This window comes from Cyrtonyx montezumae, unplaced genomic scaffold, assembly GCF_038088225.1.
Source record: "Cyrtonyx montezumae isolate F1298 unplaced genomic scaffold, pur_monq_1.0 scaffold_3, whole genome shotgun sequence".
NCBI classification, from domain to species: Eukaryota; Metazoa; Chordata; class Aves; order Galliformes; family Odontophoridae; genus Cyrtonyx; species Cyrtonyx montezumae.
Genome location: NW_027072034.1, coordinates 51,583,799 through 51,727,977, shown reverse-complemented (window position 1 = coordinate 51,727,977; position 144,179 = coordinate 51,583,799). Strand labels below are relative to the sequence as shown.

At 38.2% G+C, this 144,179-nt stretch overlaps 1 protein-coding gene across 1 annotated transcript; it reads left to right on the top strand.

Annotated features, from left to right (window-relative positions):
- Positions 1 to 97,251: 97,251 nt before the first annotated feature.
- TMEM47 (transmembrane protein 47) lies at positions 97,252 to 120,493 on the top strand. Its single transcript, XM_065741554.1, has 3 exons — positions 97,252 to 97,482; positions 111,272 to 111,412; positions 119,143 to 120,493. The coding sequence occupies exons 1-3, from the start codon at positions 97,257 to 97,259 to the stop codon at positions 119,319 to 119,321; spliced, it is 546 nt and encodes a 181-aa protein (XP_065597626.1). The 5' UTR covers positions 97,252 to 97,256; the 3' UTR covers positions 119,322 to 120,493.
- The last annotated feature ends 23,686 nt before the right edge of the window (positions 120,494 to 144,179 follow it).

The window sequence follows — 144,179 nt, the reverse complement described above, 5'->3', positions numbered from 1 at the left end:
TAGAACAAGTGAAGCAGACCACCCACTAGTTAGAAATATTTGTATCCCCAAAGGGAGCATAAGAATACTAACTGAAACAGAAATGGTGACACTGAGGAGAGCACCACCCTCTTGTCAGAATTTAGTTTTACAAGATCTGTTTCATTTCTCAAAGTTGATTTCACTGAGTATATTAACATGGAAAATTCTTCTTAGCTTTTCTGTGTGAGTACCAACCAGGGCCGAGCAGTCCATGCTAACCACAGAATCATAGTCTCAAGGAATGGATGTAGACAAGCATTTTCATGAGAAGCCACAAGGGAATAGAGGACTCAAGCATTGCAATGGTCACTGACTTCTTGGCTTCTCCATTAGACTGCAAGGAAAAGTGCTTATTGCTGTAAACCATACTGTTAACATGGGAAATGCCGCTAATTCTTTTCTGTCTTGACTGGCAAATTTACATCAGGGCACAAGTATTTCAGGGACTTCTGAGTCCCTTGCCTCATTTGGACTTTTTCTATGTGAAAGAAAAATCTAACTATTAGTCCTCTGAGAGGCTTATTTGTAAGGAGGTATTTAAAATCACAGTGGGAATAAAAATCTCTGTTGTGATTTGTGTGGCACTGCTGTGGGATAATGAGCTGTGTTACATTGCTTGACAGGGCTTCAAGCATATCCATATTTAGACGGATAGACTATGATACTTGCTGTAGTCCTATGGATAGACAGGGAAATATGTTTATAAAAAATACTAGTTTTATGGAGTAGCTAGCAAGAACTCACTGTTGCAGGGTAACAAAACTTCAGAGGATATCTTGCGCTGTGTACAAAGCAACCTTAATCCTGAGTTCCCAGATTTGGGTAGGAGAAAGAAAGGAGAAAGGAGAAAGTCTGCCTGAAAACTATGTCATACAGAGTACAAAGACTGTTAGGATTATCAAAGTAAAGAAAATGCTTTCCTGCACAAATCCCTTCCAGTTTACAAAGCTCCTAGAATTCCTCCTCTCCAAGATTTGTATAGTTGCCAACTGTGAGAGAAGGCTGGAACAAAACTGATTCTTTTCCTGCTCGTTTCTCAAGTTGCCTGTTTATTTTGTAGTAGATATCATAGTCTGGAGAAGTCTTCATAGGTACAAATAATTCTAATTTCTTCTCCAGATTTCTAAAAATACCAAAAAGAGAAGGTATTTTTGAGGTGGAGGAGTAAGGAAGAGAAGGAGAGAAAGAGCATAAAGCAAAGAAGACAAATTGTCAACAGATACAATGTTTAAAATGCTGTATATCCATAATGATGTTTTTATTATGCGGTTTCTTTGCCGTTGCCTATCTTGGCACAACTGTTAGAACTAGTCTGTAAATTTTTGTGTACTTAACCTATGACCCTTTGATTATTGTTTGGTTTCTATTTTTCCCAAACACTGATTTAAGCTAAAAATATATTCCAGTGCCTTCTTCCCTTTCTTTCTCTTTTGCTTTTTCTTAGCTCACTGGGATTATTTATGGCTCACTGGATAATTTCAGAGACTGTTTGGGATTTTACAGCTGCTTCCTAGACTCAATTACCTCAGTCTTACCATGCAGAGCTTTTGATATTAAATAGGATTGACTTCAGATATATTGAGTTTCCATCACTTGCAGAGACATCCAGCAAATAAATTCCAGCATTTCTGAGAATTGAAGAGAAGCCGTTCTTGGTCCCCTGCTAAGCTCTCTAGTTCAGAAAATAGATTTTTTTAAAATGTTTGGCAACCGAACATATCTTCTGTGAGGCAAAGTTGATAACATACATCCACATATAAATTACGGTGATCAAAGAACACTAAAAAATATTCATTCATAAGTGGGGCTAAAACCTGCTGTACTCTGATTACATTCTCTAAACATAGATACAAGCCGCATTCAGTCACTCTCTTCAGCAATAGCATACCCAGACTTCTGCTTGCCTGTTCTTATATTAATTCCTTTATAAACTAGGTTTGTCAGGTTTCCTACTCATTACTCTCATTCCTTTCAGTACGTAAATAGTAAAAACTCAGCTGATGAAAAATTAAACTACTGCTAGTTTGACATAGTACTTTTCACTTAGCTTCCATCTCTACCTAGTCCTAAATCCTTGTTGACTCTGTACATTTTTCTCAACATGTAGTCTGTATTTGGTTTATGACAAGCGATACTACATGGCAGTTTTATATGAATCTTGTCGTGTGTGAAGTCTAGATGTTGTAGATGATAGTGAAATTTCAAATATCTTGCAAGGAAAAATGGAAAAATCCTCCTAGCCATTTTTTTCCCCCTCAAATGGATATAGTATTTAAAAATACATTGGGCTGATAGTAGAAGGGAATTTAGTTTATTTGTGCCAGATCTGCCTAGAACTAGCAATGGTAGCAGCTTCTTCCTTTTTTCTGTGCTGATTCACTTGACTTTTTAGGTGAAGTACCCATACCTAATGAAGCATTTCTTTAGTCACTCCAGGCATGGGTTGTCTAATTGCCAGAAAAGGTACTGATATCTTTCTATCGTGGATGCTTGACCATGGTGAAAGTTACATAGATCAAAAACATATCTTCCAAAGTTAATGAAAAAACCACAGAGTTGTGTTAAGTTGCATTACCATTAGTGATTTACGGAAAGAAAATTTTGCATACCCACAAGCATTGATCTATCAAGCAAATGAGCTTTCTCTAGACCTAGGCCTAAAATTATCGGTGAAGTAGGGTAGCAAATAAATATACATTGTACAACAGCAGTTGAAAACTCTCAGTCTGCCTAGAACAATACAAATAACATCAGCTCCCATATTCAGTCTGAACTTCAAGAAAAGATTACAATATATAAAGGTATAAACTTGACTTCTCTGTTCACTGAAGCACTTGCAATTTCCTTAATTTCCGTTGCAATCAGTTGGAATATTCACATACTTATGTACAAGCTGTAGCATTTATGGGTCTTAGAGTGTCTTAGTGAGCTGTGGCCTCTGTGAGGAACACATCTCATGCAGCAATTTGATTTTGCAACAGTCTAGACTGTGCACTTTAAACTTTACACCTGAAAGAGAGGAGCAAACTGTAGTTTGTTTTGTGAATTTGCTTAACACCTTGAAGGTCACATCTCAGAAAATAGGAGCCAATGCCCATTCAGTTGTCTGAATGATTTGACTTCAAATTATTTTTTTATTATTGGTGAGGCATTGGAGTGTTAAATGAAAAACCCACAGCTTGGGGCAAGAGGGAGAACCTCTTGGCTGAGGGAGAGAGGCAAACTCTTCTATTATACTAGAAATGGCTCCCAAGGAAAAACTGGCCAGTTATTCTGTGCAGTACAGCAAACTTCTTTAACAAGGTTACAACTCAGAAAATGACTCCTCTTAATCATCACCATGAGTATTGATCACTTATGAAGTCTGGAGACCCTGTGGACATTTGTAATAGGACAGTTTGAGGTCATTGTTTTCCAATCCTCTTTCTACCCATATGTAAAACTTTATAAACACTGTATTAGTCTTCATAGAAAATCATACGAGCCAAATCTGAAATGTCTCTATGGTGTTCTGCAGCTGTTTTTATCTTTTCACATGAATCTGTACAACTGCACTTCATCTCTGGCTTCATAGTCTCATATTTCTAAAATCAGTAGGTTCATAGGTTCATAAGTTTGGAAAGGACCTCCAAGATCATCTAGTCCAACCATCCTCCTATCACCATCCATACCCACTGAACTACTAAATCAAATCCCTTAGCACCTCATCTAAACGCTTCTTGAACAGCGCTAGGGATGGTGCCTCAACCACCTCCCTAGGCAGGCCATTCCAGTGCCTTACCACTCTTTCAGAGAAAAAATGTTTCCTCAGGTCTAATCTAAATCTTCCCCGGCGCAACTTGTGGCCATTCCTTCTCGTCCTGTCATTATTTATCAGGGAGAAGAGGCCCACCCCCTCCTCACCACAACCCCCCTTCAGGAAGTGGTAGAGTGCTATAAGGTCTCCTCTGAGCCTCCTCTTCTCCAGACTAAACAATCCCAGCTCCCTCAGCCGCTCCTCATAAGACTTGTGCTCCAGACCCCTCACCATAGAGGTGAGTCTCTCACGGTAGAGATTTATATGTGTGAGTGCATATATGTATATGTGTATATGTATGTAAGCATATATGTATGTGTGTATTTATGTTTGGCCTTTTTTATTTTGCCACGTTTAATGTGATAAAAGACTCCAAGTATAAACACTGTCTGATTGTATTTTATTGGATACTTGTAATGATTTAATTATGAAGAACTGTTTCCAGAATTTGGGATATGATTTCCACATGTTCAAGTAACAGAAGGATTACAGTCTTATATGTAAAAGGGTTTTGAACAATTAGAATAAGATCCACAAAGGTAATTTTGTATCCAACTCCCTTTCATGATAAGAAAATGACTGACACAGGGAAGCTCCTCTTGTTAAGCACTGCATCAACAGTCTGTTGCACCTGTGTGCATTACTGTATTCTTTGCAGAGAAATTTCACAACTGCAATGATAAATAAACAGGGAAGAATAATTTGCTGGATAACACATATGAGAATTTTGGGAGGTGGAACTAGCATGTGCCAACCAAAACTTTATTCTTCTTGGCATCATGACTTCTGGGTCACAACTTCCTTTCAATGACTCAAATTCAGAAATATCTTCTCTGTGGCCTAAGAACCAGAAATGGCACTCCTCCCTTGGAATGGAATCAATAAAATGAGTTATACCCTAGTATGTCGTGTAGGTTTTTTTATTAGTTATTTTTTATTTCTTTAATATGGGTTAAATTCAGGTAGTTCTCAGTATCGTGGAATATTAATTGAACTGGGTTGAAATTTACTTCTGCAATTGCAGTAGATAGTTCATACAAATCTGTTGAATGATTACTCTGTTAAATCAGTGCTCTTTTGCTTGCCTTTGTAGTCTTCGTGCTTATGGTTCACAGCTGAGTAATATTTTATCCTTTAGTTTGTCATGAACAGTTACGACAGTTGGATTATTCTCATTGTAGCTCACTGTGCAATGTCTGTGTTGACATTATAAATGGACAAGCTGTTTTTCCAAAGCATTTGTTACATCAAGTAATATGAGTCACTTTGCTTAAAACAGAAGTTCTGCCTTCTGAAGACATTCTTTTCTATGAGAATTTGTCAGAATATATCTATGAAAACTGATGCTAAAGTGTATTTCAGATGCAGTAATGTTTTTCACCCAAAATGACAACATTTCATGGCAAACTTTTTTTCTCTTTAGTTTTCAGCCAGAATGCTTTCGCTTCTAAAATTATTTGTGACAAACAGTAACAGGCTGAGCGATATGTTCTCAGTGACATACTATGTTCCTTCAATAAATCTACTCAGACAGAAGCCTTCTGCAGGAGGAAATGGGCCTGTGTGGGGGGAGGTGGCTCTGGGTCTATGGTGGACTGAAAGAAACTTGGAGGCAGTACTCTAAGCAACTCGGAAATTCAGTCAAGCAAGCAGACAGGTCTCTGATGTGATGGAGAGAGAAATTTTTAAAGATTAAGAGGGGAGAATGTAGAGTTTGACGCAACTCAGAAAGCCACTCATTTAGTTGAAAGCAAGTCTGAAAGCAAAGACCTACTCTACAGGGACAAAGCTAGCAAGGCAGAAAGCTGTTTATAAGTCTTTTTGTAGTTGGATTGTCTCTAGACAGTTCCATCTGAATGTTCTGGATGGCAGGAGGTCCCATTACACAGGGTTTGATTGGTTTAATCTAAATCTTTTTAGAAGCCTACTGTGAATGAGAAAGTGCTTTGCATCAGATACTGGTTATAATAGTTCTAACGACTTCTGCTTGTTTAACAAAACCCTTTTGTTCTTCTTCATTTGCGGGCAATATGTGTCCCTGTAGTTAACAGCTACTGTGTAGTACACAGAGGTAAACTGCACCAGTGCAATCACCACTGAGTAGTACACATACATTACTCAACCTCACCGTCAGTGTGGATAGTCCAGTCTGAAAATCTGAACTGGAAATAGTTGTTGTTCTGTTGTTCTACAGATACTGTGAACAGTCCCTTCTAATCAATGAAAGCATGATTGCGTAGTTTCTTTTTTTCTTTATGAAGAAAAAGCTCATTTTCTATCACTCCATAATTCATTTTGTTACTAGACATAAAACAGATTTGGTTTCTATAATCTCTGAGCAGGCAGTGAATATGCAGTTCAGAAGTACAGAGTGAGTTTAGACATAGTTCAGACGTTCAAGATGTTACTTAGTCTCTTTTAGACTGCCTGGCACCAAATTCAAGTGTAAAACAAGGCAGAAATGCCATCATTGTTAGGAAGCAGGATTTTTGTCTACTCTTTCCTTCATAAATTGCAAGGGTGCTTCTTGTTTGACAATCCTAAAGCTCTCTTGCTTTTAAGGTCTCTTGTTTATTTGTTTAGTTTTCATACCACATAGTAGAAAGATGAGTTTAAGTAAGAAATAGAAAGCTTAAACCTTCTGGCTACCTGGATGGCTAGTGATGATGGTGTCCCATGCTTCTGCAAAGATTAATGTTCTATACATCCACACATTATGAACTTCTGCTACCTGGAGTTATTTTCCTCACATGGTTATTTTGTAAGCGACAGGATAGTAGAGGGTGTATATTTATAATGTAAATTACTGTTCTTGGCTTAACTGTGGTTCACTGCTCCATGTTCCAGAGGAGAAATTGGACAGTGGTCACGTGCTGTTTGTTACATGTTGGCTGAAATTAGTAATACTTTTTCTGGGTTGTGCATAGTGATTTTTTTTACTCTCTGTATTGTGGCTGTGTGAAATACAGGTTGTTTGTGAGGACTGTTGCTGTTAATGTGAGTGAACAAACACAACATTTTAATTCACTAGTACAGCTGTGACACTTCAAATTGGGCCTATAGGTGGAAGATATATTGGACCTTGTGCATCATATTGCTTGTTAGTTGCAGGATAAGTTTTATGTTGTCTTAGGCAAACTTCTTGGTGTTCTTCCATACCAGTACCTAAAATATCACCAGTTCCCCTTCACCTGATGGGTTGTCTGTGGACCTGGGAGATTATATCAAGAAAGCCCCAAACACACTTCCCCAGCCTGCAAAAGAAAAGATGACTCAAAATTACCACTTTAATAGCACTGGAGAAGAGAAGTCAGTATTCTCTTCACAGTCAGATCTCCTTCCTTCTTCCTGAATGTGAAAAAGGACTCTTCACATCATCATATTTCCTCTAGAGATTATTAACAGGCTTAATAAAGTGCTTCGATTCCCAGAAAGAACACAGAATCTTTTATATTCTACTTCCCTTCTCCCCTCTCCCAAGATTTGCCTTGATAGCAGGAGGCTGACCTTTCCCTGTGCTATGAGGCTCCTGGTGTCCCAATGAAGAAGTAAGCACTCTTCACTGAGACCAACTGTTCCCAAGATTGTCTTTTTATTTCTCCACACTGGCCCTCAGGACACAATTCCAGTAAAACAGATTATGCTGGTATATGAATATGACAGTCATTATTTCATGTTTGCATCACTCCTTTTCTTAATAGTTCGGTAGAATGATGAAATTGACTCTGCCCTGTAGATGCTCTGCATCTGATCACAACAGAGATGCAGACACATGCACACAACAATACCATTCATATGTTATCACATTAAAACTGCCACACTGCTGTGTTGCTTGCTTTTTAGAGTCAGAAGATTTAAATGTTTACTTCACTACAGTGGCAGCATCATAACTTCAAATTTTAGCAATGACTTCAGCAAATTTCTTAACATCAGTGAATAAGTTGGATAAATGAATTTCTACTGAGATGGACAAGGGCACTTTGGTGCCTTCGTTGTTGGCATGCAGGTTTGTGGCAGCCTGAATTCCCTTTTCACTTAATCCTCCTCTTACATGGACAGTGGAGGTTCAAGAGGGGATGGAGGTTCTTTTATTGCAAAGCAGTTGCTCTTAAGGCCTTTGGTTTTAAACAGAGTTAAGATTCCTGACAGCCTGCTAGTGCATTTATCCTGCTGAACAGTGGATGAAGGTCTCATCTGTACTGTTTTCCTTAGGGCCTAAATTCTACCTGACCAGTAAAGCTAGAACATATTTTTGAGCATAAACTGCAAGATTTAGAATTTAAATCCATTCACTTTGTAGGCATATAAGTTCCATAGTAACATTCTTTTCCTGTGGGGAATGTACTCCTTGTTATTCATGTACATGGCTAAGGGACAGACATATGCTGGTTACTTCTTCCTCTTTATACTTTGGAAGTTGTCAGATGGTTTGTTCTCATTTCCTGTGTGTTTTCATGTTTGGATATCACCCCCTGGTATGTAAAGGGTAAGAAAAAAGGAGTACCTGTCTCTCCTGTGAGTACTGTTTGTGCAAGAGGGTACAGAACTAAGATGCTGCTTACAGCTAGATCCAAAATGATTTATTTATTTTTTCCCCAAGAGTACCTACAGAACCAGAATGCAGATTAAATCATGGTTTCTGCCTCACTGGATAGCACAGCAGCATTTACTCCTGTCGGTAGCTGTTGTGCTGCAGTATGACAAATATTGCAGAGTTCCCTCCAGCAGCTCCCACATCCATGGAGTCCCTCACAGCCAAAGCTGTCACAACAAACACTTGAGTCTTGCTTTCAATGCATTTCCACATTTACAGCTCTTCTCCTTTGCCTACCTTTCCTTGGAGTACCTTCCTTGCAGAAATGCCTCATGATAACTTATATACTTTTTATTTATAATACACATATGTGTAAATCTGTGAGACTGGACAGTGAGGGAAAAATTGTATCTGGAGAGTAGAAGGGACTACATTTTTTGTATACTCAGTGTCTTCTTCCTTCCTACCCACAAGACACGACTTCCTGCAGGTTTCTGCAAAAAATTGAGCTGCAGGGCGCTGGCATCATGGAGGGAAAGGCTGATTGGAATAGAGCTTCTACAAGCATTATGACCATATTGGCAGCTACATACAGTGCGAGTAATGTTAAAGGCATCTAGGGCTAATTCCTTGCTCTACTTCATGCATGTGCTTCCAGTCTACTTTTGTGTGAATAACTCATTTGTGAACTGAGCTTCTTTACCCCATGGTTTATGCTAACAGCTGTGCTAATTGCACCTTATTCATGCTAGCTACTACTGGAAACACTAATGTGATGATAGGTCAGATCTTCAACCAAATTAAACATTCTCTGGTCATAAGGCAAATGCAGGCAAATAAGTTGTTATTATCTTTATTATTCTTGTTCTTTGTGAAAAACTTTTGCTTTTCTTGGTTAGCTCTTCACCTACGATTATATATTTGTGAAAATAGATGGCTGCAAATATGCCAAATGTGTCTACTGTGGACACTTGTTTAGACAATCTTACTGTGAATTTACTCTCACAGTTAATGTGCAGTAAAGTGATTGGAGTGGTGGTGATCATTGTATGTAGTAAATGTCTAGACTTTCAAGCCGTACAAAAACAATTTATTTTTAGCAATAGTGATGCAAAGAGATTCCTCATAAATTCACGTGAACGTAATAGTGTTATCTGTGAGGATACTTGTTTCTTTAATTGAGTATATAAGTGTTTCATAGCATTATCAATTTTCTCACCCTCTTCTCTATCATGAAATTTAATCAGCTTCCCCTCTTTACTGCTTATGCTTTTTTTCCTATAAATGGAAAGTCCTCATTAATGAGAACCCATTTTGTCCTTCTGAGTTATGAAACCACATGACAGATGACTCTTAATTTAAAGTGTTTATTGCAAGGTTTGCACAGGGATCTTGTTGATAATAAGGTTAAATCACAGCTTATCTAAAGCATTAGCAGAAAAACAATGGATCCTGTTGACCTAAGGCAGAATATATGGACAGAAGTTCTTTAAGGATGTTTCAGAAGTGTAGTCATCTGTCCTTATTAGCATGATAGAATCAACCAATATTGGAAGATTCTTTATCTAAGCAGACATGTAGGTTTGCTACCTTCACTCACAAGCTTCCCTGAACCTGAATGCTCAGTCTGTTCATTACCTCATATCATGGCTGCAGCAGAATCTCTGTGATTGTAATTCCCTTGTCAGTGCCTGGCTCTCTTAGAGGCTTTGTGCCTCTGCCAAGGCTGTGCACAAACTGCTGTTTAATGGCAGCGCTTCTGGTCAGAATGACTGTGCTGATGATTGTAGTGTGTTATTGGTCTGGAGCAAGGGAGCAGAGGTTAAGCACCATGTACATCTCTGGACGTCTGTAAGAAGTGGTTTATGGTGATGGCAAGATAGAAAGTGACCAGAAAATAACTTCTCTCCATTTAGCTTGAGTGTGGATTTTATTTGTTTTCTTAATCTGTATTAAAAATTATTTTGGGGTCAAGAAGAGGATAACAGTAAATATGTCTCAGCAAGAATCTTAATGAGACCTTGTTGCAAATTATTTCATTACACATGATCACTTGATTAAAATGATAAATATCAGATGTGGCCTTAGATTATAGAAGTTAGTCTGAGCATATATGCAGGCCTGAAGAGTTGAGTTCATTATCTTCTCAAGTGTTTATGTGAGTTGTAGAAATAGCACAATGACTTCTCCGAACACATCTTGAGTTACTGTGCTGTTTTATATTTTATTTTTGTAATTACAACATAATGACTTCTTTTACATGTATGAGTATGGCTGTCTGAGGACTAAAATCACCATTTTAAAGCTACAAAAAATGGACTTCACTGGGGAGAAATATTAATTTTTTTTCTCTTCCATAAGGCTAGGAGTTAGATTTGCTAACAAGGTACCATCCCCGGTAATAGAACTGCCAATCCAACTTATTTGACTGTCGTGCAAAATGTTTTTTTATATTTATATTGGAGAAATGTTAACTCTTCTGAGAGCTTTTTTTGTAACATATTTTTTTTTTGTTATAATAGAATTTTGTTAAAATTGAATTCTTGTCACCGATCATTTATCTGGATGATATTCATATGACAACAAAAAATTAAATTTGCATGTGTGTGTCTTAATGCAGAATAAAATAAATACATAAATGTGAACATTTGAATTTCTGGCAATCAGCAGTTTCTAAAATTAAATTATGTCCAACCATCTGCAGTTACACTTATCAAGTAAGGTATGTTAATGCAGTAAGGATTAATCGGTAAATATGCCCCTCCACTCCTTTTTTTTTTTTTTTTTTTAATTCTTATGTCCACACAGGTGGTCAGAACAGTTACTACAAAGAACTAAAAAAAAACAACCCTCTTCTCTCCTCCTATTCTTTTATTTTGCAGCTTCAACAATAGCAGTCTCTGTTCAGTCTTTCCTTTTTCCTTTCCATACCTTTTCAAAGTCTTTGTCCTTCAATTCCATTACAATTTGTTGTCTCATCTCATATTCAGCTCTCCCAGTTCAGTTAGTTGTCCCTCATCCCTTTATGTTTCATTTTTTTTTGACCTGTCCTGCTGTTTTCCTCTTTTATGATGTCTAATGTAACTTATGGCAGAACATCTTTTGTCAGGTCTTTTATTTGATTCTTGTCTAATCATGGATATTATTTTCAATTTTTTCATAGAAACACGTTTGGCTAGTTATATTTTATGAACTGGAAGAAAAGAAATGCACTTTGCAGCATGCTGTGTGAGCAGAACAAAGAAACGGCTGCAAAGATAAATGTACCAAAGGCTCTTCATAAGCTCCATCCTAAAAGTCGGTTTCTCAGACAGCCCAACAGGATGTTCAAACTCAATCAAAATGTGTCAGGCTGCATGCTTGATATTTCAACACCAAAAAGATCTTACCCTAGTTTTAACACTCAGAAAATGGATTATGTCATGCCACCATAGAAGCATGGTGCCAAGTGCTGTTACATGCTATTATAAATCTGGTAGCGAACTGACTTTCAAAGTCAGTGCTGGTGTGCAAATTAGTAATTCTTAGTCAAAGGCATGGGGGCTGCTAATGTAAAAAGTGAATGTGTCTTATATCATTCTCCATTTTTATGTTTAGGACTACTAGAAATATGATATTCACATTTGTTAAAATTAACTCAATTTCAGTGAGAGCCAATAAACGCTACCTCATAGGCAAACCTCTGATTCATTATAACTCAAAATAATGCAGGTGGGAGAAGATCCCAATTATGGTTTCCTTTCTCTTGATTATTCTTCTATAAACAATAACATGCATGTCTTTTGCTTGATGCAACACTGAAAGAATGCTTGAACTTTGACAATATGAAATATTTTAGTGGATTTTTCTGTATAAAGCATCTAGCAATGTGAGGGTTCCTTTTGTTTTCTAGACAGTTCCTGGAATTTCTGCTCTCCTGTTCATCAGAGCAGGGAGAAGTGGAGAGGATGCCTGTCTGCTCCTCAAAAGCTTCAGAATAACTGAGCAGCAAAATTGTTTGTAGGCTCAATAATCATCCTCCTCATCATTCTGTCTGTAAATAGCCTCACATCCATGGTTAATCATTGACCAGTACAATAATTATTAACGTAAGCCAAGAGGATAAACAATAGCACTATGCTGCATCTCTCTTAGATGAATTTCAACTTAAATATCTACGGGCAATTAATGGAGAAAGAAGAGAAAGAAAGAGGAAAGAAAGGAAGAAAGAAAGCCATGTGTCTGTGGTCAGCAGTTTTACCAAATTTGCTTGTGTCAGTGATTTAAAAAACTGGAAGACATGAAGCCATAGGCTGTTAAGAGCATAGACTTAAAGCAGAGCTACTAATAAAAATGACTGGAGGAAAAATGAAGAATGGAAATAAGCTCTTTCTGATGGAAATGGTTGTTGTTTCAAACTGGAATTATATATAGTCTTTAGCTATAAATCTTCAATAATGTTTTATCTCCTCACTATTTTTCTTCTTTTTCACTTATCTTCTCACACACACACCACCACTGCTTGCAATGACATAAAGGCACTGCTGCTGCTGGTCAGGAGCTGTTTAAGCTAGCCATTAAAAAGGGATCAAGTTGCAAATCAGAAAAAGAAATATGGGAAAGACATACATGCTTGTACTGAGAAACAAAAAGCCCAAGCTAAGAAAAATCTCCAGATGTGGAGTCCACCCATCCAAATCTGAGAATGTGTTGGGAAGGGCATCTTATAAATGTGAAATGCCTTAAGAATTTGATGCTTCAGTGATTGTGACTCAGGAAAATCTGGTCTTTGAAAAAAATATTTGTAAAATATGAACCATTTTGAAACTGGAATGACCAAGAATACCTTTAGACTCTGCTCAGCTCTGAACTAGTTAACATCACCTCTCATAATGCATGTTTTGAGAAAAGCAACACAGTATTAGATAGAAAACAACCTTTCTCAGTAAGAAAAATGTGTTTTATAATAATGCTTGTTTATGATTAGTCAAGCTGTGATTTATATTTACTTCGGTGACAGCTATTTTAGTCATCCTATTATCCTACAAAGAGGTTTAAAGTGGTCTAATACAATATTTTGAAATTGCTTAAATGGTGTGTGGTAGACAACAAATTCTGATTGAATGTTTTAAGTGCACCTTAATTAACATTTAGATTTGAAATGTGCAGCATGTAATCTAGAAGAATTTATGCCATTTAAAGGAATGTGAAATAAGATTACCAGTGAACTTTTACAAATCTTTTTTCTTATACAGCCAGGCTTGGTTTTATCTTTCTGAAAAGCTTGAAGCTCAAAATCCTTAATTTTCAAGCAGTACAATAGTAAACATAAAATTTATTCCATGTTCTTTTATGAAAAGAACATCTCTTGTCCTTCATGAGGTAGCAAGAACTTATTTCCTATAAATAATTTCAATTAATGGATGTATAGATGGCAGATACGGAATGCTTGGAACCAAGAGTGATTCTCATGTCTGCAAATCTGTGTTCCCTCTCTGACATTTGTGTTTGGACAATACTTGTATGACAGTATGAGAAAGAAAAAATGCTATTGATTTTTCTGTATATCTCAGTTCTTTGAAATCTGATTTGAATGTTCTGTGATTTCCTCTAGTCATTGACCTCTTTACTTTTGAACCTAACCCAGCAAAGAAATGGGACATATTTTAACAGAAACTGATTGCAATCAAAGTCTTGAAGTATATACAGAGTATACATTTTAGTGCCTACTTTGATATAGAGTTGCTTAAAATGAAAATTTTCAAGGTTTTTCATTTTCATCTTAAATATTTTGAAATATTCCCAAATACTTTTCAGCCATTTTAACCATCTCTGCTTAAGTAGTACATGTGATGGAAATGGGGATGGAGGAAGTTATTTGTATGTGTGGGAAGTTCCATGGTCCAGTGATATTCTAAGACAATCCTTGAAGTGCTACTAGCATTTGCATAACAGTTCAGTGTGAAGACTCTATTTCATCTCTGATAATGAAATCAGTGCTTTTGAACTGCTCTCAACTTACCATAGGGAGCAGCTAGATATATAACATAGGTCTGGATCAGAATTCCTATAACCAGAAAATTATTTTGTCTTCGTATAGCTCAGCATGATTGTTCTGTGTGGTCAAAATGACTGACTCTTACTTTGTTTTTCAGTCTCCAGAGAGGGGAATAAAATGAACTCCTTTTGGCATTTCACTGTAGATGCAGTCATCCAAGAAGCTCCACAAAATCAGATTGTTTGTGTGTTGTTTTTCTTTAAGAAAAAAAGATTGTAATGGATGTACATTGTACATTTAATTATTTTCATAGAATTAATTCCACTATGTATGTTTAAAATAGCTTAATTGGTGTATAATGCTTCTATAATAGAAGAATGGTGAATGTAAATACCTGGGTCTTGATGTCTATTATCATGCAATATATGACAGACTGAGAAATGAATGTTGAAATAGTGCCAACCACATAAAATTTGTAGCATGTTAATGTTTTTTCCCTCTGAATACAGTAGACCAAGACTAACGCCCGGGAATCAGGGATACTAGAAGACTTGCAAGGGACTGTGGCAACTGAAGATGGAATCTATGCGTGCAACTGTGCATAAGTGTAAGCAGATGTAAATGAAATTTCCTTGAATTGCCTAGTTTATGAGTTCACTTGAAAGAAAATACATGAGTGAAAATAAACTTGAGACAAATTTTATGTCACTGGGATTATAATTGTCCGTATTAATCTGGCAGAGAATTCAGAAGCATCTCGAAATCTAATGCTGTCTGCCATCAGTAACTACCATAGCATTTTCTCCTTTCCAACCAATTCAAAATTAATAAATTATTTCTTGAGTGCATGTGGAAAATATTCTGGGAATGTAAAGATCAGCTACATATGAAACAATGCAGAACCACAAATTCCGCTCTTAAATGAATACCTTCTGATTTAAAGTAAAAGCATTTTCTTTTGCTCACAGTTAATGTTTACAGTTTGAATAGCACATTCTTTTCTGAGACTATAACATTTTAAAGCCAGATGGAAATAATTGAGACATTTGTACATAAATCTGAGGTCAGGTGTGTCTTTAGCACAGAGGATTTCTTTCCAGCAGAGAACTTAAGAACAGTACCTACCAACTTCTTCCTCCCTCATCCCCACTATGGGGTTATAACTGAGTGGGCTCTTGATCACATTCACAGGAAAAAGCTTTACAGGTCAGGGTTACTGTGGTATCTGCTTTCCTTTCTCCGTATGTGCAGTTCCTTACTCAAAATGCTCTGAGGGATCAGTGCCCTCTGACTTGGTTCACTTTTTTAAACCAGGTGTTTACAGAATCCCTTTGTTTCCAAGTTCTGCTGGAGTTCTGTTGTTCTTGTTTGTTTTTGTTCTGATTTGTTTTGTTTGCTTGTTTGCTTTGCCCACTTAACTATCTGGGAAAGGCTCTTTGTGTTTTAAGGAATTTGAATCCTTTCCTCCCTATGAAAGTGGCAAAAAATACTGTTGCAGCATCTTCCACAGTTTAATTTTGCCTTCAGCATAATAAGATTTGATGACTAGGGTGTTATAATTAACTGAAGTTAGGATGAAGTGGGGTAGAGTCAGCGTAGACACTAAATCACCAGTGGAGAGAAAGGGGAAATAGAGGAGCTCTCTCATGTGGTATGAGGATTAGGAATGGAATTAGTCTTTTATCTTTAGTACTTCACAGAAATTTCTAAAGTCAGGTGAATTTAATTTGTCCAATACTGGCAAAATTAGTCTCAGCGTAATTAATGAGAGTAACTATTTTCACTGTTAGAAGATTTTATACTCACTCTGTGTTAAGCAGTACTTTTCAATGAGAACTTTCAATCTGTGGTGCTAGGTAAATAGATGCAGTTTTCTTTTAACCTGAGTATATTTTGAGTAATTAAACTAATCAGTGTTAATTCAGTTTAACACGAAGCCAACTTGATAACAAAAGACTCATTTTATTTCAAAGTCAGTGATTCCAAAGAAGGGATGAAATATGCCTGTAATATATATTTTTCAATTAAAGTGCTCAAATACTATTGTTATATATCTTTTACAGATTCTGAGCATTTTAGTATGGGTAGCTTCTGCACTTAAATTTGTGTCAATAGGTTTTGTCTTTTCTCATCTTCCAACCTCACTGGTGTTTTTCTAGGCATATCCATGCCATGAATTTTGAATTAGGTCAACTGTCAAATTCCCCATGCTCTCCCAGAACTGCTTCACTCCTTTGTCAATTTCATGGTGAAAGACAGACCTACATTGCTGAAGAAGGAGGGATATGATGAACTAGTACTCACCTGTTCATATTTCTCTGTTGGAGGTTTACCTTTGGGTGAGGATGTACCTAAAGGAATTTTGGATGCCAGAATACAGAACTGATGGTCTGTGAAGAAGTAGAAACCCTAAGGTGAACATTTCCAGACAAGGAAGCTCTGACAGAAGACTCGTTCCAAAGAGTATAGGTGTGGGGTTGCAGTGTTGACATGGAGTGTGAGGAAATCTTCACATAAAGCTAGAGCCAGGGAAGCATGGGACAGAAGGATGGTGGCTGTGCATGTCTTCTGACAAGATTTAAAGAAGAGTTTGAACTCCTAGAAAGGCTCATTCACTCTATTTCTGGTATCTGTTTTACAGCATTTGATGTGTGAGTGTAGAAATGTCTTTCTATGGCAGGCCCTTTCATTGGATTGACTCCAACTTTTTCAGTTGATGTAAATACTGAAATTTCACAGGGGGTATGTAGAGTTGCAATCAGCCATTCATTTCAAAAATCGGACCGTGTGTCTTTACTTTTATAAGACCTTTCTTACCAGAAAGAAACATTCCTCCCTTCACAATCATGCCTTATTCATGTCATTGCTTTTGGCAGAATATACATAGTGAGCAACTATTTTCAAGTACAAGAGGAGTACAATTCCTTCAAAAATCTCAGATGAGTACCTTGAGAGCTCACTGAGAATGGCAGCCACTGTCATTGAACCATTAGTTTCACAAACACAGAGTCACATATCCTATTAGTTCAGTTAGCTTTTTTTGCTCTTTTTGTAAAAAAAAAAAAAATTAAAAAAAAATGAATTTTATTACTTATATACATTAACTATATTATATATATTCTACAATGGCTGCTCCAAAATTAAGGCCTCCTGTTTTGTTATATTGGCCCACAACAGCAGAGGCAGATGTTGGTGATGTGATGGTAGAGGTTGAACCTTCCCACCAATATCCGGTTACCTCTTGTTTCTGTGTGACAGGTAACAGCAGAAGGACACTGACAAAATTGTGTCTGACATGGAAGTGTGTGTAAACAAAGGTGTGTCATTGAATTCCTGCATGGGGGGAAAAAATTGGCACCCACTGACATTCACTGATGCTTGCTGAATGTTGATGGAGACCAATCAGGTGATGTGAGCACACTGTGATGGTAGGTAATGCATTTTAGCATTGGCGACAGCAACATAGGGTTACCTCCACTGGTGCGGATTTTTACAAGCGTGGCATGCAGGCTCTTGTTTATCGGCACATTTCATGGTGTGACTGTTGAAAAATAGTGCTTTGTAGATGGGATTTTGCTCTATCAAATAGTGTCATTGTGCTCTTTGAGGAGAGGTTGTGTGTATAGGGTCACAGTGCTGAAATATTTATCTATTTTTTCTCTGTCAAAACTCCAAATTTAGTTAGTAGGGCTTGTTTCAGGATTATTAAATAATTGCTTCTAACACAAATACATTTTACATGGTAATTACTTTTGAACTGTTGTAGGTGTAACTGTCAATGAAACTCAGTCCTTTGTCTCCACAGCGAAGAAAGCAAAAGCTCAGCAGCTGCCTTCCTTCCACTTCCCCAAGAACATGGCAATTAAAACATCCTTAATTGCAAAGCCTTCTTTCTTATTTCATGCTTAGCATGACCTCACAGAACTGCACAGAACTATGCAATAGGAATTCCTGCTCATCTGTCTGTTTCCTTCTTAACTTGCAGGAAATGCAACAAAATTCCAGCTCACCTTTGCACCCATGCACAGAAGATAATAGTCTTTACCTGTCTGTCTTTCAGAAGCGTAATGTAAAGTAATTTGGTACTGATATTGTTTAAGTTCAGGAAATTTGGGATTGATTCTATTCTTCTTACAGCTCTTGAAGCTCTCTTTCCTTTTCATGCACTCACTAAAAGGAATGGCTCTACAAGTGAGGAAAGCAGGTTACAGAGCTCTCAAAATGTTGTATGTTTTATTAATAGCTACAACTACATTTACTGATCACACTGAAAGGAGGAAAATTACAGTTGCTTGGGCTTGAATTTCTCTTTAGAGTTTCCTTGTAGTTCTGAACAAAGGTCCTGACAGAATTAGTTCTTTTAGATGGCAGACTGACTTTTGAAAGATGCGGAACATAATGAGGTACCCAAAATGAGCAGTATGAGTACTCTGAGAAGCTGAAAAGTATCATTTTCATAGCTGCTTCTTCATATGTGTTGGAGAGCCTTGACACATCTGCAGCCCCAAGTGTAATATATCCTAAAGAGGTGATAAGCATAAATGATTTGCGTATTCAGAGTGTCTGTGTACTTTTGTTGCATTGGTACTCCAGTGTAAATTTGCCATTGCAGTGCAGTTGTCATTCTTTCAATTTCTCCAGCCTACAGAGAACAAATATGTCTAAGCTATGATATGAGTGAAAGCCTCCCTAAAATATGTTCACCGTAACTTTTTTTTACTATTTCTTGGACTGCTGTTTGATACACAGTGCTGACTCAGCAGTCATTGTGTTGTGTTTATTCCCTATGATTCAACTGGCCAAATAGAAGGAACTGCTTTGATCTCATTCCCATCTGTTGTATAAATTAGCTACTGCTGGAATATAATGGGACTGGTTTATGTTTCATATCATTTAATGTACTGGAATTACTACCAGAAATAACTATCATAATAAACCTGTAAGTAATGATAGTCATTCTTTTTGTGGAAAAAAAAAAAGGCTGCTAAATCTACACTCAAGAGTTTTTTTTTGTGCTGTTTCCATTAAGTCCCCTGAAGTCCCTAACAGCTTTCAAACTATCTTCATGTATTGAGGAATAGCTAAGCTCATCCTTGCAGCCTCATTCTTATGACGCAGTCTCTCTGTTGAAATGACTGAATCACAGTTCTGCTTTAGCACAGCATGCTACCTGGGTGCACACACAGCGATTCAATCAATGTCTTTCCAGAATTTTCCCTTCCACAGCTTGCTCTCTTCCCTGTTCCTGAAATCCCAAGCACACTGAATAGTGCAAATCATGGGGCTAGCCATGGAAAATGCTGTCATTTGTTCTGCCTGACTGAATGAGAATTTCAGCAAAAAACAAATGACCTCTGTCCTAAAAATACTGAACAATCATTTTTATCTAAAAGCTTCACTCTCAAAATTGAGAGTTCCTCTGATGTTTTCCAAATGCATGGCTAAAACAACTATACTTTCAAAATTGTATGAGACGTTTGAAAGTATCCATCATCTCTTTTGAAGAAGGGGAAATGACTGGGAATCCTTTATACAGAAAATCCAAGAACATGTCACTAGGTTCCTTAAAATGAAAGTACAGCAGGAAAAAAACTGTGAGCAGCAGAGAAGAAAAACAAAAGTTATTGCTAAAAATATATAAGATACATACATATTATTTTCTATATTAAAAATACATGTTAATCTGGAACAAGAAGCAAATGTAATGCATGATGCATTTGACAGTTATTTAGAATGGGAATCAATTACCTTTAAGACTGCCCATAACAACCACTAGGTGGGAATTTATTTTTCTTTCTTTTCTGCACTCTGATATTCTGAACTGTCTTAGACATATCTGAATTTGTCCATTAGCAGATGGCACAAATACTGTGCCTTTCGTTCTCCAAGGACACAAGAGAAACTTCAGCATTCAGTGGGTGAAACCCACAAGCTAACACGTAGCAAGGTAAAAAGAAAATGAGTACTATTAGTATAGGAAAGTAAATCTTGCTGACACTTAGTAAAGTGACTTGCACACTGCTGAACAAGTTTTAAGGTTCTGCTGAGTTGTAAGGCTCATGAGTAATGAAGTGAAACAGAATGTAGAAACATAACAATGTTCCTGTATACGTGAGTACACTCTCACACTTCTCACTCTAGATTCCGAGTAACATATGCAGGGACAGATAAGGAAAATAAAGGGCTAATGAAAATTCTTCCTAAAAAGTGATTCAAAGTATAATTGTGGGGTTTATTTTGTTTTTGCTTTTTTCCTTTGGAAAGGAGACAAAATACAAGATAATGTGAAAACTTCTCTGTGAACTAGACAGGAAAATCAAAGGAAGTGGGGTGTCTGAGAACTTGGATTTTTCCTATCTGCCTCACAATGTAAAGAAAGGGAGACTTTCCACATATACTTCCAAGCTGAAAATCTTTGAGATAGCAAAAACAATGTTTTTTCACAAGAGAAAAAATATAGATTGTGGATCTATCAGCATGCATGCTGTGTGTGCTTATGACAGGAACTTAGATAACCAGTCCTTCATTTGAAGACCCACTACATCTAAATGGGAGACGTAAGAGAAAGAAAGGGCAGATTGTACTCTTGCTAACTCCTGGTATTCTCAGAGGCTTTTCTGAAAAATATGGTATTATAGTAGTCTTGGATCAGATTTTCAGCTCCTGATTATTATGATATAAAATCAGGTTGTGGATACATGAGGTAGGAGCCTGTTCTCTTCAAGACAAGCATCTTTTCCCTGGGGGCACCATAGTTTTGAACAATTCTGTGGCTTTCTGGGAGAGGTCTCACTTCAGAAGGGCAGGTAGGATAATGCTGGAGAAGAGATAATGGAGAGAATCCTTTCTCAGCTATATGTGAACTGTTGAATCAGGGCCTGAAGCACTGCTGGATCAGCTGAGGTAAGCACTGAGTCAGCCGCAGGAGCACAGGTGAAGGCAATGCACTGTGTGACCGGAAGGGGTGCAGTCTGGCTCCACCTCTCCCAGACCCCATTTCAGGGCTGACCACCAATGGGGAGGGGTCTCTTGTTGGAGATCCCTTCCATATGGAGTTCCAGATGAGACTCAACCATCCATGACAGGTGAGCCTTTCCTGATTTACTAGTTGTCTTAATTCTATCTGGATAAGCCATACAAAAATATACTCTCTACCTTCATTATTTTGTGTAGGTACTATTCTTTCAGCATATTCACCCTACATCAGCTTATTGCTTGACTTTTGAGTACAGTGTTAGCTCTAGCCCTCTCCAAGAAAAGCAAGAGACAAAACAACCCCGTGTCATGGCACTCTCAGCCAAGTTACTGTCTCCAGCCTTCGAGTCAACTTCAATAAATACAGTATGTTAATCAAGCCTTGTTAGTAGTTGGTTTAAACGTGTGTGTACATTCTACTCTAGTCTTAATTAGATCAACCGCAGTAACATCCACAATGACAATTTGCCTACATTTTTGGAATAGAAATCACACCAGGGTGATCCTTTCATGTTTATTTTGAATTACTTGAAGATAATAGTTGTTTTTAACTGCTAGAGCTGCTCTGTAAATAATGTCTATTATTTTATTATATCAGTCTACATCATCAGAGGTGGATGTTGGTGGTACAGCGATATAGACTGAACTTTCCCACCAATATCCCCTTACATTTTGTTGCCATGTGACAGACAGCAGCAGAGGGGCAGACTGATTAAAAAGGTGTCTGACCCAGATGTCCATATGAAGTAAATGGGCATGATTGAACTCTTCCATGCAGGAAAAAAAAGGCACCCATTGAAATTAATTGACATTTGCTGAATATTTATGAAGACCAAATGGTGCATATGAGAACAGTGAGGCCGTGGGTGGTATGTTTCAGCAGTGGCAATGGCAACTGTAGATTGCATTTGCTGGTGCGGATCTTTATGTGCATGACATGCAGGCTCTTGTTTATCACTGGCAAAAATGCCCAGTGAATGGTGGTGACTATGGTGAAATTGTCACCTATAGTTAGCTGAGAATTTTTTCTCTTGACTGGTTTTAGTATGGCCTTTGTGTCTGTTGCAGAGTCTATGGAAATAAGTGAGAAATATTACTTTTGGAGCAACCTGCATACATTGTTTGATTACATTTTTTACAGCTTCTCTGCAAGGCTGTTGATTTATGTGAATTTGTTCTGTTAACTGGTGATCTTAAACAGCACTTGCTTAGCACTTGAGGCAACTCTTCTATCAAAAATATGTGTACCAGTGAGGGCATGGCATACCATAATTAAAGGTCTGTGCATAGAAAAATTCTCAAAATCATGACACCTGATTAGGACTCACTCATTCCATCTGTCCCATCTTTGTTCTTAACTATGAATCATCATGTTATTATCAATTTCTTCCTTCAGAATTTCAAGAACTGTGATTATTTCACCAGTTTCTTGGTGAGTCAGAGTTACTCCTGGAAAAGAAACCTTATTTTAACTGGCATTATTTTTTAACATCAAAATACATATTCTCACTCAATAGAGGTAACGTTTCTATCCCGATCTGCAGAAAATAATTGTATTTAATAATTGTATTTAATCTGTGTGTATCATTGGTCCAACTGTAAAATTGCTATAAATTAACACTGATCCACTAGATCAGATAGCTGAGATCTGTCTTGTTAATTTGATTTTTTTCTCAGCTATTTCTTCTTTATCAATAGCATCTTTAAACCTCTGCTTCTATGCAAAAAAAAAAGTCTTCCTTTCTTCCCTGAGTAATCTTTGGGTTTCATTTAGAGCATGTGGGTCACAGAAATGAAAATTTATCCATAACTTTTCTGAATTGGCAGGGATTTTTCCCTAGGTGGAAGCAGCAGATACAATGTTGAAAATGTAGTTGTCACGGGAAGCATGCTATAGAATGATCAGTCATATACAAATCTCATTAACTATCTTATCTAGACCTGTACTGTCTTATCTAGATCTGCAAACCTCACAGTCAAGGTTCAGCTGAATGTCAGTTTGTCTCCTTTTAAGCTCAGTTGTATGTTCTTTGGAAATAGCCCTACGCACTAGTGGTGTCATATCCTACTACAAAAGATTTTCTATAAGGCTGAAATTCAGGCCTGTGTAGAGGGACTACACCAGCCAGGTAGCCCTCTCAGATGGATCAAGGACACGAGCGTTTCCCTGACTCTATAGCAGGCTGCATTTAACTCAGTTACCTTTGTTCATCTCCATCTCCAAAACTAACTTCAATTTAGAAGTACATTACCCTGAGTAGTTCCATCAGGGACACAGATGGCAGTCTCACCCTGGAAGTTTAGGGTGAGATTGGAGTGAAAAAAACAAAAAATAAACACAAGAATGCTACAGAGAGGAACTGCCTATGGATGTTTCTGCCCTATCTTGATTTTTTTTAATACATTGTGGATATGGTAGGCATATAACAATTTTCTAATGTTCCATACAAATTATAACTGATGTAGGTAGTGTTGATTGCATTTTTGCTTACTTTAGCATTAATCCTTTCTTGTACTTCATTTCTTCTTATTTTTAATTCTTTTCTGTCCCTTTCTTTGCTTAAGTTTAGAAGAATACCTTGATCTGTAAACTGAAGCTTGTTTCAGATTTTGAGGGCCCATCCACACTCTTAATGAAATGAAATTGCAGTTGGTGGGATATGTGAAGTGAACTGGAATAATTTGGTCTCCCCAGTGCACGTTTCAGTAGATGTTTAAATTGTTCCCAAAAGGCAGATGAGATGTGTATCCCTATCGCTTGCACTGGGAGCTGTACACTCTGTGCTCAACTAGCAACAACTTTCTGATCATAGAATCACAGCGGTCGGAAGGTACCTCAAGAGGTTGAGTCCAACCCCCCTGCCAAAGCAGGTTCCCTACACCAGGTCGCACAGGTAGGCATCCAGGCAGGTCTTGAATATCTCCGGAGAAGAAGACTCCACAACCCCCCTGTGCAGCTGTGCCACTGCTCCGTCACCCTCACTGTAAAGAAGTTCTTGCACACATTCATGCAGAACCTTCTGTGCTGCAGTTTCTGTCCGTTCCCCCTTGTCCTGTCTCCACACACTGCTGAGAAGAGTTTGGCCTTGCCACTTTGTCCCCCACACCTCAGATATTTATAAACCTGGATCAGGTCTCCTCTCAGTCTTCTTTTCCCAAGGCTAAAGAGACCCAGTTCACTTAGCCTTTCCTCATAAATATGAATACATATTCTTCATATTCATATATTACAATATAAATAATACTTATATATTATATTAATGCAATATATTATATTAATATTCTTCATGAATACATAATTCACATAAACTGTATTCCTACTCTTTGAGAAAATCTGATGTAATTGATAGTGAAGCCCCTTTGTGTAGACAGCATGTTTAACCTTGGCACTTGCTTTCATGGGCTGTTAGGTTCCAAGGTAATGAATGCAATTCCTCTTATGCTGTGACTCATGTTGTAAATACAGTTGAGGTAATAAGTTGCAATACTCCTCTTTTACGGTTTCCTTCTAAGTACCTGGTACAGTCAACTACTATGGCTCTTTGCTGGGTCTATATCTTGTGTTGTGTCATATCTCTTTTGCATACCCCTTAACATGCTTGAGAATCACTGGAAGGAGCATTAACAAATGATTAATTGACTAATGGCGTAATTAGGCTGCTTAGTTTAAATCTGACAAAGCAAACAACAAAAATGTGGTGATGTTAACAAAATTTATTTTTCAGTGTTGTAAATTTACTTTAGTTATAAGTATGTGAAAGTTGTTTCACATTTCTGATAGGGAATCCTGAGATAATACTGAAAAGAAGCATTAGTATGTTGGAGTAATGCAGCAATTTTCTTTAAGGCACTTCACTGGGATTTGGAAAGTCCATGTCAAATTATCACTTTTGCCATAGGCTTTCTGTGTCAACTGTTATCTGCCCTTAGTTCTTCATCTGCCAGGCAGGATCAACATTTCTTTTCTTCTACCCAATTTTTTTCTTAGTCATGTAGATTCTGAGCATTCTGCAGTCAAATACTGAGTCTTTCTGCCTGTGTGATTGGCAAACTGAGAATCAGTTCTTTGAGGCTATATGGACTATTGTTGCCATAGCCCAGAGGGTGAATAAATGATTATTTAAAAAATCATCAAAGATTAGGAGATGTGAATGTTTTTGCAATGATATATGATGACCTTTTAAAATGGGGAAGAGAAGTTCTTGGGGTTATGTTATCCTATATCAGTCATGTTCTGGCAAGTGCCAGAAAAACTGCTGTGCTCGGGGAAGAAATGTTACAGAAAGGGGAAAAAAAGCCACTGTTAAATAAAACTCAATTTTGATGCTCAGGGCTGTCACCAAAGAATTCAAGAGGGCCAAGCATTTCTCCTTTTGCCTGCCAGGCATTTTGATGCCTGACAGAAAAGAGTGATGAGACAACTCTGACTTATAGCTTATCCCAAGTTAAGTCTGCTGGTGGAAAAGCAAAGGCATCATAAACTGTTTTCCATTAGAATAGAGGAATCCAGGCGTAATCATATGTAAATCTAAGGAATCTAGAATCTCCATTTGGTAATAAGAAATTCCAGCAGATTCTGTTTTTATTTTGCAAACTGTACTTAAGATGAGGAGCAAATATTGTGTTCTCATGCATTTCGTTCCCTGTTTTCATATGAATTTTTATATTCTCTGTATCTTCAGCACAGCATGTCTTCCAAAATGGTAAAACTTTCTTGTACACTAAGAAAATTTGGGCTCTAGTGTAAAATGAAGACACTGAGTGGTTCTTTCTTCAAAGGAATAGCATGTGTTGGTAGGTCTCCTTTAATTCCTGGGTGCGAAATCCCGTATCTGATGAATCTGATCTGCGTTACAAGAAGTTGTACTTCATAGAACCTTTTGAATAGAAAATGCTAGCACACATTGGAGGTTCTTGCAGTGAGATACTCCTTAAGCAATAGTCTTTTAAAAGCACGTATTATCAGATAATTGCTCATGTTAAATATCTTGAAGCAAGGCCAAAGACACTTACAGTATAAACATGGCCAATTTCAGATAATATTTCCTATTAACAATCTGAAAGAGACACTTAATAGCTCTGCCTATGAGCTGCCAACACAATAAAATCTCACTTGCCCCCTTTGCCTGCAAGTTTCGGAACTTTTACAGAGTGCAGTACTGGTCAGATTGATCAAAGTTGTAAATCATGAACTAGTTGCTTGGCCAAGTAAGCAAACTAGCTCACCTAAATTTATTTTAATAAATATAAATTCCTATTTGTAGACTTTTTCCTTGTTAACTATGAATATAGGTCAAAGCTATGAGTGTTTTTACGAGACAATAATTTTCAGTTATCTAAAGAAAATTCAGGCTCTGAAGGATGCTATAGAAGAGAGCATCAATATTTAATAGCTAATGGGAAGAGTTAAAGAGTCAATTGGTTGTTGAGTTTGGGAGATTTTGAGTGTTTTTTTCCATAAAAAGCATCAGTGATTTAGCATACTGAGGATTCTAATTTTAGCTAATAGAGCTGCAGCCTAGTGCCATGAGTCTACAGCTAATAGGTGACAAGGCATTTCCAGCGTATATGCCACTGAGGAAAGACTAAATGACTTTGTCAATAGGAACAACTTAACAAGTGGAAATATATATATAAAATAATAAAAAACAATTATCTGGGAAATTATCTGCCTTCCTCCCACCTCCCAGCCCTGGATTTAGGAATTACAAGTCATGAACTAGATCTGTAAAAGGTCCCATTTAATTTACTTTCCCTATTATGTTTAAGTATGACCTTGTTGTGTTTCCAGAGCAGTTCATCAGTCTCCAGAGAGAGCTTAAATAAGGAGGAAAGTTACCTTTGGCAGCTAAATCAAGCAGTTTAGATTTTAGACCACCAGCTCCAGCACACTTAACAAGATTAATATGCAAGAGCTCCTCCCATGTCTAGTCAACGTGGTGGAAGAAAAGGGGGGAAGGAAGTAAAATCATTAGAGCCTTCAAGAGTGAAATGCAGCATTCTGAGCAAGTAAGCAATTCCTAGCACATCAAGCCAGCTTTAAAATAAGTGAAATGACACATTAATTAGCAATGTCAGAAAATTATTCAAGAAGGCTTCAAGACCAGCTTCTATATGCAAGCATGCCATCCACCAAACTCCTAGCCAGAATTTCCATGTGAAGTGCCTATGGACTTTCCTCCCAGGTGTCTGGAGCTGTCTTTTAACGTAGCACATCTCACAGCACGCTTATTTTGATCTCCAGGCGATCAGCAATAAATGTCTATGGTTGTCTCAAACCCTATATTTCTATGCCAGGTCCCAGATGATGTTTCACAAATGACTTAGCCAATTCCTGCATTTACTATCCTATCAGCTATTGATTTCTGAAGTACTCTGTGTATCAGCAGGCTAGACCTGAGAATGACAAACAGGACAAACTATGAAATAGAACTAACAGGAAAAAGAAATCTTTTAAAATCATTTACAGACTGGGTGAGAATACATGTACAAAGATCAAATGGAAGGAAAGCCTATTACCTTTGAGACATATGAGTGTTAGCATGGATATCATACCTATGGAGTAAAGAATAAGGAATTCAGCTTGTAGTAGTGCAGAGGCTGAAGAGTAAGAAAATGAGGAATGTCAGACAATGCTGAGACGGTCTGTACTCAAAGCTAATGCAGGCCTCCACTATCTCTCAGGAGGTGCAGTGATAAGTCCAAAGCTCACAATATGTGTTTGTATTGGAAAAGAAAGTGGTGGAAGTATCCACACAATGTAAAATGTAAAACGTCCTCCTGAGTCAGACCAATAGTTACGCTAAACCAGGAGTCCATCTGCAAGAAATGTCAATGGGAAGAGTTTTTTTTCCCCTCATTCTCTCTTATCATGCACCATTGCTGTAATAGGAACATTTGAGAATGTAGTCCTACTTATTCTTTTTTGTGTTGTCTTATTGACCTGCTGTCCATGAATTTGTCTAATCATTTTCTGAACCTGCTGATAAAACTATCTGCCTCTACAATGCCCTGTGGCAGTATGTTTTAGGGTATCAGCCTTTCCTCTGGGAAAAAAAAAAAAACATTTAATCTGATGTTTTAAACAAAACTTCTACTAGTTCGATTGAGTTTTTCTTAGTTCTGTTGTTGCAGGCTTCAGTGAACAGAAGTCATAAGTTCAGTTCCAAACCTAAAGCTGGGAATTCATTCTTTATGGCAAAATAAAACAATAAAACAAAAATCATATTCCACTTTATCATTTCAGTTGTTAGAAAGCTGAAAAACCGACTGTGGGCACTTATAAGGAGGTAATAAGAGAAGCACTTTCAGAGGAATTTATAACTAAATGTAGCTAATACAGCTGAAAAGTGATTGTCCAAGTAATAGGAAAGTGAAACTTGTCACTATTTATCAGTTTGGGTAGCAAGCTGAACTTGGACTGTGAGCCTTAGATAAATAACAGCCACCACAAAAGAGGGGTGCTAAGATTCAGACTTGAGCTCTAAGTTTGGAAACCCAGTAAAGAGTGAAACCACACACCTCAGACCTTCAAAGACAGCAATGCAAAAGCACCTTTGTGCAGATAAGATTACAAACTATCACTGTTAATGATAGGATTTGAACTAAATCCTGGCACAGTTTCTAGTTCTGACAGCTGAGAGTTAAATGCATCAAATTCTGGTAGTGATCAGTGCATGGTGCTAGGGAGAGTCAAAAGGACAGAATAAGTGATATGGGAAAAGACATCATCTTTCAGTTCAGTAATACAAATTAGGTGCCATTCCAGAAACAAAATACATTTGTAACATTATATATTGCTTCACTTGCTATTAGACAGCTTCCTGAAGTATTCTTGTCCTAAAATACTAAGGAAAATGTTGATCTTAACTGTGAATTTGATGTAAGATCAGAGCATTGCCTTTCAGTGTAAGGAAAACACCAGGCATTTTTGTCTGTATGAAGCAAGCAATATTCCTATATTTCTATTTTGCTTAACTTTATAACAAAATCATATCTTTTTCAAAATATGTTGATATGTGATTAGGTAATTTGCTGTACATTTATAGTATTGTTAGCAGGAAAATCTGAACGTAATCACATTTGTTTTCAGTGATTGATTCCTTCAAAATGTCCCTAATCCAGTTATAATATCCTACAGGTGCAGTCTTATAACTGCAGGTCTGACTCACCACTGCATCATGCCAGTTTTATACCAGCACTCATCTAGCTGATTGATTTTCTGTATAGTTATATCAGCATAAAATGATAGCAATAGAGTTGTGAATAAGTCTGACACAAAAGCAAGTAGGGCAGGCAAAATTATTAATTTAACAAACCTAGTTGTTAGAAACCCTGACAAGACCATCACAATTCTTTCTGTCATCTCTGGCTGAGTAAATGGATTTACCAAATCCTACTGCTTCCCAGGCCAATGGAAGCTACAGCTTCAGCTACGTGAGTTTCTTTCACTCACATTCATCCCCTCCAACCTGGGTTGTTGCTAGGAGGAGCGTTTTACATGTTGAGAGAACAAATCTTAATCAGTATTTTTAAAAATATTGTAATAATTTAAGAATAACTGTGCTGGGTTCCCTTAATTACTTAGGCAGTTTCCCAAAATAAAAAAATTGTAACTGCAGTGTCCAAATCAGAATAGTTTTGTTAGATACCGCAGAGGGCTGGCAGATTTTCCAATCCCTATCTTCTATTTGCAGAGTGCAAAGAGCTGGTCTTGGATAGCAAAGCTCATGTTAATATTTTTGCATATGCTGGGCATGAAGATCCCACCACCTGCTGTATGCAGATGCAGAGAGAAAACCCCCACCCTGAAGCACTCAGAGCCTTCTCCATTTAAATTCTAGGAACTGATGACTCGCTGCATCGTGGGATGTGCATGGGGAACGTGAAATAATGTGTTAGGTTACAAAACTGCTCTCCTCTTGCCAATCTCTGCTGTAAAGAGCTGGATTTAAAATGTGACTCTGTGATCAATCAGATGCTTTTCAAAGTACCTAAGATTGCAGGAACAAGCAGAGGCAAGAAATCATTGTTGTCTCAAGCAGCAGACAACTATTATAATTATATATGGGGTTCTGTTCCAGGTTAGCAGGTTTGCTGGTCAGTTTGTCTCACCTCTTTCTGCTTCTAACACAAAGGATTAATAAATACTTCATTGGCTCAAGTCAAAATCCTCTGCTGAGGACAGCATTTCCACTCAAGGAAAGAGCAAAACAAAAAAACCCAGCTTCTTTGGGGTTTAAGATACGTAAAAATTGGCTCCAGCCCATTTCTTATAATCTTATCTGTATCTTACCAAGGAAAAATCCTGTTTCAGAGCTGATTGCTTTCAGCTGTCAGACATATCAAGAGGAAACATACTTGCTACCTTCATTCCAATCACAGAAATCATGGATTGACTCAGATAATTACATGCTTCCTGCACACAGCAATCGGTATTGGTCAGTAAAGGGAGAACTACCTGCTAGACAGTTTGCTTTTTAAAAGTATTGGCTTTGAATTTGCACAAAGTACATAGTTCTTGCTTCCCAATTAGTCATGATTGGTAGTTTCTTTCATATTTTGGCTACTCTAGCTACTCCGTTTGTCTTCTATGCTCACAGAATGACTGTATTCTCCACTGGAGCTCTGACTTTCCAAGCTGGATTACTCTCCAGTAGAAGATGTACTAGGAAAAGGCTTCATGTCGTTGTCACCATCTCTCTAACATTTTCTAAGAGCCCACTTAGTAAGAACTGCTGGTGTGCAAGGACAACCACCTATACTGTAGCTCCCCATCTGTCCATCCCCATCTGTTATAGACTGTCTGATGCTTAATTTGCAAGTTCTTTGCATGGCTCCCATGTTTCTACTTCACATTTCTGACTGAAAAAGATATGACCCGGCATGCTGCAGTGCGTGTAAAATGAGTCTGGCGCTAGTTGGATCCCTTGAGCATATGCCACACAGTTAATCTGCACATGAGCAGTAAGCCCAATATCAGGCAGCATTACTGGAAGTGCCAAGGATCAACTTTACGATCTCACTGTATACACACACTGGGATTTATCTAAGTGTGCTCAGTGCTTATGTGTTTGGGTTGTGTGTTTGGGAATCCTAGTATCTGAGAATCCTATAAGTGCAAGTATTCTCTTGCAGCACTCAAAGTTGGAAAAAGAAGGCTTTCTTGGAGGGCTTAAATGTGTCAAGAGCTGTTTTCCTTGGCCTGTGATAAACAGCACCTCCAACAGATAGTCCAGCATCTGGCCTGCAGGAAAGACTAGAAAAATTAACATCTAAAATTGTGAGCTCTCACAGGCAAAAGCTCAGCTGTTCTGTCCTTGTATATAATGGAGCTGCACCTAAACTGGCAAGATGCCATTGTCAGAGCCTTGGCAGTGAAAGCACCAAGGGATGTTAGTGCTGATGGCATTTTTCAGCTGAGAGCTGATGGGTGCTTCTTAATGAAATAACCATGTCCTGCGTTATCGCAAAGCAGGTTGCATGACATCTCAAGATCATATTTATTTTTGTCACTTCCTACATTTTCTAAAACCCCTGTTGCTTTTAGTAATATTTGTTTTTCTTCCCTTTTTGGAATTCGTAATTGTGGCTGATGTCAAAGCATGCCTGATTATAATATGTAGAGTACGTTTATGTGAGTTTTTGCATGCTGACATACCATGTCCTGTTCTTCTCGGTTCTGACTAAAGGTTATCTAAATGCATGACACCTTGCTGAAAGTTTGATGGTGACGGGATTTATATTAACTTGAACTTTGTACTGCCCTACCCCATATGACTCTTGTTCATCTCAGAGTGGGGAGAACAAGTCCGTGCCATTTTGCAGTTGTGTATGGGGATCACCTCACGGATACTGAGTCCAATTTCCCATAAATAAATAAAAGCTCTGAGTTCATCCAGGAAGGACTGATCTAACCCAGATCACTTAATAAATAAAATATATTACTGCATTTTTGTTTTGATAGGAGGCTCAGACAAAGCAGGATCTACTGACTAGGTTGCTGTGTTTCCTACATGAGGTCTGAAATAGAAGATGAAGACAAAACAAGCAAGTTGTCCCACTTCATATCTTTAGAGTAACAGTCACAGCAGAACTGTAGCTTGTTTCTGACAAAAAGATTCCCTTGACATCATCACTGAAAAAGTTTTCCATTAAGAAGTCTCATGTATTTATTTTGTTCCATAAAGTCTAAAATGATATGCCAAAACTGTAAGAATCTTTGCCTTCAATGATCATATATAAAATTTTAGAGCATTGTCATTCTGCAAAACTCACTTTTTATGCTGATTTGTAAAATCCATTTATTTTTACAAGAAAATAGGAAGAATTTTCCTGCTTTACGTTTATGCTCTCCTATATCCACTGTAATCTTTCTGATACTGCACTCTAAAATATTTTGAATGTTATTATCTCAAGTATCTTGAGACTTCAAAGGTTTGTACTACTGCTTTTTGAACTAGTGCACTGTGATTAAAGGAGAAGGCAGAGGTGCACAGAGGAAGCCACTATGCTGGAAGATCATCCCTTACCTAGTTAGTAGACTCACCTAAGAAATACTGCAGGAGACTGAGTCAAAAAGGGGCATAGAAAGACTTGTGTAACTTACATGGAGCTTCGGGGCAAAGAGCTTTAAATGACACTAAAGAGAAACTGAAATTTTTCCAGTTCCCTCTTGATCATTTCTTCCACTTTGGCGTTAACTGAAGAGAATCCACTTTGTGTTTCTCAGACCCCTTCATGAAGTGTGCTAAAAATCAGCAAGTGGTGACAATACCGAGATCCAGTTCAAAAGTGCACTCATTATCCAAAGTATAGTGCTATGTAGACTCAACCCTGAGTCCAAATGAGATCGAGAAGTCCTAGAGGAAACTAAATTCAAGATTATTTCTCATAGCTTGTCTGAACACCTTCAACAAGATTTGTTTGTCAGAAAGTGCAGTTCCAGCCCTTGTTTTCTCATAAAATGGTGAGATTGTGGTAGTGACTGTCTCATTTAGTAACTCAGTACTCAGCTGTCTCATTACAAACTGTGCTCAGTTTCCTTTCCTGAGGTGACTGATGCCTTCACCTCCCAACAGTCTGCTCAGTGTAGTGCTTTGTGTTATGCTCTGGATTGAAGTCAGGCTTTATCTGCCTGCCTGTAAAACTGTGCCACTGAACAGAAATTAGCTCTAATTCTCTGGGCCAGAGGAAGCCAGCACAGCAATGTCCACTGACTGATTCACCAAATATATAGGAATGGCTGTATGGGGCTGGAGAGGAATTCTCTCCCTCGCACCCCAACAAACACACTTTTTTTTTTTTTTCTGCTTATGTATTAATATTGCAAGGTTGTTTCTCCCCACATAGAATTTTCCAGATAATTCTCTGATTTACTTAGTAAGTTATTTTTGGTCAGACTGTCTCTGTGTTTTTAAATGGGGCAAATGATAAAACTCTGCTGAATCGAGGACTAAAATCTTAACCAAGTTTAAGCAAATATATGTATCTTTACAGTATTATTTATAACAGCACAAATGACTATTTTGCGTACTTCACTGTTTAAATATTACTGTTATATTATTTTATACCTCTTTACACTCTTTTTCATCACCCTTATCCCACTCTTTCTCCTCTCCAATCCTCTTCCAGATGAACAAGTCACCCCTCAGTACTTTTCCACAGTAAGTCCCAGTTTTCCTAGATTCATAGCCCACTGGGTATTACTGGCCCCATTTCTGACACAGGTAGTCTTGGTGGAAACTGTTACTTCCAATGTAGTTACTGAGGCACTGCTGGTCTTGCTGAAGTCTGCTCCCCAAAAGGTCCTGAACCTTGCTTTCTGTTACCTGTGAGGTCTTCCTGTCTCTCATATCACTCACGCCCAACCACCTGTGAAATTCAGCCATTCCTCATGGTGCTGTCTGCACCTCCTGTCAGCTCATGTCATCACTACCTATCACATCCAGTGATTCCTCATGTTATGCCCAACAGTTTCTCACTTCCAGTTCAGTTAGCTGAACCTTTGTGCCTGCAGCCCTCCCCATCCTGGCTGCTTTTCCTGGCTGTACCGATTTACCAGCTCTCATCTTGGACAGCAAGGCAGGGGGTGTCCTTTTGTTGCAAGTTCACATATTGGTCATTCATCTAAATCAGGAAACTCAGATCAACATCTATCTATCTATCTATCTGTCTTAAAAAATAAGAATCTCTGAAGTAGTGGACCAAATGTGCTTAGACAAACTGAGAAAAACAGATGGGACTGTATAGGAGAAAGACTTACTGGGCCATGAAGATGATCATAGGGCTGGAGCACCTCTTGTACAGAGTCAGGTAGAAGAAGCTGGGCTTGTTCAGTCTCGGAAGAGAAGGCTCCAAGGAGACCTCATTGCAGTACATGAAGGGAGCTTATTATCAGGAGGGAGAGTGAATTTTACATTGCCTGATAGTGATAGGACAAGGGGGAATAGTTTTAAACTAAAAGAGAGGATATTTAGGTGAGATATTAGGAAGAAATTCTTTCCACAGAGGCTAGTAAAGACCTGGCACAGGCTGCTCAGAGAAGCTGCGATGCTCCATCCCTGGAGGCACTCAAGGCCAGGTTGGATGGGGCCCTGGGCAGCCTGAGCTGGTGTGTGTGTGTGGGGGGGGAGGAGGTCCCTTCCAACCCCAACCATTCTGCGATTCTATGATTTTTGCATGTCATATAAAATGAGTGAATTAATTTGTTTGAATAAGCATCTGCAAACCACAACTGCCAAAATATTTTTTTAGTCACTAGTTTAGTCTCAGAACAGCTGTTAAGGCTGGGAGGGTAACAAAACTATTTTCAAGATGATACTTCATTATCTATTGAAAGAAGTAATTAATTTGCCCAAGAGAAGAAGCCCTTAAACATGATGATCTTCCTATATTCTTTTGGCCTAACTTAATCCTTCTGTGGGGAGAGAAATATTCTTGCATAACAACAAGATGTTATGATGCCAAAATGGTGCTATGGAGCTCTGATACATGATGAATTTTTGCTTGCAGAAGAGGTATTATCAGGAGATGTACTGGTACAAACCAGTTCTGTGGTCTGAATGATAGCCAGATGTGAAAGTTAATCAAGAGAGGTTATCCCAGTGTACCATAATAGGTAAAAACTGAACAAGAATGGAAGGAGAACAGGGACGGTTTAATTAAGCAGTAAATGGAGGAGGGGGGAGGGGAGGGGTGTGGCCTGGGCTGGTACATCCACAAAGGGAATCAGGAGTATCAGACAGGCAGTAAACCCAGCAGTACTTGACCAGTGAGGAAACAGAGTGGGGAATTTGCACTGGGGTGTAGGAAATGCAAACTGTTCCATCTCTCTGGTCAGGCATCCCTACTCTTGCAAAAGCATGAAATTAGTTGTAATTCATAGCAAATCCCATCTGAGCCTGGACTATTGGACGTGTGCATTTCTCACACTTCAATGAAAGTATAATTGGGAAAAGGAGAGGAAACTCTCTTTTTGTGCTCACTTTTAGTAATACCAACAGAACTGCCACACTTTAGAAGAAAATGCTCCTTCAGGTCCAATGACACAGCTGTAGAAAAGACCTGTACTTTTTTTTGAGATCCCACTGCCTCTGGAGTAATCTCCAGGAGGATCCCACCAGCCCCTGTACTCAGACTGAAGTGCAAAGAAGAATTGTACTGCAAGGGAGAGGATGGAAAGGCTCCAACTGTTTTTGTGGATCATTATCAGATAGCTGGGGACCATTGCAACTCATGACATAATGCAGCCACAGCTGGTCTGCATTCATTTCTCCAGAGCCTTTTTAGATGCTAAGTAGTTAGAACACAGAGAATTAAGCAAGGCTGTCTTTTAAACCCAGTTTAAAATACACTGGCCACAGGGGTCATTCACTAATTGTGATTAAGTGTTGGCAAGAAGAGTGCCAGCTACAAGAGTTGATTGAGGGGTTAGAAGCGGTGAGCCAAACAACATGCACTGTTCATCTTCCTCTGTGGTTGGCTCCCTTGTGGGATTGCTGATGGTATGAAGAATCACTTTGCTCTTCTATTTCCAACCCCTCAGCTGCTGTGATGGCTGTTTCAACTTGGGGGTCTTGTTGGGCGGTGGTGATGTAACCTTGTGGGTAATAAGGTTGCTTAGTGTAGGTCTTGCTTATCTGATAAGAACTGAACCCCAAACATGTTCTCTAACAGTTTTTTTCAAGTGTACTGTATTCTCATGTTGAAATGATAATTTGAAATGTTATATATTAAAATGGTAAATTTCCTTAAAATTTTTAATACACAGCCAGAAACAGTGTACTTAAAAATCTGTAAACATGTATGCAGATTCCTTATTCTTTAGCCCAACACCTGTATGCTCAGAAACACCACAACAGTCTTTTACAAGGGGAAGACATTGCACAGCAGAGGAAACATACCTTACTCTAAGGAGAAGAGATGACTCATATTAAAACCATGCAATAAAATTATTTTTAGTTTCAAATGCCTGCAAATACTAAGAGGAGAGACAGAAACAAAGCTGTAACCAAAGATTTACATCAGTCTAATTTCAGCTTGGACTAAGTGTAAGCTCTGCCTGTGTTGTTTTCTGTATTTGCACAGCTCCATGAGTGCACAACCACAGGGAAAGCATTTAGCTGGGGGAGGAGAGGAGAAGGGACCATGAAGTTCCATTCTTTCTATTTTTTCTACCCTCAAAGTTTTCACATACCAGCAGGTAAAAGTTTTGGATGCAGTAAGTTTTCTTGAGCACTTCTGAGTCAAGAGACAGTAGTAGAAATTATTTGAATGGTCATTTATTTTAAGCAGCATGACACCCACTGCACCTGTGATAGAAAGGAAAATCTGCCTCTGAGCTGCTTACTGTGAAAATGCTAGCAGTTCTATCACAGTGATGGCAATAAGAACATACTGTATTGTCCATAGTTACATCCATATTAGGAGGAAAAAATTAGCTACATGTCAGAATTATTTCCTGAGGGAGATCTATTTTGACTAATGTTAGAGTAAAAAAATGAAAGCAATCTTCCCTGGCTTAAATAACTTTATTTTTCTTTTATGTCTGATAAAGAGAAAAAAAAGGAAAGACAAGAATCTATGTATAAACACTGCTAGACTTTAAGGTGACAAAGGTTTTTAGTTTGGTAGAGTTCCTCCTCTTCGGCCAAGAACAGGAATTCATAAATGCAGAGACAAGGTTACTATTCCTAGGGAGCATCTACTGAAGCTCTGTTCTGTGGTTTTGTCACACTGTGAGTATTCACTGGGACAAGATCCTACCTCCTGAAGTACCAACTGCTGTTTGACTCTGGAAATAGGCTTTTGTTGCTAAAGTGATCTCAGTGAAAATCTGTTTTCTTGCCTATTTTTTATTTCTTCTATTGCAGTTGTTCTTACGTGCAGACTAAAATAATATCTCATTTGGGAGTAATATGATCTAAGTCATAACTAGAGACATTCTTAGGACAGTGGCAGAGGTCTGCTAACAAAGTGTTGACTGGTTGTATTACTTGATAATGGGATTGATTTTAAACCTGTATCATTGAAGTTTGCTGTGAGTTAGAGGGAGAAGCTTATGCAGACCTAAGAGTGAGATTCACTGGCTGGAAGAATATGGTTTAGACTTAGTTTTCCTCCAACCCTCACCTGACCTGATGCTCTCCTCCCTGAAACACCATTTTCTAGAAAAAGACAAACAAAAATATAAGCGTGCTCATTATGAGTTATGAAAGTTGTTCTATTATGCTCTAACTGCTTAACTGCAGTGTATGTACGAGCTCTTCCATCAAGTAAGTTATAACAAAAAAGCTTTAGAATGGTTTATGATAAGACTGAGGTTTACTATTTGCTACTATGAAGAGTAGGGATTGATCAAAATTTGGGATGAATATTGCGTGAAAAACAAGGCAGCTATATCCTATTTCTGGAGACAGGTGTTAAAATGCCCATATTCAGACAACTTGTCTTTTGCACTCCGACAATGAACTCCACCTTCACTCTTTTACTACAGCATATCTCATATGTATCACTTCTTTAATCTAAATACAGCAGTGTCACAGTTTTTTCTTTCATTATACCCTTCTGGCAAGAAAAAAAACCCACAAAAACACAACTTGAACAGGTCGTAGTCATGGTGTTACTCTGAGGGAGAATGTAGATTAAAGAAATATGCTTGAAAACTACCTTTCTATTTTCAGTTAGCTCCTTTGTAGAATGAAATTGTCTATTCAAGACTGTTCACTCAGAGTAAGATGAAGAAACTTACTTATAGTGTATCTGTAGACAGTATTTCAGAATCCCGAAGATACATATTTCAATGCCAGTCCCTGCATATATTCCACATAATCAGCTCTGGAGTAGTGTTTTTGGCCCAGAAAGGGGCTAAATGTATTGTGCAGTAGTGGAATTATTTGCAGAAGATGCCACATGTCTAGAGCAAAAAGACATTCAGTGCTTTTAGGCCTGCCTACAGATGAAACTTGGTAACATAGAAAAGCAAGAAACTGTCTACATTTCCCTCGAGAGGATGGTACAAAAGAGAAATGATCAGAGCTGTTTGAAGAGGAGAGACCTTTTGGGGAGAATAAAAGAAATCTTGATATTAAGAAAGAGGGAAAAAAACCCTCTCACTCTGAAGAATTTCGAAAAGCCTTGGTGTTTTCCAAACATCTGATGTTTGAGTTTTCAGACACTGAAGAGATTTCCAGAGAGAATGTCTCATCGGTAAGTGCTTTGATTCAGCATTACAAGAGAGAGGAAGACCTCATTATCTAGGATATGGATTCATTTCCACAGATCTAAAAAGTTAAAGAAACATGAGTGTGAAGGGCAATTATGAGATTGTTGTCCAGCCAGTCAAAGCCCTGGACATGGCCTGTGAATGGTACTCATTTCTAGCCCTCTCACACTGCAGGAGTTCAGCCAGAATCTCACTGTTCTTAGCCAACATTTCATGTTGAACAAGGCTGTTAGACAGTTTGCCAAATTCACATCTCCCCCTCTGGCTTTACTGCTTGTAAAGAAGCATGGTGAGCTTGAAAATATTAACTCTAGATGTTACAGATTTTCAAAAAATAGTTGTTTGATTTGGGAATATGCAGACATTAACAAAACCTTCTAGGATTTTATATTTTTCCATTGTAAACTGCAAGCTTGGAGTAGGCATGTTATGAATGTTACAATCATTGTAGCCAACATCACTAAGCTGATATTTGTCCCTGGAAGACTGATCTTTTTGTTAAGTGCATCAGGGTGAAAAAGAGCAGAATAGGTCAATTTCCAGCTTTGTCACAGATGTCCCATTTGACCTATAGCAAGCTGTTTATTCTAATTGTGTGTTCCTTTGGAGACTTGAGGGTGAGGCTTCTCTATCCCATAGGGACATTTGTCAATATGCATTAATCAGTGTTGTGCAAAGTTGAAAATGGAAACTGGGAGAGGAGGTGAAAGCAAACAGAACGTCTCTGTTCCATTTTTTACGGTGTGAATATGATTTTAGGAGGTTTTGATTTTTCTTTCAAGAAAGCTTTCCTAAGAAGAAATTAAACCAGATGATGTCATGAAAGTAAAGGTGCCATGAGACAGCCCTCTTTGCTCTCCTCACTTTGTTTCCTTGCCTTGTAATTCCTCTGTTTCTTTCCTTATCTGTCTGTTTCAGGCATTCCTTTTCATAACTCTCTCATTTTCCCCCTCTGCCATTTATTCCTTTTCAATCTTTTTTTTCCCTACTTTAAAGGTGCATTGGACTAGGGAAAAAAATTCTGCTCATCCCTTTCTCTCTGCAGAGTAAGTAGAAATGCATGTCAACATACTCTTCCAATCCTATATTTAATGGATGCTCACACTGTAACAAATACTTCAATAACTGTTCTGCAGTGTTTTGGGGAGCCATTGCTTAATTTTTTTCACAAGAATAGTTTATTGGTCTGGGTAACATTGTAGTGATACCATTCAGAGTTATTATGAGCACGTATGCTGAAATGTTGCTTTGGGGTCTGTGGTTAATTCCTCTGTTGGGAGGTTGAACTATACAAGATAGAATATTTATTCATGCTCAGAATTTGTCATGCTAAAATGAATGTGTTGGAAAAGCTTAACAGAGGGCAGACCTCCTCTTGCTGTGTGAATGCTCATCGCCATGTACGTGTATCCCATCAAGGAGGGGGATTTTACCTGTGTCAGGTGGAGTATAAGGGAGAACACAAAGGATAAATATATTCGTCTTGTGTATTTGATGCTTTGTCCTTGGAGACTTACAAGGCGAGGCTGGATCAGGCCCTGGGCAACCTGATCTAGCTATGGTGTCCTTGTTGGTTGCAGGGGAGATGGACTAGAAGGCCCTCAGAGATCCCTTCGTATTTTAAGTATTCCATGATTCTAAGTGTATACTCTTAAGTAAAAATAAAACATGTCTTTAGCTGCTTCAGCTGTTCTTTTCTTGGTTATTACATCTTTTAGGAGTGTCAATGTGAAACAGCCTGCCCAGATGGAATTCCACCTTCTCAGTGCTTGACTGGTTGTTTAAAGACACTGCTGAGTCTGCAGTGCTGTGCAGGAATGATAGTGTGTCTGCGAAGAGGAGAGTGAGAGGGAAAACAAGAGAAAGATAACTAGGTAAGTGAAGAGGTTCCCTTGCTTAGTCATATATTGCATAGACAAAAAGGGAATATTTTTTTTCATAATTATTGACCTACAAAGGGAATAGACAGGGCTTCTTAGATGGCTATCATTGCTTGCCTAAAATAAATGCATATGTTCTCTGATGCAGTCTTTCTAGGAATATGAAAATGAGAGATGGTTTTCCCTGAAAAGGAACTTTCATTTCTCCCATCTAATATGTGGACTGCCCTATTTTATAAATAAGTAAGCCTGTTATTTACTCAGTGCTATCAGGGATGCTACTAATGCTCCTTATGCAATAGGTTATATGTCTGCGTAAAAGCTACATTATGAAGTTTATTCTAAATGTTCAGTCCCTAATAGCAATACTAGATACAGCTTGTTCATTTTGCCCTGCCTCTTCTTTCTACTTCAGGTAATTAATCTGAGGACATGTACTACAAACATGAGAATATACTTTTTGAAAATAATCTCAGATACCTCCAAGAGAATATATCTGTCTTGTATAAAGCATGTATAAAGTAAAACATTCCTGGAATACATGCAAAATATGCAAGATTATGCTACCACATGTCAGAATCAGTTAAGTAACACAGTGACCCTATTCTTATTGAAAAGTGGTAGAAGAAAAACAAGAAAACTACAAGAATCAGTATAACATTTACTTTTCCATTGTAGCTTCTTATCTTTCGAAAAGTTCCAAAATAAATGTCCTGTTCTCTGGCACTGTAAGCATGTGCATCTTGCAGCTGTTTTGTGCAAATGAGCATCCAACACTGTGTAGTGGCTGAAGAACCTGCAGTGTGTAACCATTTAAAAGCAAAACTTTATTAACGTAAAATCTGCTAGTAACAGCAGAACCTCACTTTATTTTCACACTAGTTGTTTTCATTAGGAATGTTTTAGTAGAGTAGACTTCAAGAAAAACCCTAAATTCAAAACACTGATGTTTTGTGCTTTCTAACAATGCGAACCATGATTTTCCAAATAACATATTTTGGACTGTGGTATCACAAGTAAGTATCTTGAGCCCAGTCTCCTGAGAGTTTGAAGGGGTTTAGAAGTTGAATCCTGGCTTTGTGATTCAACTAGTTTCTTATCCTTAATGCTGCCAAGAAGATAATGGTACACTGACTTGCAGACTAAACATAGCCCAATCAATCCCATATCTTTAAGCCAGCAGTGATTTTCTTCGCATGTTTTATCTGCATTATTCACATTATTCACAGAAACACTGTATAAACTTAAAAAGTGGAGGATGGTTGAGGAAGGTGAATTGCCCTTTGTTCCTTAATTTTTTCCACTTTCAACTTATAAGTTACACTCATGTTTGCATATTTGGTGCAATTGAAGCATGAGAGAAGACAAATCGTATGGAGTAGTATGGAGTCTTATGCCCTTTAATATGTCCATATCATCTGGCCAGAAGAGGGAACAGCAAAAGCATAATTATTTTCATCTTAAATTTCAGAGAAAGAGATATCTCAGTCCCCTGAGCCCGGTTATATTGATTAAAAATGGGAATGATGAAGGGGGAGAAAAAAAGTTGAGACAGGTGTTGGTGAGGTGACGGTTGCATTGGACATCTGTTGTGATTCTCAGAGCTAGCATTAGAGATTTTCATAGACTCAAAGAATCATTAAGGTTGGAAAAGACCTCTAAGATCACCTAGTCCAACCACCAGTCCATTCCTATCAGGCCCACTGACCACGTACCTCAGTGCCACATCTCCATAGTTCTTGAACACGTTCTGGATCACTAACTCCACCACCTCCCTGGACAGCCCATTCCAGTGCCTTGTCACTCTTGGAGAAGAAATTCTTCCCAATATTCAACCAGAACTACCCCTGGAACATTCTATCATTGTTAGATGGGAGACAAAGCTAACCCTCACCTTGCTTCAGCCTCTTTTCAGGGAGTTGTAGAGAGTGTTTCAACAGAACTTTAACTGTGTCTTTTCTGTCATGCACGTTTCCAAGGAAACAAATCTAACTGGGGGAAAATATGAGGAAACATAGTCTAGCAGAGAGCACTGGCCAAGGAGCTAGAAAGGGGTAGGTGATATTCCTAGATCTCACCCGTCAGAGCTATGTGATCTTTGAAAATTCATTTAGTATCTCCAAGTCTGCAAGGTTTACATTGCTCACCCAAATCTGTGACATTCAGCTTTGCCCCCTTCGGGAGCAGTTGCTAGTTCAGTGATGCACTATGCTGCGTGCATTGTGATCACTGTTCTCATTGTTCTCTCTCTGTGCTTTTGTAATCCATATCATAATGTGACTCTCTTCAGCACACAGATATGGTTTGGATAGTTCTTTTGATGTAAGTTGTACATCTCTCTGTTGAGAAAGTGCAACCTTTGAGGCACCTATGCCAAACCTTCAAAGTCAACTAGAGATAGTTATCTTTAGCCAAGCACTTGGTGCTCTTACAGCACACTTTCTTAGCAGTACCCTGTGTGAAGCTCTTTGAATTTCAGATCCCCTCTTGCTGGTGTAACAGTTGTCTTGTACTTACCTGAGTCAAGCCACTTATCCCTTCATTGTTCACATTGCCTGTGGCAGCCATCTTGAGATGTCTCCCCTTCACAGTACTAGTGTGTGCACTCAACTCAGCCTCACCACATCTGCCCCAGCACTCAGTCCTGCAGCTCTTGGCCATCATCCAGCTACTGGGAGCCATCCACTTTTGCCTTCCCCTTACAACTCCTGCTTTGTTACAGCCTGAAGACAAATTCTTCTGTGCTCATAATAGGTGACATGAAGTAGAGTGAGGCAGCAGTCAGTTCTCATTAAATGTCCATTGCCTATGGTACACAGTGTCTAACGCCATCACCACCTACATGGGTGTCTGCCTGCACTGATAACCAGACTGACTAATAAGACAAAGTTTCAGCCGCAACAATAAAATTTTGTCTTATTCCTCCAAATATGACCCCTACTTTCTGTGCTAGCACAGTAGCTGGAGCTGTCATTTACATCACAGAAATCCTTTCCTGCTGAATCTCAGCAGTTGTGACAGCTGCTTGTCTGAATTTCAATTAAAGGAACCCCAGTCCTCAGCAACTTCAGCCCCTATATGATCAGTGAGAAAGAAAATGAGAAATATCACAGCCCTGATCTTTCACTGGCTTTACGAAGAGGCATATTCTTTTTTGAAATAAGAAAGAGTCAAACTCCTTCTGTCAAGACAGTGCTGAAGAGAGAGGAACATACAAAAGAAAATGAGCTACTGTAGAGGAACAGGAGAAGATAGGGAGTTAATAATCAATAAAGAAGTGAGATATTTCTAGGGAGCAAAGGAGGGTAAAAGGAATAATTAAATATAAAGGAAGAAAGTAGTAAGATTAACCATAGAATCACAGAATGATTAAGGTTGGAAAAGACCACTAAGATCTTCTAGTCCAACCACCAGCCCATCGCGCCATGCCCACTAATCATGTCCCTCAGCATAACATCCACACGGTTCTTGAACAACTGTAGGGAAGGTCACTCCATCACCTCCTGGGGCAGCCTGTGCCACTGCCTCACCACTCTTTTGGAGAAGAAATATTTCCTAATACCCAACCTCAGCCACCCCTGGCACAACTTAAAGCCATTTTCTCTCATCCTGTCACTAGTTACCCAGGAAAATGAAGAGGAATGGAAAGTTAGTATACTATGATAGAGGATGAAGGGACATATGAAATGAGAGCATAGCCAGCAAGATGCTAAAAAAGAAGTCACTCTGCATTGTATCTCAAGCAGATACCTATGATGTTTTATTGTCACTTGCCTATTTTTGAATTTCTATTTATTAACCTTCTAATAAATATTATCAAACAATGTTTTAAAACACTTGGCTTTGAACTGTGCATGCATCAACGAGTGAGCAGCCCTTCCCTTCAATTTGTGTGAATTATTGGATTTTGTTTTCAAATTCTTGGCATTTATATTAAGACCACAGATGCCCAGGTCTGAATAGGACTTGGGTGGCAATGGGCTGTATTTTTATCCATATAAGTAAAAAACTAAGCTTCAAAGTTGTAGAAGTAGACCTTTACAAATGATGGATTTATCCACCAAAATGCGGGGTCACAGTTCAGGACTTAGTAGAGATTACATTTTACCATTTGAGAAGAAAAGATTTCATTAGGTTGCAGCTATCTCTAACTAGAGTTACTTGCTTACTTGCTCTGACATAGATGGTGCTTCGAGCAGTCTGATCTAGTTAAACTTGTCCCTATGATCCTGCCCGTGGCAGAGGGGTTGGACTAAATAATCTTTAAGGAACCCTTCCAACCCAAACCATTATATGATATAAAAATGAAACCTTTTCTAAATAATCACTTATTAATTTCTCCTTAAACAGAACTTGTTCTTTCTCAAATTTATTTTAGGGTAATAGATACACAAGTTTAAAAATAGTTTACTATTTATTGCTGCTTTTTAAGTACTTATTTTCAGTTGCTATCTGCAGAAATTTCTCACTAAAAACTTCTTTATTGCTTTTTCAGTGTATAAAAGTACTGCATGGAAATATAGCATCTCTACAGATTTACAATGCCTCTTCTTTCTCATACTTAAAATCATTTATTATAATACCACATTATAACTAAATTACAATGGAAATTTTGTAGCAATGCATATGATAGTGGCAGTAATATCATATGAATCCATTAAGATTGGTGTTATTATGATGAATATGAAATTTTTTCACTAGGCAAAGATGCTCTTTCTAATGATTAGTTAAATTCCTGCTGAGTTGCAGTAGAAGTCTCATGAAATTGCTCATGACATCCACATGGATACCACATAAATTAATAGTTGTTAGTTCAATAAAGGTAATTTCAAATGAATCAGAGAGAAGACACTTGAAGTGATTCTGTGATACATTTTGAGTCGTTATTATATTGTTACAGAAACATTTTTTTTAATTTATTAAGAAATGTTGTTGTTATAGTGAAATTTTCATTCTGAAGTAATGCTTAGGTCCATAGGAGTTCATAGAAAAATATAACTCATAATCTTAAGAAGATACTGTAAAAAGCACATTATAGAATACTAGAAACAACTGACCACATGGGTTCTCCATTAGCTCAGCAGTTATGTGATAATGACTTGATATGATTAGAAGAAAAAACTGGACTTAAGCAATACAAGTACTACCTGTAAAATAAAGAACCTAAACCTAGTGCTTTTTAAAGGAATTGTTGGGTTGTAGTGGGTGTTTATTAAAATTACTATGAATATTACAGCTTCAGAAAGTGACGTAGTGCTGTTTGTAAGAATATTAGTCTGAAGACAGCAAATAGACAGATTCCCATCTCAGCTACACAGGTGTAAAACTGTAATAACATGATTGCACCACAGAGGAACTTGACTGTATCAGTGGGAACAATATTTGTTTATTGCAGTAGAATTTCCTGGATCATCTTCTGTAATGTGAAAAGCTTTTATGAAAGCTTTGCTTTACTAATAACTAATATCCATATATTTGACAGTAATGTGTTTAAGGAAGGCTGATCATATTGAGATTGTTCTATAAAGCATGCTACAGCACATTTCCATAACTGGAAAAAAGTAGTCAGAGTTCTTTAAAGAGTTCTACTAATGCTTCTTAGGTATTAGCTTTAAATAATTCATTAGTAGACTGCACAGCCCCTTGCCAGTGAGGGAGAGATCTTGGCAGCATGACTAATCGCAGGATTCCATACAGATGATCACACTACAATACGAGTTATATATAAGCTTTTCCGTTTCTTATCCCTTCCAATTGGAATAGTCATATTGTTTCTGACTGTTCCTTAAATGCACCCGTAAAATAAATGAATTCCAGTGCAATATTGTGTATTTAAAATAAATCATCCTTTCTCAGTAATTTACAGAACTCAAAAAAGCATGCTAGATATCCCAATAATTACTGCAAAACGTGAAGACATATTGCAATTAACTTTTCAGTAATTCAGTGAGTAACATTCTCTACCATTTAATCAATAATAAATTATTATTCCACTAAATGAAGTAGAAACTAAAAATGACTCACAAATATCCATCAATCCTTGTCCCAGAATTACAGACTTTGAGAGATAACTTCATGCATTTGATCAGATTACAAATCTACCAAGCACCAGATGTAAGACCTTAACATGAATACTTGTTATGTAAGCAAATATTTAAATTTGCTGCTTAGTGGTTTGTGCATGAGAAGAAGAGTCTGGAATTAGCTGGCTGGTAAATGGAAAATACCTGGTTTCTGATTAAGGGCTCCCTTCCATACAAAGCTGAGAACCATAAAATGTTACAAGAACAGTCTGTATCCATTATCATCATTGCCAACTTTTTTTTAGACAACAGCACTTCTTAAATGGCATAAACCATATCCTACAAATTGCATGCATGGGAACTGTGTGAGTCAGCAGGTGCCAGGTGGTTTAGGTGAAGCATTTATGATTTAGATGAGTTCTTGTTTAAAGATTTTTACAGGAAAACATGTTACTTTTGACTTTTTAAAGCATTACTGCCTGAAACAATTCAGCTAAAAAGGATCTGCTTCTAAGCAGAGAACATCTGGATTCATACTTCTAACTCCTGGCAAAAGAGAATCTATTGAACCCAGAATAGCATCAGAAGACAGGAAGCAGAGCACTTGGATCACACCAAACTCTGATCAAGTACAACAGGGAACACAAGCAACCAAGATAAGCCTTGAGTGGTATTTAAGATAGTGGTTGAGTTTCTGTAGCAAAATAGTAAAATCTGTGTGTATAGTGCACTTGATAGTGATGATATTGTTTCCGACATTCCATAGGATAAAGCAATGAAGCAAGCATCAGGGGAAGTGTGGGTGGCAGACACATAACAGCCCATGGGCAGGCTTTGGTTTTGGTTTGAATTCACAAAGAGACTGAGTGCAGAACTTCACTATTTCATGCTTCTTTTTTTAAGAAAACTTAATGTTGAGTTCAAAAACTCCAGAATACCAGACAGTGGTATGCTGTTGTTAATAAAAAACAGTTGCCGGATACCAGGATAGGGAAAGAGAGAGATGTGAAAAGGGAAGGGTGAGGAAGGCTGGCAAGAGCAAAAGTAGAAATGACAGAGCCTCTGATATGCAGTAGGAGCAATCATAACGGCCTATTTGGAAAACATGCTTTGAGGAGGGAAATTAGTGGTTCTGTTAGTGTCATGTAAAAGAAAAAAAGAGGCCCCACCTGAGAGGCAAAGGAGGTGGTTGCAGGTAGGGAGAGGCCCTGAGGTGGTAGGAGGAACAGCTGATCCACTCTTTCTGGGACAAGAGAGATGCTGCCCTGAGGGCAGTTTTATTCTCACCACTAATTGAAGGATAGGTTGTTGGTTTTCATATCCTTTTCCTCTGGGATTTATTTGTGTGGTCATTGAAGAAATGGAAAATGATTGCTGGCCTAAGAGTATTTTGTCTTGGTTGCATTGTGTGTTCTTTTTTTTGTTTGTTTGTTTGTCTGTTTGTTTGTTTAAATTATATTTTATTCTTTTGTTTTGATTCTCTGTTTGGGTTTTACTTACCGTAAAAGACAAAATATGAGCCCTGTAATTTTTCATTTCTAATGAAGCTACATCATAACCGTTTTGTTCTTTTGATAAAATTTTTTGTAGTATATCAAAGCCAAAAATCTTGAATTTCAAATTCCATACTTAATTTTCAAAATTCTTTATTAGGAAGATTATATTATAATTTTTTGGAAACTTAGCAACTGTGATTCATTAGGAGCAATGTGCAGAGTCCTACTGCACCCTCCTCAGTGCCTGCTCTAATGAGTTTGTGTACCCTTTTTGCACTGTCTGAATAAGTGAATGCTTCTGCTATGCCATTTACCAAACTACTCAGAAAATAATGCTAGTAAGTACAAGGAATATGATACCAACGCATAAGGGAATTGCATGTTAAGATTATTTAGTTATATTAAATTTCTGTGGTGACCAACAACTGTACAGACATTCACAAACTGTAGTGAGCATTATCAGTATGGCCTGTGCAACAAATGAAAACCCAGAATGTGAATACTTTTTCCTGAGGTATATAAATTACAGCAGGCGTGATATGAATAATACATCCTGTGCAAATTAACATATTTTTTCAAATGCAAAGCAGATTCTATATGCACAGTTAAAATGGGTATTTCTGAATGTTATAGCAGCAGAAAATCTCACTTTGGCAGTGGAAGGAAAATGTGGGGCAATCAATGTGTCTTAACTAAAACAGCTACAGAGATCTGAAAGTTTTAAAGTAAGAAGATTCTTATTTAAGAAATTTGAAAGTAAACTTTTATTTGAGACATCATCCTGTTAACTCTGTTTGTAATATTTGTTGATATTTAATGCTTTTGTATTTGCTAGAGACCTTTACATTTGCTAAGTGCTACATACAGGCAGAAATGCTTATTATGGCAATTGCTAATACAAAACCTATGTGAGTATAGTGTGACAATCTTTCATTCTTATTTTTTTTTCATCTCTTCATTTTTGTTCTAAAAAATATTCATGTTTACAAATAATGAGAAAAAAAACCATTCTTCCTTGTTTATATTTTAAAACTTGAGTTAAACTAAGAATATTACAGATCATTAGTTTTAGATGGAAAACCTTAAAATCTCAAGAGATCATCCCCTGTTGGAAAAGAAGGTATAAGAAACTAAATGTGACAAGTGTTAGTGGTGCTGCTTAGTGTTCACTGGAGGACATTTGAATGGCAAGAGAAGTTGTGCAGTGAGAGTTAGGACAGAATAGGAAGAACAAAAATCAGAGCTATAGAACTTTACAGAGAAGGAATCTGAAAAACTCTGGAAAACCAAGGTATATTTCAATACAATCTCACTAAGTTTTAAGCATGCAGGTCTTCAACTATTTTGTAGACGAACTAATCTGACTGTTTCTTGATTGTGTTTTTGCACACCTATAGTAGCATTTTTCATATTTCATCTAATTTATGCTACTCATAGAATTGTACTACAGCTTCTTGAGCTTCACCCTCTCCCATGATCAGATTATGCCCTGGAGTCCTTGAAGGAGCCTGCAGATTTCCCAGAAATCCTTGCTATGCCTGGTTGTCATCTGACCAATTTCAGTAACTTTTGTCTTTCACTTGTGGCACTGGGAGCCACATGGCCATGAGGGATACCAAAACCTTTGTGGGGTCATGTGCTCATTGGTCAAGGGACAGAGAAAACATCCTGCAGTTCGCTGTTTCTCCCTTTCTTTTTGAATCTTTCTTTTTCTAAGTGTGATTCCTGCTGTAACATCCTGGATTAATCTTTATTATGTTTATTATTACGATAATATTCAGCAAATATCTTAATATAATGTCGATAAGATTTTTCCTGGGAGGGTTTTGTAATCATTGATTTCCCCCCTCCCAGAACTCATGTTGATAACTCTTAAGACTTCTTTCAGTTCTAAAATTCTCACATATATAACCAAACTCCTTTGAAATGTAATCTGGTACCAAAAGTTTTGCCACATCTTTTTTTTTTCTTTTTTTTTTTTTTTTTTGTGGTGTTAGAGGTAACTCATTGTCTATTGTTGCTTGTCAGTGAAGAATAATGTCTAAAACAGATTTGCATTTGACTGCACCTTAGGACAATGTTTGTGTTAGGATCAGAAATTCCGTAGTAAGGATTTGGACCAGAGCCCTGTTTGTGTTTGTGATTTGATTCTGGAAGGGAGTAGATGAAGGTAGACAGGATGTGACCACTGAGGTCTGCATTTTCCTAGTGAGAAAGGAATGTCAACACTTAGGTAACCAGCTCCCAGGGCTACAGAATGGGAATGTGTAGCTGAGCACTGAGCCTTGGGCTGCTGACAGAAAAGACTGATTTTGTATATATTTGAATGCTGTTGAACTGCTATGTAAAATGTAAAGTAGTCTATGAACTCTGGATAGAAAAGATAAAACAGTTCACCTATCGTGAACTGTATTAATTTATCAAAGCAATATTTTAAAGACTAAAAATATTTTATGAAGTGATTCAGGAAATATTCAGTTCTGATTTATGCTGCTTGTGCATAGATCATGGATAGAATTCTTCTCCTTTTGCTTTAATTCTTGGTATCTCTCACCCAGTAGACCTCCTCACACTGTTGTTATTTAAAGCATTTGAACTGTATGAAACATTAGTTAGCTCTCATTGTAAACAATGGAATATTGATATATTTACAGGAAGATCCAAGGTCCTGTTTTGTCATAACATTATGAGTACCGTTAACTCTCAACTTTTAGGAAAAGAAAGATACTAGAAATCACACAACTGTAATTCAGTACTGTTATTCTAAAGGTAACTAGTTACCACATTTTTTTTCTTCTTAATGTACAGCTGCAAATATAAATCATGCAAGATTGTTAAAAGGTACAATATAATCTGTCATTTAATGTTTGTAGGTCAGCTCTATCTAGACATTAGGCAACTTGTTGCCCTTCAGCAATTTTAGATCATGCCAACAGAGAAATCAAATTCCCAAGGCAAGGATCTCTCAGAAGAGATATGCAAACTGTGCAGCCAGACAAATTCAACAAGTGAAAAAAATACGCAAATGGCAGAGAAAGAGATTTGATCAGAAAATGATTGGACTCTTACAAACAATCTATGTTTTAAACTCTCCACTTTCATATGACAAACAATTCTTCGGAAGAAAAAATGAAAACACATGGAAAATAATTGTTCCTCTATGAACTGTTTCTGACTTTGAGTACATATGCATTTTAAAAGCATATTGGTTTTTGAGACCTTTGCCTTCTGCAGCAGAACAAGTTTTCACATAATTTTAATATGCAATAAAATTAGCAACTTTGAAATGCAGAAGTGAAAAGACACAAAAATTTTCATGATAAGAAACATACATGTAGAGTCAATCCACATATGGAAGTCTTCTCAAAGTTGACAGTTATAATAAATCATTTGCATCTATGTTTTTATGAATCCTATGCTTTATTTAATTTAAAATTGCCACTCTGTATTCTGAGTTTTAAAGCTATTCCAAAGTTTAAGGTCATCACAATGTTGAGATCATGTCTGCCAAAAATAGAGTATTTTTATCTCTGCAGCATGAGGTGTGAAAATGAATGTGAAGGGTGTATATAGGTCGGTTTCAGCCTCCTTTTGTCATAGCAAAGTTAAAATCCTTCCATACAGAGATTTGATTAATGAGATTTTTAGAAGTAATTTAAATCTACAAACTAAAGGAAAAATCTAAAAATGGTTTGTGGAATTGACTTTACTTCAAGTAGATTACATTTAGATGTGGTACATACTCTTTTTTTTTTTCTTTAATACAGTAGCAATGTATATATTCTTTTTTGTTATTTAAAATAAAATGAATGCTTCTAAATTTGTTTAATAATTCACTGGATTTTACTTTTAAGAAACAGACTTTAAAGAATCAGGCTCTGTAATTATTAGAGCTTAAGTGTGCTTGCAAAGTATGTTTGCTAACTCAGTGCTCCTACAAATACAGTTCTAAATTCAGGCTTAATCATAAAGTATAAAAGGGAAAATATAAAAATTAATAATGATCATTCACAAAGTCTTGAAAAAACAATAACTCTAGACAAGAATGTCAAATCTTCAGACATATTCAGTCTTTGAAAACACAAAGATAGTTTCCTCCCTTTTGCCCCTCAAATAAACTGTTAGGAGAGTTTGCTGAAATATTGATTCTAGCAGAGTTTGGCTTATTGCTACATGCTAGATCAGAAATCTCACATCAGAAATGAACCTCCTGACAGATATGGGCTGCTAAACCCAGTTCTGGTAGCGCAGTCCAGGCTGGGCACTGCTGCTCCTCAACCTTTGGCTAGATAAGTTGTTCTCCAGGCTTTTGCATGCATCATGAAGAGCATTTCATACATTGTTAGCACCTAGTAACACTGAAACATTATTTTTGGTATTTTCCTTCGGTATCCTTCCCACATACAACCCCAAAACAAGGAATCTATACAGGGGGTCTAGACAGGTCCTTAAGAGTTGCTGGACACTTGAAATTCACTTTGGTCTCAGAAAACTCTTGAGTTGCAAAGTGTTGGAAGCAAGGAGACTTCACAGGGCAAGTGCCAAAATATGTCTGTACACTTTTGTAGAAATTTTTATGTATATTTTTGGAAACAGTGCTAGGAGAGTGACCTTTGGCCTGACCCAGGACAACTCAACTTTTGCAAAATCTAGTGTTTTTGGTAACTTCTCACTGGTAATATGCTAAAGCTACAAAAAAAGAATTCTGTTAATTCCACTTACACTCAAGGATTTCAGATGCAGAGCATGGTTAAAGTATCCTACAATCCTACAGTTCACCTCAGGTTTCAGGGATTCTCTAGGTGCCAGTTTGGAGTAGTTTCCTTAGAGTATTTTTAACTTAGCGATTTGTCAGACAGATACATGTTAATCTTCTTTTGACAAAATCCTCAATTAAAAGCCACAATGTTGGACTCTGTCTTTTAGATTTACTTGTTTGTTCTGTGGAGGTCTTGTGTTTTGCCTCTTTAGTGGTACAGTAAAAAAACAGCTTAAGATGTCTTTATTTGTTGCATTTGTTTATTAACTTTATCAACCTAAAACCGTGTAACCATATTTGAAATTGAAGGTTATGAGGACCATTTTATATGCAAATTAACATGTGGAAAAGCTCACACGACTCAGAGAAATGTCTAAAAAGGCATTTTGATCAGCCAGTCAAAATGATTTGATGAGTGTCCCATAATTTACATACAAAGCATAAAACGAGTGGCTTAGGGTGAAGGCAGAATTGCTGGTTTTGGAAACAAAAACAGCACATGAAAAACAGAGGAAGTTCTTCAGTACCTTGAAGCTGGAAAAAACATGGGTTGGATTCTCATTTAGCTTCAAAGATTTAGCAGTAACTCCTTTCCTACAATTATGATTCTGAAATTGAAAATACATGTGTCATAAGTCCTGCTGTTACATTCCACAGCCCAGCAGAGTGCTTTGAAGGAAGCTTAGCCTGCTCCAGCCTCTGAAGTACAGAGTTCCTTGAATAGATACTTCTCTTGGACAAAACATCCCCATGAATTAATACTAGTTACACTCTGTAAGAAAGCTTATAAAGGGCTTTCAGGGCATTTCCTCAAAAGGACCTCAGTATGTGCAGAGATGATAAGCTCTGGTCCTCTGGGATCTTGCTCCTCCTTTAAGAATATTAAGCAGTGAATCATCTTATTGTGATTTTGGATTTCACAGCCAGGCATGCTGGTAGACATGATTGAGTTTGGGATATATTCCCTCTCTCCTACATGCTCAGTTTGTTAATGAAAATGGATATTTGAGGATCAGTGCCCTCATAGACGTCATAGCTCCACACTGAGGGGAGTAGCAGCATGACAAGGGTTGTGCAAGATGGTTGTTCAGCTCACACCCTAAATAGGGACAAAGAGGGGCAATATATATATTTTTTTGATGGTTTATAAAATCCTTCTAACCACTGAAGCTACTTAAATCTTCCATCTCTGAATACTTTTTACTAGAGCATTATTAAAAAATTAAAAGGCATATTCAGAAGTACTCTCTGCAGCCTGCAAGCTTCTGCCTACAGGCGCAGAGAGAGAATCCTTCATGGAGTATATTCAAAGCACCTAAAGGCAGTTTATTGCTGCACATCACTCTGTGGAAGAGCCTTTATTGCTTCTGGTCGTAAAGACAATGTAGGAAACTTCCTTCCTAGGGCTAATGTTAGCCTTTATGAATATTTTTCTTTGCTTCCTCACAGACATCATCTTCAATCACTGTTTGGTTGTGGTGTTTTTTTGTTTGTTTGTTTAATGGTAATTTATTTAGTGTCTGAATGCTGAGCATGAAACACTGAAGCAGCAAACTTTTTTTCTATGATATAAATATTTGCTACCAAACCATGGGTCTGTCAGTCATATTGTAGTCTGAAGAAAATATTTGCAACTGAAGCAGCAGCCTCAAACATAAGTAAGATTTATAATGGAAATGACAGCCTTGACTCTAAAGTTATGTTCACATACTTCTCTATAAAAAGGTGCAACCTTCCTATTGTATAATCTACTATTGGTCCTGTTATGTGACTCAATTAAAGACCTACTTCAAGGATGTCCTTGTCATGCCTCCCAAAATATTAGGGTAATTTAGGAGTTCCCCAAGGAGGGACCTGTGAAACTGAAGACAGCAAGGAGCTGATTTTTGAAGTTCAATGTAGGAATTATGCTTTTTCTCACCATAGAGATCAATTTACATCAGGTACTTTGACAAATAGTTTTGTTACAAATTGGCCTATCTAATTAAGTTTATCATAACTCTACTCTCAGGTAACAGGGAGAGGATAAGAGGTAATGGCCTAAGTTGTGTCAGGGGAAGCTCAGGTTAGATAGGTAAGTGGGATATGTGGAAACATTTCTTCTCCAAAAGAGCAGTAAGGCTTTGGAACAGGCTGCCTGGAGAGAAGGTGGAGTCAGCATCTATAGTGGGAATGCTAAGTCATGTTTTGAACCAGTGATGGAGCACCTAGTGAGAAGACAGGGCCAACCCAGGGGAGCTCAGGTGCACTGCATGCACCTGAGTGGTCAGAAAAGGTGGAGCTAGGATACACCCCTTCCCAGACCTCATTTAAAGGTTGGCAATGGAGGTGAGGGTATCTTACTGGAGATCTTTGTGTGCTTCAAGCCTCCTGAAGGTAAGCAGCTTCTTTCTTTTATTTCTGTGCCTACCACTGTTGTATTTGAGCAAGTCCCTGCTTGCTGCAGCCTGGGTTCTTGCTACTGTTATTGCTGTGCTTTCCATTGTGTTGTATTGTCCTTGAAGGTGTTCAAGAACTGTGTGGGTGTGGCATTGAGGGATGTTGTCAGTGGGTATGGTAGGGAGGGATTTATGGTTGAACTAGATGGTCATGGAGGTTTTTTCCAACCTTAAAGACTCTATGATGCTGTCCCATAAAAAGTGTAGTGGCTGGAATCAGAGCCAAATGCCTGTGGGCTTAGGAACTCCCTTACTAGACATGGAGGAGCTGAATTCTACTTATGGCATCCTTATAATGCTGGTTTGAACTACGGACTTGTTCTCTTCCTAATGTGAAATAGCAGAGCTAGTACTCAGAAGGCATGAGATGAGGTCCCCAGGATGCCTCATTGATTGTTCCCATAAGGGAGTAGGATTTCAGCTGTATGTGATAGGATGGACAGGTGAAGGTCCAGGTGGGAAAGCAGTGCTCAGCTCCTGGTGGAGGTTAGGAGTGCAAGAAGGATAGTCAAGATGGAGGGAGGTGGCAAGGGGGAGGAGGAGACAGCGAGCTAAAGGCAAGGTCTGAGACAGGAACAGAGGGCAGTAATGACTGTGTTCCACACCCATAATTAAGTGACCTACAAATTTCCAAAATGCCACCGATCTCATCTTGTTTCACTATAAAGCATTTGGAGCACTCTGCTTCTTGCAGGTGATCATCTGTAAAGCAGGAGAACAAATGTATGAATGTTAACACTGATATGCAAAGAATCATTTTAAATTCGTCAGACAAATATTTTCAGTTCCTTCATCATTTAATGCTCCTAAAAAATTTGGTTGGCTTTCCATTTAAGGTTGCTACCTTACTAGTCAAATAATAAATAAAATGGAAACAGAAGGTATGCAGTTATGTGCCCCTAAACTGATCATCTGGGTGTGTGCCGTTGTTCAGATGAATTAAGGGTAGCTGGAAACCAGCCAGTTGTCCACCCTGTAATCACTCAAATGTCAGGAACTGTGCCTTGAGAGTGCCACTATGCTTTCATGGGAAAATCAAATTATAAACGGATGCATTCTTTCAGCAGCGGTCATACCAAGCAGCTGAAGAGCTTCCCACTTGCTGAAATACATTTTCAGAATCCGTTTATTGAATCACTGTCAGCACCACACCAAATGAAATCACAGACTTGAAGTTTGCTAGTGGATAAGCAGCGCAAGTAGTTAATGTAAATAATCTGGCAGCAAGTAACTTGGCTTGCTTTGAAATGTACTTGTTTCTCTCCCAGAGATCCAGGGAACTGGAAAAAAACAAGTTTGTTGTGGGTAACCAGCAGATAGCGTGATGTCCTCATTGCTGGACAGAGAAAAGGTCAGCTTGAACTAACGAGTGCTAGGGAAAAGAATTTCAGATTTTCTGGAGCTCAATTACTGCTTTTTTTTTTTGCCAAAAAGAGTTTAAAATCAGTTTCACACTCCTCCACCATTCATTCAGGCAAGATTAATATAAAAATTAGGATGGCAAAGAGCAGCTGTACCCTTTTTTTAATAAAAAAATCTCTTAATTTACCTTGTAATTCTTGAAGTGATATCAGGGGAGCACTAAACACTTCAGCAGCTGTGACCTCTGAAGGTGATCAAGTCAATATTTTCTTGCAACTTTCCTGTAAATTTGATGTTATAGCATTTGTCACACAAAAAAGTGGTCAAGAAACATTATTTGTGCAAATCATGACATTGAATTCTCATCTAGGTTACTGCCAGCAAATCCCTTGGATTGCATTCTGTAGAGTTTCAGGGTTGTGTTTTTCTTTTTTTTTTTTTTTTTTTTGTTCTTTATTATTTTGATGTGGCATTGCTAATGAGTTGTGAAATTTCTTGTGTTGAGCATTCAAAGTCTTTAGCACATTCCTACATTTGGCAGTTGTGGGAGATGGTTACTGCAGAACTGTGTTTTGCCATCTGGATGGTTTCCTTTTCAGAGGCCCTGCAGGGACAGGGAGATTGTAAATCTTTGCTTGGCATTTTCTAAGGGTTAACAAAGGAATTAAAAGCTCCATTAGCATCGGTGAAGGATGATGGCCAGCCACTGTGCTTACACACATTGAACTTCGGGACAATATTGGAATGAAGGAGTTAAAACTAAGTAAAGTGGAGGATAACTGAATAGGTTTTGTAGGCAAAGAAAGTAACCTTAATGAGTGTGTGGACAGTATTGAAGGATGTGAGTGTGTATGTGATGCTTGATAAACTAACTGGAGAGAGGGGCTAAGAGGTTATGTCAGGAGGAAGGATCCAGTTTATAACGTGGCTCAGTGCTGTTATAAAATAGTTAAAAATGAGTTTTGAAGCTCTGCTCAGTTTTTGGATTTGAATCTCATTATAGTTTTTGATGTGATAGATGTTCATTGAAATCCCAGTCTTATTTTGGTTGCTTACATAGCCATGCTCGAGAGCCAGAGAAATTTCAACCATTACTGAAACACAAACAACGTTAAAAGAATGTTATTAAGCTTGTAAAGATGAATAATGTTCTTTAATGTATTTCTATGTATGTGTGCAATTTACTTGGTGTTGTTTTTCCTTGTTTTTTAGAAATATTTCCATCTTATGGATTTATACTGATATTTGCATAGGTCAGCAGCAGACTGGGACTTATTAAAACATCTGAATGTGTCACTTACACTAATGGAACAGTTACAGCTGTCAGCAGCAGTATTCGTATGAGCCCTCAGTAGTTTTCACCAATGAGTTTCATAGGCATTTATTAAACAGCAAAGGAAGGAGGGACTCGGGCCTCTGAGCTTCTGGTCCAGACTTAATGAGGTGGTTTGTTCTAGGGGACATTCTTCCTAAGTTTGCTTCTGTTTCAGTCCACCCCTTCTAGCTTGTCAATTTTTCCCAGATCTGGGTCCTTAACCACTTTGCACTTGGCAGCCTATACAGGAGAGATTCATTTCATCAGATTCTGAAACACAAATGTCTCTGCCTGAGCTTGTTTTCTAATATTCTGTAACCATGCATAGGATGGTGCACATTTGACCTGTTTTAGATGCCTATTTTAGGTTGAGAGGAATTGTGTTGTTTGTTTTTTCTTGTCGGTGATTATGAAGGGCCAATGACTTGCATAATTGAAATTTAACTTCCAGCTGTCTCTACTGCTACTGCATAATCTCCAAGCAGCAGTCCTTCACTGGTCTTCTTGCTCCAGTTTCAGAATTTTCCATGAGAGGTGTAGGACAGCCACAGGCTGAGATATAGCAGATCTTCATCCTCTCTTTGCCTTCCTTGTTTTACCATTATTGCTGTCATACAGTGTTCTTTTTTGCACATCTTACCTAGGTGACATTAGCTGACAGCATTGCCTATGAGCATCAAAGAGAGAGGATCCTCACTCCAGAGCCTTGCTCTGACATCCCTTCCCTGGCATATCCACTGCAAACCATTAGAATTATGGCTGCTTCCTACCCATGGGCCTCAGGTGGGAGGAGATCACTCACATTCTACTTGAGGTACAGGAATATCCTACCAGCAGGAGAAGCGTGGGAGATGTGTCTATTCATCAAGGATGAGTGTTCAGCTATTGAATCTGGAGTCATCTAATACCACACATTGTAGAAACAGCCTTTCTGCTTTGAGTCCTGATGTCACTGAAACAGTATAACAAGGAGGGAAGACTGACTTAGTAGTTATGCTGTAGTCCATGTATCTCAGCAGATATTTAGGAAAAACTGCACCCCTTATCCTAAAGTCACTGCTCCTACTTGTTAAAACCTGGAGTTCAAGCAAATTAAAATCTTCAATATCTGTAGAAGTGTATATCTTATATATATATCAGAATACCTGTTTATTTTGAATGGAATCAGGTTTTGGCCCTAGCAGGATACATAGACAAACAACCCTTGCCTTTTGTGCCCACGGCTGTGCCAGTTTTGAAAGAATAATAAACCTTGCTTAGTAGGGTATTACCCAGAAGATCCAAACAAATGGTGAATTACCCAAAAAGGTAAAAAGAGGACAAAGAATCTTGGAAAAAAATAATCAAAATAATACACTGAATTTTATGTAACATTTATGAGAGCCATAAAATCACTTTTGCTGAGCAGAAGAGGCTTTAGAAGGTCATTATTCTGCTGGACTAATCCCTGCTCAGTGCCTTCTGGCCTAGCCCACAATCCTGCAAGCAGCACATATCTTTGCCAGAAGGCAGCAATTCAACACTGTGAAGGTGAGAGCGTGGCGTTGATAAATGTAATCCTGCAGCAGGTGGTTGGAGAAAAAATATGCAGCTTCAGCAGATAAGTAATTAAGAATTTGTACAGTAAGTAGCTTCAGCTTTTTAAGCAGCCTGTTAAGTCAAGAAAATACCTTTATTATTCTCCTGGGGAAGAGGGTTACTGGAGGTGATATATACTAAAATCAAACTGTCTCCTGTTTCCCTAAGTTGAGCTCAGTAGCCACTAGTTGTCTCATTTCACTCAGATCAAATACTGGAACACCAGCACATGCAGCACTTGAATTGTATGTCTTTTTCTAGCAGTTGCAATGCTTTAAGATCCTGGCACTCTTCATACAGAAAGAACAGAGAACTAATATGCCAGCAAACTACCGTAATAGCTTCCTTAAGCTTCAGAGCACATTTGTGAAGGAGTCTATTTTATGTTCCAAGGATAATTTTTCTACTCATATTTTTTTCAGAGCTCTTTAAATTTATGTTTTAAAATTTAGTACGTTGCATTAATAAATTAGAGCCCTGGGGAAAAAATTGAGATATGGTTATCTGTCAAAAAGATAAATCAGGACTTAATCACTAGGATAAAAGATGTTTTCTCATCAGGCAGCTAGAGAACTAATTAATGTTATCATTTGTAAACCAACCAAAGAAATAGTATCACATTCATAGTTGGAATGCATAAATCTGGGAAAGTTAACACTCATCATTTAGGTTCTTTTGTCCTGTATTTATAAATCAGTCTGTTAAATAAGATTTGAGCAAGGTTTATAAATCAACACACTAAATTGAAAGTGTGGTTTCTGCTGATGAATAAGGACTTACAAGTGTTGGAGGTAACCAGACAGACAACAAATTCAAATTCCTAAATTAGATGATGGTTAACCATCATCTATCAAAGCTGTAAATAAACTTTATCTCCTCAGATGTTCATGATTCAGAAAGCCCATTTAAGGAAAAAGAGAAAAGCTGTGAATTTAAATTCAGTTCCCTCTTTAGCATACAAATGGAGTAAATCAACAAGACATAGAGAAGGATGAGTATTTTCTCCGGTTGGAATGGCCCCAGTCGTAGCTTTTGTCTTTTTTTTTTTTTCCTGAGGTTTGCAGCAAGTGATATATTAGTACAGGACACTGTGGTTCATCCTATTAAGCATATCTGCAAATCAGAGGATGTCTGGTTCTCCCCACAGATGAATGCATTCTGACAGGCAGAAGAGTATCAGACTTTTGCTTCTGTGGGTTTCCATCCAACCCCTCCCTTGCTCTGAGATCTGAGCAAACAATGAGAAGCTGAATACATCTCATGCCAGAAGGCAGCAGGTTACTAAAATACCCATGACATATTTATGCAAGAAACATGCTGTACAACATATGGGCTTTGGGAGACTTTCCCACCTTCTGTCTGTGTGCATTTTTTTAACTGTGAGAAAGCCTGATGAAGAGATTTACTGGGAAAATGAATTTAAATGCAGAATAAGTCAAGGAAACAATCAAAACTGGTGACTGTGTACAAATACTTGAGCTTCAAAGCACTTTACTAGTTCCAGTGAAGTACTTGCAAATTTCAGGTCACACACTCGAATGGCGCCCTAGGTTAACAGGTGGAGAAACACCTGAGCCATAAGGAGGCTGGATCCAAAATCTTCAGAGGGGGCCACTGAGCTTGAGTGCTTGGCTGAACAAATACCTGTGATGCTTTGAGTTGAAAACATAGCAGCAACTTAATCTAAAGTGTATTGAATACATATTGTGATTCAAGGCTTGCTGCAAAGGCAGTAGCAATGGCATTGGAACTCAGTTATTTCGTGCTCTTGGCTTACTGCTGAGACCTTACTGCTTTATGAACATCTTGTCCCTGACAAATTCTGCTAACGTGACAACTTTAAGCCTTTCACTTTGTGACTGAGAAGAAATACAACGAAGTGTTTTCATGTTATGTAGTATACAGGGAGAAGTTTTCTGCATGTTATTTCATCTATGAGTTTAGATACGGCTCTGTTTGATCTACTTGGATACCTGGGAGGAGGTTGCTGAACTGTCACACAAAAGATCAAAGTCCAGTAGATTAATATGTGAGCAGAATCAAAATTCAACAGAGTTTTATGGTAAAACGAGTCTTTAAATTTCTGCTAAACTTCTGCATCTTTTATGCATTTAACGTATCATAACCAACATGGAGACATCTCTTAAGTCAGGATTTACTGTATTTTATATAGTATTTTATATGAAGTGTGTTTTTTGAAAAGCCAGCCTTGACAGTTAATCAGATGTCCCAGATGCCAGTACTACAATATCATGCTCTCGTGTAAGTCTCCTTGTTTAGGGCTGGCAGGAGCATGATTAGCTTAAGACAAATTGCCCTAATCACTGAAAGTAGTTTCAGTAAGTAGTTCTGAACAGAATCTTCAACAGTTTGTAAGATGTGGGAAAGGAGCTTTAAGGAAGGGAAAAAAAGGATTTTACACAGAGAATTATCTACTAGCAAGAGAAAATATGTATCTTAAAAAATAAAAAGCCATTCTTCAAAGAAAACCCCAGTGTCAGTCAGTTAGAATGTGGTAAACTGACAGTATTATCCACAGATGGGTATTTCGTTTCTTTCTTTTTGGAGCTGTATCTATCACTGTCAGTCTGTATTTTACCTGTGAAACTGGACAGTACTCTTAATTTGAAGATTTCTTGGTAGCCATATGTGAAGAAATATGTTAGGAAAGATGTTGTTTACATTTCTGTTATCAGCACACACAGATAAGTATCCCTATCTAGGTGTACCATCCGCAATTGAACTAACCTCACTTCACTGGGGAAGTCATGAGTTCCTAATTCTGTGAGTGAGAGAAGCACTACAATCTATACATCCCAGTGAGTGGGATGACAATGGTGACTATTGAGAGAGTCTTTCATTGGTGCTGTTAGATCTGTAGTAGTGTGTCAGCATCTGCACTTTTATGAAGCTTCTCTAATTCTGGTAACTCATGTGAAAGACCAGATTTTGAAAAAAATACTCCATCTCTTCTGGCTAACAAGGAAGGGCAAGGTAGGAAAAGGGAACAGTAAAAAAGCAAACACCATAAAGCCATCAATAAACTGTTAAATGTTTCTAGCAAAATGTAAAAGAAAAAAGAAGTGGAAGAGCAATGAGAAGAGGTTGGTGAACCTTGCTTCTAGTGGTCAGCCAAAGAGTCACCAGATTTGAGTTTTAGAAATTAATATCTAATGGGGCTACTAAAAATGTTGTTTGATGCACTTAGAGTGGACTTCTGTCTCAGTATTTGTCCAGCTGAGTCTGGTGAAATACTACAAAACAGTGTGTTTCTACTGCAGTATTAACTCTAATCTATTGCTTCAAATCACTGAAGTCAAACTATGACTCTTATAAACATCATATGCTACTTGCTGAAACAGTGATTATTTCAGTTTTAATGCAAGTAAGGTGCTGCTATTTTCAAGGCTGAAAATTCAGCTTTCTGTGTTGTGTCTCAACCAGAAGAGCTGGTTGAGTGAGTAGTGACATATTCAGCACTGTGTTTCATTGAAGACATAAAGTGATTATTCTCTTTATTCTTTGGCTTCTGCAACAGGGAAGTTGATGTGGCAAAGCTCACAGTAAGCAAATATTCGTGACCAGCTTGAGGTGGTGCTGTTGATTTCCATCTGAACTCCATGACATGGATAGGGAAACCTGCTTAAAACTGATGTTGCTTTTGAGCCCAGTATTTTCCTCTGTGCCAGTAATTCAAGTCACTGTGGGTGTGGCTAAGAGCCCCTTCCATTTGGTCCTCAGCTCTAAGGCCAGGCACAGAGCTGGGCAGCACTGTGTCACATTGCATTAAGCCACTTCACATAGGATATGATGCAACAGGACATAACATGTTTGGAGGGCTGAAAGAATGTTATCTATGTGTCTGCAGGCATTGTGCACCAACAACTAAGCCTTAGCAGGCAGGCAGTGATACAGGGAATCACTGAATAGGGCTTTTCTTCTCTTTTGGGTAGATTACATTATGGCATGGTCATGAATAATTTTTCACTTTATGTAAGTTGTACCATGAGTCTTAAAATTCATATTTCATGCCTTCAGATATATTTTTGCACCTCATATAAATTAGCTACAGTGCAGAAACTTGAACAAACCCTTGAACTCCAAAACCAGTGCAAACATCTGGGTTTGGAAGTGCACTCTTTTTTTGTACTAGATTAATGAAATCCAGTATCAGCGAATTTGTAACTGAGATTTTTTACTTATATTAGAAAGTGGCTTATGCCTCTCACATAGAGGCAAGCACAGGTGCAGATCTGCTCCTATGATGAGCAGGAAGAATGTGAGGAACTGAGTGGTGACCTACTAAAATTAATAACTAGATTTTTTCCATTTTTCCCGTGACGACAGTATATGTGATACTTTATCAACTGACTTTTCTCAGTACCAGAGATGGTGTTACAGTATCCTGTAACAAGATCAGTTGATGTTTTCTAAAGTATAAGGAGCCCTTAGTCAGATTCCATTTGCATTGGTTTAATTCTTACTATAAATAACTTTCAAAATGAAAGATGTTGAAGTAATCCAAATACCTTCCTGTTCAGAAAATGGCAAATCAATACATTTTGACAGCTTTGACAATTTTACCAAATGTAAATTGAGTGAAATAAACTGTCAGCTTGCATATTTACAATAAATAAATAAAATTTTTCTTTTTCTAAGTTTAAACAAAAACTTACTGGCTTGCAATGATTTATTTATTTATTTTCTCTGCTGTTAAGGTAAGTTTTTCTGACTGTTGAGCATACACTTCTTTAATTATTTAAAAATCTTTGCAACCTTTGCACTTAAAACTCATGCAGAAACTGGCATAGGAATATCTCCATCAGTTGCCTATCCTCATGCTCAAAAATTTCTTCCCTGGTCAATAGGCATATAAAGGAACAGTTGTTGCCATTTTAATCACTATGCCTAATCCTGTTGGAAGGAGTTTCACTCCGTGGCTCTGTCTCAGAGGCATAAGCAAATTCCATGTGTTACACAGATGCAAGCAAAGGACCCAAGTGATGTCTGCTGAGTGCGTCACTGCCCCAGCCAGACACCTCCACCCTGAGATTTTTCCACCAAGCTCTGGGGCACAGCAGGCTGAGAGAAAGATGATAGGAGAGTGAGGGTCCGGAGGGAGGCTCAGCTGTCCCCACTGGGTGCAGGATTGTTCCTTGTCTGCATACAGTAGTATCAGAAAATATTTAGTTGGCTTCTTCACCACTCGGAGTGGTGAGGCAGTGGCACAGGGAGGTAGTGGAGTCACTGTCCCTGGAAGTGTTAAAAACTGTGGATTTGTAGCGTTGAGGGTCATGGTTAGCAAGCACAGTAGGGATGGGTTGGTGGTTGAACTAGACGAACTACTGGTCTTTTCCAACCTTTATGATTCTTTCTGCTTTTGTTCACTCTGCTTTGTTTGAGCTATCTGACTAAGTTTGGATGGTAGTACCCTAATTCTTCCATTGGCCTTTATCTGAAATAGTCCTAAAAACTCATACATTTGCAAGTAACCTACCACCTACACTGAATGGCAAAGAAGCAGATTGTATTGCAGCTGCTTATTTGATTATGATCACTTTTTTTTTCCATAGGATAACAGACTGGTCAATGCAATGCTGTGAAGTTGTATGGGTTGAAAAGTAGCACTCCTGGTGCCCCAAACAATTTTTAGGCCACAAAGTTCCTTATTTAGGCATAATTTCAGTTCTGTGCCACTGAATTCTTGACGCTCAAAGCAATTGGTATTGGACTCTCTTTCCTACTGTGTTTGGTATCAATGCCTCATCTGTTTATGGCAGAGTACCTATAAAAGTAATCCAATCTCTGACTCAGAGGGAGATGCTTCAGAAACACTCAAAATGTTTCTGCCATTACTTGTTTAGATATCTACCTCTTTAATCACACACAGCAACAAGCTCCAGTGTGAATCTTCTCAAATGAGCAAGTGATCTTTATTTAAGAGGCTGTGTTTAAGACAGGTTCAAGCTGAATCAAGCCCATTTTACTGTCATCTCTTATCAAATGTACAAATCAAAAACAGTGCATGAAACACAGGTGAATGATACAAGGCTAGAAGACATTATTCATATATTTATGTTACACATTCACTACATATCAAAATAGGGATATAGCTATAGATCAGCTTATTGTAATATTTAAGTATGAAATGTGTTCCTTTTATAATTAGTTCTATTTATTATTTCAAGGCAGTTATATATGCAATGACATCACTAATTTAGTAGATAACTGGAAGAGAAAAATGTTTCTAATTTTGTCTAATCGTGAATAGCTCCTGGTTACTCATCTAGTGACAGCAAAAGAATAGTGCTATTTTCCTTTAAAGATGAGAAATCTAATGTATTCTGACAAAACATGGCTAGTTTTGTCACACTGAAACCATCATTACCATATAAACTTCCAGTCTGCTGTTCCATAACCGACAGCTCCTAGAAAGCCTATGTAAAGAGCAGCCATAGATAATAGCTCCAGTAAGGCTACCTTGTGCTGTATTGAGCTATCACTGTTCATTGCTAGTGTGGCATTCACCCTTATATGTACCAGTAGAATAAAATACTTTTAACAGTTGACTGAAGGTTTAACATTTTTAGATGTACCAAGATTTAACTATGTCCACTAAAGCTGACTGCACGTGCTTCACACTTCCCTAATGCCTATTCTATGCATTCCTGGTGGTTTAAAAGACCAAGGGAAGAAACAGAGACAAGTTCCAATGTACTGAGCTTCCTGTCATCTGGCTGGATGAAAGGGCACACTGATAGGTAGTGAAATATAACTCTTATAAATCTTTTAACTAGGAAGGCAGGATATGCAATAGCTTTTAGACTACGCTTTAAACCAACTTAGAAACAAAATGAATAGCACGTTACTGACACAGTACAAGGAAAGAAAATGTAAATGCCCCAAACCTCTGGATAATTAGTAATTCACCCAGCTCTGCACTCTTTTTAAATGTTGAATTAACTACGTACATGGAATTCTGATTAACCTTTAGATTGCAGCCCACGTTTTTCTCTACTTGTATTTTGGGTAGATTTCTGTCATGGAAAAAATGTTTCACATATCAAATATCTGTCTCTGCTATTGTAATTTTCTGAAATTATTCTAAACTGAATGACCTAAAAAATACAACTTCAAAGTATATTTAATGACATTTTCATGGTGGGAAAACATAAAACTTATGAACACAAGTAGTCAACTTACAACTGTAAAGAAAGTATAGCAAATCCTACCTTCTGAGTACAAGAAAATTAGGAATTGTTAAGAAACAGCCAATCTGCCAAGGGATCTGTTATAGACAAACTAGAGTGCTTTCTCTCTCTCTCTCTTTATTTTTTTTTTTAGTACTGTGTTGATTTTCTAAGCAGTTGGATATGGTCTATATTAGTAATAGCCTGCATGGAGGCAGCCGTCACATGGAATAACACCTATTTTTATGAAACTACAGACTTTTGTCTATGGTAGTTAACTGAGAAACTAAGTTGAAAGGAGAGCGGTGGTGATATTAATTTTTGTTCGTTTGTTGCTCTTGTTGTTTGTAATGGGTGACCTTAAAGTCAACATTACTTACACACTTTTATATGCTTTGGGAGTAAAGGAAAGTTATGAATAATCAGCCATCCTTTCATTTTTATTTATTCATAAGTTCATAAGGTTGGAAAGGACCTATAAGATCATCTAGTCCAACCATCCTCCTATCACTATCTCTACCCAACTACTAAATTAAGTCCTTAAGCACCTCATCTAAACGCTTCTTGAACAGCGCTAGGGATGGTGCCTCAACCACCTCCCTAGGCAGGCCATTCCAGTGCCTGACCACTCTTTCAGAAAAGAAATGCTTCCTGAGGTCTAATCTAAATCTTCCCTGGCGCAACTTGTGGCCATTCCCTCTCGTCCTGTCATTACTTATCAGGGAGAAGAGGCCTACCCCCTCCTCACCACAACCCCCCTTCAGGAAGTGGCAGAGTGCTATAAGGTCTCCTCTGAGCCTCCTCTTCTCCAGACTAAACAATCCCAGCTCCCTCAGCCGCTCCTCATAAGACTTGTGCTCCAGGCCCCTCACCAGTTTTGTTGCCCTTCTCTGAACACGCTCCAGGGCCTCAATGTCCTTCTTGTAGTGAGGGGCCCAGATTTTTGAAAGGCTGGTAGTTCTACAACTGGAATATATACCAGATGCAGTTTGTCAACTTATCTAAGCATGCGTTTACTCCTTACTGGAATTATATGCACCGAAAATTCACAATGCATTCAAAGACTGAGGCTGAATTGTTGTATTTAAAAGAGTTTTGGTTTTCATGTAGGAAATGGCAAAATTATTTGAATGTATCCTAACTTTAAAAATTGAAACTTGATCTTCATGTTTTGCCCTAAAGCAAGTAGAATACTGGCCAATTTGTTATTTGCTGTAGATGTGAGGAATAATGAGAGATCATATTAAATTCTGATGTTGCTAGGAAGAATGAAAAAAGTTATTTCTATCTTATTAAAGGAAACACGAATATTACGATGTCATAGTACAAAAATATTGAAATAAAATTATATTTTAAATGTATTTCACTGCAGACTCCTTCTCTCATCCTCTTATGCACTGATATCCTCCATCCAACACTATTTGCTGGCTCAGTCCCACTTCTCTCTTCTTTTAATAACCATATTGCTTTTCCTCAGTTCAACATATAAGTTAAGTGAAATGGTAGTGTTAGTTATTGATGATTGTAACAAATGCATTATTATTCACTTTGTTACAGAGTGAAAGTCAGTGTTTCTCAATGCTGCAACCACTATTAATGTTGTGGAGTCATTTTTTCATACTGTGTACTAATCCATTTCCACAGAATAACATTTTTTTTTTATTTCCTACTTGTCTGTACTATTTTATTACATAATTGCAATGGTTAAAAGATTTGAGGAAACATAACCAAACAATATTAAAAAAAATAATAAAATGAAAGAAGGAAAAAAACCCTCATTCCTATTTTGTTTAAAATATGTTCAATTTGAGGGTTACTTACAGGTACAATGTGAAAACCTCCAGGCTGGGAGATATTCTGATATGTAGACATAAATTATGACAATGAAAGTTATTTGCAAATGTTTGATTTCTGAACTTCAGTCTGAGGTACTTAATTCAGACCTCTACGCTCACTTTTTTTGTAGCCATTACCTGTAAAATCTGTAGGTTTAAGTATATTTACTTATAGAGAGGAGCATTCTCCATTCTAGAATTGCAGCCAGAAATCTAGAAGAGCAGCCATGCAATTCTCAGCATTTGCAGAACTGAAATACACTGTGTGGTGTTTGGGGCAAGGATTGTTTTACTGTGATTTTTGTTTTTTACCTGAATGTATATCATGCACAAGACAAATGCTCTTTTTAGAATCTACTGCCAAAAGAGCAATGAAAGCAAAGGGACTGCCAGCTCTTACGCTCTGTCTATCAAGTTGGATATCTTGACATTTGTATATTGTTGTCTTCTACTTTTGGTACTGGTTGTAGAATACATAGTTTAGTATGACATCTTGAAGGCTGTGTTTGGATGAACTTAGTGGAGCTATTAATTACTTTCTATATTTACTACTATTAAAACCATTTGTTAAAGCTTTGGAATTAAAATGAAAATAAGATATTAAGCTTCCTAAGTACTTAAAAGGTTTAAAGGAAAAAGAGCTTACATCACTGTTTAGTGTTTCAGTAACCTCCAAAGGACAGGTAATAACAAAGACCAACAAAGTCAGAGACTTACTGAAAATTAGATATGAACTGAGGTGCTTAAGTGGATAAAAATAAGTTTTAGTTAGGTATAAATCACATTAGGTTTTGTTTCCACAACACTATATTTTCTGTGTGTAATATATTTTTTAAATCTACAATTTTCTTCATAACAATAAAAGCTATCAGCTTCCATATAAACCACAGGTATCCATTCTTTTGGCTTACCTGGACTACACTGAGTGAAAATGGATTGTCTTGGGCTACATAGGTTGCTCTGAGAGTAACGTCTCTTATTTATTTCCCTGGAAACTACAACCGATACAAAGAGCATAATAACCCTATTTAATAGAGAAAAATTCTCAGCTACAGAATGCTATTTTTCTATGCAGTCACCGCTATTAGTTATGCATTTTCACTGTGACAAACAAGAGCTTGCATGACACACTGATAAAAGCCTTTGTGGATTGAGGGCATCATCACTATTGCCTGCCCTGCTGCATGCAAGCGTAGTCACCTGGGTGTGGAGCTGCTGCTGTCTTTGGGGCAGAACCAGTTGTGAAGCTGTAAGAAGGACTGAGCAGCAATTAATCAGTTGGACTGGGTACTGTTGCCAGACAGTCCTAGAAATTCCATAACTGAAGACACGAGTATTAATCCATGGTCAAATGTCAGAACTCTGAGCCAACTTCTTCTGCTACCCAAAGTACTTTACTCAGACAAATGCATAAGGTGTACAGTTGTACCTCCAATGATGCTTTTGGATACTTCTATCCCATGTTGATATGATACTATCTCATGTTGCTCAAAAGTCCTTGAACTTATTGTTCATATTAAAAAAACACACTCCTAGATGAGTAGAAATCTATGCAACTCTCCTCTGGAAGCCATGTAAAACCTGTATTATTTGTGTATCAATTTAGGTAGTTTTTTTTTGCTTGTTTGTTTTCAAAATGGGCTTTAAAAAGTCTTCCGGTGCCATGATTTTGTTGAATTTAAAAATAATCTGTAAGGTGTGCAGACCTTACTTTATAAGTCTTTTGAGCAATGCCCCTGAACACCACAGTGAATGTCAATGATTGATAAATACATTGAATTCTGAGTTTGGAGTGAGAGAGGAAAGATAATTTTTGTATAACAAGTGAAAATACAATGGACAGAGATGTACGTTTATTGCTCCAAAAATAATATGTCCTATTTATTTCCGTGGAAACTACAGCAGATACAAAGAGCACAATAGGATTTGATAGAGCTAATTCCCAGCTACAAAACATTGTTTTTCAACGTTGTCACCACCATTAGATAATCTGCATGTGGACTGGTTGAGATGCTTATCATTTTGTAGTGTGTGGCTTCTCTTTGATGTCACTGTGGTCACTGCTGAAACACAGCATCCACTGCCTCACTGTCCTCGCATCCACTGACTGGTCTCCATGAAAACATTCAGCAAGCACTGATGAATGTCAATGGGTGCCATTTTTTCTGCATGGAGGAATTCAGTGGCACACCTTTGCTTCATACGCACTTCCACGTCAGACCCATTGTGTCAGCCTGCCTGCCTCTGCTGCCATCTGCCATATGGCAACAAATTTAATGGAATGTTGGTGGGAAGGTTCAACCCCTACAGCCATACCACAACCATCCTCCTCTATGTTGTGCACCAACGTCATAAAACAGAAGGCTTACATTCAGTGCAGCCCTCATAAAATATATAATGTAATTAATGCATATGAGAAAATATTTTTTAATATTTTTTATTAAAACATGATAAAGAGAGAAAATAAATATAAATCTAGTGAGATATGTGACTGTGTTTGTGAAACTGATGCAACAGTCTGGTTCAATGGCATTGGCTACCACTCTCTGAGCTTTCCAGGGGCTCATCAGAGATTTTTAATGAGATATTACTCTTCCTGTGTTTCATCCATGACAATAATTGCTTACAAATGTGCACATTGCCATAAAGTGGTGACATGAGGAAGGCATGATTGTGAAGCAAGTGGTATTTCTCTCTGGTAAGAGAAGGATAATAAAAGTCTGGCAAAGATTCATCATATTTTTTATTGCAGCCGTATAAATTCCATTTGAAAATTCACAAGTAATGTATTTAAATCAACTGAAAATGGAGTTTCCAATATACCAAAAAATGAATGACTTATTTTTGCAATTGTGAAACCTATTCTCCAAATCCTGTACCGAAACAAAAGCATGTCTGCATATTTTTTGCTGCTCACAGTACTTTGTTTAGCCAGTGTGTTAAAATGCATAAACTGATTTGCTATCACTTGAGCCACCGCCACACTGTATCCTTCCTGTGTCCCAGTTTCATCGCTGGTGGGGTTTATTGTGCACCAATGTTTGGTTGGTGCTGCAGGGCCAGGCTGGGCTACTGTCATGATGGCACAGGACAGGGGGTGAACACAGTGGGAGCTGTGCCAGGCTGCATGCAGCCCTGGACTTGGGGATGGACATGCCTGATACAACTTGTATTTAAAATAAAAGACTGAGTAAAACTTTCACGTGAAGTTCAACCCTGGTACAGCAATTAGCAGGTGCATATTCTGCACCCATTTACTTTAGGAGAACTTCACACATGTCTTGATTTCAGTGGATTTTGCTGTGTGCTGAGGTTTATGTTTATATTCTCTCCATAAAGGTTTTAATATCTGCATACCTGTACTTGTTACCTGTAACCAGTTACCAGGAGATAAAGTTATTCCTTCTGCACTTTTGAACTGAAGTCTTAATGTTAATTGTTGAAAATGTTTCAGTAATTTCTAAACTTTTTTTTTCCATTTAGTTTATTGGTGCAGCAGAACATGTGGGTAGGCACAGGGCGGTTCTAGGTTCCCACCAATGACAAAAAGTGGTCCTGAACATGTCATAGAAATGATGGGAAACTAGAGGACTCGCCTTTTCCACTTTGAGTGCAAGCATGGTATGGCCAGATTTCATATTCACTGTCTCTGAAGGCCAGGATCAGTGACAGTGCAGTGGTCTTTGGTACTCTGTGCTATACGTGGCAGCTGTAGGTAGAAAAGTCCAAAACTGATGAAGGTGCTCTGTAAATCACTCTGTTCATTAGTGAATGGTAGTTAAAAAATGACACTTTACAGACTCATGCATCAGCTGTGCACTGTGCTGATTTGTGAGGCTGGATTGCCAAGTAAGGATCATCAGTATTGCTAGACTGAAAATTTGTCCTCTTTCCATTTGACCCAAGATCTGAGTAATGCAGGATTTACAACTCCACAGTGGATCTATTCACAATTAACTCTGAGCGGTATGCATGATAATGTGCAAAGCAGGAAAGTCAGGCAATTTTTGGTCAAATTACAATCTGCAGTGTACCTAAAGTGCTCCTAACTAGGCAGTGATAGAAGGTATTGAAGAATATGTGTTTTAGGTTACCTACATGCTCAGACTGCATGGAGGAATTCAATTTCAATTCAACTTTTGCTTTATACACACGCATTTCCATGTCAGACGCCATTGTGTCAGATTGTTCCTCTGCTGCTGTCTGTCACACAGCCACAAAATGTAATGGAATATTGATAGGAAGGCAGTAGGGTTTGAGCCTTCCCGTCAACATCATAAAATAGGGAGCATTACTTTTGGAGCAGCCCATAGATATAAATCAAGAGAACTGCATAAAGTTATACTCATATTTTGAAGGCACAGGCTTAGCTGTGTGTTCCTTTTCTCTTTCTTTTGCATCAAGCAGATTCATAAAAGTCTTTCAAGTGCTTTCTTTTTCTTTTTTTTTTTTTTTTTTTTGGTAGGTAAATAATAAGTCAATATCAAATATCTGTTAGGCATTAACAGTGTTAATCTCAGTGCACCCAACCATGCCTGGCTTAGTGGTCTTTTTCACTTAGTTGCCAATATGAGTGGGATAAGCTTGATAATTGACAAGGGTATGTTGCTGCAGTTGGAAATGTACCACTTCTTATTGTATATACTGAGAGAAGTTCCTTCAGAGACTGGAGGTTTGATCTCTAAAACTGTAAATTCTTTTGCCTTTCAAGGATGTAATCTGGTCTTTAAGACACTGACGAAGACTAACTGAAGGAGGAATATAAGGGCACATTGAGGAGAAAAAAATCAGAGCATTAAGCTAGCTATAAATTGCTGACATCATATCTTTTCTCCAGACCCAGTTTTCCGGAGCAGATCTGGCAAAGGACACTGAGCAGCAGCAGAAACTGAAGAGGAGAACAGAACAGGTGCCTCCAAGAAAGTGTCAGAGCTGTCATCCAAAAGCAGTAACCAGGCTCTTGTGTTTGCTGGCAATTGAGAATGTAGCATGGGAAAAAAAGAAGTGTCATAAACACTTGCATTGCTTTCAGACCTGATGTCTGCGTTGTTACAAAAGGACAAAGAAGAAACGGGTACCTTCTATCCCAGGCTGAACAGCAATGGGAAATTCTGACAAATTTTGAATGAAGAGTAGAGGCTTAAAGCTCCAGTACAAATAAAGGAATAACTGCTTTATTTTCTCACCTTCACAAACTAATACTTAAAAGAGCAGAGAAGTAGCCTTATTAGAATCTAGGCTGGCACACATTTTTGCACCTATTAATATCACAGTTTAAAAGAAACAGATATATGCTATATTTTAATGTTCAAAATGCCTCAGTGTTCAAATGTCTGAAGGGAGCTATCTTCCTCGAGATTATAACACTTGTGGAAAACATCTCTCTTGACTACCTGAAATTTCTTCTCACATAGCTATGTGTTATCTTCACAGTGGAACTCAGGAGCTAAAAATTCCCAGGGGGACTGAAAAGGTCCAAAGATGCCAGAAAAGCTGTTGTTCTGAATATGAGTGTAAGATATATGACCTTACTATCATCTTGAGGAATGATAGACAGGTGAAGTATGCTAATGGAACAACACAAAAGTGCTCTGCAATCTATTAACCCAGGGGAAAAAAAAAAATCTGCATCTTAATGCTATGGGTAATAGCAGTCTTTGAAGATTATTTTAAAAAACAAGGTTTTGAAATTTTGCTACTACATCATAATGGATAACTGTGCAATAGAGTCACAGCTATAGCAATAACTGGCAGTGGAACACATAGGATTGGGCAAATACAGCCTGCAGATTTTTCTAAGCTTTTTGTTTTCTAGAGATTTTGTGGCACTCATCACTGCAGTATCTAAGCATCCTGGCTAATTAGATATGCATGGCAAGTTCCTTACTGGGAGCCTGCTTCCTTGCTGACGATGTTTTGCTTTGGGTAAACATAGGCATTTTCACTCTTTTCCACCCCCCATTAATTTTATGATAGTAAGAAAGCTTCTCTCACAGTGGCTCCAGCAGTGCACCCTGAATGTCATCATTAGTATGGAAGCTCATTTTTCAGCAAAATATTTTGTCTGAAATGATATATTTCCTGCATTTTCATACTTTGATGAGACTCCATAGCTTAACTTTTTCCACATGATTGCAACTATCTTGATAAATAATAATCAAAGACTTGGTTAGTTGGACCCTGACTTGCTGAAGCTTTTGAAAGAAAACTTTGTATCAGCATTAAAAGTGTGCAAGAAGCCAGCTAAGAAGTCAAGACACAGCAGCAGCCTAAACTATTGACATGCCATGTATGAACTTACTCATACTTCTATCCCAGATACATCCATCACTGCAACACAGCTTTGGCTCTCTGTCACAGGAACACTGTCTGGGATGGGGTTCTGTGAGGCTTTCTGAGACACTTTCTGCTGAGAGACTTGAGTCTGTGCTAAGTGAAAGCCTAATTCCAGTAGGACCTCAAAGCACAGACACCATTCACAAAGCATGGGAGCAGCTCCTTCATACTACTACCTTTTCATGTCTTTTGGTATTTCTGTCTTGCTCATGTGAAGGCCTGCTCTGATCCATAGAGATTTTTATTCACCCTTGGTACACTCCCTTATACCCTTCATGATAATCTGATAATTTCTTTTTTTGGGGGGGTGACAGTGTTATGGCTGAAGCCTTTGAATTTGCTCTGCTGGGCTTACTATGATTTACGTATTAATTCATAATAATTTTCATAATAACAATTTTATCAAAATATATGTTTCCTATTGGAACTGATCTCCACTTTTATCAGAGAATTTCATGAACAGTGGAGAAGAAAAATCCTTTCTTATAAACTGTAAAGTTATAGCCATTAGTGGCCACATTTTTATAAAAACTGTTAAAGTTTTGTGAATCATGAAGAAATTAGTAAGACTGCAACCTGTTTGTAGATGGTTTATGAAGTCTGTTGAATACATTAGTTTTAATGGCCAATTTTACCAGCTTTAGTTCAACCAGCACAAGAATTATATTTCTGAAAGCTAAGACAACTTGGACACATTATCCAAATTTCTTTCCAGCATGTTGGAAGCAAAGCAAACTGCTATGTTTACTGAAGAGGACAGCTTTGCAGTGAGAGTTTATTTTTATTCCGCTTCTTACTCAGTTACAGGGAAAGATTCTATAATTATTGACTATCTTTTAGTGGTGATTTACTTGTAGGAAGATTGATTAGCACAATCAGTCACTCTAAAGCAATTTTCATCACTAAATATCAGATGGTTTCTTTTCATACTTGATTAGCAGTCCTGCTACAGGTTACATTGCAGATGTAATGCTATAAACAGGGCTTGCAAAGTGTTATTATATGGTAAATCCATATCTAAATATAGAAATTCTTAAATATTTATGGTAACTAATTATGTGCCTGTGCATGTGCACACATGCATATGTGCGCATGTGAATATGAAGAAAATCTGAATATGTTGATAATATTCTAAATGTGGTACTTAAGATTTGGATTCTGAGATTAATACTCTATATAAATATATGAATAATGTTTTTGATTGATTTTATCATCCTGCTCCAGCACAATCTGGGAAAAAGAAATTAAAAATATCCTTAGATATGCTTAGCAGAAAATAATTCATTTGTCATTAGAGGTACAGTTAGATTAATAGATTTTTAAGAGAAGAATTGTATTCAGATTTTATTATTATTATTATTTTTAATCTAAAATGCATGGTTTGTGCTTTAAAGCTATAAAGTTTTGGGCATTATAAGCTGCACTGTTTATTCTTTAGGGCTGACCTTGAGTGATCGTCTACCTCAGGCGAAGAAATCACATGTAATTCCTTTTCTGTCATCCTCCTCACATTGAAAAGAAAGCAGAAGCAAGCATGTTTGAAAACAGATTAGCAGAGAAGCTTAAATGTCTGCAGTCCTAGGTGTACTTAGGAAAAAGTATGCCATGATCGGGGTCAGCGATCTCTCACTAATCAGAAGATATTTTGCTGCAAAAATGAAGGGTGGGTATAAAGCCTATGCAGAGGACTTAGGAGAATTTAGCTGTTGACTGCTGTAGGTCTAGTCCCTGCCTTCCATCTGGGTTAGCAGACAGCATGAAAAAGCTCCTCGTCTCCTTTTGTGGTTGAGTTGAAATGGCTTCCTGATTTCTCTGAAGCCAATTTTTCTGCTAAGTAAAGCCACTCTTGAACTTTGTCTTGACCTTCCCACTGGGGTCAGGTGGGCTTCTCAGTTCCAATGATGGATACAGCAAGCTACCCCTAAAACTTCTTTACATGGTGAAGCAGGAATGCTTCACCAAAACATTCACTGTTTGAAGAAGAAATCAGTTCATGTAGCAGTTTCACTGAACTTAGACTTCAAGTAGGACAAGTTTTCCCCACTTGTCAGCACCCAGTCCACAGCAGAATGCAGGAGATGTGTAGAAGATTATACTTTCTTGTATTGCCTACTCTTCTCCAAATCACAAAGGCAGATAAAAACAGTAAGGACATTTAGAACTTAAAAATCAAAACTAAGAAAAGTATCTGAATTTTTCTGAGTTATAATATATAAATGGTCTGTCCATCTCTTTTTTTGTGTGCTTGTACTGTATCTACAGTGAGTTAATGATGTAATTTGCCATGTATGTGAGAAAATGATGTTGTCATGCAAAGCCATGTAACTGCTATACTATGAAATACTGAAAAAGAGAAACTCATATTGTTGTAAGTATATGCAGACTTTTTCTTTTATTAATACATACTCCCAGAGGCAATTTTTTAAAAAAGATTCCCCTAACCTGGAGACACAAACTGTACATTCACATTGAAGTCCAGCTTTGAATCCTTGCTTATGAAAAGAGGGAATGACAAGGCTAGTATGCACAATTCATTTCTCTAGGCCTGGTACCAGGCTGTAAAATCCATACACACAAATTCCCGAGTTAAAAAAAAAAGCATATATATATAACATTTTAGAAATGTAGCTCTGTTACACCATTGCAAAACAAACACAAAAAAAGGGTAGTAACTATTATCGCAAAGGCATGTTTTTATTCTGTGTAATTTTAATATTTGTTTTTAGCAAACAGACTATAAGTCTTTGATATAGAATCTAAGCTTACAAAAAGTGTAGGAAAATTTCTAGAGCCTGCAATATTTTTTTCTTAAAAATCATAGATTCATTTATAAATGTAAAATATTGCAGAATCACAGAATTGTAGGTGTTGGAAGGGACCTCTGGAGATCATAGAGTCCAACCCTTTGCTAAAAGCAGGCTCTCTACAGGAAAGTTGAGCAGGAAAGAGTCCTGGTAAGCCATGAATCTCTCCAGAGACTTCATCTTCTCTCTGCACATTCTGTTTCAATGCTCTATCACTCTCACAGTACAGAAGCTCTTTCTCATGTCTGTATGGAACTTGCTGTGTTCCAGTTTGCGCCTGTTGTCTCATCTCCGAGCACCACTGAAGAGAGCCTAGCCCATTCATTTGTCTCCCACCCTTTAGTTATCCACAAACATTGATAAGATCCCCTCTTAGCCTTCTCTTCTCCAGGCTGAACAGTCCCTAGGATCTCTGCTTTTCCATGTACAAGAGATTTTCCAAAACCCTCATCATCCTTAATAAAGGGCATGGAACACCTCCATTATGAGGAAAGGCTGAGAGACCTGGGTCAGTTCAGCCTTGAAAAAAGAAGACTCCAAGGGCATCTGATCCATGTCTATAAATATAAATGGAGCAGGAGGAAAAAGGACGAGGCTGGACTCTTCTCAGCAGTGTGTGGCAATGGGATGAAGGGAAATGGCCACAAACTGAGGCGTAGGAAGTTCCACACAAATGTGTGTGGGAACTTCTTCCCAGTGCAGTGACGGAGCAGTGGCACAGCTGCACAGAGAGGTGGTGGAGTCTCCTCTGGAGATGTTCAAGACCCACCTGGACGCCTACCTGTGCAACCTGGGCTAGGGAGCTGCTGTGGCAGGAGGACTGGACTCGGTGATCTCCAGAGGCTCCTTCCAACCCCTACAGTTCTGTGATTCTGTGATCTTTGTGGCTCTATATCAAAATGACAGGCCATTTTCCATTTCTGAGTTTGGACTACAGTATCACTGGTGGTATATACACACCATAGTTTAGGACCTCTTGAATGTCTGTGAGCTCATACAGAAATATAAAAGCTTTTAAGTAGCTAAATGAGATGCTGACATTTTTTAAAATAGTGTTTGTGGCAAATCTCTGCATTCCAGCTGAACAATAATAAAAAAAGCTCACTGATCTGCAGTGATTTCTGTTACTTGTAAAACCTTTGGTTGTTCAGCTGGAGAAGATCTCTCAGCTCAAGTGGTATGACCTCCTGTGTGGAGCATGATATTCTTGTATAGTAAGCCAACAAGAAATGTATCTACATTATTTTTGAACATCATTAATGAAGGTGACTCAGGTTCATCAGTAGAAAGCATTTTTCCATTACCTAATTGCTTGTCTGCTAAGAAATGTTTCCTCTTAATTTTGCACCATTAATTCTGATTTGATTTCAAAATAGAAAGCAAATCATTCCTTTAGCTATCTCTTCAGATATAAGCAACTGGTAAATAGCTTCAAAGACAATTAAGTAATGCCAATTAAGTGCTGCACAATTTATGATAATCGCTTTGCTATGACGATGCTATAAGTGTGACTAAAATAAAAAAGACAACTTAGGTGTTTGGTTTTAAAAAGGTAGATAATTAATTATCTCCTAAGTAGACCCATCTGAAATATTAGACACAGAAGTCTAACACATTTTTTTTATAAATAATGCATTTCCTATTGAAATGAGTTTTTGTTAAGTCTGGGTGGGTACTTTCATAACACTTCGTCAGTCTTTCATAAAAAATGCTGGAAACTCATATGCACACATATATATACTTAAAAAGCATACTGCTGAATTAGGTTTGCTAGCACAAAATCCTATGAAAAGCTCCAAATACATCTGAATATTGTCTGTAACTACTGAATTTCACAAAAACAGAAATTATATACATGACTAACCTTTAACTCAACACATGAGCTTTGTCTTTGAATTTTGCATTGTAAATAGCAAAGCTATGAGACATCAAATCAGGAAATAAGAAGTATCTTTTCCGACTTGTTTACATTGTGATGCAATTTCAGACTTGTGCAGGAAACCTTTTATATCATAGATAGGAAATGAAGGTTTGCTAATGAAGAATATTTCAAATTCTCATCTTGGTGAGCAGTTATGAACATTGTCTGATGTCAACAACCGGTGTGGTTTCTCATACTCTGCTCAGCTCTTAAATTTGAAATTTATACCACACTTTTTTCTAATCTTATTATAAATGGGTCTAAAATATGACAATAAATCACAACATTTTCCTGTAGACCATCTGGTGTCCAAAGTCATGGGAGTATTGACTGTTTTACCTGACTTCACGTGTAGTTAATTTTAAATATGTTACTCTTGTTTTGGTGGAGGAAAAAAGGAAGTTCAGAGTGTCTCCTTTGGTTGCAAAGAGGTGAAGTTTAAAAGAGAACAGAAACATCTGAAATACACATCAGAGCAGTAAGTGATAATACCTAAACCAGCAGAGGAGCTGAGGTCAACAGCTTAAAAGCTCCTTTCTAATTTTCAGATGAAGGATAGTTGTTACCCAGCAAGACTAAAATTAAAAATAATGATAAAAATCAGTGAAAGCTTCAACATGAAAATTGCGGCAAGAAATAAGTGAATATAAAGAAATGTGAATTTATTTTGGTCATAGTTGAATTTTTAGAACAGATCTTTCTAAAGAGAGAAAGTTCTACTTACCTCTGTGGGAATCTAGTGGGGTTTCACTTTGCAACTCATACACTGGGGATTACTTCTCTGAGGCCTGCTTCTCCAAAGCTGGTGCTTGTACTTGAGTAAGAGTACAGAAGTACGGTTTGTGCCCTTGTTTTACAGGAAACCCAAAATTCAGAGGATACCCAGAAAACATCCTTTGACCACATTTATCATCGTTTTACAAGGAACCAAATAGAATGGTATTTTGCAAGCGTTAGGATTCATATAATCAGACTTGGTTGCTTGATTTGTATTTATTTTTATCCATTGATGGGAAATAGTATTCATTAGCAGAATAGATTAATTTAATTGGCTTTTTGTTTGTTTGTTTGTTTGTTTGTTTTGCTTTGTTTTCCAGAGAAGACAGTATATCTCAGATTGGAAGATACACACTTAAGGACATTATAACACCAGAAATAAAACAGCAAACAGAAATCCAGCAAGAAACCTGGGTGTTGTTCTGAAAGGTGAACAATCAAATGATATTTTGCTGGAGATTATGCCAGTTCTAGACAGTGACAACTGAGTGCCAGTGATGGATGAAACAATTCTTCTGTGGGTACACACAGACATTAGAAAAGCCACCAAGACTTGGTATTCTTTTCAGTGATGATAATTGGAGATTTGCTGTTAAAAATCAGCTTGAGCACTCATGGAAAACACCATTTTCCATTAGACAAATTGTACATATCTACACAAAATAATTTAGAAAAGTGATATTTCATAGAGTCATAGAATGGTTCTAAGCATCTTCAGCTATATGAGTCAGTACAAAATGATTTTAAGGTGAGATAACTGGACATCTAAGCTTAAGCCTGTCTGAATGCCAGGATTTACTTTGCTTCTAGGAGTGTTAAGCATATAATTGCAGGGTGGATTGGTGCCACACAGATAAAAGAACCCAGATGAGCTGCAGATGTCAGGTGTTTACTGAACCTAAAAAGAAAAAAGAAAAGAAAAGAAAAGAAAAGAAAAGAAAAGAAAAGAAAAGAAAAGAAAAGAAAAGAAAAGAAAAGAAAAGAAAAGAAAAGAAAAGAAAAGAAAAGAAAAGAAAAGAAAAGAAAAGAAAAGAAAAGAAAAGAAAAGAAAAGAAAGAGAAAAGAAAAGAAGAAAGAGAAAAGAAAAGAAGAAAAGAAAGAGAAAAGAGAAAAGAGAAAAGGAAAAGGAAATCCCAAAATTGTTGTGGTTTAACCCAACATGCAGGTCAGCACAACAGAGCTGTTCACTCACTCCCCCTTTCCACTGGGATACAGGAGAAAAACAACACGAAAGAACTCCTGAGTTGATACAAAAACTATTTCCTAAGATAAAAAAGGAAAAGAGAAATAACAGCAATGATTTTACATATATAGATATGTGTGTGTGTATAGATGTGTGTGTGTGTGTATAAATACATATACACACACACATATTTATACACATACATGTGCATGTGCATATGCAAGGGCTCCTCCAGAAGTAATAACTTCGATTTTGTTATGTTGATTGTTATGGGTTTTTTTTATGTTGGTATAGCAGTAGAGATTTAATCTTCTCACAAGTATTCCATTATATTTTGTTGCTGTGTGACAGACAGCAGCAGGGGAGAGGTCTGACACAATGGTGTCTGAGCTGGAAGTGTGTATGAAGCAAAGATGTATCACTGAATTCCTCCATGCAGAAAAAATGGCACCCATTGGCATTTATCAATGCTTGTTGAACATTCCTGGAGATCAAACAGTGGATGTGAGCACAGTGAGCTCACATAATAAGCAAATAAGCAAGAGGTATTACTTTCAGAGCAACCACCATGTGTGTTGACCAGTGTTCAGGTAGCCTAAATAGCGGTGGTCCACCCCAACCTATTCCCCAGGTTAATACTTCCACATGAAACCATATATACTGGGATGTCCCTCAGGCCAGTCTAGGTCAGTGTCCTGGTTCTGTCCCCTCTCAGCTTGTTGTGCCCCCAAGCCCCTTGCAGGCAGGGCATCATGAGCTGTTGAGGTGTTCTTGGCTCTGTACAGCACTGTTCAGCAACAACTAAAACATCAGTGTGTTATCAACATTGTTTCCTCCTAAAGCTAAGACATAACATTGTAGCAGACACTACAAAGAAAGTTAACTTTGTCTGAGCTGAAACCAGGACACCAACCAACCTACAGAAAAATAAAAAAAATTAAACAAACAAACAAACAAAAACGAAAAACCTTGCACAGTACTGAGAATGCATTGTCCAACTGTGGCCTCAGAAAAGGTCTAAAGGCAACATAAATTTTAAGGGAAGAAAGAAGTAAATATTCTTCTGGTAAGTGGAGGAGTAATTGGAGGAAATAGTGGGGATCAATGATACAAATACTGTATCTAACATTATGAATACATCTGGGACTTTATAAAACATATCATGATGGAGGGATGTACATTTCTGACATACACTTAAAGTACATCTGTATAGATATGTATTACTAATCATATTTTAGATAAACATGGTATATTTATGTTCAAAGTGTTTTAGATATGAGTGCAGAAAGTAAAACAATAAAAACTTCCCATTATTTACATTGTCTTCCACAACTAATAGGCATGTGAAAAAGTGATTAAAAAACACTGCAATTCAAATTAGATTATCAGTCAGTGATCTCATCTAAATGAATACCTATGTTACTGGAAAAGGAGATTGTCTTTTTAAAAGGATGAAGATAGTTTCTGCTGTGACTAATCTTATCCCCATATCTGAGAAAAGCATAGCAGGAACCAGTTTATTGAGTGCAATTATTCAGAATGCAGGTAGCAATGAATAACAAACATGAGCTTCTTAGAGCATAGTCAGTAAAATAAATACCTTATTACTGAGGACTTTTGCAAATCTCCTTTCAGGTTAGAGTTAACATGCAGCTCCTAGGAACAGTGCATTAAGATTTGTTTTGGAAATGCTTTGGGCCAACACATTGGCAGTGGATATCATTGCTGTATTTATATGACAGTGATAAAGAGGGTAACATAGCTGAATATGGATGACATAGCAGCATTATTTTGTGAAATATAAAAATTCATAATTACTCAACTGAACTGTTGATATAACATAAATTAAAAGTTTCAGCTGCATTATCCTCTGGACTGTTACTGTTGTCAGAAAATGTATGAGCCTGAGATATAAGAAGGGTAAAAATGTTATTTGATCTTTATAGCCCCTCCAAGAAGATCTTAGTCAACTATTTACTGTGCTCTATAGGATACAGAAAAAGAGCCTAAGTGTGCCTCGCAGAAATGTGGAGTATGAAGCATATAGAATGCTAATACTAATATTCCTTAATTTATAACACTCTGTTCCTGTTTTTTCCTCTTTGTCTGCTTCAGTGAGGTGACTCTACTGGTAAGAGTTTAGTCCTTATCTCTTGGCCCCTTTCTCTTAAGATAAGAAGTTACTGGAAATAGACTCTAGCAGTTGTTCCTCTGAGAAAGAAACTCATGTTTGGAGTGGGTTCCTTCCTGTTCCTCCCTTCATCAGTGTCTGTCAACACTGAATTATCTTCTAAAGACCTTTGAATTGTATTATTTCAATTTAATCCCACATAGATTTTTACCTCTTTTATTTCTATTATTATTATTATTTCCTTATGTATACAAATGCATTAAGAGCACTTTCAATTTAAAATCCTTTTAAATATATTTAATATTTAGTACTAAAGTGCTATTCAAAGCACCTTTATTCCGTTTGAAGAGGTTTAAAGCAAATATAGTGTTGGTAGCATCACTTCTGTTTTGTGCTTCTTATTTTGTATCCTTGAAATATATTCTTGAAATATTTTCATAGCCTTTCAAGTATATTACCTGGATGTCTTAATTTTGTATTTTAGATTCTTTGGTAGATTTATGAAGAATTTATAAGGCTGGTTATCCTATAGGGAATGCCATCACATTGCCTAGTATTCTCAGAGTTTTATTTATGAAAATGAAGTATTAAGCTAATGGGATAGTGAATTTCTACATAATTTCTTCTCTGTGTGTAGATATTTTTAATGTTGATAACCACTGTTCTCACTGCAATTTTGTATTTATAATTAGATTTAATCACATTTCCCTAAATGTAGATTCAACTTCTTCATCCGTCTTTATTGTCCATACCATATCTTCCAGTTTCCAACACAGAATAATTGCTTAGCATTTTACTTAAGGTCATTCATGGATTTCTAGGTGACCTAGATGTGTTATTGCATGGTATTTCATCACCATCATTCTTCCTCTTTTCTTTATATATATATATATATATATATATTATGTAAGCTGCAGATTGGTTTCTCTGCATATCTTTTGCAGGTTTTTATTTCTTCCCTCCTACAAGTATACTTTACCCTCCCAATTTATGTCTCTTCGTAGTTTTCACAGTATGAACTTAGTCCCTTAGAACAAGAGTACTCATATTTAGAATATTCGTGCTATTGTATCAGTGTTACCTTTGAGGATAGTATAATACTCTAGGGCTACTTTGTCATGTTGTCTTTGTATGTTTGGTTTTTTTGTTTGTTTGTTTGTTTGTTTTTTTTTGTTTTGTTTTGTTTTATATTATGCTTTGGATCAAGTTATAGCTTTCACTAGTTTCAAAGTTTTACTTCACTTTTACTTGTTGTGTTGCCTTGCATCTATATCCTAGCCTACAATCTTCTTAAAGCCCTAAAATCACAAAATTTGATCAGATTATGAACTGCATCAGAAATAAATTCCAAGTGTGTCCTTTTGCTCTTTCTATTTCCCATTAAATGTCACTTCTTTAATATGATGTGCCCATAAAATGAGTATCAAACTTTTGTGTATTTAGGTGTAATCTATTTTTTTCCATGTCAGTCATGGACAGCATTGGGTATCAAATATCCAAAACTTTGAATTCAGTAACTCAGATGCATTGATGTATCTGAGTTTCTACAACTGATTATTCTTAACATTGTCATACAGACTACAGTTTCCAGTGTACTGCATTGACATTCAGCAGTATCAGTAGCAATTCAACCTTTCTGCTGTTTCTTGTACATTCTGAATACCCACTTGTACATAATCATTCTTTTCATAATCTTGTAGATCTTATTCTATTTTTGTTATTACTTTCACAGTGTCTCTTCAGGATCTTCAAAATTGAATCCCCAGTCTTCTTCAGCTTCCACTCCAGCACTCTTCATTTTCCACCACATTTCCCCCTATTACTTCCCCTACTTTTCATGAGATTTCCTCATAGCTGGCAGTTAAAAGGTATTTGAGGGGTTGCTCAATTTTCTTCAAAAGGGATTGCATGTTTTAGTGTTGTGTGTTTGTTTGTTTGTTTGTTTGTTTGTTTTAATTTTTCTTTATTCTCTTTCTACAGAAAAAGCACACAGCTCTGAAGGAAGGAAGGGCAAAGCTCCCAGACTACTAGGTATGAAAGGTCAGCCCAGTCTAGGAATTGTCTAAAAACTCACTGAATTCCAGCTATGTATTATATTGTCTTTTAGAATTTCCAAATGCAAATATAACAGCCACCGAAAGAAATAACATAAGCATAAGGCTCAATCATACAGAAAATAAGCTAGTGTATAGAATGGAAGTCAAAATCATAATTTTCAAACATTCTGAGAAGGGAAGTACATTGAATATTTGACAGAAATTGCTGTCTCCAAATTGCATGGCTATTTCCAATCCTCACAACAATCTTTTGTCTATTTCCCACACTGGGAAACACTATTCTTCCCACAGAATTCATTAATTTTAATTAAGAAATCGATCTGAGAAAGAAAACAACACTTTTTTTTATTCTACATTTTGAAATTCGTGGTCTTCTAACTTCTTTTTTGGAGTGGGAAAAGGAGACAAATTCAGTGTTGCAAACCTTAATTTGCATACTTGTGAAGCCAGGGATGTGGAATCACTCCAAATCAATATGGAGATGCTAGTTTATTATGTCCATGTACACTTGTTCACACACACAACCATCTGATGCTTATGTGTTAAACAGAAATACTGGCGTTAGGCTAAAGTTGTCACACAATTCAACAAGGTTTGAAAATAATTATGGCTGGGCCAATTTGGATTTGATCCCAATCCTTAGGGATGTCACTTACACAGTTTTCATAAAACTGAAACATAAAAAAATTAAGTGCATATATTTAAAACTTCGTGTGGTTGCAAATAACACAATTTAATAACTGACTTAAAATAGAGAGAAATGGAGAATTATGGGCAAATGAAAAGTTTCTGCACTTTCCCGTCTTCCTCACAGCAGCCAGTGAGGCTGCTTCCAGCCCTGCTCTCTGCCAGGGCACTGAAGACCTGACCAATCTAAAGTATGTGAGCACTCCTTGCAGGGTGAGAACTGGTGCTATTAAGCACAAAAGAGGCCAGACATGATCTTCTATTGTATTAGGATACCTTTATATCATTGCACACTATCAGCATTGTTTGAAGGGAATGGCTATAAATGAAGTCAGCTCCCTCCACAAGTTCTTCTTTCTGGAAATCCCTTTGTTTTCAGAATAGTACCACTGCTTATGATCAGTTCTTGGATCTCAAATGCCATTTCTAGGGAGCTAAACATAAAATACAACACAGCCAAGGAATCTGTCGTCCTCAGACTCCAGACATTTTCTGTCAACCCGTCTTCGTGCAAAGGCCCCAGCACATGGCTCCCTGGCTTCCTCATGCCCTTTGTACACTGAAGTTATATTCAATTACTTATATACAACATATTTATGAATATCCAAACAGCTGAGTTTTATTGAACATCGAAAGACAGATCCTAAGCCACATTTTGGAGCTGGAAGGACACACAGTGCAAGAGATCTGTAATGGTTCATCTCAAAATGAGCAGCACACCACAGACATCTGCTCTCAGTGTGCTTCTGGATGCACTGCCTACAGCCAAGATTCAGCAGCAGGGCACAACTGGGAGCACTGGTGCCAGCAATTGGCTGTCATCCCACTGTCACCCCAGAAAAATATTAAACTCTGGAAATTATATATACTGTTTCTGTAAGTGATAAAAGAAAAAGGAAGATCTCAGTGTACTGAAAATCGAAAAGGAACTTCATTTTGTTTCTTTTTTTGTTGTTGTTGTTTTTTAAAAAAGCAATATCAGCCACAAATTGTTGAAGCAGATGGGAAATGAAAAAAATACTGCAGAAAGTTATGGGCTATTTATTATCAGGGCTTGCTCTGTACCTAGTCTGCATTCCTAACATATTCATCAACTCAAATCAATAGGAGTTTGGGATATGTAAAGAATCTGGGGCTGGGTTTAATTTTCATGCTAGTCAAAGTGATTTTTCTTCAATCTATCATGTACTGTATTTGACATATGGCTTTTCTCTCAATCGATAATTGACTGGTACATGCTTTGTGCTCCGGTGAAGGTGGATTTAAACCACCAGACATCGGTGTGAGCTACTTTTGTCTTTTGAATGACAAATTTATTTTTATAATCTTTATTACACTATTGTTTCTGCTAATTTTGCATTCTTCATCAGCTCTTTGTTCTATGGATCCATAGCTAATGTTTTCTTTCAAATGAACAAGTACCATCATACCTCTCAATAAGCTATGACAGCCTTCTTCACTCTTCACATTTCTCAGTGTGGAGGCAGACAGTGAAGAAAAAACACAAGGCTGGGGTAAACAGACATTAAAATTGTGAGTCACTGTTTCTTCAGTGATGTTACCAGTGGATTTTCATTGCTCAGACGAAGTGGAGTAGTGGTCTGAGCACTGAGGTATCTAACCACACAGTGGAGTGACTCGCGTATTGAGAGAAAGTGTAAGTCACCTCTTGTGAGATTTTTTTCTCACACACATTCATCTGGTTTTAAAGACATTTTGAAACTTTATTTTGTGTATATATTTACTTCATGAAAATGAAGGACCTTGATGAACAAAACTCCTGAAAATAAGTCCTAATTAGCATACATGATTTTCTCAGTCTTCCAAAAACTTATCCAATTTGATTCTCTTTAGAATCTATTTTAAGTTCTCAAGACTGCTCATTGCAAGCCTTTCTTGGCTGTATTTCTGACTGCAAGTTTCCATTTATTTTTATTTTTACAACTTCTTGTATGACAGAGAAGCCAGATGAAAATCTTTTACTGGCACTCTTAATCTGAACAACATAGCAACTGGAGCTGTAGAGCACCACTTATTGGCTAAAAACGAATGGTGAGTATACTCTGTGGAGGAGGGAGTGGGAGGAAAGGGAGCTGGTAGGCCTCAAGCTTATTTTTTTTTTCCAAATGTTAAGCTTACATGAACTTCATCTGATAGAAGTGGAGATTACAAGAAATTGGATGAGTCTAAAACAGTTAAAGATTCTCAAGGTATTAAAAACAAATAAATAACCACCACAGAAGACTATCCCTTTATTTATTTAATAGGAAAATCTGAACAATTTGTGTGAAAGCAGTGAGAAGAGTATAATTCTACACTCGCCTCTAATAACAAAATAACCTTGCTAGAATATTAAATAGGGAAAAAAAGTAATATTTAGAATTAGCCTCATTTTGCCCTCAACAAAGAATAGCTGCCCCTCCTAATCTGTATTTCTACTTAAAGTCAGCAAAGAAAGAGAGAAAGTGAAGAGAGGAACGGACAGGGAACCAGGTAGAGAAAACTGCAGGTTCTGGTCCTGGAGGTGCCTTGTTCTGTTGTTCTCAGTGCCAAATGGGCCACGGGAAGGTGAAAGCCTGCAGTAGCACAGTGCTGGAGCAGCCACTCTCCTATAACTGCAGTCACACTTCCTGCATTAGCTGCCTTGCCTGCTGGTAGGGGAACTTGTGACCATCCACAACGTAGAAGTTGGGTGGATACGGTTTTTCAGTTGCCTTTGCACTAAATAAAATATTCCGTGTGTGCAGATGTAGCTCAAATCCTGACTTCTTGATGTGTTCTGTAAATTCCTATACATCCCATTTTTAAATACAGAGTTCTGTAATTAATTTTAATTTAAAATTAATTTACTGCAAAGTAATGCCTAATGCCTCCTGTTTTATGATGTTGGCCCACAACAGCAGCGGTAGATGTTTGGTGGTATGGCAGTAAAAATTGAACCTTCCCACCAATACTCCATTACATTTTGTTGCTGTGCAATACATGGCAGCAGAGGGTCAGTCTGACACAATGGCATCTGACATGGACGTCCATATGAATCATAGAATTCATAGAGCTGGAAGGGACCCCTAAAGGTCATCTAGTCCAACTCCCCTGCCATGAACAGGGATACCTACAACAAGATAACATTGCTCAGATCCCAGACCAGTCTAATGTTGTGTATGTCCAGGGATGGGAAATCCACCACCTCTCTGGGTGGCCTGTTCCAGTGCCTCACTACCCTTACTGTAAAATAATTCTTCCTTATATCCAACAGAAATCTCCTCTCCTTTAGATTGATTTCCCTTTTCCTGTCACAAAGAATGCTGCTAAAGACTCTGTCCCCTTCTTTCTTATAGCCCCCTTTTAGATGCTGAAATCTATCAGGTCTTCTTGGATCCTTTTCTTCTCCAGGTTGAACAGCCCCATCTCTTTCTGCTCGTCTTTGCAGGGGAAGTAACAGAGGTCTATCACTGAATTCCGCCATGCGGGAAAAAAGGCACCCACTGACATTCATTGATGCTTGCTGAATGTTGATAGAGACCAAGTAGTGGATGTGAGCAGTGAGTGGTGCATTTCAATGGTGTGACAGCAACTGTACAGATTTTATGAGTGGCATACAGGCTCTTATTGATCCCTGGCAAAAATGCATGCTAATGGTGGTGACTTTGTTGAAAAATAGTGCTTTGTAGCTGAGAATTGTCTCTATCAAATAGTGTTATTGTGTTCTTTGTATCTGTTGTAATTTTCATGGAAATAAATATGAAGTGTTACTTCCAGAGCAACCCCACATTTGCTCTAGCATTGCAGTTAGAGACATTCTTTTAATATGACAGTTTGTTCTCTCTAAATACCATGCAATTTTGAGAAGAATGTGAAAAAAATACCAAAAGAATAAAAAACCCAAACGCATGTCACGTTAGAAATGCAATGAAAAAAACAGCCACATCAATCCAGCCAATGAAAAATACATTTCTGTTGATGCTTGAAGGCATATGAGATGTGTTAAAATATATGAATGAGGAAATGCACTCAGTCAGGAGTACAAATGACAACGATTAGGGGAAAGATTCAAAACATTGTAAAAGAAATTCCAATGGGCATCAACATGCAGAACAAATACACTTTCTTGGAGATGATGTCTGGGAGGTTTCACAGTAGCTCATTTGACCATATGAGGTGATGATATATCAGAAGATAAACATTTTTACAATCCCAGCCTCAGCAGAAACTAAAGAAGTATTAAAATTTGACGTGGCTTCGCCCATCTTCTTACATTTGAGTAAATCAGAAGCATTGAATTTTCTGTGTTTCACTATCTTACTCATATACTTTCCCTTGGTAAATCTATCTGTTGCAAAGAGTAGCTTCTACTTTTGTGTTAGCTATGTCATGTCAGAATCTTCAAACATTTTGTTTTCTTGTATAGAGATAATGTTGTTCTCCATTCTTGATAGGATAAAATTGTTCATAGGTTTAAAGTTTCCGTCTCTTTTTTTTTTTTTTCTAATTCCTTGTGCTCTTTGTGGCACAGTCAGTACCAAACCACTTCCAAGAAACTAAAGGCTTTCTTCTGTTGCATAGGTTCACTGTGGTTATGGAAAATGAAGTAGCTCTTTTGCAGTAACATACTTCCCATTTTTGGCACGATTTAGCTTTAGAATCTAACTTAAAACCAAATGTGCTGGCAGCAGTGATCTCAGCCCATGCATAATGCAGACCCTAACCCCATTCAGGGAAAGGAAACAGAACTGCTGCCTCAGTACTACTGCCATTATCACAGTCTAGTCTTGAGATACTGCACAATGGAAGAAGTCACACAGACATCAGCATCTTATTTCATATATATATATATATATTTTAATGGTCACAAGTCTATAACCTTCTCAGGAGCCCTTCACCATGTAGATCTTCCTCTGTAAATTATTGGCAGTAGAGGTAGAACGCAGCTCAGTTCATATGAGACATGGATTAGCTAGTGCACTGGAGGGCAGGATTAAAGTTAGGAAGGATCTGTGAAGGGTGGAGTCTAGGGTCTGATTAGAACCTCACAAAAATTAAGAATGCAAATGCAAATAACCCCATGAACAAGGTCAAGCTGGAGGCTGACCCACCTCTGTGGAAAACCATCTCAGTGGTGAAGGACCTGAAAGTTCTGGTGGACAGCAAGTTAACTGTGAGCCAGCAGTGGGCTCTTGTGGCCAAGAAGGCCAGTGGTATACTGGGGAGCACTAAAAAGAACATAGTAAAGGGAGGTGATCCTCCTCCTCTGCTCTGCCCTGATGATGACATGTCTGGAGAGCTGTGTTCAGGTCTGGGCTTCTCAGTTCAAGAAAGATAGGGAGCTGCTGGAGACAGTCCAGAGGAAGGCAACAAAAAAGATTAGGGGTCTAGAGCATCTCCTGTTTGAGGAAAGGCTGAGATCTGGGAATATTCAGGCCAACGAAGAGTAAGAAGGGAATCTTATCAGTGTGTGCAAATATGTTAAGGGAGGGTATCAAGAGGACAGGGCCAGGCTCTTTTCAGTGGTAGGATAAAAAAAGGATAAAAAAGGATAAAAAAGCATAAAAAGCAACGTTCACAAACTAAAACACAGGCAGTTCTCTCTGAATGAGAGGAAAAACTTTCCTGTGAGAGTGACAGGGCACTGTAACAGGCTGCCCAGAGAGGTTGTTGAGTCTCTTTCAAGATATCCAAAATCTGCCTGGATGCTTTCCTATGCAACCTGCTCTGGATATCCTTTCTGGGAGAGAGTTGAATTAGGTGATCTCCAGAAATCCCTTCCTACCTCAGCCATTCTGTATGATTCTGTGAGTTGTGAGGCCGTATCTGGAATGATCTGTCCAGAATTTTGGCTCTCCAGTACTAGAAAGGTATTGACATACTGGCGTGAGTCCTGCACAGGTCAATGAGAATGATCAGAGCACTTGGCACACGAGTAGAAGCTGGGAGCTGGGCATGTTCAGCTCAGAGGAGGGAGTGTTTTGGAGAACTTACTGAGTCCTGTCCGGAGGACAAATAATTATGGTTCCAGACTCTTTCCTGTGAGGAAGAGATGCAAGGGTGATAGGACAAAAACAGCAGGAAAAAGATGGGAAATTATGATTAGATATCAGTAAAAGCTTGTTACTAGTAGGTTGTTCAAACATCAGTGCAGTATGTCCCAGGGAGGTTGTGACATCTCCATGCTTGGAGATGCTTATGCCTCATGCAGACATGACCCTGGATAACTCGATCTGATCACACGTGTATTGAAGTTGGACTGGATGACCTCTGAGGGTCTGGTTCCAGCCTAGCCTATTGAGTGCCAAAAAGAAAAATAAGTGCCAAAAAGAAAAATAGGAAGTGTGAAAGAAAATAAGAGAAAATAGTCAAAGGACAAATTAGAGGAAAAAAAAAAAAAGAAACAATAACAGAGAAACCATAAATGCTGCAGCTACTGTGGGATCCTCAGAAAAATACCTCTGTTGAGAAACAAGGTGTCATTCCAAAACTAAGCTACTACAGTGTTTACTTTTATAACATTTTTAAGTATCTTAGAAAAGTACTAGGTTGGAAATGTTATTAATCAGAATTATTCTATTTTAATTGACAAATATAAGAGCATATTAAAATTATTTTGTTTCCAAAGTATAGCATTTAGAAATGAGAAGGCTTAACTGGCTTTAATTCATCTGTTTCTAGACAGGTGCTACATAAAGGTTAATGTTGGCATGCTAAATTGGTATTTGAGCATGAAGTGTGTTTGCAGAGGATCCTGCCTCTCCAAAGAAGTAAAGCAGGTAGTCAGTACCTCTTAGAAACTTTACCAATTTTTATTGCATTTTACCTCCATGCTTTTTTGCTGATACAACACTATTAATTCTGCTACAACGTCTGTGAGAAGAGCACACTAGTTCTTCTCATAAACTACATTGAACATCTCTGAAAGATTTGGAGATAGTTTTATAAGAGGAATTTCAAGTACAGAACTATTGAGAATTATCTGTTCACTGGTGGTAAGAGAAATTCATATTTGGGAATAGGCATCATGTTTGTAATAATTTACATGTTGTAAAAACATGTAAAAACATGCTTGTAACTGATTACATTTATTGGTAGGAGCTCTAAGCCTCAATCCAGGTAAGTCATTCAGATGCTTACCAGAAAGGGGCAATTTGTGCAGTGTGCAATGTGTGAAATTACACTGACCCACAACTTAGCCTTCTGCAAAGATTAGGTCATTTTAGAGACATACAGGAGACTTTTGTCACTTGAAATAATAGTTTCAGTAGTTGCTTCTTCTGTAGGCCAACCACCCAGGGAGGGAGAGCAGAGATTTTCTAGTTGATTTCATACCCATTAACCAAAAGAGAAATGATAGTCACAGGATTCGGAAATTCAAAGACAAATTTCTGAGGCAATGGTGCTTGTTATTTTGTTACTAACTGTGCTATTTCAGTTTCTCCATGCTGCCTTGTCTTATTTTGCCTCTGTTCACTTAATCTTTGCTCACACTCTCACACTCTCTCTCCCTCCTTCTTTCCAGCCTTCTTTCCTCTGTGAAGCCCAGGCTGCCCTCTCACCCATCGAGCCTTGATACCTGACTGTGCCTTAGGACCAAGCCGTCCCACCACTTGGGCTGTACCTCCCATGCTCTTCAAGCAGAACATCTATGATGTGGGGAAATTTTCTGTCTCCTCATATTTCAAGTGGGCTCTCCTGAGTCCTTCCAGGACCAATAGGTGGCCAGAATCATGGAACAGAAACATTAAGGCTGGACAAAACCTCTAAGACCACCCAGTCCAACCAGCATCCCATCACACCATGCCCACTGACCACGTCCCTCAGTGCCACATCCACATGGCTCTTGAACACCTCCAGGGATGATGACTGCACCAACTCCCTGGGCAGCCTGTGCCACTGTCTCACTGCTTTCTGAGATTTTTCCTAATATCCAACCTGAACCTCCCCTGGTACAGCTTGAGGCCACTCCCTCTCATCTTATTGCTGTTACCTGGAAGAAGAGGCTGACCCCCACCTTGCCACAGGCTCCTTTCAGGTGGTTGTAGAGAGTGATAAGGTCTCCCCTGAGCCTCTTCTCCAGACTGAACAGTCCCAGTTCTCTCAGCTGCTCTCCATAAGACTTGTGCTCCAGACCCTTCACAGTTTCAAAGGCCCAGGCTGGAGCATGCCACAGCATTCAATTGCTGATACACAGTTCATTCAGACTTAGCAACTTTCAATAGAGGCAACCTGCTCAATACAGATTAAATCTTTAGAAAAATTCCAAACACATCTCTTCGAAGCATGGCAAACAAAAGTGTGGTGTGCATTGTATGCGGGTTGTGGTGGATTTTGTATTTTGAGGTGGGTCAACTTTCTGCTTCTTGGTGAGAAATTTATTGAAGTCTTTTTAAAATTATTATTACTTTTTTTCTTCTATTTCATATACGGTGAATACATATATTTTTCAGCCTCCCCGTGACTGAAGTTCATCTAGAACTTAAAAACAAAATCAACCTGGGGCAGATATCTTGCAGAGGCAACTCCAGCCCTAGCAGCAAGAGTTTAATTAAGTAAAAACAAATTGAGTCTTGTACAGAAAGTGCCGGGAACATTAACTATAGATACCAGTGCTATTTTTGTTTCCATATATCAGCTGTTGGTATTTTCTCCTTTTTATAAAGCACCAGGACAGAACCGTGATTCTACATTTCACAGTTTTGAGATGGTGTGTTTAGCCTGGAACAACTCTGCTTTTTATCAATTTTTAAACTCTTTCCCTTTATTTTAATTATATTTGCTATGTTCTCCCAATACTTAACATTCTATAATTGAGAGGTAATAGAAACATGACTTAAACAAACTAATTGGCTAACATGTTAATGTCTGCTGCATATTCACTCAAGCTATTTTAGAATATTAAAACATTGTTTTCATTTCCTTTCAACTCTTAGCAGTAGTAGGTCAGGAAAAAGCATTTCTCCCTCAGGATTAGGGATGGAATGGCTACTTCACAAATGCTTATGGTGTAGAGCCATAGACACCCAACTGCTGCTAGCATTGTCCATGCATCCCAATGCACCTACTCAAGAATCAAGGCACTGAGCTTTGGTGGCTATGTTTTTAACAGAGGAGGCATCTAAATGCTTATGAAAAGGAGAAAATATTGCAAAACCTGTATTGCCTACTGCAGTGTCATTGAGAAATCACAACCAGGCCTCCCACTTTCCTGTGAACAGTCGTGAGAGCAAAGCCGGTTGTGTTCAGGGAGTCCACAATATGAACACTATTCATTCTTCTTGTTTCTGCTTTAAAGGACTACAGACAGAATGAAACAGAGTGAAGAAGTTGTCCAAACCATTAAGTCTTGTACCTTTTGAAATTACTGAGAATATTCCCATAGTTGAAAGAAAAACAGATGAGGACCTTTGAAAGAAAATTGAAGTGGGGGGTAGGCGGAGTGGGGGGGGTGGGGGTGAGAAGGAAAAAAAGAGTTAAATAAGGTTAACAGAGATATAAATAATGTTAACAGAGATATAATAATTAACATTTCTGGAGCAGTTTATTTATTTATTTATACAACAGATGGTGGCTTTCCTGGCTTGATTTTCCCCTTCCTGTTTTCATATTTGTGCCTCAGCTCTGAAGGCTGAAGTCACAGCGCTCTCCTTCCAATCTGGAGGGTGAATTTTCTTTCAGTACTCTGTAATGGACGTTATAGGATACTTCGTGTGTGTGCTCCTATCTCATGAGGGCAGACCTGCTTTAGACAGTGAATTACAGCAGTACCTGCGTTTAATAAGTAATGTTAATACTCACCTCTGACATTCTCAGGCCGTAATGCTAATTACACAAAACAAATAGTTGAAATGAAGGCTCGGCATCCCATCCTATCCCAAGATTTGAGATCTGAAACACAGCCGATGGGGGGGGGGGGGGGGGGGGGTGTGTGGAATTACCAGTACATCCACACGCGAACCAATAAAAGGTGATTTCTTTTTCTTTATGTTGATAACTTGTGATTTAATGGCCATTTCAGACGAGGAACCAAACAACCACACGGAGCTGCGTGTGCCCTAGCTCCTCGGTTCTCACCTCACGCGGGGAAACTTCTCCAAACTTCAGCCCCACGGCTTCACCCGGAGCGGGCCGGGCAGCGTGCCACCACAGCCGGCAGGGGACGGGCAGGGGGCGGAGCGCGGCGGGAGGGCTCGGCCGGGTCGAATCGAGACGGGCCGGGCAGCGCGGAGCTGGGGCCGCCTAGGGGGAGCTGCTGCACCTGATACACCGGGGCGGGAGCTCAGCGAGGAGGGAGGGAGTGGTGCCGGCTGCCGCCTGCCAAAGCCGCTCCCCGCCGTTAGTCAGCGCTCCTCCCGCTTCTTCTGCCGGCTGCCGGGGCTGTGGCTCCTGTTCCCCTCGGGGCCGGCGGCTGCGCGTCCTCCCTCTCCTCCTCCCTCCCTCCTTTCCCTCCCCCCCCCCCTTCCCCGGCCCCATGGCTTCGTCCGGCAGCGGCATGGAAGAGGTGCGCGTCTCCGTGCTGACCCCGCTGAAGCTGGTGGGACTGGTGTGCATCTTCCTGGCGCTCTGCCTGGATCTGGGCGCCGTACTGAGCCCCGCCTGGGTGACGGCGGACCACCAGTACTACCTGTCCCTTTGGGAGTCCTGCCGCAAGCCCGGCAACTTGGAGAGCTGGATCTGCGAGTCCACGCTGCACAGCGGTGAGTGAGAGAGAGACCCACGCGTGTCCTCGGTCGCATCCCGTCACTCCGGCCCCACCCTGGCCGTGGGGACCTCGCCCGTGCCCGGCTGCCCCGCGGCGCCTCCCGACGTTCCCTTCTCAGCCACCGCCTTTTGTCCCCCATCTCCGGGCAGCGTTCCCGACTCCCTGGTCCGTGCTCGGCCCTCCGTCCTCCTCTCCGGTCCCGACGCTGCACCGGCCCCCCTCCCTGCCCGGCTCCAGCCCCTGTCTCTGTCCTGAGAGCGAAGGTGAGGGCGGTGGAAACGGGCTTTGGACATACCGTGCGCTGGTGTGAGCTCCGAGGGTCCGCGCTCTGCTGTTCCTCCTCCCTGCGTGATGGGTCTGGGGTTCAGTGGACGTGTAAGGTCAGCTCTGTGAGTGATGGAGGTGACCGATTCCGTATTTGCACTCGGCTGTTTGCACAAAAGGTCTCTACTTTGGGCCAGTTTGGGTTATTTGGGTTATTTTTCTGTGTGTCCGTTGTTCTGAGAAGCTCTGGAGGATTAGGACTCCTTGCCATTCTCTCCTCCAATCCCCGAAGTCACTGGTCTTGGCTAGCTGGAGCTTCCCAAATCTAAAAAATTGCTGTTATTTTGTCCTGAGTGAAGACATCTGGATTCTAGCTCTCTCTCCAGCCTCCTTGATGCTCTCAAATCTTTTTCTAGCGTGTCTTGCTCTATGTTGTTCCCATCATCTTCCATACTCTGTTTTCCTCTCACTCTGTTCTATATTTTGAGTTCTCAGTGTTTGTCTCTTTATGTGTCTGGTTGTATATATATTACTGCTATTTCACTGTTGCTTGGGGTACTTGAAAAAAAAAAAAAAAAAGAACAGTGTGTAATATAAACAAGCTGCCTGTTGAATATTTTTCAGTGAATTCTTTTCTAGTTTGATAATTGTTTCCATTTTCATGCTTTTTTTTTTAATTTACTTAATGCCAATTGCAACTTCTGGAGTCTCGACAGAAGCACCCACAAACGGCAGGCAGCATCTCCCCACCCTGTCCTCCCCACACACATGTTCACATCTCTAAATCATCTCTTTGCATCACTGAGCTCTGCAACTTCTGGTATGTCGCATAGGGATGAGCTGCTCGCTTTGGGAAGGAGCAGCAGGCTGCCTTTTCCCTGACTTCTCTGAAATCCCATTGTATGTTCTGGGAAATTGCAGTTCTCCATGAGGGTAGGAATGACATGGGTTCCTTCGTGCCTGTTCTTGTTTCTTCTGTCACTGTGTATAGTAGTGTTTGCAGTTTTGAATGTTGATGGGGGTTTTGTTTTACAGCACGTAATGCCAAAATTAAGTGTAAGGAAATGTCAGTTTCAATCAGTTACCCAGGCTTCTTCACAAACTTTGGAGAGCTTTCTTTTCTTCTCCAGCATAAATGGAAATTTATGTAGGAATGTCGGCTTCTACGGGTCTCCTTAGCAACGTGAATCCTTTACCCCTTCTTTCTTTCTCCTGAAATAGTATCCCCTTGATTGCAGAAGGACTTTTCAGATGGTGTGAATGAGAACCTGCTTCCACTCTGACCCCCCGGTGTACACACCCTTTGTCGGCTCACCCCCCCAGTCCATCCCCCACCACTCGTGCGTACACACAGACACAAAGTGGGACATGAAGAAAAGCAGGGCAGCTTATGGCACAGCATACACGGCAGCTGATCTCTCTGGTTGCTTTGTTAGTTGCTTGTGTGCTTAGGGAAAGGTGGAAGATGAATCAGTGCAGACAGATGGAAATAAAATGTAGTTTTGTAGGACACTGTGCGGTGAGAATTTGCCCTCTCCTGGTACTTTCTTCTAACCTATGCAAAAATTCCTGCCTTACTGAGCTGTGCTTATTTTGCTTAGATACTTTTCAGTGAAGTGGAGCCAGGTTTCACAAGCTAGTGGGGGAGAAGTGAGGGATTGTTTTATTTGAGGTGCCTGGAATAAGCCGTTCATTTTCCTCACATTTGGCGCACAGTTCTGCGCTCTGAGGAGACCTGAAATATGAGAAACCATGCTGTATGCCTTTGCTTTCTGCTGGTGTGTTATAATTCCCATCAGAGTCAAAGGAAAGGCTCCCAGTAAGTTGACCGAGTTGGTTTGGGCTTGTGTTCAAGACCATTTTCTGTGCTCACTTAAAATATTAAGTGCACTTTCCTTCTACATCAAAAATATAGCGAGTGGTATATTTTGGAGAGAGTGGAGAGCTCCCACAGGGAAAGCTCTTTTAGCTTGATACCAGTGCAAGCAGCTTTGTAGCTAGCTAGCTGTGAAAAGCAGTAGCATACACAGGCAAAAGGCATCTTCCCCCATAGTTCTAAGAGATTTACTTCATCATCCTTTGAAGGAGAGCACCTCAAGTGGCACCATCAAGGGCAAGCTCATGCTAGAAGCTGTTAAAGCACATTCAAGGTTTAATTAAAAACCTTTGTAATTAGATGTAGGACCCCTGACTGCTATCAAAAGGGCAGCTTGGTAGCACTGAGCAGAAGGGAAGGCACAATATGATTACACTGGCTGTTATAGCTAGCAGGAAATGATATTTTGCAGTTTTCCTTGAACAGTGCTGGTGCTTGGAGTATGTTCTTGCATCCACTGTTTTCAGGCCTTCTTATGTAGCTTGCAAGCAATCCTTTGCTCTCATACTGCTTATAAAGTTGTGTAGGTGTTGTACAGGGTTGCTGGTTTGAGTACACGAAACGATGAGTCAGATTAATTTTTAAAATCTTAAGATTATAAAAGAGTTCATCCTCATTTGATTTCCCCTTTTCAAGTCGACATGAAATACCAAATGCCCTTTTTTTCTTTTTTTTTTTCCCCTTTCTTGTAATCTCAAGAACTGGAAAGGTGTTTCATGCATATGCCTCTGTCTGTTATGAAATTCTAAAATTCTCACTAATAGCAGCTTTGGGAGCTGAAGATTTGACAGAGTTACTGGTGTGGAGAGCTTCGTGGTAAAATCTTGAGATCCAGTGTTGCTGCTTTGCAGTTTCACCAGCTGTCTGGGCATAAAATTATTTTCTCTGATTGCAGCTTAAATTGGCTTGTGCACAAGTTGTCTTTAATCCTGCTGTGTTTTAAACCCACGTGCTAAACAGGAAAGCTTACAGTGCTTTGTGTCATTAAACAAAATTTGCTTTAGACCTAATTTGAAGTGTATTAAGTCTGATTTGCAATGGTTCATTATCAGATTTATCAGGAGCTATGAGTTATTATGAAAGTTTGTGTCTATATTGGAATCTGTTTAAAATTAAATATATCTATGCTCAACTGCATGGTGAATCTATGCCTGGACAGTAGTTGCCTTATAGTTGCTGAATTAATAGTAATAGATGTGAATTTATGCAGTTCACTGTACCCATTATAGTTTTCGAAATCTAAGGTTTGTGAGCGTGATGCGGATTCCGTAGAGTCTGATTTGTCAGGTAGATGTTGTGGATTTTGGCTTAAATACATAGATATTCATTTAAAAAAAATGGCTTCTTATGAAGCATTTCAGTTTATTGTGGAAATAGCACATATGAAATATATTTGACTGAATGCCAGTAGCCAGTATGAAGCCCTCCTGATTTATGGGAGACATATGACTGTTATAAGAATATGTGTTTTTGTTTATGTAGCTCTTAGTTTTGTTTGAGATTATTACATTATTTAAAAACTGTCCATGACTGTTTGAAAATTAAAATGTTCTCAAGAAAATAAGTGTAGCCAGGTCCCTGTGCATGTTCAAGCTTCATGGTACGTGGTCCATACGTGTAAGCTTAACTTACAGCATAGTGCTGTAAAACAAGTCAAGCTTTCTGCTCATAATTCTACTGTTAATTTGTTCTTAAACATAAACAAAAATCAGAGGCTGCTCCTTTGGTAGCACTTGAAGAGGTTTAACCTTAGTTATGCCTTAGATGCCAATATCTGAATTAACATGGCTCACTTGTCTTAGATGGTATCTGCTTATTTTGAATCTAAACAGTTGTTCCAAGGGGAAATTGCTAGCTTCCTCATTAGAAGATGTGGATCATTGCTCAGAGTTGATGTTGACACATATTTGTAAAAAAACCTTAGCAAATCTGATAGTTTGCTATAAAATAACATAAGAAGAACAGATGTAATTTTACTAAGTCTGAAGAATGTATATCATACGATGAAAGGAGGAATTAATAAAACATTCATTTTGGTTTTGAAAACTGTGATCAGTCATTTTCCATATTAATCTCTTATTAATCATCCCCAACACTTTATCTAATGGTAGATATAAAATCAAAAGCCAGAATACTTCCAACTCTTCACCTAAGACCCTGCGGAAGTTGATCTGGCTTTGAAGTTGAGTCTGGTGTGGAGGTTGGCTCTCCTTTCCACAGGAAGATGGATTAGACGACCTCCAGAGGTTCTTTTCAACCTAATTCATTCTGTGACTGTGATGACTGATAACTCTGTTTATGCTTCATGTTTATCTGACTTCTTAAATGTGTTCAGAATGCCTTGAGTTTGTTAGTTATCTCTTGATTAGCCCAAATAGAGTACTTTAAGGTATGGCCCCTCTTTTATAAATGGACTGCTTATTTTAGACTACCTTAGGCCACTCTGAGAGAGAGTAACAGACCTAGGACTCCTGTACGGTAGTCTAGACCTTTCAGTATGATGACATCTGCTGCTTCAGTCACCCTGCTCCAGTCAGTGAAGAAACATAGTTTGGCACCTTCATATTCACTGTATGAAGTTTGTACAAGTCTATCTAATCAAACAGGGAGCACCGCACACCTTATTCCTTTTTAACAAAATAAAGGAAGACTTCTAATCTTAGTGGGTTATTGTCACTGATTATGTAATGAATTCTGTAGCTGTAAGTTGTCTTTATTAAGAACTCTTGTGCGAGTAAGTTAAGAGAAGCTTCTTATGTTAGGGAGATTACATGTAGCGTAAAAGTTTGACGAGACTTTACATTTATAATCAAGTTAGAGCAACCTTGCCTCTGTTACTGATCTGTGGCCAGTGATGACCACGTGATTGAGATTAACAAGCTGCAAAGGGTAAGGTGTATCCAGCTGTATTGCTTTATGTATTTGACTTGTTCCAGTTCTACCATACAGAGACCATCATTTTGATGGAAAATACTCTGAACTGTTTTAAATGCTAAATGTTTTGGTTTTTTTTTCTTTTCCTTTTTCATAAGGAACTGTGGAATGATTTTTGAAAATTGCAACAGATTGCTTGTTGGTTTGAGGAACATTGGTAACTGTGGGAAGTAGTTATGCTTCTGTTACAACATAAAGTGTAATTCTTCCTTCCTCAGATTACTGAAATGTAGTAGTGTGTATGGATGAGGTCAGAAAAGGTGAGCTTTACTTGAAAAGCTTATATAACACATCTCCCACACATCTCTCCTAATGACACCATTCTAAGAATTCCAGGGTTTTGTGTTGTTCTTGGAGTTGTGGGTGTGTGTGTATTTTATGTTTCCTTTTTCTCTCCTTGAATGAATGAATATCCAGTAATTCAAATGGCAGAGTAGCAAGCTAATTTCAGAGGAATGCTATGTATCCAAGGGAAGAAATACCCAAGTACATGTTGTGTTATTCTGTGAATGAATTATAGATTATGATTTTCCGTAATGCTGCACTAGTCTTGAAGTCATCTGTTGGCAAAAGTGATGCGCAGTGTATGTTGGTTTTAAATAATAAAGTAAAGATCTGTATAGTGACAGCACTTGAGTATTTGAAGACACACTTCATTTAAAGTTTTACTCACTGATTTTAGAATTGCAGGCAGGCTATGACTCAGAAAGAGGGGAGCTATCCTAATACCTCCCCAAGTGAATATTTTATACTGATAAGCAATGTAACCCTTAATCTTCAGGAGATATGTCTGTCAGTGAGCAGAGGAGCAAACACCTGCTATGTTTTATGTCACTCATACATCTGTAACCCCTCAGGCATTAGGCCATCTTGTTTTGAAAATCTGTCTCGTTTGCACAACAGCAGCAGCAGAGATGGTTACCTTATTTTTATTGCTTTTGTTATTCAGTTTGTTCTCCTATAGGGCCTAAGGACAAAGTTTGCCATGGTGTGAAAGCTTGCGAAGTTTGAGTCCAATAGTCTCAGGGCTACACGCAGTCTGTGTAATGCAACAGCTGAACAGAAATATCAGATGAATGCAATGGATATCTCATGCAAGTCTACTGTAGAGACCATCTTGAGAAACTGAGGCTATATCTGCTTTGTGTGCCACTGACATCTATGGGAACCCAAATGGCCCCTGCCCACTCAGTGGCATCGTGAAGTAGAAGAAACAGCTCTGCTGAGTATTGGAAGGTGGATGGAGAGGTGCCTGGTAATTCCCCAACAGATCTATGTGGGCAGTAGTATTCTGTTTAAAATACTCCCTGTGGCATGTCATGTATCTACACAATGGATCAGGCCTCTGGTCTACCAAGTGCTTCCCAGGCTGAGGAGCCTAGATACTGAAGCACCTGCATCTCATGAGAGTCATTCCAAAAGGCTGCTCCCTAACCTGGTACAGAGCCAGCTTCTCCCTCTGTTCAGTTACCTTGCGCGGGTGAAGAGTAGAGTGAGAAACAACATTGTGTCCCTCTCATTCAGGCTGTAGGTGATTGAGGACTTTTCCCTCAAAGCTGGGAGTATCTGGGCTTCCTTGTGGTGAGGTCAGGACAGACCAGTTAATGTACGTCTGACTTCAAAGCGTGGCACAAGTTCACCTTCTCTATTTGTTCACACATCTTGTAGATCTTGTTTATATTTTTCTAGCTTGGTTCTAGAAGATGGAAGGAGAGGGTGGTTTCAAACAAACATAGTAGTTAAAAAAATTCTTCTGGGAAATGGGAGCAGAAGTTCAGAAATGAGGGAAAGGTGCTGTTTCTGAGAATTCCTCTAGCTTCTAGGATGTGGTTGATGCCATGTCCCTGGACGCTTTCAAGGCAAGGCTGGATAAGGCCATGGGTGTTCTGGTCTATCTGTAGTGTCTCTCTTCATTGTAGGGGAGTTAGACTGGATGTTCTTCAGAGGTCCTTTCCCACTCTAAGGATCTCATGATTCTATATTTCTATTAAGGAGACGCTGTTCTTTCATTATCATCCCATGTCTTGGTAATACACAGGTATCCCTGATTCTGTTCCAGTTAGCTGTTTTTGGACACATCTGTGCATATTCTTTTTTTTTTTTCTTTGGCTCAAAATGGCTTTCCACCCAGCATCAGAGGCATTAAACCATCCTGCAAGCTTCTTGTACAGTAAACTGAAAGTGACTGATGCCTTATCTGGAACCCCTGAATTATCCTTAGGAGGCAGTTAAGGATTTTGGCATCCAGCTTAGAATGCTCACATTTCTGTTTGGATGTTGCCAAAATTCTGATGAATTAGAAGTATGTGAAAAATTCACTGTTAAGCCCACCTGTGTTGTGCAAGACTGTTATGTATTCCAAGGCTTTGTGTGCTGATGAAGACCAAGTTCTAAGATATTAGTGCAGTACATCAATCTTCTATTGAAAAAGAAGCAGAAAATTGTTTTGGCTCTTCCCTAGACAGCTTCTTTCTATGTATGAGACTAAACATATTTATATCATATATTTAAATTTATGCTAACGTCACAAGTAGAGGAATGTCTTGATGACGTATCTGAGTTTTGTCTTAAGAAATGGATGCACTGAGCCACAGCTGGCTGGTTGCTACAGCTCTGACTGATAGTACCTGAATGAACAATTTTCATACTTGAGAAAGTGCCTCTGTGCGCTCTGGGCTATGCAAGCTGACAAGGAGTAAAAAATATTGAATTATTGTTATTTTGTACAAGGCTCCGTTGTGGAAAGTTGTGGCCAGAGCAATGTCATGGAAATTTAGTATGGATCCTGCCAGAAAGTGTTTCTCTTTGTAGTGTGCAGAAGTGTAGATTACAGAGATTCAGTGGACTGTACTTCTATCTGCTGTACTGGAGTGGAAGAATAGAGACCGAATAGCTTGAGAACATTGGGCTTTCAGGTTTAGCTATTTTGTCTTTCATCCTTTTAGCACCCTAATGAGTTATTTTTCTTGTTGCTTTTTTTGTTTTGTTAAGAGTATAAGGTAAAAGCAGAATTCATCTGCCCATCTCCTTTTTTAACGCAAACATCATTTTTTTATTATTATTATTTTTTAAATCTCAGGCAAGCTTCCGAAGAGTTGGCTTCTTTGTAATTTTGTAAGATCTTAATTGTTACTGCAATATTTCTTTTTAATGTCAGTATTTTGACTGAATTTGATGGCGTTTGACCTACAGAAGTTAACATCTCAGGACTAAAATACAGCCATTAATGCTGAAAAAAGAGCATTATTATGCATCAAATGTACTTTTTGAAACCAGATTCTCCCTTGGCTTTTTATATAACCATCTCACTTTTAAGAGTTTTGTTAGCTGTTTGATAGCTAAGTTGATGATTATGGATAACCTTAAAAATAATTTTGAATGTGGAGCAATTGGGAATATCTGTTGCAATCTTATTTGTCTTTGCTGATATCACACTCAGTGGATTATATTTAAGTCTTGATGCATGGGTACCTCAACTTCTGATGCTTTACTTGACACAACCTTTGAACTTAAGTGCTGTAGTACAATTTCTGGGAATGTGTGTATTGACTGAGAGCAGTGGAAGCTTTGCAGTGAGTCAGAAAACAGACTTTGGAGTGCTATAGGTGTCTTTTTTATGTTGTTGTTTGTTTCTTTTTCTTTCTAAAGTTTTGATTAGTGTTAGAAGAAGGCATTTCATTACTTCCAGCTTGTAACAAATGTGCATACTTTCTTCAGCCTCTGTGAGGAGAGAACTGTGGAGAGCCACTGTTGAAAGAAAGCAGTACTTGATAGCTTTCTAAAAGATGCATTCCCTTTACTTGTGTTTCCTGAAAGAACAGTATGTACAAAATGCTTCTCAAGTTCCAACAATATGGTTTTACTTCTACAACCTCTTACCATGGAATACCATATACGGGGAATATTTAACTTTTGGAGAACTTGCAGGAAACATGATAACTGTGACTATGCTAGCCACTTGCCCTGCTGTTTCTCATGTTAACAAATGATCTATTTTAAATAAAATTAATTGTATAACTTTGAGTTTTTTAATCTTTTTATTATTTTTTTCCGACTTTAACGTGATACTGAAGTACTATTTTGCCCAAGAAATAGAGTAGATAGAGCTGCTTCTAATTAAAATGAATATATAGTCAAAACTCTAGGTCATTTCATTTGGAGGGACAAAGAGAAATAAAGTCATGTCTTTCAGTGTGCAAATTAATGTGGTTTCTATATTATTAAGAAATAGGCAGAATTTCCAAAGAGCAGTGCAACCAGTCTGGCTTTATAAAAGGGCACTTAGTTATGTGTGAACAGTTAACTGAAACATAATCGTATATGAAAATATTTTTTACTCAAGATAGTAATTTTCGTCAGTTTTATACCATACAAATTTTGATTTATGGAGTACCTATGTTCTTATTTACATACATATGCAAAAACAAAGATCCACATCCCTAAACTAACAGGCAGATTGTTACAATAACAATTATGCAGATGTTACCATCAGAACTGAAGTATATATTTCCCATGGTATTGTGACATTCACATTGTAATGCTTCGTGGGCAGTGCAAAACTGTCACAGACAGCTGATATGTATCAAGTCAGGTGATACATATCAAAGTGATTCTGCCACTGTACTCTCATGGAGTATCACATCCAGTTCTAGCACCTCCAACACAAGAAGGATATGGAGCTGCTGGAGCAGGTCCAGAGGAGGGCCACAAAGATGATCAGAGGGCTGGAGCACCACCCCTACAGGGATGGGCTGAGAGAGCTGGAGCTCTTTAGCCTGGAGAAGAGAAGGCTTTTGGGGGGACCTTATAGCAGCCTTCCAGTACCAGAAGGCGGCTTACAGGAAAGCTGAGGAGGGACTTTTTAGAAGGGTATCTAGTGACAAGGGGAAATGGTTTTAAACTGAAAGGGGGTACGTTTAGGCTAGATGTTAAGAAAAAATTCTTTACTGTGCAGGTAAGGTCACGAGGCGCTGGAACAGGCTGTCCAGATGTGTTGTGAATACCCCCTCCCTGGAAACATTCAAGGCTGGATGGGGCTTTGAGCAAGCTAGTCTAGTGTCCCTTCCAACCCAAACTGTTCTATGATTGCATAAATTAAATGAGGCTTTTTGTAAGAAATCTGTCTTGAGTTACTTAACAGATTGGGGGGTTGGAGGATGGGGGTGTGGAGGGTGGAGGTTCTGGTTGATCAAATTACTTAAATCCTGAGAATTGAAAGAATTGAATTTAGACCTTCTTATTGTCTGTACAGGTATAAAACAAAGCAACTTAGTTTTGATGCGTCTGCATCTTTTAACATCTAAAAGCTTTTAAACATTTGTGACAGTGAAATTTTACTGGTTACTAACATTTTTCTTAGACAGTTCCACAGTTAAAAATATTTGTGCATCCTGGAGTGTTAAAAATATTGTGTGTTTTGAATCCAGAAAGCTGATAATAATCATCTCTAAAGTCCTGTTTTGCTATTTTTCACATACATTTTTATCTGTGTATGAACTGAACTGCTGAGTCTTCAGAACTTAGCAGTGTAACTTGTTTGCAAGGTTTTCCCTTGTAAGAAAGTGGTGTAAACATATTTTGGATACCTCTAAAGTAGGCTGATGATGGTTGGTGTTAGGTGTGCTGGTAACACTATGTGAAGGAGAAATCTGCTGTTCCCATTTTGATGCTGTGTTATAAATCACAACCTGCCCAGTCTGAGGAAACTACTGGTTTTTATTGTAGAAAAGTGCAATTACTGCATGTGCTCATATTGTTATAGCTATCTTATTTTAGAGGGTGTTCTTCCTTCAGAGGTAGTTATTGAGTTATTTTTGTTTGTTTCTTTTCTCTTGCATTAAAAAAAAAAAAAAGCTGTTGAGTAGATAGCCTTGGGGAAAGAAAAGAAGATGTTACTCAATCCAGCATAAGCTTTACTTTGTCACTGGCTCTGATGACTTTCAGAATTGAAAGTTAAGGTGTTTCTAAAACAGCAAGGAGATTTAAGTGTACAGTTTAATGGTAGGCAATATAGGAAAAACCCCAGTATTATTTATGCAGTAATGTGTGACTGTTATATGACTGGAATGACTTCCTCGATGTTCTTTAAGCAGAATCCTTCTGTTTCAGCTCTACATAAAGGTTGGCAGCATTATATGCTCCTGTGAATGGAAGTTGGAGCTACAGGAAAAAGAGGAAGCCAATTCCAGACGTTTTGGCTCGAAACACAATGTTAAATACCTACTCCTCAGTAGTGTGGAACATAAAGAATCTCATACTGGTCCTCCTGCCAACATCAATGATGAGGTTCTCTTACTCTAGAAAATAATTTTGTTTGACTAAGTCAGTTCTTTTTTAGTTGAATGTGTATGTGTTTTCTGACACAGGTTTGTACTTCCCACATCCTTACAATAGTAAGGTACTTTATTCTTTTTAACCTTTCCAAAATCCATTGATTGGTGGTCTTGCTTTGGGAAGTAGAAGTGTACTTATAGGTTTTCCCATTTATTTGCTACTCTGATCTTGAACACCTTTTATTTGCATTAGACATGTCAACTGGTTGATGTGAAGATAACATTTAATATTTTGTTACTTGTTGCGGCTATCAAAAATGTTGGGTTTTTAGTTTTCCCATCTGGCACTTTACTACTTTTTTATGGCTTTTAACTTTGGGACAAGATGGATTTATCTAGTCTTTATATCTGTGCAATTCTTAAGTACAAGGATTTCTTCTTTCTTTGGTGTTCCAAAATGGTCTGTTCTGTTTATTTATTTCTGTATTTTCTATCCATAACACACTCTGATATTGGAAGAATACTGTCTAAATCATTGCTAAACTAACTGCTTAGTGTTTTTGAAGTATTATGTCAATGTTAAAAACCACTTCTCATAGCATTCCAATCCATAACTAAAATCATATTTCCAACCACTAATGGTAAAGCAGCAGGACGTGTTTTTAAAGTAAAAGAGGGGAGATTTAGATTAGATACAAGGAAGAAATTCCTAGCCCAGAGGGCGGTGGCTACTTCATCCCTGGAGGCACTCAAGGCCAGGTTGGATGTGGTCCTGGGCAACTTGAGCTGGTGGGCTTTAAGGTCCTTCCAGGCCAAGCCATTCTATAGTGCTGTGACATGCAGCTAACTGCTATTTTTAGATTGTGTGCTGAAAGTAGGAGAATGAAGGATTGTATCCAGTCTTAGCCCAATAACAAAATGAGGAGTAAATTTTCTTGGTAGCTTGAATACTTAGCAATTATAATATTAATGAACAACATGTCTAGATTTCTTAAAAATAAATAAATAAATAACTTTCTCTTTTAGAAATCCTTTTATATCTCTTTAATTCAGTTTCTTCTTTTTTCTCTTTTATCCTTTTTCATATAGTATTCAATGGCTTTTTGTGATTATAGCTGCAAATCTTCCATTTCCAAAGACCACAGCTGCACTGTAGGTATCTTAGCAGATTAGACCTGTTGAAATTAACTGTAGTCTTTGTTGATTGTTTTATTTTTTATTTTTAAACATGAGATTTTGATCTTCTCGAAAAGAAAATATGGATTTTTTTTATTGCTGCCTTTCTTACTAAACATAAAATCTCTTCATTTATTCTGAAAAAAGTTAATCTTGTTACATAGTTCAAAGAAAATTTCATGTTTAGCCATTTCATTCTGAGCATCGTATGCATGCTAGTATGTTCAAAGTAATGAGATGCATTGGATCCATAGGTTCTTCTTTCATAAGCTGATTATGAATCTTCTTCCTTAAAGCAAAGAATAGTAGTGATAAATAGTAAATAGTAATTGGATTTCTTTTCTTGAAGCCCATGGTTGCAGGGAAACAGGGTCTTCAGAGAGCTGCAAAGAGAGGCTGCACAAAATGTGTGCTTTTCTAAGACCTTACAGAAGCTTTTAAACTAGGTGTTCTGTAGATCCGTGATGGCCATCTGCTTACAAATTGATTTTTGTTTTTTTATTATCTGAGACTTCAAGGACATTGTTTATAACTGCATCTATAATGCATGAAAATAGCTAGCAAACACACAGGGTCAGATCAGGAAGTTGCTTTTGGGGAAGAAAAGTAAAATCGACACTTAAAAGTATCTGACACTTCAGGGTGGATTTCAGATTTGGACTCGGTGTATCTAATGAACATTACTGCCTCTATAAGGCCTTAACATCCTTTTTAATTAGTATTGAAAATGATTTATTTTCCCTTCCTTTTAGCATCTACTTTCTTTACTTTAATTTTATTATTGCTATTACTCAGCCTTGCTCCCTCTACGGCAGCATGTGTCCATGATCAGCCTCTACATTTCCCTTCCTATGCCACCCCAATCAGCTCGAGCAGAGGTTTGACTTTCACTCTGTTCTCTGAGAAAGTTGCAGCCACTTAGCTGGGGTCAGCTAACACATGGTAACTGATCCTGGCCCAGCCTCAATTTCTCATTCTAAATTGTATAAAATCAAGCTACCAAATTATTCAGTCTTCCTCAAGCTAAAATCCCAGCGAGGCCAACTAAGCCTTGAAAATGTGTGGAAGGTTGCAGCACTTTGCTCTTGAATCACATCTGTTGTATAAAGGTGTTTTGCTAATTAGGAAGAAAGAAATCCAAAGTGTAACGATGTATGTACCCAGGCATTGGTGCAGACTGTGTATTCTGATGTTTATTCTGAGCCTGTGGGCTTGTTTTGCTGTGACTGATTTATAATTTTCTTTCTCTCTTTTCCACACAGACTGGCAGATAGCTACTCTTGCTCTGCTGTTGGGTGGTGCTGCCATCATTCTCATAGCTTTCCTGGTTGGCCTGATCTCTATCTGTGTGGGATCTCGGAGACGATTCTACAGACCAGTTGCAGTCATGCTCTTTGCTGCAGGTAAGCAGTTTACCAGCACTATATTGAAAATTTCATTAGGGCAGTTTACTTCTGCAAAAGTTGATGTTCCTGGTTCTGCATACTGATTCAGAGGCACTTGATTTACTTTAAGTCCTGTGAGGTTTTTGAGGATACCTGGTCTGCAGGGTATTAATCAGTTTTGCAGTTGCACTATCACATAGTTCAGAAGCATTTATTGGCATTATTCTCTGTATCTGGTGAAGTACATGCAGCGGGGAAAACTATGGAGGATAAACCCATATACGTAACATTTTTAGTCTATGACTATGCAGCTTGATGGCCCCAGTCTTCATTGCAAAGCCTTTTCTGGTATTTTAACATTCTTCCTTTTTCAGTTTTGAAGTGGAAAAGCAAATGTTCGGATGTTAGCCCTTGAAGCCCTAAATGTGAAAATAAATACTTTGTAAGGTTTTTTTATATACCCCTTTACTACTGGTGGAATTGATTTCTTTGTGTCAGTTTGGTTTGGTAGTTGTTAATTTAACAAACTGTCACCCTGTGGTCCCTTTTTGGCTTTTAAGAACACCAGGATGGAACAGTTTATATAGACTATTGCAAAATCTGCAGGGAAACTTATACATCTGAATTGTCTGTGGCACTGTTTCAGCGAGGTATAATTACAATATCAAATCATCTCCTTTCCTAGATTCTGGTGTTCTAGGGCTTAGGCAGCACGGATGTTTCTATTTCTCCTGAGACTCACCAGGAAAGGTGTGTCTTCATCCTGTCACTCACATCCGCATTGGAGCTAGCAGCTTAAGCCCCTTTAGGTAGTCCATAATGAAGGGACTGACAAAACCTAGTCTTCAGGACTCATTCAAAAAAGCCACTTACAAGGATATGAAAAAATAAAAACTCTGCATGTGAAGGGCAGTCAGAAATGAAAGGAAGCTCTAGGGAAGGCTCCTGCTGCCCCCTGCTGTTTTTGTTACTATGATGGAACCACGGTGTTTCAAGATGCTCTTTTATTTGCTCAAGGAATATAAGTAGGTTATATTTTATTCACTTTGAGAAAACGAGTGCAAGCTAGGATCATACTCTCCAAACAGAAATTGTATTTTTTGTTCTCTTTTGTTACATTGCCGAGCTGGTTGAATAAATAAAGATGTTGGTGTCATTACTTTTAAAAACAAAACAAATACAAACAAATGGACAAAAAGTTAATTTTAAGATTATAAAGCATGTTGGGTATTTAACTTCCAATGAAATGAGATTCTTGAATTTATGTTGGTGTTTCTTATTTGATTTGATTTGTTGTAACATTGTGTAGTAATTTAGTTACTGTTGAGGTGTACACTGATCATCTTGCCATATTGCTCAGCTATTGTATAGTTGATAATGGGGGGCAAGAAAAAAAGCAAAGAAAAAAATACTATTTGGCTTATAGCTTAATTATTTCTCCTGTGCATAAAACTATTTCTAGTCCAATTAAAAAGTTATGGAAGAGGCAGTGATTTACAGTCATAAAATATCCCAAGTTAATAGGGACCCATGAAGACCATCATTTCCAACTCCACAAAGGCTCCACAAAGGACCACCCAAAATTCAAACCATATGTCTTAGAGCATTGTCCAGGTAGTCCTTGAACTCTGACTCTTGGGCCTGTGACCACTGCCCTGGGCAGCCTGTTCCAGGGTCTAACAGACTGGTACAAAACCTGTTCCTGATCTCCATCGTGACCCTCCCCTGATACAGCACCTACTTCTGGTCACTGGAGAGGTCAAGTTTAGTGCTTGCTTGCATTAGAAAAGAAAATGTGTAATGCTGTAGATCACAAGTTGCATTCACCTCTTTCTTTGCCTGTTTGTGTATGTAGACATGTGCATGCATTTTTAAACGCTGTGTCCTGATGTCTGTAAGAGGAAGAGAGATGATGAGGTTAAGACAGTCTGTCTCATACTTCTTCATTATCTGGCATATCTAAGGAGAATTATTTGGGGATTTGCTGTTCACTTTCTACAGATTTTATGTTTATTTTCAGCTACTTTTAGAGATGAATATGGACTGGCATATCTTAGAAGAATCAGAAAAATCCACTGCTGAAGTTAAAGGAGAGTTAAGGTTGCAGCACGGTAGTTGTGCCTTACACAACTGCCTGTAGGTTCAACCTTTACCTGTGGTTTTCACAGAACATCTGTGGAGCCAGAGAACTCTGTTTTGTAAACTTACTGTTAACACAAAATATTTTGCATGGTTGATGAGGAGCACATCTCTCTGCATGTTTCTACTGGTGCCTGGTAGGACTATGTCTGGAGATATTAATGGCGTTTGTGGGAAGGAACAAAAAGCGGCCTCCAGTCACTTTAGAATCCAAGCAGTTCACTGTAGACATTTTTCTTCTAGTTTCAGAGTTTCTTTTTAAAATTTGGTTTTATCTTGGTTTTAGGTTTTAGTTAGTGACTTTGTAGGTGAGGAAGATGAACGAGTTACCATGTCTGGAACAGGTGATAAAGCCAATATACTGAAAATAAGTCAGCAGATAATCAACAGAAGTGTGTGTTTAAACTACACACTCTGTAACTGAGAGAGGAAGAGGAATACCTCAAGTAATAAAAAAATGTGAAGCATGGAGAGGTGGAGTTGCAGGACGCTTTTGCATGGTGCTACCTTAGGTCCAGTGGGATTTGTAGAAATTACCTCACTACTAGCTGTTATTATCTCTTGGTGCCTTGTTAACTCACTGACTTATGCCAGTGTGTTATGTGAGGAACAGAAATCAGTCTTAATTGAGCTTGGTAGGCTGTATGTCATCATATAGCCATACAGTGTCCAATCTCTTAAACTTGTGGATGATAGGGAGTTTCATGATGTGGTTAGCAAACGAACTCTAACAGAATCAATGTTTAGGAATAGAAAAAAGCCATAATTGTTGAGGGTCCTTAATAGCAACTAAAAAAGGAAATGTAGAAGCTCTTTGCCTATATGGGCTATGTTTTAACTGTGCTTTCTGAGAAGCTGCAGAGCTTGTGTTCTCTCTGTCTTAAGAATTTCCTTCCTTTTCAGCCCATTATGATCCAACTGTGATTGTGAGATATTGAAATTTCATATAGGTGACTTGTGTCAAAACAATTTCATTACTTTTTATGATTAAGTCTTAGAAGAAGAACCTTTGAGGTCAGTAAGCTTTTAACACATTTCATAGGATGTTCTTATGTGTAAGCGAGGGGGATGGTGGCTAGGTGAAAGTATGGGTGAGGGAGGAAAAGAATGACAAGTAGATAGTATTTGGGGAATACCTAAAGAACAGGTCTTTACACTTTGACAGGGAATGAGAGCACAATTCTGCTTGATTAACTCTTGAGTTCTGTGCTCTTATTTGTAACACCACGAAACACAGAATAAAATGTATACTTGACAAGCTTACTGTTACTGTGAAGCTACAAAAACTGCACAAATGTTAGAGAGCTGGATTTGATTGTGAAGAAGTGGCAGAGCGCTCTGAACAATTAAGGTGAAGGAGCTGGTGTAAGTTTCTACAGGAAGGCAGAAAGAATGACCGCATCAAAGAGATTGGTTGGCAGGGTATTCTAGGTCATCTGGCCCAACCTCATTGTTGAGACAGAACAATCACTAACATTTGATATATTAACTTTGCTTTGTCTTGACCGGTCTTGAAGAACTCAAAGAGTAAGATTGTGTAACCCCTTCAGATACATTGTCTAGAGTCACACTGGCCTCTGTATGATTTTTGTTTTTTTCCTGATACCAGTCTTGGATGTCTGAAACTGAATTTTGTGTCCTTTACCAGTATCTTGGGTATTCTGACACTTGAAAAAGTTTTGTTCCTGCACCTTTGCAGCTGTGTTTCAAGGTAGATGTAAGCTGCTGTGAAATTGCTCCTTTGCCTCCTCTTTGTGTATCTAAGTAAACCTGACACCCCTCATCTCCCTCCTAAGGATGATTTCTAGCAGGCTTCAATCATTTTGGCAGGTTTCTGAACCCTTGCCCTTCGCTAGTGAATCCTTGATGACTACAGATTGCCTCCTTGTTCTGCCAGTGCTTGGAGATGCTTTCCATGTTTCCAAGGATTGAGTTGAGGCTGACCAGCCTGTATCTCTCTATTTTTTTCTTTTTCTTTTTTTTAAACTTCATTTTGCAAATTAATGCACCTGTGGAAATTCTTCTTTCTTAACTTCTTTGCCATTTCCCAGCTTTATGTTGAGCACCAGCTGGGCTTCAGCCTTCCTGGTTTTGTATTTATGCATCAAAACAGTGCTTTTATATTTCCCACTCATTATCAGTCTTTGTTTCCTGCTCTTGTATGCTCCTTTCTTGCATGCTCATTGAAAAATCCCCTTCTTGATCAGCTGGGCCTCCTGCTGAAATTCCTCATCTTCCTGTGTAGTAGCATGGCCTGTTCTAAGCTAGCACTATTTTAAAAGTCAGCATGAGTCACCCCTCCCCTTTTTCTTCATGCTCCTTCTCAATTAATTGCACAGGGTTGTATTAAGTACAAAAACTTCCTATGCAGTATTTTTATGTCTGTTAATCCCTGAAAATGCAACAGCTGTTATTAATAAAGCATATGTGAATGAGCTAAAGGATAGTCAAGAGTAGTAGAGAAATACCCAACTGACTTACTAGTACCATGATTTTCATAATTAGACTAATTGAAAAACCACAGTGAGCTAATCTGTTAAACATTTTAACAAATAATTACAAAAAAAAAAAACCCACAACCAAAATTATACTTTTCTAGCTGTAAATGGTTTGTTGTGATTTTTTTTGTATGTTTAGTGTGATGAGTGCGTATTCTGTATACTTAATGTAGATAGAGTGAAACTATTATTCTTGTTCCTGTGCAATTCTCTTGCTAGTATCATTACTTTAGCCATAAAAATGGATCTAAATTTGAAATGAATATTCTGTTCAAAAAAGAAGAGTCATCTCAAGTTAGGGTTTTACAGTGGATTTTTTTCTTTGAGGATTTCTCTTGCTGTCGTTTTTTTTTTTTTTTTGAAAGAACCAATGTTTCTCGAGAAATGTAATACCTATACTGTTCCATGGACAGGTCAGCATAGCGTGCCGTCCATTTATATTCACTGAAAGCAGATTGGTAGTTGCAGGTGTTGACTTTAACATCTTTTTGGATCATAGAGGCCATTTTTCATAACTTCGCTAACTTGTTTTTAGTCTACAGTGGTCTTTTTCCACTTTAAATGAAGTAACAGTGGTAGGACAGTAAATTAGTGAAAAATGATGGTAATGTTATACAGTGTGGTTGTTTCTGCCTATCTTTTGATACCAACACTGAGTTTTTCAGGAGTGTAGCTGAACTAATAGTAGCAAAAGCAGGAAACCTCACCAAAAATGTCAAAACTATCTGTTGTAGCTGCTGCTCCTTAAGTCAAATGTTCTTCTTCCAGTGGAACAACTCTTTTGCTTTGTTCTGACAAGTCCTGTCCATAGAATAAAATTCCATATGCTTTCTATGTTAGGTTGAGGAAAAGTGGAGAGCTTCCTTGGTTGAAACATGATACAGAAAGATACATGCATGCTGAGAGCAATTTCTGTATTGACACAGCAGAGATGCTGCAGCAACAGTTCAAGAAGCCACTAATGAACTTACTTATACCTGTTCATCTGAGGAAATTTTTTTGACTTCGGTCTTAAAGATGTATCTGAAAGTGATCATATGTTCAGGTGATTTTGGGTATAATGCTGCTCTCACTATACAGAATTAGAACGTGTAATCTTTTCATAAGGATAGGAGCTTTCTCTGGTATGTGCTGTCAAAAGTTCTCCAGTGTTGTGCAATATTTTGTGAGCTGGCAGGCAAAAATTATATTAAAATGAAATAACACAAAGTAACACTTCAATAACTTTAGGATTAAAAAAAAAATCCTGTGGATTTTGGTACCCCCATTGGAAAATCCCCTATCCAAACATTGTTCATTTTGTCTGTGAACTCTTACTTAGGATTGACTAGTCTGTAAGCTAACTGGAAACTGGGCAGGGGGGAATTTCCAGTGGGTGTTTTGCACAGTGTTATCAGTGTATGTAATGAGTACTAGAAGTCCTTTCCCACTTGCAGTCCCCATTCTGAGGATAGGAGAGCATTAGCCTCCAGGTGCATAATAATGGACAGGGATTGTTTGACAGCACTAAATAGGGCATGTGGGAATTAAAAGGAAAATGATGGGTTTCAGATGTGCAAAATATTCCATCAACAGGAGAATATATTTAACATTATTTTCCTACAGTTTCTCAGTGTAATTTCAAAAGGGCTTCCACAGGCCTAAGTGGTCTTATTCTTTGTTGTCCACTGGCTTTATGGAAATTCTATGAAGAGTGTTTCTTCTTCTTAAAATATCTTGTAAACTCTTAATAATAATAATAAATGACACAGTTGTTAAGGTAATCATTGCAGCATTGTATTACACACTGTTGAGCTTTCATTAGAATACAGGCCTGCAAGTACTTAAGCATGTGCTCTCCTTTGTGGATGTGCTCACCCTGAGCACATTTGGGAGATGGCAGTTTGTAGGGGAAGTCTTGCGCTGAAGTCTTTAGAATTTGATTGTGCTAAATGCTGGATGGGAGCCATATAATTTATTTGAAGGTTTAAAAAAAAAAAAGGATTTTTATATGGTCCCATGATGGTTAGCCATTTGTAGGTGTCTGAACTTGAAGCCTAGAGAATCACCAAATCACGTATCTTGTTCTTCTACTTCAAACTAAGTATGATTTTCAGCTGCTTACTCTGGAGACTGCTGTCCCAATTATGCTGTCAGCAGTATGTCTGACTTTAAAAGAGAATGGACACTGATGAAACTGAATTCTTTGTATGAAAATTGGAGTTCTTCATCTGCATTTTCCTTTTCAGGTTACTTTGTACTATTTTGATGTAACGTAGTAGCCAAGCTTGCTGAATTTCTCTGCAGACATGCATGAATCAGGCTGCATGAGATTGGGTACTCTCAGAGACAGTGCTGTAGAAAATTATGTTTTTTAAGCTTTTTCATGCCTTGGATGTGATCTAATTTATTAACTTTTTTCAGCATAAAGCATCTCTGACACACTCTAAATTCACAATACAAGAAGGTGTTTTGTTGGTGGGAAGTTTAGTGATTCAATCAAACTTTATGGATTCCTTGATATTCTGTGCAATAATATCATTAATTCTGATTATGCTACATGGTAATGCATATGAAATAGGTAATTTGGTGAGACTGTACTGAACATAAATATGGATCACCTACTGCAATTAATTACTGTTAGGCTAAGTAAATGATTTGATTCTGACCTTTATTTCTTAATATTCATCTATTCTTGCTTCTTGTTGTTTTGACTTATTTTTAATAGGCAATGGAACAAGTGGTCTTAGGTTTGTTGCTACAGAAGGAATAATAACTCCAGATCAAAATACAGTGAGGAGAGACAGAAAAGAATTGGAAGAAGATTGCTTTCACTATTTATTTACTGGACACCTGATGGATTGTTTTTATACCGTAACAATAATATTTTTTTCATCATCGAAGGAATATGCAAGAACGGCTCTGTTCTGTGGATGAAATAAAGGCTGTATATATGATATATATAAATATATAATCACGTGTGTGTATGCACATACACATACTAATCAAAATTGCAGTACTTAATAGACAAAATTGCAACAAGAGATTTTTGAAATGAGAATTTCTGATTTGTGGTGGTTTTATGGAAATGTATTAAGGCTTCATCTGACTTGTGGTTCATTTCTCTTTCAGTTGTTCTTCAGGTGTGCAGCTTAGTCCTCTACCCAATCAAGTTCATCGAAACAGTCAGCTTGAAAATATACCACGAGTTCAACTGGGGCTATGGCCTGGCTTGGGGCGCAACTATATTTTCATTTGGGGGTGCCATTCTTTACTGTCTGAACCCTAAGAACTATGAAGACTATTACTAAAATCATTTAATGAAAAGAAAAATACCAGAAGGATTACCCCCATCTTTTCTAACTCACCGTTTTTTTAGAACACTTGTGGAGCACCAGTCTGCTCTGTTGATAAAATAGCCTTTGCCTTTTGGGTGTGAACACTGTAACCAGCTTTTACAACCATTTAGAAGAACTGCAAACACTAGGATTGCTGATCTTACATAGGCAGATGCTGCAAGCTGCTGATACATAAGCTTTGTTTTCCTGACAACAAGCAAAGGATCTACATGACAGCGATCATTGTGAGAAATTTAGTTGGAATGTGAATGCAAGGCCAGCATCTGCTATTGCCTTCAGGGGAGCAGCTGGTGTAGGCTCCATTTAGAAGTTTCCCTGTATCATAGAGGATTCAAATGTCTGATAAGCAGGCAATGGCATCTTGTACAATAGGCTGTGTTTGCCTCTTGTTACTTGCTCAAAAAAGCTCTTAAGGAATTAGTTGCAAGTGACTGTGTCCAGGGCAGTGAATGTAACTGGTTAATGGCTTGTCTAATATCTGCATTCAGCAGTCTACTGGGTGAAGTAAAAGGGAAAAAAAAACTACACACACAGAGGATTTCATGAATCAACATCACCATGCCAGCTGTAGCAGATTGTTGAAGGAAGTCCAAACCCAGAGACATGTGCTTCTGACTGTGTGGTTGGAAGTTGTTTCGACTCTGAGTATTTTGTTGGGAGGGTGGAGATAACGGGGAGAACAAAAAGACCTTGTTGTATGTCCCTATGGCATCTGAAATGCATGAATGAATTGCAGTTTTCTTAAGTACTCATTTAACTTCTGAGCAGCATTATGAAAAAATTAATATGGAACGACTTTGATTATATTTTTGGAAGGTATAAGTGAATATATATATATAATACATATATAAATACAGAGAAGGAAAGAGAATTATCTTTAAATTGTAATAGGAGCTGTGGTGCAGTGGTTAAAATACTAACATTGTACACGTTATTGGGGACCCACAGTCATGATTGGTGTTACAAAATAAACAGAGTGATTAGTCTTCTGTATGCCCTTGTACAGAGTCTGTGTTATGGCAAACGTGTAAAAGCTCACATCACCTTAAGGTAGAATTGGATGAAATAAGTACTTTAGATTCCATATGTAATTCAAAACTTACTAAAAATAGTGTTGTTTTTTTTTTCTTAAAAGGCTGTTACAAAGAAGAAAAACTACCAATTAAAAAAAAAATCTAGTTAAATTTAAAGGGTTTCTGATAATCACAAATATTGCCAAGACCCAATCATGTCCATATTAAAATATTAGCAGTGCAGGAGCTAATCTCATGTTTTTAAAGGCTGGGTTTGTAATGAACTGGCTGATGATTGTGTATCTAATTATGCCTTGTTTGGTATGCTTCCCACTTAAACATCCAGAGACTGTACCCACTGAATGGAGCCCAAATTAAAATAGAGACAACTTCTATGTGAATTTAATCCACATCACTTTTATTTTTGTTTACAATTTGCTTCTTTTCCTATTTTCAATTAATTATGAACATATTTTTATACAAGTCTAATATTTCAAAATGACTATTTTTTAATGGAGAAATTTAAAGTATATTCTATGTGAGCCTCAGCAAAAGCAGATATGCTGCTGTTGCTTGTCCACCTCTGCACAAATGGTTTTACTGGTTCCAGGGAAAAGGCTGCTGAATGCCTCAATATTAAGAATGCTTTTGCAGTGTTAATGTTTGTGCCATGGTTCCTAGAGAGCAGAGGATCCGTAGGTAGTGTGCTACCCCAGGACTGCTTCTTGGAAGCTGTTTTCAAAGTGCTGCTGCTGTGTAGAGGTGATTTTCAAAACACGGAGCCTCTCAGGAGTTGAGTCTTTACTACCACAGCGGAATATTCCGTATCAGCATTCCTTCCTGGACCAATGGTGATTGATTAGATTAGACAGAACAAAATGATAGCTGTGCTTAGGAGGGACTGTATGGCAATGCCTAAGGAGAAAAAAGGATGGGAGGGAAAACTATGTCCACTTGTTTTGCAGGCACCAGAGAGCATTTATAAGTCTGCTCTTCCTGAGACTGACTTAAGGCAGATATTCGGTATACAGTAAACTCTATATCTTTCCGAACAGCTGTGTAGCTCTGCTGTTACTTAGCAGCCCACAGAATATTATAGTTTGGCATGGGAGTTAGGTTGATGTAGAGAAGCCCACTGTGAGTAGATCACTGTACCTTTCCAGGAGAACAGTGTTTTGGTGCCAGCATTGTGCGGTACTGTGCCTATGCTGGCAGGAAATTCTTGCGCTGAGCCTGTGTCACATCTTCTAATTAATCAGATAATTTTTCTTTATGTAGAATTTCAGTGAAACCAAATTTCAGCCTTAAGGTACACACAGGTTAATCGCCAGCACTCCTGTAGTCACACAGCTCTTAATATGAATGATGTTCAGGCAAAAAAAAAATACTACAAACATGGATGCCTAAAAATAACTTTCTTCATTTGTGTGTGAGTTGGAGAAGCAATTTTTCAGTCTCAGCACCCGGTTTTCCTCCAGAGCATAGTGTAATCTGTTGGGACACACCTCTCAAACTCCTCAGGTCTGTCAGTATTTGGACATCCAGTGTTCAGATTTAGGCACCTACCTTTATCGGCTTGGAAACCTCTCTTTAGCTTATGTTGCTACTTTAGTTTCTTATTTTTTGGATAATGCTGCTTTTCAGGACTGAATTCAAAGTGACTACATTGTTATCCTATTTTTTTTCCTAGACACACACAAAAAAAAAGAGAACAGCACATGTTTTTGTCTGAGTGTATGTACAACAGATTATTCATTTTGAATGTTACGCTTGTGTCACGCCATCGTTATTTCAGTTGTTCAGCTTTATCTCACTGGCAGGATGTTTTTTTCCCCACACAAATCCATTGTTTGTCATCCAAATATATATGAATGAAGATATATAAATATATATATATAGCGGACTTGCAAGCAGGGCTAGTTATTTGTATTTTTTAGGCTTAAAGTATACCGTCCAGTGCTGACAAGTACCTAGCACCTCTTCTGGACTTCTTGCACAACTTCGGTTAGCTTTTGTAAATTTTAAAAACAAATATAGAGAGACCTATGTGTTTGAAATATAAATGATATATATGGATTAGCATGTACCTGTATATTATTAAACATGCAATGAACTGACTGGTAAGTGAAGTCTAATCTTATGGCTAGCAATGTAATTTATTCAGACTGTATTTTTGTACAGAGCAGTGCACACTAACCTATTGCCTCTGTGTCCTCTATAATGCCTAAAACTGTGCCTAGAAATTTAATTTGTCTTTAAGGGAAAAAAGGACAACTAAATGCTTCACGTTGTTGATGGTATTGATTTTTTTTTCTGATATTGTTCTTTATTTATTTTTGAGAAGTGTATGCTATGTTTATTAAATGAAACCATCCAAATATGGTTCATTTTAAATGGTAATTGTTAGCAGGGAAAGACACATTTATTTTTGTTATCAAAACTTTTAAGTTTGCAGTTTTAATATCATTTCTGCATTTCACACTTTTTGTAGCTTATATGAAGTTATATGTGGAAAAAGTAACTGAAATAAAAAAAAAAGTGTTACACTACTCAGGTGTGCCTATTTTGTTTTAAGTGCAGTACTTGTGCAGCTGAGACTCAACTGGTTTTTCTGTTGGGCTCATGATCAACCGTACTAAAAGATCTTGCCAAAATCCACAGGGAAGATGTTGGATCTTGCTTGTCACCCCTTGACCTTCACGGGCCGTAGAATAGCACAGAGAAGGTATCCATGTGTCACAGAGCCCAATAATGCCTTTATAAACTCAGTTATTGTAACATCAGGGAAAAAAAAAAACAAGTTGTTTTAAATGTGGTGAATAATAAGACAATGTGTTGAAGTTAGAATCTATACTCAACAACTTGTTCAGTGGGGAAATTTTATCATTATATGCAAGTTTCTTTTTCACATTTCCAGTAATTATGATTATTTTTTTTCTATTTTGATTCTGAAAGTTGGGCTACTTGTCAAACTGAAAAAACAGATGCTGGTTTTGAACCATTACAAAAGTGAGTTTTAAGTACTAAAGATATGGCACTGTGATGTTTCTGCTGTTCAGAAAAATACTGTCATTCGTGCTTCCCTGGATGTCTGTCATGTAAGTGGGCAGCAATGGGAAGAAGGGGCAGTCAGCAGTAGGTAATAGGGAAACTAAAAGACAAAAGTCTGTGGCTTTGGTAGCAACTGAGTACCTGCAGGAGGGTGGGGAGCACAAAGTGGAAATCAAGTAATAGCAAAGGAATTCAGAATAGGGAGGGAGTCGGATGGGTGACAAGAGGTGGAGGATGGGGTTGTTTGAAGGCTTGTTTCCTTCTGAAATGCAAGTACAATAAGGGAGGATGTTGACAGGGAACAGAACATGCAGCCACTGGTGAGTGAGACAGCAGACCAGAGGTGAAGGTGTGTTAAAATCTGCGTTAAATGATCATTTTAGTGAATGTGGCTTTAAAGAAGCATTTTTTTCAATGGTTTGATTGGTTCTTGGAGCCCAAACTCAAGGTCAGGTACATGCTTACATGTTGAGGAAAGATTGAAGGGGCACACTTGTTTACCAAGGCAAGAAATAAAGCATGAAGTGAGAGTACCTGAAGTTAACCGTATTTTCCCAAATGCAGTTAACAATATGGTCACTGAGCTGGTGTTCCCTTGGTCTACTGAAGTTGTTCCAGCAGACTTGGCAGTCTTGACCTGCATCTCACTATATGTTATGTATATGTTATCTGCCATTAAAGTAGACCTGCGCTGTGCCACTGAACCAGATGAAGCATGGCTGGATGTATGGCATACTACAAGCAAAAGAAAATTTGTGGAGAATGGTGTACAAGCCCAAGTTTGCTCCTGCCAAAATTCAGCTTGAACATGAGTAAGTGATGCTGAAAACAAACTGAGGCAAAAGCAGTGAAAACAATGTAAATGCCTAGTGGGTGTTGCTACGCTCAAATAACGCGTTCTTGATTTATGGATTTAAGTGTATGTAAAACTCTTTGGAACACTGCAAAAATCTTATTTTAAGTTGTTGGTTTTAGTGTTTGCCTATGAGTTGTATATCTTATTTCTGTGTCTTTAAGGACTACTTCCCAAGGAGATGTTTATGTGTTAAATGTGTGGGAGTGCTGGGATTTTGGAGATACAGAAGATTGTTCTACTGTCTTAATGACTTCCTGGTGCTCTTGATGAAAAGTACTCAAGCTTTTCAAACACAGTAGCTTCAAAGAGGGCTTTGAATCATTCAAGTATCTGAAAAAAGCCTGGTGTGTGTGTGGAATCTGTTATGGCAAGCATTACATCCTACAGGAGAGCTAAGTTTCACAGTTTTCTTTTGTACAGTTCATACTTTCACCACAATGGATTTACCTGGGTGGAAGCAACATATCCTGGGACAGATGATTTTGCATTTCAAGAGTGGGACTGATTCCTGACTGCATCACTCATGCAGGCGCTGTGTGACTGCTTTGCAGCCTGCCCCATGTGAGAGCAGAAACTTTCAGTGCTGTTCAGTTGAAGATGCTGAAGAGTGATATGGCTGGAACACTTCATGTGTGAATACTGAGACAGACAGATCTGTTTTGTATGTGTAGGCACTGTTATTTCAGTGGTACCTACCATATGTGTTACGTCTCGCTGAACAGTCTGTGTAACAGGGCAGCACACTGTTTACATTGTACTCTGAATGAGAGTTAATCTTTTTCTGCAAGAAAGGGAGAGAGCCTGCTGTCCTATTTCAGGATGAGAGAAACCCAGGAAAAGGAAATGTCCTTCCTGTCTGAAGACGAAACAGAGCCAGAGACGAGTTTCAAGGGTAAAAAACATGACAAGGCTTCCAAAACATCTGTTCAATTACTGTTGGCTCCCAGTGAGATGTTGGCTTGCATTTAATGTTTGGAGGGGCCTTTGGCCACCATAATATCTTCTGGGCATTTCTGAGCTGTGCTTTGGTACCGAGGGATGTGGTCAGTGGGCATGGTGGTGATGTGTCGGTGGTTGGACTAGATGGTCTTAGTGGACTTTTCCAAGCTTTACAGTCCTATGGTAACTAAAACCCTGTCCTGAAGGGAGATGTGGTGGCTCACAGTGAAACGAAATTTAATTTGTGTGGGGCACACTGGGATTTGGGATGGTCCCTTGTCATGCCACAGTTCTGTATTAGATGCCAAGGCATCTTCATCTCTTGGTGAATATGAAACTCTGTATCTGAAATAAATCATAACGATGCAGCAGAGTATAAAAGAATTTCTGTGGTAGCAGAAAGCCTTGGTATATAACAGCGATGAATGGATTCATAAATGCCTTCCTAAATAAGAAGAATATTTTCTGAGTGACTCAGAGCTTCTGTGGCTCTAAATACTCACCTTCAGCTGCAAGTTTCTGTTATAAGAGCTATCTTGTGAGATGAAACCAGCCATTATCTTAATTCCTTTAATTGAGAAAAAGTAATGTTTGTCTTTTTACTAGGATTTTTACAATAATAGCATTATTTAAAGTACTTAAATGTATTCAGGTTGTAAAGCTTTAACTTTTTTGAATAATTTCTCCTGAGCCACTTTGAAGGGAAGAGAATAGGAAAGCAATGTTGAACATCACATTTAGCTTGGAATAATAGGAGTGGGGGTGATGTTTTTCAGCAGATAGTTCAGAAATGAAAATGTCTGAGAAAAAGTGAAATGAATAGCAACTGAAAAATATGTTCCTTCATTCCTACTCAGACTTTTTTTTTTTTTTTTTTTTTTTTTTTTTGTAATCCATTCCCATTTCTTCTCTAATCTACAAGAAAAGAAATATTTATTTCAGGATTTGTTGGTTACCATCTTTTGAAATATGAAGTATGCCTGCTGTGAAGATGCATAACAAATGGTGAGACTAATATCAAGAATTTCTAATGGAAGTGTTTAGAATCCCTAATTTCCAAGGCCTAATTGAAAACAACTAACAGGATTGCATCAATAAAATTTGCTTGAGGGGAAGCCAAAGGGGATTCTTGTAATGAATTAAGTCCTATCTGGAGAAAAATATTTTCACTGTGAAACATTTGTGAAGCTTTGCAGCTGTTAAAGGAAAAACTACTTAATAATTCTTATTTTTTAAACTCATTTGTACATAAAAGATCATGCAGAATATTTTACAGCAACTTACCAGGGGAACAAGCAGAACTGTTCTGAAAGACTTAAGTGTGAACAGATTGTGCTCCATTTGTTTGAAAACAGTTTTTAGCTGACTGAAATGCAATGTCATTGTACCTTCTACAAAACACGTTGTAATTTTCACACACTTGTTTTTATGGCTGCTTTTTAAAGCCATAAGAGTGGGACAACATGGTGGCTTAGGCTTCAGGTTTAAAAACGGCCTGTTCTCTTGAGAACTGTAGGTGCAAATCCAGACTGTCCTCAGCTCTAAGTCTGCATATTGGAAAAGTGCCCTCTATTAATTGGGTTTGATGCTATTTGCGGCTTGCAGTTCTTGAGTCTATTGACAAAAGCTAACCTCTCCAAGATTTTGACTGCTCTGTGGCTATACAAAAAATGGCTTTTCAGCAGATGTGGTAAAAGTGTCTGGGCAGAATTCTCCCCCTCTACATACAGTTACACTTGAATATATTTGTGTCTGCGGGCTCGCTCCCTGTGTCAGAGAGATGTTTAGGCCAATATTGCTGCTACTACAGGACTTTGTCCAACTGTTCTCATGCTGACAAAACTGCTAGAAAGTAATGAATTTCTGTTTTTTCCCTGACTGGTTTTATCCAGACTAATGTGTGTAAAATGTGAGTAGATAAAGCAGCCATCTTGATGGCAGCTAAGCAAGTTCCAACCTCTTCACAAAAATGCTGAAACTGATGAGTAGGTATCACTTTGATGTGCGTGTATGTGAGAATATGTATCAGTCAACTGTTGTTGACTGTTTACATTAGTAGGGCTAACATCAGCTGTTTACATTACTAGGGCTAACAACAGAAAAAGTAGATGACCATCTTAGAAACAAATTGAGAACATGGAGAAAAGAATTAGAACCTTAAAAAAAAAAAAAAAGAAAGAAAGAAAAAACATGAAAAATTATTTGTTCATAGAATGCACATATTTTCCACAAAAACTAGCAAAAGAAACTTTTACCAGATTTTTATTTTCATGAGGAAGTTTCCTTGCTCATCATGAAAAATTAAACACTTGCACTCCTTTCATCCTCATTTTCTGAGCATCCTGAATTAGACAGGTTAATTATTTGCATACAGTGGAGGTCTTCAAACTTCTGAATCAGTTTTGCCAGTCTCTAGCAGCTGAAGCTCCTGAGAATAGTTACATTAATTCTTTTTAAGGTCTCGTTTTTATTATTGCACCAAAAGTTTACAAAACAGTCAGATCAGCAGCCTCTGCTTCCCTGTGTAGTCATGTATCTGCGGAATTCAAAGCACGATTCTCTAGAAGCTGCTAATTGCCTGTCAATCATCTGGCACGCTAGCAGCTCACACATTTTTGCTATCGACCTAGCAGATTAATAGTATAACCCAAACAAAGGAACAAAGGCTAAACTGTTCAGTTGGGAAGGGTTATGTGTGGTCTTTTCAGGCCAAGATTAACAGAGAAACAGAAAAATAGTGTTCTTTGTAAAACTAAGCTGCAGTGACCTTAACTCTGGCAAACAGACTGAATGAGTTCAGCACTATTTGCCAGAAAAGCCTGGAACAGCAAGTGCTTTAAAAATAACACACTCACAGAAAAACAAACAACAAAGAAGCAAACAAACAAACAAACAAACAAAAAAAGAGCACACTTATCATGAAAAATTTTACCAAAGAAATGCTGTAAAATTAAACTAAATTTATTCTCACTTTTAGCAGCCAGCAGTATGTCAAATGTGATTCACAGAACACTGCTAGAGACTGTTGACTGTTGTACTGCAATTCAGTGCTGCATGTGTTTTAGTATCTCTGTGAGTATATTCTTGATACAGTACTGTTTAAAAATAAGTAAGTGTTGTTTAAATTTTCTTCTGGTATCTTTGGGTCTTTTGTTATTGGATTGAGAACTATTAGAATGAAAGTACTATAGTTACTGAAGATAATATTTTTGTAGTTAACTTGTGTGTTCATCATTGATGAACATTCCAATCCTGATTAAGGACTACTATGACTCTAGCACGTTAGCACTGAGTCAGCAGTCAAAGAGAGTAGCTTGGAATTTCCATTCTCTCTGTAGAATGTAGTTCCCAATAAAGGCTTCATAATTAATACTGCAGTGAGATTTGCTCTCTAAGTAGAGCAGTGTTGGATGAAGGAGAAAGGATGATTTGTGTTTAGATTGATGCTCCAAAGAGTACTTTAGCTACCTCTAAAGGACATTTACTTGGTATTAATTAGTTAGAATCCAGAGAGAATAATTGCTTGCAGACTAAAGGAGAAAATATACCCATATATGGAACAGGCATGTCATCTTCCTCAATTTTTTTTGACAGGTTTTTGTCCAAGGATGTGATACACTTCTTACTTTTACTTCCCTCTTGCTTCTTGTTTCTGGTCACCATATCCATGTCCACAACTTCCTTGTTCTAATACAATATTTTTTCCAAGGAGTGTGTGATAATTTGAGCCTCTGACATGACCCATGGCAAAATATGAGCATGGAGAGTATTCTTTCTTAGATCAGGTCATTTCAGCAGTGAGTCAGCTGGAATGAACACCAACAAGTGAGCAGAGGAGATCTTGAACCAGCTTCAGTGCTGCAGTCAATGCATCACAACCTGTTTCTGTATTGCAAACGCTTACTGAAGAGAGCACTTTGCTGCTGCTGCTGCCACTCCCAAATAATATCTGCTCTTAAGGTTAGTCTTGGAAAATGTCAGAAGGCACAAACTGGGGAGTCTGTAGCAAGAATGAGTTATTCCGATATAGTTCAACCTCTTAATGGGCCCAGGAGGCTCCCCCAATACTTTCTACAGCAATTGCTTAAACTCTGTTTCAGCAGAATCTCCTGTCTCTTCAGTTGCTTCGGTTCAACCTTTCAACATCTTTCTTCTTGTTTGTCCTCTTTTTGCCAGTGTGTAGTGTCATGATCAGCTTAAATCCTCATTTGCTTCGAAAACACCAGTTCCCTCCAAGCAGTGGTCATGTGATCAGCCACCTTTTGGGGAGACTTTATTGCTCTCTACAACTACCTGAAAAAAGGTTGTAGCAAGGTGGGTGTCCTCCTGTGTAACTAGCAATGGGATGAGAGGTAATGGACTCAAGATATGCTGGAGGGGGTTGGATTGAGTGTTAGGAAACATTTCTCAGAAAGAGTGGTGAGACAGTGGCACAGCATGACCAGGGCAGAGGTGGAGTCACTGTCCCTGGAGGTGTTCGAGAACTCAGAGATGTGGCCAGTGGGCACTGTGGGGCTGGACTAGATGATTTTAGAGGTCTTTTCCAACCTTAACGATTCCATGATTCTACAGTTCCATGATTTTAGCATGCATACCACTGTGGATTTGAGATATCACAGTGGCTCTGATCTCAGAGAGAACAAAACCCACAGCCATCAGATTTCAGCATGGCTCCTACTTAAAACACATCAAGACATCAAGTCAGTGTGAAACCAGATCACGTCGCAAAGATTTGAGCTTAGTCACATTCATGTGGAAGTGGGACGCAGAGCAGTAGCTCTGCTGTTTTGCATGTGATGCCTACAGGGGAACTCTCATCACCTTGAAGAAGGAAGAATAGAGAGTTTGCAAGATGTCTACAGAAAACTCAGCTTGGGGCAGGAATGGATGGGTGGACCGCGCTTCGTTATGACTAAACTAGTCTAACAACCTACATACTACAGCACACCTCCTGAAGGTTTCAAATGCTTCATGTGGATAACTGTAACTTTCTTTAGTAATATCCTGTTGCATCCATGGCCTCCACAAACTGGGGAGAGTATGAATATATGAGAACTAGTTTATCTTTCAAAATAAATCTTATGACTAAATGTTGGTCTGAAGAGCCATCCTGAATGTTTACTTTTGAATTTTCAATATAATTTAAATAATTTATGTGGGTCCTGTAGTGCTGACATTTTCATTCTTTGATTCAACACACACAATTCATAAGAAGAGATTTCTTAAATTAAGAACTAAGTTTGGATTCAAGCTTTGTTTTCTGTGAGTATTATATAATATTCATTGGTCCCCCTCACTAATCATCACGGAACTGGGCTGAACCAGCCCATAAGACGTCATTGCTACAGATATTCAATTCAGTAAACTCATTCATTGGCCTATAAATTGCTGATGAGTTATAAGGCACTCACCTTCATATGCCCTTTTCCACCCTTCTTTAGCAAAGGTTGCAAATAGCACTGTTTCATGTTGTAGTCATAAAAGTACAGGGAATTTTCAATGTGGAATCAAAGCCAGGAATGACAGTCAAAGAAACTAAAATAAGGGTATGTAGTAAAGACAGGTAGAAGAATATTTTAGACCTTAGAAAAATCAATTGAGAAGTAATGAACATTGATGTACATATAAAACTTGCAGAAAGTCTCATTTATTCATTGCAAGCTTCGATAAAGGGCAACCATTTGTCTGCTACAGAGTCAGAGCAGGACAGATTACATAGATAGTGAATATTTTGTTTGGTGTCTTATTGATCAGAATGGGAAATACAGGTTGTACTGTTGAGTATGAACTGGATTCAAAGCCGCTGAAGTCAGTGGGAAGATTTCTTTTTTGTCTTGGGGGATTTTAGAGCAGTTCCCATCTGTGAAGCATAGGTTGCATGATCAGTGTAAATTAAATGCAATCCTGGGCCAATGGGGAGAATATTATCTGTCTGCTCCAAGTGATCTGTAACTACTTTTTAGTATTTTCTTTTATGAGCTTAATTGCATGGAAGAAAACTATCTTCAACAAATTGAGTTAAGAAGAGCTACAGTCTTGCATGCATCCTCCATCCTTGGCATTTAGGGCAAGCAACCTTTAAACTACCGTAAACTAAAATGCTAATCTGAATTGAACCCAATGCATTGTGTCTTGGAATAGCAGCATTCATTTGAAAACAAACAGCCATCCTCTTCAGGAGACCAAGCACCAGATGTCAGGAAGGAGGTATAGAATATTAAAGGGGATATCCTTTGTCCTTACAACTGAGTCTAGTTGGAACATCTCCACCAAATAATATGTTCCTCTTCTCAGTCTCATGAGGTGTTTGAAGAATCTAACTGTAATTCTAAAAACTAAAGAAAAAAAAGGAGAGTAGACAATAGTGAATGGATGCTGACACTGAAGATATGCATTTGAATTATGAAATGAGTGCTGTATGTCTTTTGACTCCACTGACAATCTGAAGTTGCTTTTTTAAAAAGACAAAACAGAGTGCATAATGTTTGGAAAGCTACTAAACTTTCCTTCCAGTTGCCTCTGTTTCTAACTGGTACTATCTCGAATTAAAATTGCAAATTCTTCTTTGCAATACATGCAAAGGATGACAGCTCTTTTCCTCTTTCTCCTTTTTTCCTCTTTATTTCAAGATACCATAGACTTGTATTCTAGAGTAGTGGGACTGATTTCTCCTGAAACATGAAGGAGTACAAAATGACACTGGAGCTCAGGTCCCATATATTACAATTTGGTGTGAAAAAAGTCAGAAAAGTATGATATAAAATGTTGTGTGCTAGTGAGAAATTACAGAATACTAATATTTCACAAAGACTTTTGACAGGTGCAATTTGCCTTTAGTTACTCATGATGAAACAGTAGAATATGTTAATTAAAGGCATCTATATGCCTATTAAAAAAAAAACCAACACACCCTTAAATGAACATTAGAAATACTTTCACTATGATATTTTGTCTTTGCTGAGAACTGATGAGTCCTGCTGAGCTTTGCATCAATTTTCATCAGTCAGAAATGAGGTGTAACTTGTTTTAAGAAACACTTTTCTTGGAGAAAATGTAAATTAAAAGATCGTTGATAAACATGTGGCTACTTGTACTTCTTATCCTGCCTAGCTTGATAGCCAGAAGTGTGCTTCTGGGAAAAAACAGAAAATTATGAATGAGATTGTGATGTGAGAGACCAAAGGAAGGCTTGAACTACTGTGGAGAAAAGGATGCTTTTGGCAAGCCAAAAACACAGATTTCAGGGCTAGTTTTGAGAAGGACTGTGGGTCATTCTGGTAAAGATTTTCGAAGGGCAGTATCATCCATTCCAGAACTGCTGCTGCCTCTCTTAACATGACTTTTAAGAAATTAGAAATGTGATCATATTAATATAGAAAAGTGCATTTTATTACTTTCCTTCCAAACAGAAGCCCCCTACCTATGTTGGCTTGTACTTTTCTTCCAGTACACTGCCATCAGTCATGCAAATAGAAAGCTGAGCTCCTGGTGTGTAAAATGCCTTCAGTTCAAATGTAAGTACTTGCAAACAGTATAAAAAAAAACCAACAACCTGTCATTGCCAATTGCAATGACTACAGTCTGGCCCTAAATTTACTTTTTCATTACTGTCTCTCACTAGTGAGAGAGTAGAGATCCTTTTACACTAGGAATCAGGAAATTCATTCTTAGATAGTTTTTAAGCATTTTATCATCTCATAGATCTCATCTTTGCAAATGTACCTACTTTTAAAATTTCCCATAACTACAGCATATTTGAGTAAATACCCAAAAAGAATAGTACTCACACAAAATAATGAAGGCGGACAATATTTTTTTGAATGGCTTATCCAGAAGGTATAAAAACAACTGTTAAATAAGGAAAGGCTCACCTGTCACTGACTCACCCAGAACTCCACAGGGGAGGGATCTCCAACAAGAGACCCTTCCCCAGTGGTGGTCAGCCCTGAAATGGGGTCTGGGAGAGGTGGAGCCAGACTGCACCCCTTCCGGTCACACAGTGCATTGCCTTCACCTGTGCTCCTGCGGCTGACTCAGTGCTCACCTCAGCTGATCCAGCAGTGCTTCAGGCCCTGATTTAACAGTTCCCATGCAAACACACAATAGATTATTGTGTTTCTAATCTTGAAACAAGCCAAATCATACTTCTGTTTGAGATTTGATTATTATAAATTCTGGAGGAGAAGAAATCTACTATGGCTTAGCTACTTTTTAGCTATAGATCCAATAGTTACATTTGAGAAGTGGGAAATATCATATTTGTCACCAGATATTGTGAGTATCTATAATAAAAACAAATATTAGGATGACTTCCAGGGGTGGCTACTTGGTGTTTAGAAAAAAGTCACACTCTCCAAAAAAACTTGTGTAGGGAGTCTTTTCTCAGCATATAGCAGTCATAGGTCTCAGACAGTGGGGACACTTGATTGCAATCCATACAGTCATTTGCTAGAAATGGTATTAAATAGATAAAGTAAAACATTGATTTCCAGGAGTTTGCTACTTCATTACTATCCTAAACCACTGCAAGATCATCAAGTATGACGAAGAATAAGAAAAAAGTTGTCTTCTGCATTTTACATTCAGCAAAAGCCACAGTGCATTTATCTACAGTAAATTGCTTGTGCATCTGCTTTCTTCCCAAGGTTTTAGTGCATACTAATTATTTTCTCATGTATATTAACTAGGATTTTATAGCTTTTGCTTCTTTGTGCACTGTTTCACATCTTTATCCCATAGCTCTTCTACTATCTTGTTTGCTAAGAGCTGAAAATATTTTTTAAGAAGTCTGGAGCAAATTCCTGTTTGTACATGGGCAGAATCTTATATAAGTTTAATGCTGAATAGTACAAAGACCATTGTCTTTAGACTAGTCTTAAATTTATATCTCTAAGATCATCCACACGACTGTCCACCTATCACCAATATTTCCCACTGAACCATGTCCCTCAGTACAACATCCAAACATTTATTGAACTCCTTCAAGGCCAGTGGCTCCACCACCTCCCTGGGCAGCCTGTTCCAGCACTTCACCACTCTTGGAGAAGAAGTATTTCCTGACATCCAAACTGAATCTGCCCTGGTGCAACTTGAGGTCATTCCTTCTCATCCTATTGTTAGTTACATGAGAGAAGAGTCCAAATCCCATCTCCCCATAACCTCCCTTCAGGAAGTTGTAGAGACCAATATGGTCTCCCCTGAGCCTCCTCCAGACTAAACAATCCTAGTACCCTCAGCCACTCCCCACGAAGCCCCACACAGCATTGTTGTCCTTGTCTGGACATGCTCCAGGGCCTTAATGAGGGGCCCAAGTCTAAACACAGTACTTGAGCTGTGGCCTTACCAGGACTGAGTAGAGAGGGATTATCAGTTCCCTGCTCCTTTTGTCAATGCTATTTCTGATTGTATGGGAACTGCTAAGTCAGAGCATAAACCACTGAACGAGCACTCGAAAGAAAGACCTGGTCAGCCCTGGGAGCACAGGTGAAGGTGATTCATCTGTGCGACTGGAAGCCAGGCTCCACCCCTCTTAGACCTCATTTAAGGGCTGACTGCCACCAAGGAAGGTTCTCTTGTTGGAGTGCCTTCCTTTTTGGAATTCCTTCCCTGTGAGCCTTGAGTTTTGGTGATGGGTGAGTGTGTGTAGCATCGCCTTGTTCATGCTGGTCTCTCTGCCTTTATGACCCTTAAACTGATATGAGTCAGGGTGCCATTGGCCTTATTGGCCACTTGGGACACTGCTGGCTCATGTTCAGCCAAACATGATTGTTGAAGTTGGTAAGTTCCTTTTCTCTGCTCCCTATTTCATCACAACTGGAAATTTCCTTTTCTATATTACTTCTTGACCCAAATAAAATGTAATTCAGCATTGATATTAATGCTGCATCAGGTCATTACACCTTGCTCTGCTTCAGTAATTCACTCCATGGTCTAGGGATTGCCTTTATTAACAGGTCAGACTGAGAACTAAGCCTGTTGAAGGAGAACTGCAAATAAGATTCCTGATTTCCTTCTAACTATTCTGACATATTACCTAATTTTCACAAGCCCATAAAACTTTTAGATGAGAACTACCTACACATTTAACTTTGCAATGCAGTCATGCCTTGCTGATTTAGAGCTTTCTCCCCATACTTATATAATTTAAACAGATGCAGTGTTTAATTTATTGTGGGAATCAGAGGGTGGGGATAACATGTTCCAGGTAATGCACTCAAAAAAAATTATCATTGCTAGTTAATAGCTGGAAGGCTATTGTATTAAATTTTAAAGAGTATTTTGCATTATCTTGTGTAGTAGAGGGGACCTAGCCTTGTGCATGGTGCTATCTGGTGCCATCTTGTGCATGTGCTATCAGACCTCTGGTTTGGTCCCACTCATCTCTTTGGAAGGTAGAATCAAAAAACACTAATTTTGTTATTAAATAGTTACACTTGTGTCTCAATCCAATTTATAGGAGGGAGAAAGTTTTTATTTTAATATGTGTATACCCGATGGTGAGATTAAGACACAACAGGTCAAATGTTAGCCTGAGCAGTTTATTACAAATCCTAGTTGATTAGGGATATGAGGAAGGAAAGATGGGTGATAGAAAGGAGGTAAGAAATAAAAAGCAATAGCAAAGAATCTTCGTAGAAAGCAAGAAGGAGAAAGTCATCCTGCAGCACAGGAGGTTCTGCACAAATGTGCGCAAGAACTTCTTTACAGTGAGGGTGATGGAGCACTGGCACAGCTGCACAGGGGGGTTGTGGAGTCTCCTTCTCTGGAGATATTCAAGGCTCACCTGGATGCCTACCTGTGCGACCTGGTGTAGGGAACCTGCTTTGGCAGGGGGTTGGACTCGATGATCTCTTGAGGTCTCTTCCAACCCCTATGATTCTGTGATTCACCACCATCGGTCTAGTGAAGTTTGTAGTCCAGACATTGATCTCCATTAATGATGGGTTGATGGGGATTCTGTTGTTTGGTTGACAGTGATGTCTTCTTTTTTCCTCCACCTTTTTTCCTCTTTTTTTTCTCCCTCTAAATTCTCAACAAAGGTATAACTTATTCGTAAGTCCAAAGTCAGCTCTTTTTGGAGAGACAGCTCCTCGCTTTTGGATCTCCACAGGAACTCCATTGTTCCCACTTTCTGAGCCTTGCCAGGAGATAAGAAGGGGCTGGAAATGCCGAATTGTATCTTGCCTTCACGGGATACAATAATATAATTCCCCAATTTTATGTACCAGTTATCTGGTTACAGGACAGATCTTCTGCTAGTAAGTGCTCCTGAACACAAGACCTCCAAAGCAGTGCTTCCAAAAGTAAACACTGTACAGTAAGGGTTTTTGGCTATCTAACACCTACCACTCACCTCCTAGATAAACCAGAGTCTTCTGGACAAAAAAATGGCTCAGAAAGCAAACTTTGAGACATGCGAACAAACAATTGTTGTCTTTTACAACTTGGTACCTGTCACCTTTGTCTGGTTGGCTGAATCAGCATATGGTGTTTAAAATGGGGCTGGACTCTGGAAATTGACCCCATAGAAACTTGATAGTTGGAGATTCCACATTTGCAGTATCATATGGTGCTTTTTACACTTTGCTCATGTGTTTCTTTTATTCCCACTTTTCAGTGTCTGGCATTCTACAATAGGACTTGTTTCACATTGCTACCTACAACCATCTGCCACCAAATGATCTCTTCTAGAGTAATTTGAGAGAGTTATGGATTTTTCAGAAATACATACTAAAATTGCATCCTGGTGTCATTACCTTTGTTTTACTTTTGTAAAATTATGTTCACTTCTTACAGTACCAAGGAAAAATGTTCTGGGAGAGTATGTGGAACTCTCAGGTCTCCTACAAAGTTCTAGTGGTATCCTATGAGCTTCTCTAAATCTTCTCATGTTGGAGTTCCTTGTTCTTACAATTTGATGTTGATCTGGTACCTTCATACTTAATGCAGTGAGGAACTGGTATTCGAGAAGATGAGCACCCTGTGGTCAGGTAGTATGCTGAGGAAGATCCAATGATAATTTCAGTAGACAGGGTAAATTCTTAAGTTTGAGATTGACAAGAATTCTAGAAATCACTTCTGTAGGTGGCTTAGGGGAGATACCCAGATACTCAGGGAAGTACCTCATTTATCTCCTAAGACTGCTGAATCTGCATGGCTAGAGTCTTAGAATTGCACTTGATTTGGAGGGTCCTCTGGACCAGTTGGTCTAGTCCTTATTCAAAACTAGGTCAGGTTGCCCAGGGCCTTGCTCAGTTTTAGTATTTACAAGGTTGGAGCTCCCTCTGCTTCTCCGGGCCCACATTCCAGTGTCTGGCCTTTTCCTTGTACTTAAACAAATTTTCAGTTGTCCAACTTATTACTGATGTCTCTCATTTTTCTCCTGTGCATATTTAAGAAAATTGTGATTCTACCTCCTGTACCTCCTGCCATTAAATACCTATAGACTGTAGTATTTCCCTCGACCTTTCTCCTCTCTAGGCTGAGCAAACCCAGCTCTCTGATGGTCCTCATATGCCCCGTGCCCCAGCCCCTTGACATTTCTTGTTGTCCTGTGCTGGTTGTTTCAGTATGTCAGTGACATTCTTGAGCTGGAGAGTCCAAAACTGCAGAGTGCACACTAAATATAGACTAACAAGTGCAAAACAAAGGTGAAGGCTCACTCTCCTGTTTGCACATAGAATTTTGCACATTAGAATTTCTTCTAACAAAGCTCTGAATGCTCTTGGTCTTCAAGGACACATTGTTAGCTCATGCTAAGTTTATCTAAAGATCTTTTTTTAGTAGAGCTGCTCCATAGCCAGTCATTACCTATTTGGTAAGTCTATGCAGTGAGCTACCCCATTCCCAATGCAGGGCTTTGTATTTTTGTTGAACGTCAGGTGAGGTTTTATTTAGACAATTTCTATAGTATACTGAGGTCCCTCAGAATCACTGCCCTGCTTCCCAGTGTGTTCTTCACAGTTTGATGTAGTTTTCAAACTTGCTGAGGGTGCTTTCTATCCCATCATACAGGTCATTAATAAAAACACTAAGTAGTGTTGCTCCCTGATGAATGCCACTAGTCAGTGGCCACTAGTTGCTCTTTGTGCTACTAACTCTGGTGATAAACCTCTGAGCCAGGATGTTCAGCCACTTATCAACACTGCTACTTTTCTGGTTTGTATCTCCATAATTTGGCAATAAGACTGCAATGGGAAAATACATCAAAGATCTTGCAGAAGTTGAGGAAAAAATGAACTTGCTCAGGAATTTTCTCTTGATAACTCCATCTGGATATTCCCAGTCATCTTCATGATCTTGATGTTGTTGGAAATAAGTAATAAATGGAAACTCTTCAGCTTTACTTTAGTTGACATAATCTAAACACCTCTGAGAAACTAGTACTGAAGTGACCCAATCTGACTGAATACCCATGGAGCAGATCTACTGAGCTATTTTAGAGGAGAATCATATCTTGCTTTGGCATTGATACTTACTCAGCTGGTGTGCTTTTAAATAAATAGAAAAAAACCTTTGCATGTTGGCATGCTGTTACAGTGGAAGGAATCACATTAAAGATGCTTCTGAAGGCTTATGGCAGTATAAATAGTTTCGAGTTGTTATTTGCAGATACTGTTTGCCTATTTAATCATCTAAACAGTTTCCTTAGCTGAGATCTGATACCCTGAGTTCAAATTTTATAATATCCATATAGTTATTGAGCCTTCTAAAGTGTGGAGGTTGCAAATAAGAGTAAGAATGGATTGAAGTTCTAAATGAAATTAACTTCTTTCCTATGATGCTGTATTTAAATTCATATTCAGGATCCTCCTGTTCCTTGTATGAATGTTTCCTTTAATTAAATAGGATAAGTGTTTGCTGCTGTGAGTGAAATTCTGAACCAAACAGAAATTGGATAGTGTTATCTCTATGTGAATGTCTTTTGAGATAATTCCTGTTTGCACTGCCTCATTAAAATTGTCTAGCACATAGCTCTTTAAAGAAAAAAAAAAAGACCATATAAGTATTCCACTTGAACCTATTCGCTTGGTAAAACTTGTTCACCTTGTTTATAATTATCTCTACTTTTAAAATGGCAGTGTTATAAGGTTAACAAGTCCCTTTTTCTGCAGCATGTGTATTTGAAGGAGGCTGAGTTGAAGGGGAAAAAAACCTTTTTCACTTGCTAAGGTGGTACAGGCTGCTGTCAGATTCACCTTCTCAAGTTCTAAGAACACCTTATTAATTCCTTCAGTTTTTACCCTCTAGTTTTACTTCTGCATCATTTGCTCTATGGATTTCACTTGTCCTTAATCTATTTTTAAGGCTAATTCACAAGAATTCAGTAGGATTTATTTCTGTTTATGCAACTGTTGCCTAGCAATTAGAAGTGAACAGGCTCACTGCTCCTTCATAAGAAAAGTGTGTAGTTATGGAGAAATCATTTGCTTTTATTATTGGAAAATAACTGAAAAATATTTTTTCATTTTTTCCTAGTGTATTTTTACTTCTACTCAACAACTGTCTCTCTAAACATATCCAGACAGAAAATCTTTAATCTTCTGTGAAATCTGTTTCATGAAGAAGTGCCACAGTGATTGCAAATGCTTACAGTAAAGGAGTTGCCTTCTAATGAAACAAAGTGCAGGCATATGACATCTGTCTTTCAGAGGTTTGTTAATGTTAACAAGAACCTTTCTATTCTAGGTCACCTAACTATTCCATACCCAAGTCAGGGATAGTAAAAAAATCAAAACAAAAAAAAACCTTGGAGCTCAAGTGGCTGTACACTGACCACAGTAGAATTAATGTGTTCACTTACTAGTTTCCAGTAAGTACATATCAAGATATCAAATTGTTGCTGCAGCCACTAATACTATACCCTTGTTTTTTCCTTCCCTACTGAAAGGGCTCAGGGTGCAGCTAAAGAAAAGATGACAAGTTGGAAGTGTGAACCACCTATCCTCTTCTTAGGTTGTCTCTTTTTGGCTATGCTGTTCATGAGATTGTCTTCTCCTATAGGAATGCGATTTGTGTGTGTCTAGAACCAACAGCAAAGGGTATAGATTCCCTCACCTAGGTGTGTTAATATAGGTGGATCCTTTTTGTAGGTATCCATTCCTGAAAAGTTCAAATGACTTTTTCCCCAAGTAATTCTAGGTATAAAAGATTGGGGGACTAACTGAAGAGAAAACATTTCTTAGAAAGTGATGGTGTTCTCTGAAACTCTCCAAGTAGACTCCAATTGAATATTAAAAATAGTGAGCATGTCTCAGGACTACTCTCTGTGAAAGATCTTTGTACTGATGTAAAGTATTTTGTAGAAGCAATGACATATAGAAAGGTTATTGTTGGATCTGAGAACAATACTCTGGCTAGACAAACAATTGGCAAAGTCCTGGCTTAGAAATAAAAAGTTCCTCTAATGAACTGAATATGAAAACACCTGACCATTTTGCATTCGGAAATATATGTATCTCTATGTATAAAACTTTACATGTTTTACACAGATGCCTCAGTAACTACAAGATTTCATTCTTGTGTTTCTTATGTTTGCTTGCGTAAGTCCTCTGGTTATCCTTTGATGTTCCAGTACTGATGTCTGACACGTTCCTGAAAGATCAGAACCATGAAGGCATATATAACTAGGTGTTCTTAAAAGTTTCTTCAAGCCCAGAACATTCTATTATATATGTAGTATATTAATTGCTCTCTGAGCAATCAGATTAAAACTGCAAGCATAACTGCTCTTAAGACAATTTGATGAAGTACTTCATGTAAATTTGTTTAAATAATGCAGCTCATTTTGTTTTAAAATTAATATAGTAGCATAGCTGTAGAGAGAAGTTTGCTAGTTAGTGTAAATTTCCACTGTGATCATACATGTTTTTAATCTTTCACGTGCCCTGCCTGTGCTTCCTTCCTCTGTAATCCTTACAATCCCTCAAGTAAGCTCTGTGGCAGCTCAGTCACAGAAAACACATCTGTGATCTTCCAAGGCACTCAGGGTGTCCTCAGAGTTCTGTTTGTATGCCATAAGGCAGACTCACTTCTGGTTTCCCCAAGGAAAGTGACAAAATTTCTATTGTACCTAACAAGATCCATAGGCAGAGCTTTTCTTAAGTGTACACTTTCCTCTTGCAGTGGCTGGCTGTTTTCCCTTAGACACAGGGTTGTAGGAAGAAAATGTAGTTCTTAAGACAAGTATTTGGATTTGTAGAAATTGGATCTTCTCTGCTGCAGTCTTTCTACATGCTGAACAAACATCACTTGCCTGAAAGAGATGTGCTTGCTGATTTTTTTCTTCCTTTTAATCTCAAAACAGAGGAGATAATGTTGGAAGACTACAGCTAGTTACAGCTAGTAGATGTGGAACATAATATAGTGAACAGTGAACTAGTGAGCTAGCCCGGATTCCTTTCTGTTTAAGTCTTAAAATAGTAGCTCTCATCTATCTTTTTTTTTTCCCCCAAATTTACTTTTGGCATTTTCTTCACTACAGGATTGATTATATTTTTGTTTGATTTTGTTTTGTACTTCACTGTCATCTTGCAATATGTACTTACTTGATGGGCTTTAAGAGAGAATGTGGAAATACAGCCCAAAATGATGGGGTAGGCTTTTTATAGCTTGCCAGAGAAAGTTACTTGTCTCCATTAAATGCTTGTTCCTCAACTATGCTGGTTATGATTTGTTGTAAATTACTGTCTCATATTGAATGACCTCAAAAAGACTGTTTGAGGCTCAAAAAGACTGTTTTTACTATTCAAATTTTCTGGTTTATGAGTAATATGATGACTTCTCAGAAGTTTATTATGAAATCTATTTAAATGGCAGCCTGAAAAATCTCACATAGGGAAGTATGTCTGGTACAGTGCAGTCTGGTGCCTTTAGTAGCTAAATGGCATTTTGGTATGTAAAAATCAATTGAAACCTAAAACTGGTGTTGTCTGCAGGTTTGAGTAATCTATAGGTACAAAATGTATTGTAAATTGTAATTCTGGTTGTATGGTCCTCCTTTTGTTGACTAATTCTTTTTTTTCCTGCTCTGCTGCAGTCATTAAACAGATCAATCCTAATTCAGTGCAACTCATACAGCACTTTGTTCAAAGCCTATTTTAAACTGGTTCATAAAACAAAAGGTAATATACAGAATATTGACACAATGTTGTCTTTCAAGCTAGTGATACTTGTCATGACCACTTAATAGGCAAGATTTTCTTTTTACTGATATGCATATCAAAAAAACCAAACTGAACTGCTATTTTCTCTGGAGATCTTTGTCACCATTGATTGCCTTAATTTGATTTTATCCAGCAATTCTTGCAAAATCCAGTGTGTTAAATTAGCAAACTTGTATTTCACCTAACAAAGCTCAATTGGCTCTTAATTAGTGAATGGGTCAATTATAGACACCTACCTTACAAACTCAACCCCAAGTACTACTTAGAAATGTGATTTCTTTCTGTAGTTCTCATTTTTTTTCAAGATGTATAAAATATCTCAAACTTATTGATTCACTAGTTTTGTTCGTGCATTGCTGATTGTCCCTCTCTGCTCTGCCCTTGTGAAGTCCAATCTGCATTACTGTATCCTGCCTGGTGCCCCCAGCATGCAAAAGATGTGGAGCTGTTAGAGAGGGGCCAGAGGAGGCCACCAAGATAGATGCTCAGGGAGCTGGAGCACCTCTCCTATGAAGAAGACAAGTTGGGGGAGTTGGGCTTGTTCATCCTGGAGAAGGGAAGGCTGCAAGGAAATCTCATTGCAGCTTTCCAGTTCTAAAAAGGAGCTTATAAACAATATTGAGACCCACGTTTTTCATGGTCTGGTACAGATAGAACATGGGGGATCAATTTTGAGCTAAAAGAAGGGATATTTAGTTTAGCTGTTAGGCAGAATTTCCGTATGTAGAGGGTAGTGAGGCCCTGGCATGTGCTGCCCAGAGAAGTTGTGGTGCCCCATCCCTGGACGTGCCCAAGGCCAGGTTGGACAGGACCCTGGGTAGCCTGAGCTGGTGGGGGGAAGTCCTGCCATGGCACAGTTTGGGGCTGGGTGGACTTTAATGTTCCTTCCAACCACAGACATCCTGTGCTTCTATGATGCAATGATTCTATTCTATGATCTACCATTGTACATTGTACTTTCTGTCTGGATTGGTCAATGGTTCTGTTACTGTTACACAATAATTTGGGAGTTTGATACAGTTTCACCTGAAACATCCTGCGAAATCCCGCTAGCCATTTCCCTATATGCTAGTCCTGTTTAACAGGATCCTACCTTGTCTTTTTCAACACTTCAGATTTTTGAGAGCTGATTTAGGGCCACCAAAAGACCTCCAGTTTTGACAGAGCTTTACTGAACATCTGCAGTCGAGCTTGTCTCAATTTAGCTCTCTAAAGCAATGCCAGCAGTACAAGTGAATATAGCTAAGCTAGCTTTTAACTTTCCAACTGGTGATAGCTTTATACTGGTAGATAAAGGAGCATATTTTACTCTAAAACCCATGTGAGAGTCTGGGTAAATACTGAAGAGATTAACTCAAGCTGTGCTCTCTACTACTGGTTAAAATGCCAATGAGTGCCCAGACCACCTTGTTTAAAGTGTCACTACAGTAGCTGCAGGACTGTCATAGCCTATAGCAGCAAGATAGAACCTAGCCTGGAAACAGAGGTAATCACTACTTTCACGTGTGTTATCAATGTGTTTGTTTCTCACAAGAGAGCTTTGCTCTGCCTTTTCTTCTGTCCTCAGTGTATTACCATCTACTTCGGTCAGTTCTAGGTTTATAATTCACTGCAGTTTGGATATTATCACCTGCAAATAACCCCTGACCCTACTCTCAGAATATGATGTTAGGTTTGTTTTCAAAAAAAGTTCCAAGTCCCAGAATAACTTCATCCCCTGGTAATATCTCTCCAGGGTCTTAATAGGCAATTGATTAATGTGGGAAGGTGTGGATATTGTTTGTAA

Bases quoted from the DNA above. Each gene is read 5' to 3' on its own strand.
- TMEM47 (XM_065741554.1), top strand. From the start codon at position 97,257: ATGGCTTCGTCCGGCAGCGGCATGGAAGAGGTGCGCGTCTCCGTGCTG. The intron at 97,483-111,271 runs GTGAGTGAGAGA...TTTTCCACACAG, and splicing joins CGAGTCCACGCTGCACAGCG to ACTGGCAGATAGCTACTCTT. The intron at 111,413-119,142 runs GTAAGCAGTTTA...TTTCTCTTTCAG, and splicing joins AGTCATGCTCTTTGCTGCAG to TTGTTCTTCAGGTGTGCAGC.